The 143,580-nt window shown below is 42.4% G+C and overlaps 12 protein-coding genes across 18 annotated transcripts in view; 2 read left to right on the top strand and 10 right to left on the bottom strand.

Annotated features, from left to right (window-relative positions):
• Positions 1 to 26,151: 26,151 nt before the first annotated feature.
• LOC136699312 (uncharacterized) lies at positions 26,152 to 28,344 on the bottom strand. The gene is made up of 3 exons (XM_066673968.1): positions 28,282 to 28,344; positions 27,733 to 27,839; positions 26,152 to 26,871 (listed from the first exon to the last, which is right to left on the bottom strand). The coding sequence occupies exons 1-3, from the start codon at positions 28,282 to 28,284 to the stop codon at positions 26,286 to 26,288; spliced, it is 696 nt and encodes a 231-aa protein (XP_066530065.1). The 5' UTR covers positions 28,285 to 28,344; the 3' UTR covers positions 26,152 to 26,285.
• A 10,670-nt stretch (positions 28,345 to 39,014) lies between these two features.
• LOC136668603 (uncharacterized) lies at positions 39,015 to 42,519 on the bottom strand. Its single transcript, XM_066646229.1, has 3 exons — positions 42,413 to 42,519; positions 41,066 to 41,175; positions 39,015 to 40,251 (listed from the first exon to the last, which is right to left on the bottom strand). Exons 1-3 carry the CDS (start codon positions 42,413 to 42,415, stop codon positions 39,588 to 39,590), a joined length of 777 nt encoding a protein of 258 aa, XP_066502326.1. The 5' UTR covers positions 42,416 to 42,519; the 3' UTR covers positions 39,015 to 39,587.
• An 801-nt stretch (positions 42,520 to 43,320) lies between these two features.
• On the bottom strand, positions 43,321 to 48,437 carry LOC136693322 (RING finger protein 228). The gene has a single exon (XM_066666749.1). The coding sequence runs from the start codon at positions 48,032 to 48,034 to the stop codon at positions 47,168 to 47,170; it is 867 nt and encodes a 288-aa protein (XP_066522846.1). The 5' UTR covers positions 48,035 to 48,437; the 3' UTR covers positions 43,321 to 47,167.
• Positions 48,438 to 50,206: 1,769 nt separating this feature from the next.
• On the top strand, positions 50,207 to 54,849 carry sgpp2 (sphingosine-1-phosphate phosphatase 2). The gene is made up of 5 exons (XM_066666747.1): positions 50,207 to 50,400; positions 52,055 to 52,210; positions 52,426 to 52,605; positions 53,061 to 53,150; positions 53,593 to 54,849. Exons 1-5 carry the CDS (start codon positions 50,209 to 50,211, stop codon positions 54,136 to 54,138), a joined length of 1,164 nt encoding a protein of 387 aa, XP_066522844.1. The 5' UTR covers positions 50,207 to 50,208; the 3' UTR covers positions 54,139 to 54,849.
• Positions 54,850 to 56,614: 1,765 nt separating this feature from the next.
• Positions 56,615 to 64,962, bottom strand: farsb (phenylalanyl-tRNA synthetase subunit beta). The gene is made up of 17 exons (XM_066666746.1): positions 64,839 to 64,962; positions 63,609 to 63,664; positions 63,209 to 63,363; positions 62,468 to 62,540; positions 62,199 to 62,314; positions 61,877 to 62,027; positions 61,677 to 61,785; positions 61,280 to 61,350; positions 61,050 to 61,111; positions 60,605 to 60,656; positions 60,416 to 60,477; positions 60,063 to 60,270; positions 59,623 to 59,703; positions 59,431 to 59,523; positions 58,919 to 59,036; positions 58,539 to 58,691; positions 56,615 to 57,886 (listed from the first exon to the last, which is right to left on the bottom strand). Exons 1-17 carry the CDS (start codon positions 64,894 to 64,896, stop codon positions 57,735 to 57,737), a joined length of 1,770 nt encoding a protein of 589 aa, XP_066522843.1. The 5' UTR covers positions 64,897 to 64,962; the 3' UTR covers positions 56,615 to 57,734.
• Positions 64,963 to 65,210: 248 nt separating this feature from the next.
• usp16 (ubiquitin specific peptidase 16) lies at positions 65,211 to 75,790 on the bottom strand. 2 transcript variants are annotated; one of them, XM_066666745.1, is made up of 18 exons: positions 75,595 to 75,790; positions 74,716 to 74,780; positions 74,140 to 74,327; positions 73,682 to 73,785; positions 73,300 to 73,415; positions 72,565 to 72,794; positions 72,090 to 72,185; positions 71,569 to 71,699; positions 71,230 to 71,317; positions 70,753 to 70,831; positions 70,356 to 70,501; positions 69,773 to 69,958; positions 68,046 to 68,487; positions 67,090 to 67,281; positions 66,752 to 66,846; positions 66,484 to 66,570; positions 66,208 to 66,352; positions 65,211 to 66,070 (listed from the first exon to the last, which is right to left on the bottom strand). In XM_066666745.1, the coding sequence occupies exons 2-18, from the start codon at positions 74,756 to 74,758 to the stop codon at positions 65,949 to 65,951; spliced, it is 2,490 nt and encodes an 829-aa protein (XP_066522842.1). In that variant the 5' UTR covers positions 74,759 to 74,780; positions 75,595 to 75,790; the 3' UTR covers positions 65,211 to 65,948. The 2 variants fall into 2 exon arrangements, with proteins under 2 accessions (XP_066522842.1, XP_066522841.1); XM_066666744.1 differs by having other exon boundaries at positions 65,214 to 66,073.
• Positions 75,791 to 76,364: 574 nt separating this feature from the next.
• rwdd2b (RWD domain containing 2B) lies at positions 76,365 to 78,882 on the top strand. 3 transcript variants are annotated; one of them, XM_066686799.1, is made up of 6 exons: positions 76,376 to 76,501; positions 77,133 to 77,175; positions 77,300 to 77,518; positions 77,597 to 77,664; positions 77,989 to 78,351; positions 78,587 to 78,882. In XM_066686799.1, exons 3-6 carry the CDS (start codon positions 77,315 to 77,317, stop codon positions 78,816 to 78,818), a joined length of 867 nt encoding a protein of 288 aa, XP_066542896.1. In that variant the 5' UTR covers positions 76,376 to 76,501; positions 77,133 to 77,175; positions 77,300 to 77,314; the 3' UTR covers positions 78,819 to 78,882. The 3 variants fall into 3 exon arrangements, with proteins under 3 accessions (XP_066542877.1, XP_066542896.1, XP_066542886.1); XM_066686789.1 differs by having other exon boundaries at positions 77,133 to 77,201; XM_066686780.1 differs by lacking the exon at positions 77,133 to 77,175 and having other exon boundaries at positions 76,365 to 76,501.
• A 6,186-nt stretch (positions 78,883 to 85,068) lies between these two features.
• On the bottom strand, positions 85,069 to 119,249 carry grik1b (glutamate receptor, ionotropic, kainate 1b). Its single transcript, XM_066666743.1, has 15 exons — positions 119,236 to 119,249; positions 110,671 to 110,838; positions 110,031 to 110,288; positions 100,774 to 100,955; positions 99,987 to 100,040; positions 98,378 to 98,551; positions 97,510 to 97,653; positions 95,971 to 96,078; positions 93,261 to 93,374; positions 92,184 to 92,387; positions 91,541 to 91,764; positions 91,209 to 91,327; positions 90,332 to 90,549; positions 89,072 to 89,297; positions 85,069 to 88,191 (listed from the first exon to the last, which is right to left on the bottom strand). The coding sequence occupies exons 2-15, from the start codon at positions 110,747 to 110,749 to the stop codon at positions 87,902 to 87,904; spliced, it is 2,394 nt and encodes a 797-aa protein (XP_066522840.1). The 5' UTR covers positions 110,750 to 110,838; positions 119,236 to 119,249; the 3' UTR covers positions 85,069 to 87,901.
• A 907-nt stretch (positions 119,250 to 120,156) lies between these two features.
• LOC136708111 (claudin-8-like) lies at positions 120,157 to 122,552 on the bottom strand. The gene has a single exon (XM_066682397.1). The coding sequence runs from the start codon at positions 121,446 to 121,448 to the stop codon at positions 120,456 to 120,458; it is 993 nt and encodes a 330-aa protein (XP_066538494.1). The 5' UTR covers positions 121,449 to 122,552; the 3' UTR covers positions 120,157 to 120,455.
• A 3,453-nt stretch (positions 122,553 to 126,005) lies between these two features.
• cldn8.1 (claudin 8.1) lies at positions 126,006 to 128,966 on the bottom strand. Its single transcript, XM_066679646.1, has one exon. It carries the CDS (start codon positions 128,315 to 128,317, stop codon positions 127,448 to 127,450), a length of 870 nt encoding a protein of 289 aa, XP_066535743.1. The 5' UTR covers positions 128,318 to 128,966; the 3' UTR covers positions 126,006 to 127,447.
• Positions 128,967 to 133,810: 4,844 nt separating this feature from the next.
• Positions 133,811 to 135,284, bottom strand: cldn8.2 (claudin 8.2). Its single transcript, XM_066679350.1, has one exon. The coding sequence runs from the start codon at positions 135,152 to 135,154 to the stop codon at positions 134,231 to 134,233; it is 924 nt and encodes a 307-aa protein (XP_066535447.1). The 5' UTR covers positions 135,155 to 135,284; the 3' UTR covers positions 133,811 to 134,230.
• Positions 135,285 to 141,019: 5,735 nt separating this feature from the next.
• Positions 141,020 to 143,580, bottom strand: part of LOC136693185 (zinc finger protein 420-like) — a 6,552-nt gene continuing 3,991 nt past the window's right edge. For all 4 annotated transcript variants that reach the window (XM_066666741.1, XM_066666739.1, XM_066666740.1 and 1 more), the window contains one exon: positions 141,020 to 143,580. This exon is cut by the window's right edge and continues 268 nt beyond it. In XM_066666741.1, the coding sequence (XP_066522838.1) occupies positions 142,548 to 143,580 (1,033 nt within the window). In that variant the 3' untranslated portion in view covers positions 141,020 to 142,547.

Genomic DNA, 143,580 nt, shown 5'->3' with positions numbered 1-143,580 from the left:
CTCTGGATCCTGTTCATGTACATTTCCATCTGGCATTGCTGAGATTTAACTATCATTTGTGCACAAAGCAATGAACTGTGTTGACAGACAGCTGTTTTGGGACATGTTTCTGTTTTTAATTCAGTGGTGTCTGAGGGCCTGAAGACCACAACCAGCTAACACTAGCCTTGGGCCTTGTCCGTTACATATAGAGATTTCTCTGGATTCTCTGTATCTTTTAATGATGTAATGTGCTGTAAACAAAGACATCCCCAAGATCATTAATATTTTAATTTGAGAAACATGATTCTTAAACTGTTTCACAATTTGCCAGTGCACTTTCTAACAGAATAGTGATCCCATCTCCATCTTTACTTCTGAAAGGCTCAGTCTCTCTGAGGTGTGTTGTCACTGACCTGTGGTAATTCATCTAAATTATTTGTTTACCAGTTTTTATTCCCTGTTTCACATTTTTGTATAAAGTGTTGCTGGTATCAAGCTCCAAATAGGCATTAATCAAATCAATAAAACAGTTTCTTAAGTTTCAACATTTGAAATATTGTCTTTGTGCTATTCTCAGTTAAATCTAGTCTCCCTGCAGGGTTGCAATCTGTTCATCCTTCTCGGCTATGGCGGCCTCTGCGATGTGGCGGAAGACAAGCACTCCATCCTAAGAACTGTAAAACTATTCCCGACTACTGGAGATGGTGTCCTTTCTCTGCTCATGCAATGCTTCCATATCAGACCGGAGCTTGGTGAGCTGAGCTACAGCAAAGACGAGAAGAATTACACTCCAGAAACTCATCCGGCACATCACACAGGTGCTCTAAAACTCAACACCAACGCCACCTGTCTACACTAATCAATAAAGATATTATTTGTAAACAGACGAGCCTTGTAGCTCCAGTGAAGATTAATGTAATGTTTCAAATGATGTTTGTAAATCAAGGGATTTGTGCAGATGTTGTTAACTCTTGCTGTGTTGTGAAGATAGGTGATGGAAAAGAATCTCCGCAGACACGGTTAAAAGTGTAAATACATCTTTATTTACCAAAACAGTGTCTTACGGGTTCTTAAGGATCCCGTGAGAGGGTGTTCAATTTGAGCGCTCCGATCATCTCTGTCCCGTGTCTATTTGTCTCTCTCCCCCGCTGGCTCGAATCCTTTCGCCTATATTGTTCTCTCCTTTCCAAATAAGGCAAACATAGAGAATAGTTTACATTTGCATGCACTTAAGGGAGGGTGTAAAATTAATAGTGTCCTGCCTCACTGACAGCTTATCCTAAACATCCCTCTCTGTAGCGCACATACATATGTTCATATGGCTGAGCATAAAAACACACTGAACATTTCTTAATACTGTCTTATGAGGCCGTCTGATAAATATACCTCATAATTTCCTCCCTTCGAGACTGTTAAAGTCTCGTAAAAATTTAAGCAACCCATACATGTAAATGTCATAACAAATAAGTGATACCTTCCTACACACAATTTTAACATCACTTGCATTATGATGTAACAAAATTTCATGGAGTGTGAGGGCGAAAAAACCTGCCAGGCAGCAATCTTTCTTGAAAATCCTTCAAACATTTTAGACAGGAAAAATTCCCTCAACGATCCCTCTCCTAGGCGATCATAAAATTGTACTTCAATCCAATTAAATTTATTCTATATGTGTAGGGAGTTGACTTAAGTAAATGTATATAAAAATCTCAGAAAATAAAATCAAACCAATGTCCAAATTCAGGCTGGTCGACCCATCGGACCTTCCAGTGGACCTTTCCCTACCTGACACACCCCTTTGGCCCTAACATCGATAAAACAAACAAAAACTCTGAGATTTCAATACACTTACACAGATTACATTTCATCAGTCTATAAATCTTCATAATAAACTGTTGTTACAATTTTTAATATCACTCATATAATGGTTTATCACTATCAAAGATTACTAATAATAAACAATTCAATAGCATTTTTGTCTTCTAATGTGATGTTGATGACATATTGAGCTTCAGCAAGTCTTCACCATTCTGTTTCAAAGTCCTTCTGTTTTATTGTCCTCTTTTGAGTTTTTGGATCCCTGTAGCATTTCAGGAATCTCGAACAACCATCCTCCCTTACAGTGATCTTCCCCCCTTTTTCTTTCTGGAAGAAAGAAACAACAGCCAGTATCTTTTGCAAAAATGATATATGCAAATAAACATCAAATAAAACTTTAATAATAGTAACATTAATGGATTATTACGTTTAATAAGCTACAGTGTATACTTTCATCCTACAATCTTTATACTTGATTACTAAATAATAAACCTAACAAAATAAAAGATAATATCATAAGTGAATGGAAAAATATATAAAAGTGGATATTCAAAATGGATATCTTTCTACCAGGTTGTTTTCCAACATTTCCTCCTCATGTTTGTCTGAGTCGGTTCTACTTAATAATGGCATCTGTACTTGATCTCCAGGCATTACAACTCCAACCCATCTCAAAATCATAGCTTTTGCACAAGTTAACAACAGTGTACAAAAACAAAACATTATACACACTGCTAAAAGAGCTGCTCCAAAAACTTGAGCCAACATTGCTCCTAGTGGTCCTAATTTCTCCAATAACCAAGCATTCACAGACCATCCAGCTCCTTTTGATGGACCAAACGCCTCCCTTATATGCTTCAATGCCTCTATAACACTAGTCATATTATCAGAATTATCCGGAATCAAAGTATAACAGGCATCCCCTGTCAGATTTAAAGCTACACATAAACCCCCTTGCTTAGCTAAAATGTAATCCAGAGCCATGTCATGTTTCAACAAAGTTAATCTGTGACTTTTTTGAGTATTTGACAAAAACTGAAACCCTCTTATTGTTTCATTAGCAAACCCTTGTAAAGTGTACATAATATTATCTATATGATCTGCTAAAAATGTCACACCATACCATGGGAATAATCCTATACCCCATTTTTCTCCTATACTGATTCTCCAATGATATGCTTCCAAGTTATGAAACTGAGCCATTTCCCTTTTCTTTTCTACAGAATTACCTTCAGAATTCCCTTCATCAGTTGCTTCAACTTTTTGGAGAGTATAAACCTCATAAGGAAGCTTTAATGTTGCCATATAACAACAGCCTGTCCACCCATATGGTAGAAATATGTATGCTTTATCTCCACAAACCCACCAAATATCCTTAAAATTTCCTATAGTCACATTTACAGGCAAAATGTCATACTGCACCATTAATGTTCTACTCTGTTTGCTATCTGGTGTATGAAAATTCACTTTAAACAAAACGTCCTTAGGTTTAGGCTCTTTAAAATTCATCTTATAACGAGCACAATCAGATATTCCCATAAACATCCCCTGTCCATTGTGAGTATCATTGGAACAAAAACAGTCTTTAGTCTTCACAGATTTTACTTCCATCGCATCAGGCCGTGCTGTCAGTATATTTTCATGCTGATTAAGGAAATTCACATATGGTAACTTCATCAACCAAGTACAATTTAATCTAGGTCTAAACAAATGCACTGATAAAGCCATTATTATATCTTCTTCAGAGTTTTGCTGATATATTAACCACGATAAAGCATAAGATTGACACATAGAATGCAATGGTTCTGGTATTGTCTCTAAAATTGATGGCCATGTGCTTGGTGATGGAACTTTCACCACACATGGACCAGTCAACCTCGTACTCATTCTTACGGAATGGGTTATTTGCTGAAACCATAAATTTCTAGATGCCCATGGGTCTGTGATTTGTAACACTGAAGAATCAAATCCATATGCTTTCCATTTTGCTTCTCTTTTCTGTAATGCATGGTAATGGTCAGTCATTTCTTCAGATGTCCAGTCAGAATCAAAAAACTCACTCTGCCCTTCTAAAGTGATTTTCTCAGTGGTTACTAAACCCTTTGAATCCATGTCTTCCATTGGGTTTCTAGCTTCAAAAGTCACTTGACTGATATTCACTTCATGCTCCATATTTAACTCTGGACCCTGTGTTATGTTTATTTCCTTCTGCAATGGAAAGAACATTACTTCTGAAGTCTGGGTTACTTTTACAACATTATGTGATCTTGTTATTTTTCCATTTTCAACAGTTGTGCTAGATTCAGATGTACCCGAAGCAGAAGTCATCATTGTCAGTGTAGTACCATTCATCTCCTTTAATAGCATATCTAAAGTAGTAAACCGATTAGTTACATTATTTCCTTTACTTATTTCTGGAGCTAAAGTAATTGGCTTAATTTGTTCTTTAGTAACCTTTAAAGTCATTGCCATAGTGGTTTGGTCCTGAACTCTTTTAATAGATGTAAAAACTTCAATAGGACTCTGGTCCTTTATCATCACTATCACTGTACGAGTTATGTACCCTTCTCTCCACACATTTTGAAATGGCACAAACTTAAGCTCTGGTTCCAAATAAGTACAAGTGTATTCCCCTTGATCTTCCCATGTAACATTACGTAAAAGAATTGAACAATCATCTCTAACTCTGAACCACCTAAAGGCATTAAACAAAAGATACTTTCTCTGGTCATGAGGCAAATGATCAACTTCAGGTCCTGTTAACACCACTTTTTCACCACGACTATTTTTCCACTCAGGAGGACTATTACCCCCTGTATTAAATCTTCCACATTTACAGGGAAGATGAACTGCTTTACCTAACTTAGCTTTAACCACTGTCTTGAAAGGTGATGATGTTGTTGAAATTATCAAAGGCATTAGTGTAGTTAGATGTGATCCATTTACCCCCTCACTAACTTTCGACACTGAAAAAGTAAAATTCTTTAAAGTTTCATTCTCTTTAGTTCTCATACCGTTTAGGTCTAACCTTTTTCCGAACTGGTCTTGGACTCTTTTCTTGATCCAAGTCTCTGAACTGTTTTGAAATGGAATTACTGCTTTCTGGAATAGGACCTGCTGTTTCTGGGACATATTGAAATTCAATTTCTCCGAACTTTTTGTCTCGTTTACAATCTGCTGTGTCATGTCTGGCATCATCAGAAATATACACAGCATCATCAGCATCATCCAAACCAGGGACAATCTCCTCTTCAGGAGATCTACTCTGATTTGTTTCTTGCATGTTATTTTCAACCTCTATGCAAAATTAATTTCACCGTTTTATCCACAAACTCTTTCCCATTATCTGAGGATATTCGATCTGGAAGTCCCCACCTGCTTATGACTTCTCTACACAAAAACTTGGCAACCGTTTGTGCATCCTTACACTTAGTTTATGACCTATTTCCTCACCTGATGCACTAAGAAGAATATCATCCATGTATTGAATGACAGTACTTTTTAACTTCTGATCTACCCCAACTAAATCATCTTTCAATACTTTATTGAAAATGTGAGGACTATGTTTATATCCCTGTGGTAATCTCTTATACTCATAGAATTGTCCCTTGTAAGTAAACCCAAATAAACCCTGACTTTCTACACTTAGTGGAACACTAAAAAATGCACCACATAAATCTAATACTGTGAAATACTTTGCATTCGGAGGAATTTGGGCTAACAAAACATGTGGATCTGGCACTTCTGCTGGAAAGTCTGCGACTACTTCATTTACTGCTCTCAAATCATGTACTAAACGATAAGAGTTATCTGGCTTCTTCACAGGCAACAAAGGTGTATTACTCTGCGGATTCTGTGTTATCTTCAGAACATCTGCCTTCACAAGACCTTCAATTTGTGGTTCGATCACTTTGATTGCTTCTTCATTCAAAGGATACTGAGGCTTCCACGGAGGTTTTGTTCCTGGTCGGAGTTCAACTTTCACTGGTTGAGCTGACTTCACAAATCCAATGTCAGTGCTATGTTGTGACCATAAACATTTTGGAACACATCGCAGCATTTCCTCTTTCAAAGAGTTTGAATCCATCTTCTCATTGTAAAGTGATTCATGTGTCATCCTGACGACTTGTGGCTGTCCTTGTCCTTGAGCAGTAATCATAATCTTAATAAATCGCTGATCTTCACTCCTCCAGATGGAAAGATTCTCTTTAAGCGGTTTAAAGACAACTTCTTCTGCTTCTGCCATCATTTCACCTATTTGTTTCTGCTCACAATCTTCAGACACCAGCAAAGTCACATGTGGTACACTTTTTCCCATCTCAAACTCTTTATGCAAGTAATCATTTTTGTCTATCTTCATAGCAGTTCCTTGTGGTCCTAAAATTATGCAACATGAACGTAATTCAACTTGCTTTGGTTGATGACTCAGCCATTGTTCTCCATCTGATTGTTCAGCATCCTTAAAGTATTTCAGTGTACAATGAAATGGATACTCTGGAGTCTTTGCATCAGGCATGTTTGCTACAATAAACTTCTCCCACATCTTGGCTGGTTCCAAGAATTCTTCGCTAAGATTTCCAATCCAAAATACTGAAGAAGCATCAGTCTCTGTTTTCATCATCAGTTGATTAATCATTTCACTCGGCACTTCCACCCGGCAGCCGTCCGGTGTGCATTTTATTGTACAGTTCAGTTTGCACAAAGCATCTCTTCCCAAAAGTGCGATAGGTGTATGTTCTGATACCAGTATGGGTATTGTCGTCTTCAGATGTTTATAGCAGAGCTCAATTGGTTCTGTGAGAGGAATCAGCTGTTTTACTCCCTCAAACCCGATTGTCCGAATCATCTGACCAGACTTGGGGAGGTGTATAGCATCTTCAGGCCGAATACAGGTGAAAGCAGCTCCACTATCTGCCATCATTGTCAATGGTCGATTATTTATTTTCACCTCTATTGTTGGATCTCTCTCCGGCCCTATTGCTACCAGCTGACACCTCCCACACGAGTTCTCCGGGCATCCCTAGAATCCTGGTTCCGGGCCCCTATAAGGGTTCACAGGTCCCTTGATTGACCTTTGTTGTCCTCTGAATCCTCCTCTGAATCCCCCTCTAAAGTATCCCCTGAAGTTTCCTCCTGGCCGGTTGCATTCACGAGCAAAATGACCAAACTGTCCACAATTATAGCACACTTCAGGAGGCTGCTGTTGAAAATTCAGACTGAATCTTCCTGGTCTTCCTCTTCCTAGATTTCCTTGACTTCTTCCTCTCCATGTCTGCACCTGACCAAACACTGGCTGTGGCCAGGGAGTCACTGGAGCAACTGATGCTGACTGGCTCACTTGAGGTTGAGCCTGATCCAGATGTGGTCCTGGCTGATTAGGAGGCTGACTTTGTATGACTACAGCTTGTTTCTTTTCTTTTTTCTTGTTGTCCACCAGTTGTATTTGGTTCAGCTTTCTGAGGGTCTCTTCATCCTGTATTTTCTGATCATGTTCCTTCTTTCTATATAGCTCCACTTGATGGGCTATATGATCTGTATAGACACTCTTTGCCATGCTTCCGAGACCCACTACTTCTGCCAGTTTACTTCTCACTGGTAAGGGTAGTCCCTTCTGTAATTTGGCTCGCAAAATTGACTGTTCCATCTGATTTAAATCTGGATCATTTCCTGTGACATTTCTCCATACCTGATGGACTCTTGACACATAGGCTCTCGGGTTCTCTTCTTCTCCCAAAGGCTCAATCAGGATATTGTCAGGATGCACATTGGTTGGAAATGAATCTTTCAATGCTCTCCACATTCGACCTCTGATTGCAGCAAACAGCTCTGGATCATTAACAGCAGTTCTTACATATCGTTCTAGGCCCGCTTTCTGTAGAATTTCTTCCATGGCTGGAACTCCCAGGAGATTTGCTAAAAGTCTCTTTATGTCACCTATTGCTGGCTGCGTTCCCACCAGAAGCTCTTCCAATTTTGAAATCCAAGGATGTGCTCCTTCTTGCAATGCCTTTTATTAAAGGATTATTTTTCTTAACTATATCAACAGGAGTAACCCCTTTTGAAACATTAGTGCCCATTTTTGGCATAATAATGACTAAATATGTTCCCAACTTACACTTATTAATTATTTCTCTCCCTCTTTTTTTTTTTTTCTGTTTATATGCCACTATATTACCACAATTAATAAAAATCAATCCCCAATTGAATTTGCCAACTTCAGAGAAATCAAACCTTAATATGCAATACAATTCACACCACTAAATCCCCTTTACTAAGTGATATAACTACTAAGTGCACCATAAACCTAGATTTATTAAACATTCAGTAACTATCTTGTAATTAAAGAATATACAAACTTATATAAGACTCAACAAGCACTTCTAAATATGATTACCACTAAATATTTGCAACCCCATACACTTATAGCAAAGCTTAGATCAGAAACCCCTTTTCAAATAATAATTTTTCTTCATAAACCACGTTGTTAATTCTTTATAATCAAATTATTATCTTAAAAATGAACAACCTGTTGCCAAGCTTTCTTTGAAGAAGTCTGTCATGTACTATAGCACCAATAATGGACTAAATGCAAATAGATAAACAAATCAATGAATTTCCAATTATTACTTTTTAATAATGAGACCTATTAATGATTTAATCTAAATGTATCAATGCAGGTGTTTGTGAAAGAAGTTTGTGGATAAAATGACTGGCCTTATGCAGTCTGCTCTGCTATGGGCAAATTTGACCCCCCTTTTCTCCTCCTGGTCCTCTTCTCACCGTCTCCTTTAAAATTTGAGAACTCACACACACACACCCCACAGGATAAAAAGACAAATAGAAATTTAATACATTCAGCTTACTTCTTAGTAATTAAACATTCAATATGCTTATTTGTATTTTATTTACCAACATTTAGTTTATTCATAAAATTTTTACCCTTCATTCAATATTGTAAACACCTCCAACAAATCTCTTCATTGGCTTGAAGCCTAAACAACCTTAATCTCAACCCCCCTAAAAAGGGTCTAAAGTGATTGATGGCAATAAATTCATCCTTAATGCAGCTTCCTTTAACATCTGGTTCGGCTTAACCAGTTTAGCATAAACATTTCACATACTATTCTATGACCACATGATAGTAAGTTTCCAACCCTGCATCTTGGTTCCTAAGATTAATGTACTATGTTGTACTCTTCACATATAAACATTGCAGTGGTATGTTTAAACCCCAGAAAGCACCAATGCCAAACACTGAGAGTTATCCAATATTCACACATTTGCAGTATTTTTCATTTATCAGTTGGCAGCTAAAAATTATTATTTTTCTCATATAAAGTAACAGTGCTTCACAGAGATCTCAACACCATAGACTATAAAATTCACCCCTTTTTCTGAGCAACTGAAATAACACCATTCCAACACACTTTATTAATTCAATTCTAATTTCCATCTTGTAGCAGCTCTCTCCATATAAGGCCATTCCTCAGTTCCACTGGCCTAAAACAATTACCCCATTCAATGTATCTCAATTTCATCAAACTATTACATTCAAAGAGAACACAACCAAATTACTGCTCCACCAATTCACTCTCACCCACTATGTTAAATTAATCCTCTATTCCCTTTTATTTTAGATCATAAGCACAACACAAGCACCACACCCATAGAAAAAATTCAATTCAAACGCACCCAATCTCAGGAGCTCCAAACCCCTGCACAGCACTATACATCAATATTTTCTGATTTGCCCAATAAATATTAGTTTCTATTTAAATCAAATCAACGTGGCTTTTATCAGTACGTCACAAATCAAAGTCCTACCATTTCTCTCTTTTTCAAAAGTGAATTCTAGGCCTTACACACTTGCAGAAAGAGACCCCCCTTGCAAAGCATAAGATTTCAAAAATTCAACAAAATGAGAGGAGCTAGACCCATGATCCCCCCTTTTTTTTTTTTTTTTTTTTTTTTTTTTTTCAATAAAAGCCAACATATGGAGACTTCAAAAATTTTTTTTCTCCTTTCCCCAATAACAATTTTCCCTTTAATTCCCATGATTAAACCTTACAGTTTCCCCAATGTACCCTATTAATTACTCAGCTTTACACCTTGCTCTCCTTTTTCCTATTCTCAGCATCTAAAAACGTCTTTCTGGAGCTCATTTTCTACTGTTTTCTTTAATTTACTGTCTCCCAGAAAGCTCATTTATTTTTACTTTATATATTTTTACTTTAAAAACGTCTTCCGTCCAGGCTCATTGTCATAAATAAACAAACCCCTCATTTTATTGAGGTTCATATTCATTTTAAATAACTGTCCTTGAACGAAGCTCATACTTTTTACCATTACAAATTTCTTTCCCTATTAATTTCTAAATCTCTCATTCTTTATCACATTCCCCCTTTTTCTAAAAACACTCCCACAGAAAATTCATGGCTTTTTTACAGCGCAAGGGAGAAACCAGTTCTCCCCCTCACACACTCAATATGCAACCACAGAAGGGAGGGGGTTGATCACTCCCCCTTTTTCTCCCAAAAAATTCTTTCAGCTGACACACACACATGCACAGCAAGACACTCCTTTTTTCTTAACTCACTAGGCACACACACATACTCCAACATCCTCCAAACAGCGCTTACACACACTCATCATTTTCAACACAATTTCTCATAGTCGACCCATTCACACATTAACAGCATGCTTTTTATTGCCGCCCTTACCTTATTTCCTTATTTCTTATTCCTTATTTTTAATTTATGCTACCTTATGAGGTGTAATAATTCAAAAAGAGGCAGCATCAATACAGTGTTCGTCAACAGTGTTTCGAGTGGGCACCCCTAATTAAATCTCTGCATCACACCTCCAGTTTCTCATCAAACTGACCCAAAAAATCACCTAGTGAATTTTTCAGGATTTGCGGCCGGGCTATTCCCGCCTCCACGAGGGCTTATATCCGAAATCTGCGGCTTCCTTTCTTTATTTAACTCTCTTTTCCTCTATTTTCCATATATTTCTCTTCGTTATCCTTAAAACCTTAAATTCCATTTAACCTTAAATAAATTTTAACCAAATGCCACTGGGCCCAGGGCTTCTCACTATTTCAATACAATCCAATTCCAAAAAAAAAAAACTCAAAGCTTACTTTCACGCAATGACTGTGATTCATGTCTTACAGTTTCAAGCAAAAATAGGGCCCTGTTTACCCAAACGTGCATGTCATCATCAGCTCACCTTATCGTTACTAATTAAGCTATTCTACACTTATACTTCCTTTCCTTTTTAACCTTTTTCTTCTATTCCTTTTTATTTTCTTCATTTCTCTTTTACTATGACTATAGTTAAAATTTAGAACGGAGAATCTTTATCCAACACCATTTCCAACACAACACTGCATACACTAATGAGTCTATCTCGGTGCAACCCTTCTGCATCAGACAGCCCAAACACCCAACCAGCGCTCAAATTTGTGAAAATCTCACCTTCTATTTGCCGGCTTTTAAGCGGTAGTTCGGATGCAGGGGTCATCTGAAGCAAACAGGTCACAGCTCATATCCCATCCTCGTCGCCAAACTTTGTTGTTAACTCTTGCTGTGTTGTGAAGATAGGTGATGGAAAAGAATCTCCGCAGACACGGTTAAAAGTGTAAATACATCTTTATTTACCAAAACAGTGTCTTACGGGTTCTTAAGGATCCCGTGAGAGGGTGTTCAATTTGAGCGCTCCGATCATCTCTGTCCCGTGTCTATTTGTCTCTCTCCCCCGCTGGCTCGGATCCTTTCGCCTATATTGTTCTCTCCTTTCCAAATAAGGCAAACATAGAGAATAGTTTACATTTGCATGCACTTAAGGGAGGGTGTAAAATTAATAGTGTCCTGCCTCACTGACAGCTTATCCTAAACATCCCTCTCTGTAGCGCACATACATATGTTCATATGGCTGAGCATAAAAACACACTGAACATTTCTTAATACTGTCTTATGAGGCCGTCTGATAAATATACCTCACAGATTCTCTGCAGCAGAGGTCTGAAAGCAGTTCTGTGCTAAATAAATAAAGTGTGGTTTGTCTGAAGGTCACGCACCTTGCAGCTCGAGGCATTTCTGCTTGTAGGTTTTGGCCAGGTCCTGGGCCTCCAGCAGATGTTTGTGTAATTGATGAATGACCTGCTCTTTCTTTTCAGCCTCTACATTGGCTTTCTGCAGCTCATCTACACAAAACACAGCAGATGGCACAGTCAGAGGAAATGTGAGAAAAAGGACGGTGGACATGTCAGCACGGTCCAAGTGGGCCACACAGCAGGAGAGGAGGGAAACACTACAACAATAAGCAGATTTAAGAGAATATATTTTAATCCATGACAAGCAACACTACAGCAGGTCAAATTCAATGAGATTTCCAACAGTGTGCGTATTCTTTCTTAAGAGTCCAAAAGAGACGGAGGATTTAGAGCTTGAAGCCGCCCGACTCTCAGATAAAATGCAGCTTTTCTCAGAACCACCGCTAGACCGACTTCAGCCACGTCACAGGTCAGTCACTTCATCGTGAAACATTCACTAAACTCCAACATTTTCCACAGAACACATCAGAGGAGGAAATTCTACAAAGTTTCTCCACACACAAGACGCAGGCCTCGTCCACAGAAAGTACTGGGGTACGACGTGGAGAAGGTGGTGTGTCTTGTGGAGAACGCTGCTGGGAACCGGCCAAACTACTCTCCAAGAGCCCTAGTGTGGTCTAGAAATTACAGGCTCAGGGGAAACCTTGACACCATCCATAAACCAACAGGCAGCGCTGCTCTGAACTTGGTGCAGGCCTGACACCATTATCTTAATGAGAAGATGTGGATCTGGAGCTTTTCTGTCAGAGAGGACACAGCTGAGACTCAGAGTCTTTACCTCCCAATGACTCTCTTTACACTGAAGATTTACAAAGGATAATACGCTCAAATAGCAAAAACATCAAAGTTCACATCTCTGCTTCATTCATTCATTTGTAACTGCTTCTTCCTGGTCAGGGTGCAGAGCAGATCCGTGAGGACCCTGAACAATCAAGGCTCCAGAAGATTCTGTAGGTCAGTAGTGCTTTTAAAAACTACTCATACTCTGTTGGAGAGACACACCATGTCTTTAAATGGGTTTGATCCAGTGTTTTGGGAAAAGCTTTAAATCTGTGAAGAGATGTTAAATGATACTAAGTTTAAAAGTGTTTTTACCATGGACACAGTGGCTGTTCTGTTCTCCTTCAGCAAAGTTGCCATCGTTCAGACACCGTACCTTTTGTGGATAGAACAGTCTCATCTGAAATGAGAGCAGAGACATGTGGCACAGTGCTCTTCTGGTAGCAGTAATAACATGGAAAGGCATCGGTGACAGTGACATCAGCATCTTATGCACCATCAGGGTAAGAGCGTGTAGGTGAACTGATTTCAAACGAAAAGGCACATGTGTCATTTATTTTGAAATGCTCTTAAATTATGACAATTCTGCTGATTTTATATGAAGTTTAGTCAAAAGGAATGCTTCACCATTTTCTCGTACACATGATAGAACACCACCTGAACGTGTCAATCATTTAATATCAAAGCATTCTTGTATGTCATTTTAATATATAAGCTCTTTGTGTTATCACATTACTGTAACTTTAATTCAAAATCTAGTTTTTTAAAAGTTATTAAATGGGCGAAACTGACAAACATCAATGACATCGACATGCCACTGTCAAAAATATTAATAAATAATTCAGTGCCATTAGCATATATCACTGTCATCCGTACATTAGATGCCTATGTCAGTGGCATATGCCACTGTCACCCAAACGTAAGATTCTGATGCCATTTCATGTTGTTACTGCCTCTTGGACTTTCCTTTCTATTTACACTTTAATCTCCTATCATCCATTTGTCCATTAACACAGAGAATGAGTTCCTGCACCAACAAATCCCACAGAGCTGTGGGCGGCTATCCAGACAGCATGGCTTAAAATCCTTCCAAATGTCTAACATTCACTTGTGGAATGGATGCCATTTTGAGTTGCTGCACTTCGCCGGGCTAGAGGAGGTTATACCACTATACCAGTACCTGTCCCAACTCTTTTTGCACCACTTGTGAACCAGTTTATTCATTCATTCATTCATTCATTCACTATCTGTAACTGCTTATCCAATTCAGGGTTGCGGTGGGTCCAGAGCCTACCTGGAGTCATTGGGCGCAAGGCCGGAATACACCCTGGAGGGGGCGCCAGTCCTTCACAGGGCAACACACACACATTCACTCACACACTCACACCTATGGACACTTTTGAGTCGCCAATCCACCTACCAACGTGTGTTTTTTGAATGAGGGTGGAAACTGGAGCACCCGGAGGAAACCCATGCAGTCACAGGGAGAACACACAACACTCCTCACAGACAGTCACCCGGAGGAAACCCACGCTGACACAGGAAGAACACACCACACTCCTCACAGACAGTCACCCGGAGGAAGCCCATGCAGACACAGGGAGAACACACCACACTCCTCACAGACAGTCACCCGGAGGAAACCCACACAGAAACAGGGAGAACACACCACATTCCTCACAGACAGTCACCTGGAGGAAACCCACACGGACACAGGGAGAACACACCACACTCCTCACAGACAGTCACCCGGAGCGGGAATCGAACCCACAACCTCCAGGCCCCTGGAGCTGTGTGACTTGACACTACCTGCTGCGCCACCGTGCCGCCCCTGAACCAGTTTATGTCAGTGGAAATGCGCCTAATGGCTCCAAATTTAAAAAGAGAAAAGGCGTGAAGTGAAGTGAAGTGAAGGGCTTCTCTCTCTCTCTCTCTCTCTCTCTCTCTCTCTATCTATCTATCTATCTATCTCTATCTCCCTAGATTTCATGTCACAGGGCTTATTACCAGAATTCCTTCCTTGAGCACTGCAGACACTGGTCTGTAGCTCTGCAGCTGCTGGCGTTCCTTCCCCCCTCCCCCTTTTCAGACACGCCGACCCCTCTGTCGGAGCTGGTGGTGTTCTGAAGTTCTCTGTGGGGATTCTCCGTCATCGCTAATCTGCTGCCTTGTGAGAGACATGTCCATGCAGGTCTCTACTGGGCCTCATCTCAGAAGGTCATTCTGAGGGTGCATGTGGCCGTCTTCTCCGTCTTCACACCACTGGGCTTTTTACCAGATTTTAGAAAACCCTGATCATCAGGGTTCGGGATTGGAGCCTCTCTTGCTCCTAATTGGCCTGTTTCCTGTACCTTGGTAGTGACATCACATACAATTTATGACACTTGACAAGACAAAGACTTGAAGACTATTCCTGACCATCACAGAATTCTGAATCATACTTTTGCACTATAAAATATTCTATGTTAACACAGAGTAATATCGTTCAGACAAACCATGCTTTACATAATTCATAACCAAATAACACACACAGTATGTGACTACCTTGGTTCCTACATAAGTTCATATAAAAAATTACTTTAAACACATGTAAATTATTTCCAACCATTTTGATTGTCCAAATGGAATTAATTTCAAACAGTTGTGCCCATAGGCAACTTGTTCATCAGGTAAACCAAGGAATTAAGGAATATGTGATTATTTTATTTAACAATCTTTCAAAATGTGCGAGAAGACAGTTTTAATCAAAGTTGAGTCTGTGAGTCTCTCTGCATTCTGCGTTTGAGAAGAGTTGCATGACCCTCCAAGACCCTGTGTCGTAAACTGTCCTTAAAAGGGTCTATAGTGTCAGTCTTATGACTCTCTGACACAGACTTTCAGGCACAAATTTGGAGCCAGTTCTTGCTGAAAAGCCTACCTCAGGATTCTTGGCTTGGCATGGCTTGGAGATGTCTCTGAAAACCAGCTAAAGTTTGGGTATTGAAAATCAAATCTCAGAAAATCAAATTTCTTATTAGAAATTTATACACATTCATCATATCACACTACACAGATAATACAGATATAAACCTGTAGAACACTTGCCATGGTGCTGGACTGTAACTCTGTAGATGTGGTGTGATGTAGTTTGTAATAAACACGTGGAGGGTTGGTGTATAACTGAAGGAACTGGATTTTAAAGCCCTTTATAAACAGCCACACAGCGATTAAAATCACCTATGGCAACAACTTCCCAGTAACAGCAAACAGAAGTGTTTTATTCTCTTCTTTCTGGTGATAAAGGCTGTAAAAGTTTCCCATCAAGTTTTCCTAGTAATCCTCTGTTCTTTATGATTAGTAAGGTGTCACACCCAATGCCTGACACAGATCTGTATGTTTACATTTTACAGTTATATGCAGGACATGTTATTTTATAAATGTCCATACCTTTATAATATCTACAATATGATCTACACTGTTCTTACAAACTCATAATATAACGTTTATAATATAACATCATGCACTGGAGAGTCATTGTAATTTATTATTATTATTATTATTATTATTATTTTAAAATATAAGGGGGGCTTATCAGTTCAGCGAGATTAAGATCTCTCCATTTGAAGTAAAACAGATGGATGTGTGACTGGTGAGAGACTCTGGTGTGTGTGTGTGTGTGTGCATGTGTGTTTGTGTGTGTGTGTGTGTGTGTGTGTGTGTGTCTCACAGACTCATGAAATGCTTGAATGTTTATTCAACAGGCAGCAAAATTCATTTTAAATGAATGCAGCTGAATGTGCCTTAGCCTCAGTGCTAATTGGGGCATTAGCCAAAATTTTAATGCATACACACGTCATTAACATTACCGTTGTTATTAACACAGCGAGTACACACCGCATTATTACAGCGGTACACAGTCAAGTAGTTATTCATACTCTTAATGTTTGCTTTCCACAATTGACTGTTAACATCAGGAGCCCAAACCTGATGGAAAACAAATGCTTTTGGACCGTGATGTTGACTGAATAAGTTGAAGGCAGGGATGATGCTGTGGGGTTTTCCAGGGGTTGAGCAGCTTTGCACACAGGGAGAGTTGTAGGTGTAGAACACCACACAGCCGTTTGGGTCTTTATCCAGGAGCTGCTTTATGAGCGGGTCGTCTGGGGATGGATCCGGTGGGTTTCGTTTAATCAGCAGGAGGTACTCTGAGTGATAGTTATTTGTTGTTTGAGGGATTGGTTTGGGTTTAGCACCGATCAGCTGTTGGCCTTTGTAGACTTTCACAACACTGTTCATGGCAGCTATCACCGTCTGTGAGACATCATCTGGGAGGAAGTTCTGATCAGGTACTGCATCAGCAGCACACTTCGCAGCCGGGACATTAATGGCCACTGCAAACTGATCAGCACCACTTCCATAACTTAGAACAGACAGAAAGATTAAATAAATCACTGAGTGTAACATGTTCAGGGGAAATATTAGTTACAGCTACAAACAAGACCTCGACAGACCACCTGAGTGGACAGAAGGAGTCTGGTGAATACTGGAGGCAGTACTAAGATCAGTGTAAGATGAACATATTTAGATCATATTGGGCTCAGAGTGCTGGGTGTGAACCTGGCCGAGGCTTCTTAGTGCCAGCTTTGAGGTACGGGGAGGTAGTGTTATTGTTGGGGTGGATCTGCAGGTCTTAGCCACTGCAGTAAATAGTCAGGTCTAAAATTCAGATCAGAAAATTTAATCTAGGTTTTAAAAAAAAAAAATGAATCTCACTTGTTCTGGAGGTGGTTGATGATCCTTCTGAGAGTTTGGATGTTGATGTCAACACTGACAGCAACAGAGAGCAGAGAGAAGAGGACGAGTCCTGTCAGCACTCCACAACGCACCTGGACACACACCAAAATATTACCACCTCAACTGATTACTGTGTGTTTCTGTGTGTTTTTAACATAAAACTGAAATATCATTGTGGAGCAGGCCGCTTTAAATGGATTATCAGTGTTTAATGTTAATGTTTTTTGTGGGGACTGTTATAATACAAACATAATAGTATTTTAATTGTTTACAGTGCAGATCCGTACACTGCTCCCAGGAGAACCATGTGAAAATCAATGAGCAGCAAACTGACAAAAGCAATAAAATATGAACAAGAGTTTGTACAAAATGCACAGCTTTGTAAATGGAACATATATATTTTAAGCTTAAACTTAAGGAAATTAAACAAAAGCAGTTCATATAAATAAAACCATGTTTGACAGATTGGTGCTCCACTGATAAACACTGACAATAAACAACTCTAAGCACAGATAGAGTTACAGAGAGAATACTTGCCATGGTGCTGGGCTGTAGCTGGAGAGAAGAGATGCAGATTTGTGATGAACACACACAGGAGGAGAGGGTGTGTAGCAGGGGGCTGAAATCTGAAGCCCTTTATAAACTGTGATGACTTCACAGAAACAATAAGCAGAACTGCTTCGATATCTTCTTTCCTAAGAATTCCGATGTTGTAACATTTCCAAGTAATCCTGTGTATATGTAATGTAATTTAGTGGTGAAAAACACAATCCCTCGCATAAGCATGTATCTTGTTGTTATAGCTACGTACACAAAACAGAGGTCTTAAATAATGTCTGGTTTTATCACACAGATAGTACATATTATTTGTTTGTCTGTCTCTGAAGTGTAAATTGTCTGTAAGTGTTTATTCACTGTTAGAATTCCCACAGAAACTCATGTGTAACTCGAGCTGTTTAGTTTTGTATCACTTTCCCTCTGTGTTTACTTTCATGCAGTTAGCGCTCTCCTGAATTTAGAGTCAGTTCCACCTTAAGTAATGTAACTGTAACAGCAGAAATAAGTCAGTGTTACCCCCCCTATGGAGCAGGAATAGAGCAACATCCTCATCTCGGTTGGTGCTTTTCAGCGTTTGGAGTCTCTGATCTCTCATCTCATTCTCTCTTGCTCTCGTGGGAGGCGGTTGCATTTTCTCCCTCTCCGCTCCTTATCTTACCTGCTTCGCTTCTCTGGTCTTGTCTTGTCTACCCTCGGAGTCTCTCTTAACACTGCTCTTCGAATTAAAATTAGAAATGGAATCAATCAACTGGTCTCTCAACACTATGGACACCATCTTCTCAAAGAGAAGCTTGGGCACGGGGGAGCCAACCTGCCCTGATGGAATGACGCCAGCTGGATATGCCATGGATGGATGGGAGAGGTGGCGTGTGGTATGTCTGGCGCCTCTTTCCATAGAGGACATTGAAGATGTATACCTATTTGGATTTATGATCGTGGGCTTTCTGCTGATTGGATTAGGCGGTGCCCTGGTTTATCGGGAAATTAAACAGTCCTAGGAAACGGACCAACATGATTGATGGGATGGGCAGAGCCGTTGGCACACAGACTGTGACTGTGAGTAGAAGCTTGGATTCCATCGAGGAGCAACTAATGGCTTTGAACTCCAAGACTGAACGTTTGGAAGACCAGTGCAAAAATGGAATGTTGAATCAGAGGGACTATTAGCTCAAATTTAGCTTCAGGTCTCTGATTCTAACAATCTGAATTTATCTGTTTTGGCTGCCCCAGCTATCAGCGGCCTTGAGCTGCTGATAGTCAACTCCTCCGGAGGAACTGTCGCTATGGAGATCTGCTGCACCCCTCCCCTGTCTGAACTGCGGGCTCAAGGACACGTGACTGCTATTACATTCTTGGACTTTCTCACAGACTGAAAACTTGCCCCGGTGTGTAACTGATGGAGAGGCAGAAGTGCTGTGGGAGAAATTCAAAGAGGGAAATCAAAGGAGAACTGGAGAGACTGGAAATGATCAACTGGTGGATGACTTTCTTTCACACTGCAGTGGTAGTGTTGGTGTGTGCTGACCTGGTATTGACTGGATCAGAAACATGACAAGGTTCCCAGATGTAACGATACTGCAAAAAAAAAAAGAGAATCTGTAATCATGAAAGACCAACACTATCCTGCTCTGTGTGTGTGTGTGTGTGTTGCACAGCTTCAGCACAGCAGAATTTGAATTCAGATTACTCCTGTTTATGAATGTTAACTATGCATTGATTAATGATTGGGTTGTAAGTGATGACATTTATAAACATCTGGATCAGGGAAACAATGATGCAGTGCTATGTTATTATCTATACTTTGTCCATATTTCTGTACACCTTGCTGATCATTTTAATATTTCTGACTGAAGACAAAAGCCTTTGGACTTTGTGGTCCATCTACATTGTAAGGGCTTGGAGAATATTGCGATTATTTGTTTCATTTAAACAATTGTAGAGACAGGGGAAGTAGAAAGTGTAGAAAATCACACACAAAAGGTTTGCCATTGCTCAAGTGCACCCTCACAGACTAATTTCTGCATGTCACACATAAGGCTACTCAGCCAATCACATGTGTGCATTATGAAGAGTGCTGTGACTCCAGTGAGTGACACACACAGGGCAGGGTCCAGACGCCGCTGTCCTGGGGCCAGTAAAAACAGCCCAAGGGACGAGATAAAAGTTTTCTGGGACGAAAGTTTTGTGTTAAATCCAGAAACTAATGAGAAGTGAATGATTACCAGCTGAAATATTGCCATAACTCTGAATATGGATTCTACTTACAGATCAAATTCAATTATTTTCTGGACCATGGCTTGAGAACTTTTCTCTAATTGACCTTAATTAAAATTAATTAAATTACCCCTGCTGTAGATGATGCAGAAGAGCTTTCTCACAGTGGAGAAAATGAAGGAGATGTATAAACATTATGGCCACACCCACTTGACCAGTGGCAAAATCACTGTTATTTACAGTTATTTGGATTAAATTCTAGATTCAGTCAAAAACTGGTCAATATTCTTCACACCTCTTGAGATCTGTTGCCATCCCCACCCTTAGTTTTCATGTTGTATCACAGCTATTGAGCTGATTAGGGATGAGAGATAAGATCTTCAGCTCTTGTTGCACGTAGCCACTCATTGTCTGAGAGTTTGCTGTGGGTCACAGATGAAAATAGGTGTGATTCATGAGTGTGAATGTTCACACTCAAACTTTTGTCTTTGCAGAAATAACAACCAAAGGTTATGAGTAACTATTTGTCCCTATGACTTTTGTAAATTTCCAAGTGCAGTTATTAACTGGTGTTAAGATAGTAATGTATCATCTGACAATGAGCAGGAAGCTCATGTTATGGCAGTGAATGTTTTTGTGTTTTACCTCCATCTTTCAAAATAACACTCAGCTCGGACTGAACTGTATCAACCTGAAATTACATTTTCATTTTTGATTTGGATTTTTTTGTATCCTATATTTTAAGAACTAAATCTACTTTAGGGTTAAATTGAAGTGAGAATGAATAATTAAAAATCTTAAATGTTTAATATATAACAACAATAAATAAATACAGTATATTTCAGAAAATACAGATATAATTTCAGAGAGAGAATTGAAAAAAGAACCATGGTGCCGGCCTGTAGCCGGAGAGGTTTGTGATAAACACAGGCAGAAGGAAAGGGCGTGTAACAGAGGGGGCTACAGTCTGAAGCCCTTTATAAACAGCCACAGTGATGACTTTACAGAAACAACAACTGTTTCTTTTCTCAGAACCCTTATCTTTTAATTTTGTAATGAAGTTGTTTTCACTATATGCGTGACACTTTATAGAATAAAAGCCTAGGGCTTCATAACATCAGGTTTCACCACGTAAAACATCTATTGGTAAGAACATTGTAAGCATGAAGCACTGTCTGGATTATGAGATGTATCTAAATATTTAGAGAGACATTAGACAATAAACAAAGACATTAGACATTAAACTGCGATGCTTTCTCTGCAGAGACACTGGGCGGCGCTGTTCCACTGCCTCTGAATCCATCATTTTCCTGGTTATTCTTTGAATCCTTCTCTGAATAAACAGGTTCTTGCACTGATTCAGTGTTCAAATACTAATCAAATACAATCTGTATTCATTCCTGAAATCTATATGACATTTTTACTTCAGCTATACACAATGTGCCTCATTATACAGTGAATTATTCTGACTTTATTCTCTCAATTATTCTCACTTTTTCCTCAGAATTTTCAGACGATGTGAAATTTTTTTTAAATTCTGAGAATCTTTTTTTTAGTGGTGTGTAAAAGTGAGTAATAAAAGTTGCATGTATAAGCCATGCATTTATAAACCTTATGAACACAGAACACAAGGGTTAACCAAAAATTGTGTAACCAATGCCCTTTTTGTTTCGTGAGTTATAAGTTGTAATTTTAAGTCTGGCCACCAGGGACTGATAATGAGAAAAAGGGTCCAAATCTAGGGGCAAAAAGAGTGAGAACACTTTGAGTAAGGCTACAAGCAAACAAACATCCTCACCTGCTGGTCATATGAAATCCTGAGTTGATAAAAGTTTTTCTAGCTCAATGTAAGTGATTGTAATGTGTGTTTATAACTTTGTACTAATTAAAGTAATCCAGATTTGTGTAGACTGGTCTAAGATGGATATCTATGTTAGTAATTCAGAAGGACTTTTTGTTTCACTGTTCCTTTATGGAATAATTCATCTACTGTTTCTGAGTGAGGATGGGCTAAATGTAGAGTTGTGGCAGCTCTGGAGAAGGATTACAGTGGAACAGAGGAAATACACAGTGCAATCTAACTTTGCAAAGGATTGTTGGCCTACCAGCATTCAGTGCATCTTCAACAACAATGTCTACAACACCTGCAACAACGGGCTGCTGGGTGAGACTGCTCCAGTTTACAGTACGCAAAGACTCTTGTGGAGTAATGAATATGGATAATATTTATTTTTTGAGACTACAGGGACTAAAAATTTTCTCATAAAGTCTGTGATTCAATAGTGTTGGTTTCTTGTACATATCTGTAATATACACTTTGCGTACTTTATCTGTGAAGAGTGATTTTCTATAAGCAAAGTTTATGACACATTATTGTGGACCCTTCCACTGTGCAGAAAGTTTTACTAGCACACTTACAAATGATATGGAGGATAGATCTGTGTGCAAAACACCCACTTGTAATTGATGGGGTGGATGTGGTCCCTGTGTTTTATATGTGGATGTAATAAAATATAAATGAACAATTAACTTATTGATTTGGTTTGACCTGTACATTGCTTCACAGTCCGGATTAAGTAGAGCAAACAGCAGTTGATGCATTCCACTGCCGTGGTGAACACCTGTGTTCAGTGTGGTGGTAGTGCAGATGCTGCTCCTGATCCAAGTCCAGGTTCCAGTTGAATTTAACATCACATTTGGCAGCTATTAGTTTGAACTTTCCAGTTCCACCTTAAATGTGAAAGTAGCCTCAGGCACTCGCTTGATTAGAGCTGGACGATACGGCCAAAATATATATCACAATATATTTCTTAATTTCGGTCGATACGATATAATTCTGATATCGATATTAACAATAAAAAAGCCACAGAAAATGTGCCAAGAACTGAACGCAACACCACAATATCAAACAATAACCTCTCGGCTTTGTCAGTATTAATATTTTTAAAATACGGGGTGGGCTATTAGTATGGATACACCTTAATAAAATGGCAATGGTTGGTGATATTAACTTCCTGTGTGTGGCACATTAGTATATGGGAGGCGGGAAACTTTTCAAGATGGGTGGTGGCCATTTTGAAGTCAGCAATTTTGGATCCAACTTTTGTTTTTCAATGGGAAGAGGGTCAATGGGAATTTCACAAGAAAAACAATGTTGTGCTTGGTTTTAACGTAACTTTATTCTTTCATGAGTTACTGACAAGTTTCTGACCACTTATAAAATGTGTTCAAAGTGCTGCCCATTGTGTTGGATTGTCAATGCAACACTCTTCTCCCACTCTTCACACACTGAAGGCAACACCACAGGAGAAATGCTAGCACAGGCTTCCAGTATCTGTAGTTTCAGGTTCTGCACATCTTGATGTTATGGTATGGTATATGGGGTACAAAGATAGTGGGGCCATTCTTCAATGGAAACTTCAAGGCCACTGCATATGCGAAATTGCTACATGATGTTTTCCTCTTTATGTACTGAAGCTGGCACGTTCCCTGAGTTTTTCCAGCAAGATGGTGCACCACCACATTATGGGTGTCAGGTCTGAGCATTTCTAGATGAACAGTTTCCTGGAAAGTGAATTGGTCGTCGTGGGCTAGTTGAATGGCCCCCAAGGTCTCCCGATCTGACCCCCTTAGACTTTTATTTTTGGGTTCATCTGAAAGCAATTGTCAATGCTGTGAAGATACAAGATGTGCAGCACCTGAAACTACGGATACTGGAAGCCTGTGCTAGCATTTCTCCTGCGGTGTTGCTATCAGTGTGTGAACAGTGGGAGAAGAGGGTTGCATTGACAATCCAACACAATGGGCAGCACATTTTATAAGTGGCCAGAAACTTGTAAATACTCATGAAATAATAAATTTAAAACCAAGCACACCTTGGTGGCGCAGCAGGTAGTGTCGCAGTCACACAGCTTCAGGGGCCTGGAGGTTTTGGGTTTGATTCCCGCTCCGGGTGACTGTCTGTGAGGAGTTGGTGTGTTCTCCCCGTGTCCGTGAGGGTTTCCTCCGGGTGCTCCAGTTTCCTCCCACAGTCCAAAAATACACGTTGGTAGGTGGATTGGTGACTCAAAAGTGTCCGTAGGTGTGTGTGTGTGTGTGTGTCTGTGTTGTCCTGTGAAGGACTGGTGCCCCCTCCAGGGTGTATTCCCGCCTTGCACCCAATGATTCCAGGTAGGCTCTGGACTCACCGTGACCCTGAATTGGATAATGAATGAATGAATGAAAATTGTCTGACTTCAAAATGGCCGCCATGGTCACCACCCCTCCCATATATTAATGTGCCACAAACAGGAAGTTAATATCACCAACCATTCCCATGGCCCACTCTGTATATTTTAAATTTGACCTCTAATGACCGTCAATCAGTGACAGGTGCTGTAAATAATGTGTACTGAAATATTGAAAATGTGAAAAAAATCATATCATTGTTGATTAAATATTTTATATGGCGATATAAATTGATATTGAATTTTTGTCCAGCGCTATGCTTGATTCACAAGGAATTTATAACATACGTTTTTAGAGTGTGGCTGTTAAAAATTTTGGTTCGAAGGGCCATGTCGCCCCAACACTTCAGCCCTACCCCTCTGTTCCAACAAGAACTGAGTCCCTTCACTCCTAGGCAACACAGAGGGGTAGGACAAAGTGTCAGGGGCCTGTGGTGAAATGGGATTGAGCCTTAATGGATCCTGAGGAGACCAAGTAAAATCACACAGTTGTCAGTACCAGGACGGTCTAAATGTTATGTGCAAAGCCAGGATATGATTTAAAAATTAGCCCTCTTATAGAGGTTCAGCTCTCTTCTCATAATGAACCAGTACACGGCCCAACAGAGGGGTGTGTTACAGGACAGATGTGTTAAGAAGAAAGGGGAGGAAGACTTTGGTGGTGAGTGGAATGAACAGAGAACATCAGGAAAATCATGAAACAGAAACATTTCTCTTAATCAGCAGCTGCTGGGCTGTAGCCGGAGAGAAGCGATGCAGGTTTGTGATGAACACAGGAGGGTGTATAACCTAAGGGCTGCAGTGAAAAATCTTTTATTAACAGCCACAGTAATGACTTTACAGAAACAAGAATGGCTTCTCCTTTCTGAGGTCTTGTAATTTAATAACAATTTTGTTTTTTTACAACTATATACATGACACTATAGAATAAGAGCCTCAGACTTCATAATGTTTCATCAAATAACACATATGTTGATGAGGAAGTTATAAACATAATAAGACTGTTCTCCACTGTTCTTTAAAACTCATGTTTATGAAGTAACTTTGGTTCTGATTCATTAATAAAGTGTAAAAGCAGTTCCTTTGGAGTCAGACAAATAAACCCTGCATTTATAAAGAGTTTATATTAATACAGGATTCAAAGGAAGTGTGAAGAGTAAAACCAGACACACACAGGATAGACATAAAAATGAACCCTTTAAATAACAAATAATTTAAAAACATAAAGATTAAAGCCATTTAATGATGTTATAACAGAAATAATTATTTCATTATGAAGCTCAGCCTAGAGAGGATTTTAAAAGTCAATAATAATCAGTGACTAGAAATCAATGTCAGTTTTTAGAACTAAGTAATGAATGTTTTGACAGAATCTTTGTGCAGACCATTAGGAAATCACTGTGTAATATAAACATTGTTATGATCTCAGAAAATATGTAAATGTTGTTGGATTGTTGCCGTTAATACAAAGGTATTGAGATTTTTTTTGAAATTCTGTTTGAAATTGGATGTACATCAACAAACCAGTGTTGCCTTTAGGCTTCATAGATGTGGTGTAGAAGGACAGTCCTGTCTCGTCTCCTGCAGAGGGTCGTGTATTTGGTGAGAGCTGATGGACTGAGGTGTGTGTGTAGTTTTACTGACACAGGAAACAACAACAGACTCTAAATGCACAAAGTGTTTATTGCTGAATGCAGAAGCAGTGGTGGAGTACAGACAGCAGAGCGTCATCAATGAAGATGATGCTTTTATAAACACATCTCTTTGGGATTCAAATTATTTAATTGAATACAGTTGAAAGTGTGTTAGCCACAATTCTAATTAACCGTGCACCGAGCATCAACTACATTGTTGTTATCAACACAGCGAATACACCCAGTGTTGTCACAGCGGTGCACAAGGACTCTGTCATTCACAAGCTTAATGTTGTCTTTCCACATATCACCTATAATATCAAGCCGCCAAACCCGATTGAAAACAAACGCTTTCGGACCGTTATGGTTTCTGAACATGTCGAGGGCAGGGATGATACTGTGGGGTCCTGTAGGTGTTGAACAGGTTTTCACACAGGGAGAGTTGAAGGTGTAAAAGACCACACAACCGCTAGGGTCTTTATTCAGGAGTTTCTGCATGAGTGGGTCGTCTGGGGAGATATTTGGTGGGTTTGATCTAATCAGCAGGAGGTACTCTGAGTGGTAGTAGAATGATTTTCCAGGGATTGGTTTGGGTCTGGCACCAATCAGCTGCTGGCCGTTGTAGACCCTCGCATCACTGTTCATGGCATTCTTCACCGTCTGTGAGACATCACCTGAGAGGAAGTTCTGATCAGGTACTGCACCAGCAGCACACTTCGCTGCTGGGACATTAATGGCCACTGCAAACTGATTATCACCACTTCCATAACTTAGAACAGACAGAAAGATGAAATTAATCACTAAGAGAAACCTTTTAAACATTGTTTTTGTTTTTATTTTGATGTGTGTGTGTGTGTGTGTGTGTGTGTATGTGTTGGATGGGGGGTTATTAGTCACACCAACAAACAACACCTGAGTGGAGCAGCATATTATTGTGCAATAATTTGTCATTGCACAATGTACAATGTAATGTGTCTTCAGCATTTAACTCATCTGTAGCAGTGAACACACACACACACTAGTGCACTAGGGGCTGTGAACACACACCCAGAGTGGGGGCGCAGCCATTCCCGGTGCCCAGGGAGTAGTTGTGGGTTCAGTGACGACTTGCTCTAGGGCCCCTCAGCTGTGGATGTTCCTGCTGGTCCTGGGAATCGAACCGGCAACTTCTGGTACCAAGCTCGGTCTCTAACCATTAGGCCACGGCTGCACCCTATTTCTCTGGTCAGATGAATTTGTTTAACTTGTTTGGCTCACATTAGGGTCAGAATGTTTTGTGTGAACCTGGCCAAGATGCCATAGTGCCAGTGAAGAATGGTGGAGGTATTGTAACGTGATAAGTAACTAAGTACATGTACTTTTTTACTGTTCTTACATTTTATATTTTTCTTTACTTGGATTTTTCTGTCACTTAATACTTTTACTTTAAGTAAACATAGGATAATTTATTATAATACTTCTACTTGAGTATAAAACATTAGTCATACTTCATACTTTTACTTAAGTAAGGGACTTGGCTACTTCTGCCACCTCTGCTGTACTGGTAGGTATTAGGCATTGCTATAATTAATCAGGTCTACAACCTAAATTCAGTGAAATATAAAACTTTCTATAAACGTGTACATCTCACTTGTTCTGGAGGTATCTGATGATGAGTGGAAGATTTCCAATGTCAACACTGATAGCAACAGAGAGCAGAGAGAGGAGGACGAGTCCTGTCAGCACACCACAACGCACCTGGACAAACACACACTAAAATATTACCACCTCAACTGTGTGTTTCTGTGTGTTTTTAACATAAAACTGAAATATCATTGTGGAGCAGGCCGCTTTAAATGGATTATCAGTGTTTAATATTAGTGTTTTTGTTAGGGACTGTTATAATAAAAACATAATAGTACTTTAATTGTTTACAGTGCAGATCCGTACACTGCTCCCAAAAGAACCATGTGAAAATCAATGAGCAGCAAACTGACAAAAGCACTAAAATATGAACAAGAGTTTGTACAAAATGCACAGCTTTGTAGATGGAATATTTATATTTTAAACTTAAATTTAAGGAAATTAAACAAAAGCAGTTTATGTAAATAAAACCGTTTTTGACAGATTGGTGCTCCACTGATAAACTCTGACAATAAACAAATCTAAGCACAGATAGAGTTACAGAGAGAATACTTGCCATGGCGCTGGGCTGTAGCTGGAGAGAAGTGATGCAGGTTTGTGATGAACACACACAGGAGGAGAGGGTGTGTAGCAGGGGGCTGAAATCTGAAGCCCTTTATAAACTGACAGAGTGATGACTTCACAGAAACAATAAGCAGAACTGCTTCGATTTCTTCTTTCTTAAGAAATCAGATGCTGTAATTTCCAAGTACGTGTGAACATCGTAATTTATCGGTGACAAAAACAATCCCTGGCATAAACCTGTATCTTGTTATTATAGCTACGTACACAGTGCTTCAGGACTCAAACATAGCACAAAAAGTAATGAAATGTGTGTTTAGTAGATTATCTCTTTGTTGTAACAATGCTTCTTTACAATAAATGTTATACCGTTAGAGCCTGTTAATTTCCATTTTACATTTGTAAGGAACATGCATTTGTGGGATGAGCAGTAGAGCTGAGTGTATGGGTTGTGCCCAAGCTCATTCTGCCATTGACTCGTTTGGTGTGTGGTGGCTGCATGATTAATGTTTGAAGAAACAAGACTTATTGGCAATTTAATAATTTATTAATTTAACAAACAGGAGCCTCAGTAGTGTGTGTAAGAACCATACAGAGCCACAACAGCCTCCACCTCCTCCTCATGCTGGTCACCAGCCTGGTCACACACTGCTGTGACGAGTCAGTCACCGTGGTTGTGTTGGTCACTCTGGCACTAACAGTACGCCCAAGCTGATCCCACAAGTGTTGAGTGAGGTTGAGGTCAGGAGCTGGCAGACAATTCCATCCTCTCCACTCCCACATTCTGAAGGTAGTCCCTGATAAATCCTGCTCTGTGGGATGAGTGTTGTCATCTTAGGGGATAGAGTTTGCTCCCAAACTGTGGAGATATGGGATTGCTGCTGGTTGCAGAATTTCATCTCTATCTCTCTGCATTGAGAAACCTCCCATGGTGATAAGCCGTTTTTCCAGTGAGGGAGATGCCGCCCCACACCAACACACACACTCAGCTCTACTGCTCCTCCCAAAAATACATGTTCTTTACAAATGTGGCACCATTTAAAAGGAAAATTAACAGATTCCAATGATATAAGATTTATTGCCAAGAAACATTGTTTAAGAAATAATCTACAAAACACACATTTCATTATTTTTTTGTGCTAAGTTTATAATGTCATACATAATGTCAGGCTTCATCACAGAGCGACTGTTGATCAGAGTCATGTAAACAATGATGCTCCTGTCCTTCACGGATCTTATTAATACCAACACAATTATACTGTTTATATAATTATACTCTCCTCTCTCAGAAGATCATGTAAAAATCATGCATTTATAAAACATGATGAATACAGGGATCAGTCGTTTTAGTAGAAAATAAAAGACATGTAGATGTACAGATGACTAAATGGATTATTTGCAGAATAAAAAACAGAGTCAATGAATGATATAACAATAAAAACATTTATTTCATTATAAATATCCAGATATTAAGGATTCTTACAAAAACACTATTTAAATCTCATTATTTTGTTGATTAATTAAGAGACTGATACACCGTTATTATCAAATGTTTTTCAAAACAAGGTCATTTTTAGTTTAAAAAATAAAAAAATATTTGAAAAAAATTAAATTATATATAAGATAAGGAATAGAGCAACATCCTCATCTCAGTTGGTGCTTTTCAGTGTTTGGAGTTTCTCCGTTGTGGTGTTCCTCTGCCGTGAGCAGAGAGAGAGAAAGCCTAGCACCGGACCCAGACACTTTGTTTTTTTACCCATTTACAGACACTGGGGCTTCGTAAACACATTAGAGCGGTTTAACATGTGGAAACTGGAGAACAACAAATGGATTTTTTCAGAATTTTATGAAAATCGTTTTTTTTTAAACAATAAACATTGCCTTTAAGAAATCACTCTCTCGAATCATTATAAAACCTGTAAAAATAAACAGTAAAATTTCACACATTGAGGTTTTACTCAAACCTGAGAAAACTTGAGAGGTTTGCTGCTATCAACACAAAGATACTCTTTACACTGTGAGAATATCAGGATATCAGGAGCAATGGGAGAATGAAATCTGTTTACACTGTAAGTCCTGATTACTCCATATTACAGATGTTCTACAGACAATTAGCACTGATTTGGTTGTTCTTCCAGCAGTGATGACATTTATAAACATGTGGATGAAGGAAACAACGATACAGTGCTATGTTATTATCTATATCTTTACAATATGTCTGTAAACCTTGGTTATCATTTTTAAATTTCTGATTGAAGACAAAAGCCTTTGGTCCTTTGTGGTTCTCAAACATTGTAAGTGCTTGGAGAATATTGCGCTTGTTTGTTTTATTTAAACAAGTATCACTGCATGGGGAGAAGAAGGTGTAGAAAATCACACAGGATTCATCTTTGCTCAGGTGCTCCTTCATGGGAGAGCTGTTTAGATTTAATGGGTTCAGCAGCCAGAACTCTGAATGGTAATTATCACACGGTACGGCTGCAATCAGCTCATGTCCTTTATAAATGTCTCTTGTTTTAAAAGTATTTTTCACATTATTTGGCTGATCTTTAGGAAGGAAATTGTCATCAGGTTGGAATCCTGCACCACACGATGCAGCTGAAATGTTGAGGGCCACTGCGAACTGCTTTCCACTGTTGGGGCTTTCCTCCCTCAGAATACCGCCTTAGAAACTAGTTTCAGACACAGCCCTAATCTCATGACCCCATTATCTTTACATATCATGGTTGTGTTTACTCTTTTCTGCTCTTGAGATTGAATATATTTTACCGGTCCTGAATGTGCTTGATGATGCGAGCCAGCGTGTTGTGGTCCACACCCTGAGCTTCGGTTCCTCTCAGACACAGAGAGAGTGAACCCAGCAGAAACACTCCCAGCGCTCCCCTGAGAACCTGCACACACCCCACATACAAACCACAGCTCACATCAGTGTGTGCACCTCCAACCTACAGAGGAACATTTAACACGGCCGAGGGGCTTTTGAAATGATACTGAGGTTCAGTTTCTTCTTCTCTTCTAAGGATCCAAGGGAAAATAAAAGAACGGAAAAACACTATCGTCTCATACAGCTGTGAGGGCATGACCACGAGGGGCTGCAAGTGTGAGACATGGGACAGGTGCTATTAAAAATACAAATTTTTTACTGTATTTACTAAAAAAATATATACATGGGAGGAAACTGGAGAATTATTATATGGTATTTACTAAACTTATAGATACTTAAATATACACTAATATTATCGAGGACACTGTTTATTATATTTACTAACACTATATGTACATAATATTTACTAATGAGCACTTGTACTACTATGTTTCACCTAGGTGTAAACCGTGATACTTCAAGCGCTCATTCTTGTTTATTTCATGATAATGAGAATGCGTGTTTACATGCAGTCAGTGATTTATTCTGTGTAATTAACATAAAGATTCACACTCATTGTCTTTATTTTAAGGAGAATATTCTGAACAAGTCTGTGGAATGATAAATGTAAACTGTCTGGTGTAGTGTAGTACAATACTGCTACTGCCTTCTACACCTCAGACTAGGTTTGGTTTCCTTCTTGGGTAAGCATTCTACATGTAGTAAGAGTCCCTTGGGCAATACTCCAAATACCGCATCTGCCTCCATCTGTAACATGGTTCAGTTATAAATTGCTCTGCATTACCGCGTCTGACAAATGCCCCGAATAAAAGAGTAAAGACAATGACATGTTATTATTTGTCTTACCATTGCAGTCAGAGCTGTAGATGTCTGTAGACGATGCAGATGAACTTTCTCAGTGGACAGTGCTGCAGAGGAGAAAATGATGGAGATTTATAATTGTTATGGCCCCGCCCACTTGACCAGTAACAAGTAACAAGTTTCTAAATCCAGTCCAAAAATTTGGCCAGTATTCTGTTGAAAACTCTGAGGCTTTACTACTGTTGTAAACATCCTTCCTAGACCGTGAACATTGCTACGTGAAGCTCCACAGTGCAGTTTACATAACCTTCAAAGAAAACCACATGCTGCTGCGAATGAGCTTGAGGTCAACAACTGCACAATGAATAAAAAGTGCACTAAAACAATAGAAGCTTTATAGCAGAGACATTAGCTATTAGTGTTCTCCTTCCCAGCGATCAGAGCTGATTGATGAGATTTACATTTAATGTTCAGTTAGAGCTCAGTGCGTATCGTGTGCTGGTGGCAGTTTATTCACATGGTGGTGGAGCTTTATGTTCTGAGAAGAAGTTTATGGTGCACTTTTAAGGGGGAAAGTGAAAACGTATTCCCAGAGGACGTCTTCTTCAGGGAAGGCTTTGCTTATTTTAGCAAGAAAATGCTTAGCCACTTTCTGCATGTATTACAACATCAAGGTTCAGCAGGAAAGCAGTGTGTGTGCTAAACTGCATTTACAAATAACCGAACAATACACTCTGAAATGACAGTCGTTTATCAAGCAGTAATGGGCAAACATTTCACGCTCATAACTACAGTGAATAGTCTTTTTAAAAGAAGTGATGTAGCACGCTGGTAAACATGCCCCTGTCTCTAATTTTTAAAACATGTTGCTGGAATAAGGTTCAAAATGTGTGAATATTTAAAAGAAAAACAAAGTATTAATTTCTCAGGTGAAATTTTTTTGTTTGCTTTTTTTTCTCTTAATTAAAAATATGGTTTAAATGATTTGCATATCACTTCATTCTGTTTTTATTTACTATTTTCACAGGTCTCTACTTTATTTGGATGTGAGTTTCCATCTCAAAATAGCATTTGATTCTTAACGATATCTCAATCGATCTTTGTTCTACAGAGAATCTTAAAAATAAAAAATCAGTAGAAAGGAATAAAAGTGTGTGTGTGGAAATTGAGACATCTCACTGTGTTTGTACTCTGTGTTTATAGAAGGTTTCTTTGTTTGTTTCTTGCTTGTGTAAGAGGTCTGGCTGGGGCTGGGGCAAGGCTGCCTCCTACCATCAGGAAAAAGGTACAGTAGCATCCGGGCCCTCACATCCAGACTATGAAACAGTTTCTTTGTACATGCTCTCAGACTCCTGAACTATCAGAGCCTGGCGTGAACAAATGAACACATCAGAGACTGGTCCGGATATCTCACCTCTTTCAACTGTCTACACATCTGCTGCTAACGTCTATCTAACTGGAAAACATTAGTATGTTGCTGCTAAACTTAAAAAAGTACAATGTTTACACAAAAAACAGTGTTTACATTCACACAAATACAGACATAAATTGCACCTTACTGCTCCTCCAAATGGATATATTTGCACCTTTCTGTTAACTGCACTGTCCCCCTCCCTTATTTATTATGTCTCACGTACTTATTGTAAATCACTTTGAACACGTGCACTTTGTGTTGTATTTTGTAGTTTGTTGTTCTGTGTAGCACCTTATTCCTGGAGGAACGTTGTTTCGTTTCACTGTGTACTGTACACCACTTTATATGGTTGAAATGAAAATTAAAAAACACTTGAACTTGAACGTGAACTTGCTAATCCGCCCCAGCCACTAGAGGAGACATAGAAACACTATTCCTTAATTTGAGGCAGTCAGCTCCACCTGGGCCACTCTTATTTATGGGAAACCAAATCTCACTTCAGTGCTCAGTGTTGGGTTACTCTTTTCAGAGTGCTAAACAAGTGTGCTCGGTACTCTGGTAAAACCACTCGAGTTTTCTCCTGGGTCTCCCTTCTCTCTTCTTAAGTTCTCCCCCAGACCTTCCCTTAGAGCTTGCCTCTAAGGGTTTCTCTGGCTTCCCTCCTTGGGATTTAATATCTTCTCTTTAAAAAAAAAAAAAAAAAAAAAATATATATATATATATATATATATATATATATATATATATATATATATATATATATATATATATATATTAAAAAATAAATTAATAAAATAAAGTTACTTTTCATATTTCTCCTATTCGTTTTTGCCAGTGACTGTTTGATATCTTTAAATTCTTTTGCTCCTTTCCTGCCCTCTTGTTTGGGAAGTTTTTTGTTGCCTTTCTTTTCATTCAGCTCATTTATTTTGCGCTGTCCAGTATCACTCTTCCTGGCCCTCATTCATACGTTTTTTGGTTTGTTCCCAGTATTTTGTTCAGACGTGTACTGAATTTGAGTTACAATAACTACATTGCATCGGTATCCTGCCTTGTTTTACATGTGTCCCTGAACAGGATGAAGAGCTTACAGAATATGAATGGATGGATGGATGAAAGTCCATATTTTCACTGAAATTTCCTCTTTGTAAATACCTAAATAATTAAGAATTTACACACACACACACACATACACCAAGCAACCATAACATTATAACATTATTCTACGGTTACAAACTGAAGTCCACGTGTTGCTCTGTAGTCTTTCCCCCTGTTCTTCAGCGCTCAGGACCCCCACAGAGCAGGTGTGATGTGGTGGTGGATCATTCTCAGCGCTGCAGTGACACTGACGTGGTGGTGGTGTGTTAGTGTGTGTTGTGCTGGTGGGAGTGGATCAAACACAGCAGTGCTGCTGAGTTGAACATGTTTTAAATGAGTTAACTGTATTTGTACACATTGCAGAACATGACACACAAACTGAGATATTTATTTGTGATTTATTTGTGATTTGTGTCTAATTGGTGGAATATGATGTACATGTTTTTCAAGAATTTCTCTCTCCATACATTAGTCAAAACTCTAATTGTTCATGCACCGATGATCAATTTTACCTTTGATAGTAACACAGGGAATACACTGAAACTCATAACAGCGGTACACAGGCACATCACTGTTCAATCTCTCAATGTTCTTTTTCCAGCATTCATTTTTAATATCTGACTGAAAACAAAAGCTGTTGGACCTTTATGGTTTCTGAACATGTTGAGGGCGGGGATGATGCTGTAGGGTGTTCCAGGTGTTGAGCAGGTTTCCACACAGGGAGAGTTGAAGGTGTAGAAGACCACACAGCCTTTAGGGTCTTTACCCAGGAGCTTCTTCATGAGGGAGTCGTCTGAAGATGATGTCAGTGGGTTGTCTTGGGATTCTGGTGGGTTTGAATTAATCAGCAGGAGGTACTCTGAGTGATATTTGAATGTCCCTTCAGACTTTGGTTTGGGTTTAGCAGCAATCAGACGAGGACTTTCATAGACCCTCGCAGCACTGTTCATGGCGTTTTTGACTTTATGTGGCTCATAAGGGAGAACCTTCTTATTCTTCTCGAGTTGTTTACCAAAATCACACATTGAAGCTGGGATATTTATGGCCACTGCAAACTGATTACCACCATCTCCATAACTTAAAACAGATAGAAAAATTAAATGAATCCAAGCAACATATTTGTGGGGATAAATAATATTTACAGCAATGAACAAGGCCTGGAGAAACCACCTGAGCAGGCAGAAGAAGCCTGATGAATACTGGAGGAATATTCTCTGGACAGACAAAACTAAGACTGAATGGTTTTGATCACATTGGTTTCAGTATGTGTGGTGCGAATCTGGCCAAGAAATATGGTGGAGGTAGTGTTATGGATTAACTAAATTGGCAGATAGTAATAATAATAATAATGAATTTCTCTTCTGTAGACTGGACTTCTGTAATGTCTTTTTAACCAGACTTTCAAAAAATACTATTAAACATCTCCAGGCTGTTAGAGATTTAACCAGGAGTAAGAGAATAGGGCACATTACTCCAGATTTAAAATAATTACACTGGCTTCTGGTGAGTTACAGGATAGAGCTTAAAGTGCTTGTTTAAAATGTTTAAAGATTATAACCTTAGTAGACCTCTTAGAGCCAGGGACTCAGTTCAGCTAGTCGAGCCTAGAGTCCAAACTAAACAAAGTAAAGCCGCATTTAGGCGTTATTCTGTGCAGAACGGGAACAGTGCAGAAATACGTAGATGTGCCCAAACGTAGAAACGTTTAAATCCAAGTTAAAAACATTTCTATTCTCATGTGCCTTTGACTGGGCTATAAAAATATCACTGTATCCTCTCTGTTTTAAAATCCTTTTATGTTTTACCATATTTTTGCTGTACTTTTTATTTTAAATTCATGTCTTAGTTTTTGATTTAATTAAAACTTTTGATTTTCTTAAAATTGTAACTATCAATGCCAAAGCCTTTCTTAGGTTCCCTACATCTCAGGAATGTCCCAATGCTTTTTATATATTTCTTTAAATCATTTTTTAATCATGTTTGTCAATTTGCATTAATCATTTGTCTTTTTTATGTTGATTCTCCTGCATTTGTTGTCTCTGTAATTTTTCATTTTTGAAGCATTTGAATGACCACACTGTAGATGATGAGTGCTATGTGAATAAACTTGCCTATTAGCCATTGCCATAATGAATCAGATCTAAATCCTAAATCTCTGTAAAGTGTTTATAACAACGTGAATCTCACTTTGTCTGGAGGTATTTGATGATGTTTGGAAGATTTCCAGAATGCCGCAGAGAGCACAGGGAGCAGGATGAGTCCTGTCAGCACTCCACAACACACCTGAAAAAAAAACCATCAAAATATTACCACCTGAACAAAGAACAAACCAAAAACCAGACCATAACATTAGTCCTACTGAATGTTCACTGTATATTTATTCATTGTCTGTAGCCCTTATCCAGATTTAACAGATAGAATTATCAGATTTAATTTTAAATCTAGCTGACTTTCCAGTTAAACCTGGTTCAGCAGCAAAAAAATCTTGGTGTCATAATTGACCCGGAATTATCATTTGATCAACACATAGGTAGTATCACTAGGACAGCTTTTTTACATCTTCGCAATATTGCTAAGATTAGAAATGCCTTATCCCTTCAGGATGCAGAAACATTAGTACATGCCTTTATTACTTCAAGGCTTGACTACTGTAACACACTACTGTCAGGATGCACCAGCAGCAATTTAAGTAAACTTCAACTAGTTCAAAATGCTGCAGCTAGGGTCCTCACTAAAACTAGAAAATTTGAACATATCAGCCCAGCTTTATCATCACTTCATTGGCTGCCTGTTAAATTCCGCATTGACTACAAAATTTTGTTATTAACATATAAAGCTCTACATGGGCTTGCTCCTGAATATCTTCAAGATACAATTTCCTATTATGAGCCTCCACGTTTACTCAGATCACAGAATACTGGATTTTTAATAGTTCCCAGAATTCAGAAGGCCTCAGCTGGGGGAAGAGCCTTTTCTTATAAAGCCCCCAGACTCTGGAATGATCTTCCAGAAAATGTTCGGGACTCAGACACAGTCGCAATCTTCAAATCTAGGCTAAAAACACATCTGTTTAGTTTATCTTTTGGTAGCTAATGCTCCCCCATAGATAAAGGCGGCAGATCCGGGGGGTCCATGGACACAGGGAATTATAGTAAACTGAGGCGCTGGTGCTGTCGTCCCGCCGCTTCTTGCGATCACTCAGGTTTGTTGACGGTGGAGCGGAGGGATGCCAGTGTTTCAGGATGCTCCCGTGTCTGTGTGTCCTTCTGGTTCTCTCCTTTTAGTTAAAGCTGTCATAGTCAGATCTGCCGGAGTCATTAGCCACACTCTGGAAATTTTCATATTTTCTACTTTACAAACACAAAACAGTTCAAAACTAATTCCATCCCTTTACATCTTTCCGAGTAAACAACTGCCCACCTGTCTGTCTGGACACTGATGGATGACTGTCGAGATCCTCCTCCACGCTTCAGACCAGCTGCCCACGCTCCAGCAACCACCAAGTGCCTTGAAGCTGTCCCTACACTGAAGTTCTCACAGACTACTAACTATCATCACCAGTAGATTGACGAGAGGAGGATGGGTCACCCCTTGTGAGCCTTGGTTCCTCCCAAGGTTTCTTCCTCAGCTGGGGGAGTTTTTCCTTGCCACTGTCGCCCCTGGCTTGCTCACTTGAGGGTTTTACATTTGTCTTTACATTTCATGTCAAATCTTGTCTTACTGGAATTCTGTGAAGCTGTTTTGTGACAACATCAGTTGTGAAAAGCGCTATATAAATAAATTTGATTTGATTTGATTTGATCCAGTTCAGGGTTGCGGTGGGTCACAGTCTACCCGGAATCACTGGGCGCAAGGTGGGAACACACCCTGGAGGGTGCACCACTCCTTCACAGGGCAACACACACTCACACATTCACTCACACCTACGGACAGTTTTGAGTCAGCCATCCACCTACAAACGTGTGTTTTTGGAGCGTGGGAGGAACCCGGAGCACACAGAGTCTCAAACCCACAGCTGAGTTGTGTGACAGCGACACTAGCTGTTGTGCCTCTGTGCTGCCCTATTTTCATTGTCTATATATTATGAAAATTGACAATAAATATGGACGAGGCAGCAGACGATAGGTTAACAATGTTACTCAAAGGTTAGTCAACTCATAATGAATAATGTATTTTCTAAGGCTTTTGTACTAACATAAATATAACATGAAGAACTGTTATTGCAGATCAGTACAAATGTGTAACAAAGGACTTCCTCTTTAAAAGCCTTTATAAACAACCACAGAGCAGCTAAAAACAGCTTTCACAGTTATGTTATTGGCAATTCTCAGAATTGGCCACACATTTATAAAGCATGAATACAGGATTCATAGGAAGTGTCACCTATGTAGTTTAAATAGCTATTTAAAAAGACATTTAAATATACAAATACAGTATACTTTGCATATCATTTTAAAAATAAGAAGTCTAGGCACTGAATGATGTTAGACAAACGTATTTATTTCATTATAAAGATCTAGAGAGAGGGGTTTTTACAAAAGAGCATTTAAATTGCATTTTTTTACTTTGGAGTCAAGACATTAATACACACTGTTAAATTATGAAATGTTTTTCAACTCATTTTTAATTTAAAAAAAAAAAACAGTCCTTTCTGTGACACATGGTGGCGGTAGTGCCAAGTGTGACCAGAGCTCAGCTTTGAAGAATATTATTAAGTTAAATGAGGAGGGTATTTAATGCAAGCAGAAATAGCTTTAATACATTTATTTGTTGTTTTTGTATCTTTCTGATTACATTCTTAGGCCAAATTGATGCCTATTTTTTTCAAAAATCTGAAAATCATTGACAAAAAAAATTAGTTGCTTTATTAGTTTATTTTCTTAGGGACTAGTGACCACTAGTGGTGGGACACTGCTATTACCGTGTGACTTTTGTACAGTGCTGTAGTTTAAATGTATTCTCCAATATATGTGGTGGTTTAGTGTAGTGAATAACAGCACTGACCTCAACACAACACATTGGGGTTCGATTCCCAGCTTAGACAGCATATAGATGAATTTAATAAACTCCGTTTATAAATGGAAAGGTTGTAACTGTATTTCCGTCACAGTTTGACCGGGTGCATGCACCGACCGTCTACTTCCCTTTCATAAATACAGGGGATGCACTTTTGGGCGCTGCAGCGGAACAGCGGCACTCGAGCATTTATCTGATTGATACCGGCCTGCCACGCGATCTGATCGGCGTAGTTCTCCCACACTGACATCATGGCATAGCGGTTGGGTCCGTGTCTGTAGCAGTGCCAGAGCGGCCTCTGCCGCTGGACCGAACTGACCTTGTGTTTATAAACCTGTTTGAACACGAACGCTTTGGGGCCAGTGTGATTCTGGAATAAATCTAGAGCAGACATTATACTGTAACGCCCCCTGGGGGAAGGGCAGGAGCTCACACAGGGAGACTGGAAGCTGTAGAAGACAACACAGCCATTTTTGTTTTTGTCCAGCAGCTTCTTCAGCCGCGGATATTGGGTTCCGTTTTCCGACTGATCGGACTGGATCAGCAGCTGGTATTCTGGCAGAGAGTCCATCGTTTTGGTTTTGGCGCCGATCAGACTCTGACCACTGTAAACTCCCTCAATTCCATGTAGGCCATGCTTCACTTTCCAGCTGGGATCTTTTGGGAGGATGTTCTGATTGAGCTTCCCTCTAGATGAACACTTTCTGGACGGAATGTTGATGGCCACTGCAAACATTTCCCCGTCTCCATAACTGAAAAAATAAACCACATTTAGAAATGTTATAGCGGACACCAGCTCGTCCAGCAGTTCTTCTGAAATCCATCTCTTTACATTACACTCTCTTATGGAAAAAACTGTATCTTGTTGGTGTCTGAAATGTAAATTGTCTGTAAGTGTTTTTTCACTGTTTGAATTCCCACAGAAACTCATGCGTAACTCGAGCTGTTTAATTTTGTAGCACTTTCGCTCTGTGTTTACTTTCATGAAGTTAGCGCTCTCCTGAATTTAGAGTCAGTCCCACCTTAAGTAATGTAACTGTAACAGCAAAAATAAGTCAGTGTTACCCCCCTATGGAGCAGGAATAGAGCAACATCTTCATCTCTTTTCCTGCTATCTTAACATTCAGAGACAGCGATGGACTGGGAGAGCTCCTGAGCCAGTTCAGACCAAGACATTTTATTTGTTTCCACTTTTTCAGAGCCAAGTAAATGAGAAACAAAGAAACACGGAACCTTCTTCCAGAGAAACCAACTGACCAGAGAGCTAGCAAGTGGTGAGGAACACAATCTGGATTTTATGAATTAAAATCATGAACATCATCTTTAAAGCAGCAGTCTTCACTCATTAGGAAGCAATCTCTAGATGCATTTGGACAGATGACCACTGGCCTAACTATTTTTGTTTCAGATTAAATTGAATTCAATTAAAATTTTTAAGCAGCAATAATTTCACTGTGTGCTCTTAAAAAACGAGAGAGACAAAGAGAGAGAGAGGGCAAGGGTGAGAAAACGAAAGAGAGGTAGGTCAGGTCTACAGGAAAAATTTTGGACCATTTTCCTTCTTACTTTTCCTGGAGGAATTTGATGATTTGAGGAAGGTTGTTGATCTCAGCTCCAGACGAAGAAAAGAAATTCAAAGAGAACAGGAAGAGCCCGACCACAGCTGCAGAGCAAACCTGAATAAAACACACCCCAAAGCAAAACATTAACACAATTAGTCCAATCTGCAGGTTCCTTACAGTGTTGAATTGTGGAAGACAGTAATGAAATGTGGAGCATTTTCAGAGGAGATACATGGATAAATCAATGAGCAGCAAACTGACAAAAGCATTACAATGAGTAGGAGCAGTGACTCCCATTTCACCCTATAAGCCCTATCCTTCGTTTTTTCTCAGGGGAAGGGTGTCTCAATTCTTGTTGGGATAGAGGGTTAGGGCCAATGGATAGGGCTCTACACCCCTTAAAAACGTCAGACAAAGGGCTATGCCTGCTGTGAACTGCTGAGAAGACCCCCGAACAAGCAATCAAAAAAAGCCACTAATGTAAACACTGGGCGCAAGGCATTAACACACCCTGGAGGGGGTGTCTCCCCCGCAGGGCAACACACTCGCATTCACGAACACTTTTGAATCACTAATCCACCTACCAACATGTGTTTTTGGAGCATGGGAGGAAACCAGAGCACCCAGAGGAAACCCACCTAGACCCAGGGAGCACACACCACACTCCTCACAGACAGTCACCCGGAGGAAATCCACGCAGACACAGGGAGAACACACCACCCTCCTCACAGGCAGTCACCAGGAGCGGGACTTGAACCCACAACCTCCAGGACCCTGGAGCTGTGACAGAGAGACTACCTGCTGTACCACTTAATGTAGATTCAGTACAAGGATTTTATGTTTCACCTTAAATAGTGAAAATTACATGTTAGCACCTGTGGCTACTGCAATATTTAAGGTGGGACTGAAATTCTGAACAAAAAAGACGCAAATAAGCAGCTGATTTCAGTTTTGTATCACAGTGAGTTCAGAGGGTGTGAAATTGTAGCATTGTTGAACGCTTTTGAAGGCCAGCAGCACTCCTCTGATATCACTGCAGACTGGCAACAGACCACCACTGGAGCACTGTTTTTTTGTGTCCCATTCCATAAGGGAATATTTTGAACAACTGCCCTCTTTAACTCAGTTCCAAGGGCAAGATCACACTTGAAAACAAGGGGTAGAGGTGAAAATAAGAAGTGGGATTCACCATTAGACTCCCCCTCTGCAAAACTGTCACTCTATTGTTTCCTAGAGTGAGAGCGTGGTGGAGCTGCAGCTGCAGGGTCTCGGGGCCCTGTGTTTGATTACCCCCTCAGGTCTGAGTCTGATACGAATGCATTTCAGATAAAAAGAAAGAGCAAATACGTACCATGTTGTGGTCGTAGTCCAGCTGCACTTTTAATACAGATTTTTACTCTGTGTGCATGTGTGAAAGGGAGCGAGAGAGAGGGTATTTGCTCTTATTGCGCAACCATTAAAACTGCACACAGACCTCTTTCTGTTCCCTGTTACTGAAAAAAGATGAAGCAGCAAATTTTCCACATGACCAGAGTTCCATTCAGGTATTTTTATTTTGCTACAAATAAATTATATAAACACCCAGACCAGCCAAAGCCACGTTAGAATGACCTCCTTACTGTCCGCTGACCATAAAGGTGCAGACTCTGGTCCGACTGTTGCTCTGCATGCTTTGTTTTGCCCCCTTGTTCTTTAATGCTCAGGACCCCCCACTGAACCCGCTAAGTAGAGGTATGATTTGGGCGGTGGATCATTATCAGCGCAGTAGTGACACTGACGTGATGGTGGTGCATAAGCATGTGTAGTCCCTTTTAGGTGTGTGCTTGTTTGTGTTGGCCGTCAGAAGAATGCAGATTTTTTTTTTTTTTTACATTACATTTCCAAGATTTATAAATATTCTGACCACTAGAGGTCGCAAAAGACTGTGTTTTATTATTGTGGCCCATCGACACCCATTTTGCGTTTCTTTGATATAATAAAACATAACAGTACATTAAAATGTGATGAAAACCTTATTGTTTCAGTTACAAATAGAGTCCACCCGTTAATTCTATGTAGCAAATAAAATCTTTGGGCATTGGTTTGATTTATGGTTAATCTATATATATATTTATGGTTAATTATATATATATATATATATATATATATATATATATATATATATCAACCACAAACAGAGACCACAAATGTACTTCTTTACAAATGAACAAACACGTATCTTCAGTTCAGTTTTTTAATCATCTACTGAAACATGTTCCTGTTTATAAACAGAACAATGTGCAAATACAAATCGGACATTCTTTCACAATGGAGACTGGGTCAGAAAGTGTTAAAAACACACACATAGCTAAATACAAACAGCTCCACAGTGAGGCATACAGAGTAAATATGGGAAATGTGCGCTAGAATATGATCTGTGGTCGTTACACGTCATGTATGCAGACGTTTACACACCCCACAAATCAAATATCTGTAATAAACCCCCAACATAGCCAGCTAATGTTTTTGCTGTATATTCTTGGCTAGCACTAGCTAGCCAGGATATTTTAGATTCTAGACACAGGTTTACAACATTTACCTTTGTTTCAATCAAAAATTATATTATTTGCTCCTAAACCACTATATCTACTTAATTTAGCTAGCCAACTAACTTAGCCCCATAACTGCAGCATTATTTCACCTTCAAAACACTTATTATAAGTTAGCATTGCTAAGCAACTAAACCACATGTTGCCCAGGAGTGTGTAAACATTTGCACAGCTGTATCTAACATTACTAAAATAGTGGCTGTTAACTGTGAACTGATTCTGTGGACATTGACTTAAAACACATTCAAGCTTTTTTCTTTTGTGTTGATTTGTGTTTTTGTGTTATTTAAATGCCATTGTTTAACTCTCTCTCTGTTTGTTATTAATGGGCACAGGGTGACATTATTGCTGCCTTTTTAAAAAGATTTAAAAGACTAAAAATTTCTGTTGAATCTGAATCAAGGATCAATGATTTCCGAACAGATTTAGGCCAGTGTTTGCCTTTTGTCCAAAAATATCTAGGCACCAATATGTAATGAGCAAACCGGGACAATGTGTTTTAAATCCCTATAGACATGAAAAGCACAGTGTGGCACATGAAGTCACTATCCCCAATGTTAGAACATTGAGAGCCCACCAGAGGGCTATGAACCCCTTTCCCCAGCACTGGGATGTGGCACATTGGAACTGTGTTCCCTGGAGTGATGGAGATAATGATCCAGAACTAATACTCCAAATTCAGCATGTGACTTCACTACTATTTATGTGGCTGAATGCAATAAAATCTTCTAAAATCTGGTGTAAAGGCTTCCCAGTGCAAAACCAGAGAAGTTAAATTTCTCAGAGAAATACACTCTTCATTTCAGAAGAAATGCTGGACAAGTAATTGTCCACAAACTTTTGGACGCATAGTGTGTGCAGTGAATACTGTGCAATTTCAAACGCAGCCTATGACTACTTGCTCATATCAACTTCTGTGATTGATTATCGATGAGTTGATTAGCTCAGGAATGCATAGTGCCTTTCAAACATCAGTGTTACTGATTATCTGTCCAAATAATTAATACTATTAACTGATGTTGAATTAACTTTAGTGTAAGTAACACATACTCACACACAGCAAAAACATACAAAAAAAGGAAGGCAGTGTAGTGCACATGTCCACAGACAGTGGAGTCAAAACATGGAAGTGCATCAGGGAAAGGATTCACGGAAACATTCAGAAAACATACAAACTATAAATATTCATGAATCAGCCAATCGGAAAGGAATACTACACTATTATTATTATTATGCTAATATATATATTTTTAATTTTCGTAGCATTGCTACCTAGCCAGTAAACTTAGCCTATAGGTTTAGCATTATTTCAATAAAACAATGTAATTATCAGTAAGCATAACAATTTGTTTTCTAGCTAACTAATATAGCCACATGTTTACAACAAAGAAATCTGTTTAATATTTGCAGATTGTCAGTTACCTAACTAGCTAATTAAGCTCATTTTAGCTAATTACCATATATATAGCCACTATGATAGAACTATATCAAACAAAATAACGTTTCTAATCTGCTGCTTATCAGTTAGCTAATTAAAAGATGACCAGCCTTAAAATCAGTTTAGACATGTCTTGTCTTTATATGTAAAATATAAAGATCTAGATGTACAGGCTAATTCTAACATTTTAAGATTAGCTACAAAATAAGAATACTAGACTGCTAAATCATGAAATATTCAAAGATTTCTGAACAGCGGCAGTGTGTCTGAGAACTACATCTAATATATATTTTTAATGTGAGCTCAGCTAACTGAATAAAGCTAAAATCCACACATTCACATCATTAAAACATGCTAACTGAGGCTAATAGCATTCATTCAGAGAGTGTATCCTAAAACGTAAGAAAGATTTTTCTTAGTTCCGTGAATCCGGCCCCAGTCGTCACTGTGTGACCAAAACTTTATAAATTAATATTTTAAAAAATGTTTTTAATATATTTTTTTTTCAGCTGCCATTTATATGTGGGAATAATTTATGATAAATGGCCCTGAAATAATAACATAAAGTTACCAAATAAATAAATTATGAGCTACAAATTTTAGCTTATATATAAAAAAAATCCTATTTTGCTGTAATGTTTTTTCTAAAGATATTTTACATACAAAGTTTTGATACGACGTGATAAAAATGGAACATACTAAGCCCCTCAGATAGACACTTAAAACATTCCCTCAGTTTAATAAATCATTCCCACAATTAATCATTTTTTCTCTCAGTATGGTGCAGTCAGTAGTTTTCTACATTGATTCTTCTTCATGTTCTGAAACAGCCGTTACACTGACACCTAGTGGCCTGGGTGTCTCAGAGAACCTAATATGGACCATGGACGCCCCCATGTGGTTGGCCTGGTCTATGGTGCATAAACTGACTCATTCAGGGATGACAGTCATTTGATTCTGCATTTTAAAAGCTGCACTAAATAGTAACTGTGTAAAGAAAATAAATAATCATTGACAGTGATATAAATATTGTTTGTTGCTTTTTGGTGGTACAAACCACTGACTGCACCTTTAAACTGAGGTGTATGTGTTTTAAGTTGCTAAATTTTTGTGTGGGGGCTCTGTAGGAAGGCAAGCATCTCTTTGAACTAAACTCTACACAGGTGGGTTTCATATACGAGTGTGTAATAATATGATTATCGCTTTACATCAAGACTGCACCGTAAAAGCTTCTACGGCGGTGTGAAGATTGTCGGCGGTTCTGCATAGCGCTGATGAGGAGGAGCACAGGAAGTGATGTCAGAGTAAAGCTATTGCTCCGCCCACAACTCAGCGGCAGGAAAACAGAGTCTCAGAATTATCAGACAGTCTAGTGGTTAACACACACACACACACGCACAGAGAGAGAGAAGTGTATATCAACTGCATGAGTCTGAAAACACTGTAAAAGATTTAACACTCACACCCAATAAAAATCAGTTACATTAAAGGGAAACTTCACTAAATATTCAAACTTCACCTAAATCTCCTGCATGAGCTGTAAAGTGATGGAGAGTGTTGGGGTGAAGAATTTTATTGTACACATCCTTTCAGAGAAACTTGTGGATTTTTTCCCGTGTTGGTGAATGGAACCAGACATCTCCAACACACACAAACACATTTCCCTCTCCACGTGTCTGAAGAGATTTATATTGGGTTTTGAAGATGATGATGATGGACAATAGTGAAAATCTCAACACCACCTCCTTCGCCAAACTATGTCCAGACATCAGCTGAGTCTCACTTCCTGTAAGGGGCATTTAGACAGAGACGTCTGGTTCCATTCACCTCCATTGTCCACGGTTCTGACTGCAGAACCTCCTCTAGAACCACAGCACTTTTCAGCACTGGGTTTACAGCTCACCCAGAGGATCATGGGAGGGTTTTTTGAAATCAGATGGAGTTCCCCTTTAAGCATAGGTTTGAGTCCCAGATACTGTAAAGGTAAATTCAAAGGCACGACACACACACACACACACACACACACACACACTGTCAGTCCATCATTAGTCCAGCAGGAGGTCCGGGTCTGGAGCACAGTTCACGCGCTCCTCCTGCTGCCCGTGTTGGTGCTCGTGGCCGAGGCTCGTGCCGCGGCCGCCGCCGCCGCGTTGCTCTCGCGCTCAGGTCTGTACTTCAGCCAGCAGAGGAGCCACGTGAGCACCACGGCGAGCATGGCGAGCACGCTCGCAACCGACAAGCACGCGGGCCCGGCAGACGAAGGTGACGTCACTCCTCCCGCTCCACCCGCGTGCACGAACACCAGCCCCACGAAGAGCAGCACGAGCACGGCGAGGAAGGAGCAGACCACGCACGCGCATCCCACGGCGAGCGCAAGCCTCCTGCAGCCGCAGTCGCATCCGCAGCCGGGGCGCGAGACGGACACCGACACGGACACGGAGTCTCGCGAGAGCGTGGTGGCCGAGGAGGGCGTGCTCGTGCCCGCGTTCCCGGCGCTCGAGCTTCCAGTGCTCGCTCCAGCGCTCGTCCCCGTCCCCGTCCCTGTCCCCGTCGGCCTCAGGAGCGCCACGAGCGCCGGATGCAGCGGTGGCGGGTGCGGCGGGAGCGCGTCCTGCGGCAACGGGTCCGAGCGCGCGCACAGCTGGGAGCGCGACGCCACCGCCGCCACCTTGGTGTTGCGCGGGAGCGCGCGTATGCGGCCGTCGGGCACGCGCGTGCGGTGGCGGCACACGGGGCACGTGACACGCCATGGCCTCTCCTCGCGTGCGTGCAGCGCGTGCAGGCACTCGGCGCAGAAGGTGTGCAGGCACTCGAGGAGCGTGGGCGCGCGCCGTTCCCCGTCGAAGTAGTTGTAGCAGATCTTGCACTCAGCCTCCTCCAGCGCGAGCGACGGAACCGGGGACGGAACCGGGACCGGAGTCTCCGGGCCGCTGTCCGCGGAGGCCATGGCGCGCGCTCACATCACCGCGTCCACCGCGTCCTCGCGCTTCTCCTGCGGACGCTCACATCGCGGGAGGAGGAGGATGAAGATGAAGATGATGAAGGGTCGTTACGCCATTTGTTCCCGGTATAAACACGTAACTCGGTTCATAAACACAGTCACACAAACAGCCTGCTCGCGCGCTCCTCCTCCTCCTCCTCCTCCTCGTCCTCCTCGCGCTGATGATGCTGATGCTGATGATGATGCTCACATCACGATGAGTCACGCGGGAGGAGGAGGCAGATGATGAAGGACTTTTATCCCGGGCTTTGTTCTCGATACAAATCAAAGCCACAACGCAGGCAAATAACCCCGCCCCTCTCTCCTCTCTCTGTCTCTCTCACTCTCACACCCTCTCTACCTCTCTCTCTCTCTCTCTCTGTCTCTCACTCTTACACCCTCTCTCTCTCTCTCTGTCTCTCACTCTTACACCCCCCCCTCTCTCTCTCTCTCTCTCTCTCTCTCTCTCTCTCTGTCTCTCTCTCTCTCTCTCTCTCTCTCTGTTTCGGCAGGAGGCGCTCGCGCCACGTCTCAGGAGTCACCCATTACGTCACCGTCTGAGATTCTATTCTGGGAGTAGGGCTAACAGTCACCTACACACACACACACACACACACACACACAAGGAAAGAAATCTTAATATGACGTAATATTCTATTGTGTTATAAACAATAATAATAATAATTGCTTTGGCAGTTGGAGCTCAAGTGTATATTGGACTTATTACATATTTGTACTGGATGTAATAATAATCTTGAAGGAGAACAAAGCACTTCTGTAAGTCATTTACAAGTCTGCTGTAAATGTAATAAAAAATGTAATTAACAAAGAGAGTGAGTGCGTGAGTAAGTGCATGAGTGAGCGAGTGCGTGAATGCGTGAGTGAATGCAAATGAGTGAGTGCGTGAATGCGTGAGTGAATGAGTGTGTGTGAGTGCGTGAATGCGTGAGTGTGAGTGTGTGCATGAGTGAATGAGTGAGTGCGTGTGAGTTAGTGTGTGAATGCATGAGTGTGTGCGTAAGTGAGTGAGTGTGAGTGAGTGCATGTGTGAGTGAGTGCATGAGTAAGTGAGTGCATGAATGCGTGAGCGAGTGAGTGTGTGAATGCATGAGTGAGTGTGTGTGAGTGAGTGCATGAGTGAGTGTGTAAGTGAGTGAGTGTGTGCGTGAATATGTGCGTGAGTGCATGAATGCATGAGTGAGTGCATGAGTGAATGCGTGAGAGAGTGAGTGCATGAATGCGTGAGTGAATGTTTGTGAGGGAGTGAGTGTGAGTGAGTGAGTGTGTGAGTGCGTGGGTGAGTGAGTGTGTGTGTGTGTGTGAGTGTGTGAATGCATGTGTGAGTGAATGAGTGCGTGAATGAGTGGTTGTGTGTGAAGGTGTGTATACACAGATGTGTGTGTGCACCAGGTGATACACCGGCAGTTCAACAGTGAGGAGTAGAACCCTTCAGAGTCACCAGCGCAGCTCAGAACAGAACAGACAGGTCTCACCCTGGACTTCACCAACACTGACACTGCACACAACAACACGATAATCTCTTCCACATCTGTACCACAGCCCAGTATATTTCTATAACACTGTACAGATGTTTACACTAACTGGCACCTTCTGCATTTATATATAGCAGCGTACAATTGGGTAGATATGTGGGCAGTTGTTTACAGGTGTGTACAGGTTCATGGCAAAGTTTCTGTAGGTGTATACAGATATTTACAGGTTGTGTGGATGTTTAAATGTGTGTGCAGATGTATACTGGAGTTGATGTGTAGAGGTGTGTGAAGATGTGTATGGGTGTGTGTAGATATGTACAGGTGTGTGTAGATGTGTACAGGAGTTGGTGTGTACAGGTGTGTGTAGATGTGTACAGGAGTTGGTGTGTACAGGTGTGTGTAGATATGTACAGGTGTGTGTAGATGTGTACAGGTGTGTGTTGATGTGTACAGGTGTGTGTAGATATGTACAGGTGTGTGTAGATGTGTACAGGTGTGTGTTGATGTGTACAGGTGTGCTGGTGTGGGGCTTCTCTACCTGTCCTATTGTAAAGTTATTAGATGCGTCAGAGGCGCACCTGCGCGCGTGCGGGTAATGCAGTGAACACGGAAGCTTGCGCTCGGCAGTCAGCGCGCTCGGCAGTAATGATGATGTTGGTGAAGGAGGTGAGCCGCGTGCTCGTGCACCTAAACAGCCCGGAGCTAGTCGCGCGCTTCCAGCGAGCCTGCGGATTGTTCCCTGCGCGAGGGCAACACAACGGAGACACGAGGAAGAACCACGGCACGCGCGAGAGGAATGGCACAGTAAAAATCACACAAGGCGGAGAGCACGAGCACAGCGTGAGTGAAAACATACACACACACACACACACACACACATACACACACACACACACACACCGTTACTTAGTTTTCTATCATTCTGAGGACTTCTATAGACCTATGTGATCGGAGCTAAATATTTTTGCACCGAGACTTATAACTAAACTTAAAACTAATGCTAATCTCTGGAATCAAAGAGCACACTTTATGACCTTGTATGATTAATGTTAGTTTTTTTTTAAACAAATTAAACAAGGACCAGTTCTAAGGTCCCCAATTTGATACACATTTTATTTTGTTCTGTCATTATGAGGTCCTCATGGGGTAGCAAGACAAAACAGACACACACACACACACACACACACACATACACATACACCACACACACACACACACACACACACAGAGGCACAAGCTAAATGTTCACACACAAACATACACACACTCACGTGAGACAGGCTTTTCCCGCTCTTCCAGTTTGAGCACCTACCTGCACATTCTCTTACCTGGAAGACCAGGGTCACAGGTAAAAGTTACATGCAAAACATCTGTACATCTGAGGTGTGTTCTAAAGTGCTGTCCACCTATAACTCAGAGGTCACCTCTGAAAGTTGATTGTAGGACCTGTTATATTGTGGTCACCTGCAATACACCTGAAATACTGAGATCTTCTATAATATAACCGTGTTGCTCTACACTAATCTACTATACTCTGTGTTGCTCTACACTAATCTACTATACTCTGTAGTACTCTACACTAATCTACTATATTCTGTGTTACTCCATACTAATCTACTATACTCTGTGTCACTCCACACCAATCTACTATTCTCTGTGTTACTCTACAATAAACTACTCTACTCCATGTTACTCCACACTAATCTAATATACTCTGTGTTACTCTACAATAATATACTATACTTTGTGTTACTCTACACAAATATACCATACTCTGTATTACTCTACAATGGACTATTATACTCTGTTACTTTACCATAATATAATATAATCTGTGTTACTATAAACTAATCTATTCTTCTCTTTGTTACTCCACAATAATCTTTTCTGTGTTACTCTACAATAATGTACTATACTATGTGCTGCTCTACACGAATATACTATAATCTGTTAATCTACACTAATCCACTATACTCTGTTTTGCTCTAATTTACTCTAATCCATGTTACTCCACGCTAATCTACTCTACTCTGTGTCGCTACCCTAATCTACTATACTATGTGTCACTCTACACTGATCTACTATACTCCGTGTCACTCTACACTAATTTACTATTCTCTGTGTCACTCCACACTAATATACTATACTCTGTGCCACTCTACACTAATCTACTATTCTCTGTGTCACTCCACACTAATATACTATACTCTGTGCCACTCTACACTAATCTACTATTCTCTGTGTCACTCCACACTAATATTCTATACTCTGTGTTACTCTACAATAATCTACTATACTCTGTTACTCTACAATAATGTACTATATTCTGTGTTACTGTAATCTATCATATTTTGCATTAGAAGTGTTATATTACTATAGTGTTATTATGCAATAATATACTATACAGTTTTATGCTGGTATTCTTTGTTCATTTAATATACTGTGTTACTGTGGGTTCTAAACTTCTATGCCTTGTTTTACACTTATTATTCAGTGTAACCTGCAGTATGAGGTGAAGAACTGGACACTCTATTTCCTGTTTGTGGTATCTGCTGCTCTGGGACATGAAGTTTTCTACATTTCCTTCCTGCCGTGTATTCACTGGAACCTGGATCCATTTCTCTGCAGGAGACTCGTCAACATCTGGGCTGTGAGACACACACACACACACACACACACAAACAGAAAGAAAGTTTAAAATCCTTCTTCACGTTATAAAGCATCCATTATATTGACATTTAGTGGCCTGGAGATTCTGTAGTGACTAATCACTTTCATAAATATTGTTGGATGGGCTTTTTAAACTCACCAACTTTCCGAAGTCTCTCTCTCACACTCTCTCTCTCTCTCTCTGTATGTATGTAGGTGGTGATGTATATAGGGCAGGTAATGAAGGATGTTCTGAAGTTGCCACGGCCCAGAGCACCCCCTGTGGTGAAGCTGGAGCAGAGAGTAGATGCTGAGTACGGCCTTCCATCCACTCACGCCATGGCAGCTACCGCCATCTCATTCACACTCTTACTCAGCGCCACTGAGAGGGTACAGGTAAAATATACGGATATATACACAGATGAGCCACAAGATTACAACCACTGCCAGGTAAAAAAGTATAACACAGATGATGTGGTTACAGTGTATAAGTACTGAGGCAGTGTTTGAACAGGTCACCCTGTGATGGTCATAATGTCTTGGTTAGGCTCTTGGAGTGTCATGGTCAGAAGGACAACCATTAATTCTTTCTGCAGTGTGTGCTTCAGTAACTCATCTGTGGGATCAGACCTGACTAGTGGGTCACTACTTGTCCTTCCGTGGGCTACTTTTCTCCTGAACTGACCACGGGTATCAAGAGCACCCTAAAAGCCCTAAGATTTAGAGACGATCAAATAAAAACAATAGCGATTTGACTGGTCTTTGTAGTGTAATCTTTTGTATATTCTATGATTGTATAAAATAAGAGTCCTCAGCTGTGTATTAACAGATGGGTATCGCTGTGTGTGTAGTTCCCGTTTGTGCTGGGTTTGCTGGTGGCTGTTGTTCTGTCTGCTCTGGTGGGTCTCAGTCGACTCTACACCGGGATGCACTCCGCACTGGTAAGGACTTGCTGTGTGTAGGATTCTCTTCAATCGTGTTGAGCTAATAAAACTCTATCAGCAATTAGTGGTCTCCTCCAAGCGTGTTGAGAACACAAGTAACATAAGCACATGGAGAGGTCCCTATCCACTTCTGTGTGTGTGTGTGAGAGAGAGAGAGTGAGTGATATGCTGAGGGAGGGTCAGTGTGAATGAAAGACATGCAGTAAACACCCTGAACTTTGCTCCTTGTGAGTTAACTGTTATACGCAGGTACAATCGTGTGTTTTAGCACAGAGCTACATCACATTTAGCATATGCTCCACAGAGTGGGTCTCCTATATGGGGGCAACTATTTTTAACACATAATTCTTCATCCACGGTGGACACTAGGTGTCAGTATAACAGGTGTTTTTTGAGACTGATCAAATCATTGATTGCACCTTTAATGACTCTTCCTCAGGATGTGATGAGTGGGATTCTGATCTCAGCGATGATCCTGGGAGTGTCGTACCCTTACTGGACGACTCTGGACTTCCTGCAGCTGAACAGTCCCTTGTCCCCCGTCGTGGCAGTGGTTCTGCCCCTGTATCTGTGTTATAAATACCCCGAGCTGGACCACTACAGCACCACTCGGGGGGACACCACTATTATTATGGGAGTGGCTTCTGGCTGCTCCGTGGGATACTGGGCCAATCAGCAGTTGGGTATCACATTTGAACCCTCTGGGCCGTTCCCCGTGACCCTTGGGCCCGTGACGCTGGTGACTGTCGTGCTGTGTGTGGCCCGGTTCTGTGTGGGGCTGGTGATCCTGGTCCTGACCCGACAGATCATGCGCTGGTTAAGTTTGAGGTTCATCTGCTGGACATACGGAGTCAGTGTCGGAGATATCGAGGCCAGAAGGAGGAAAGAAATCGAGGTTCCATATAAGTTCTGCACGTACTTGACCATCGGACTGGTCAACAGCCTCGGGGGCGGCCGGGCCTTCGCTCTGTTAGGGCTGCTATGACCTTCTACCCCTTAGTTCATGTCAGGACCGCAGGACAGTGGTCAACCTGCTGCTCTCCATGGGGCTGACTGGGGTTCAGTTCCAGACTCAAGTACACTTTACCAGTAAGGGTCCTTAAACAATCAGGAAAAAAACAAACTCCATAAATAAAAGAACAACAACTGGGAGGAAGCAAGACTCAAAGAGGAACCTGCTTAAGAACGAGAAGAAGAACCACTGACAAGAGCCAAGACTCAAAAGACAAACACCAATGAGAAGAACCATTACTCAAAGAAGAACCTGCTTGTGAACAACTCAGAGGAACCAAGACTCAAATGAGAACAAGAGGAAGAACAACCGAGAGAAACCAAGGGTCAAAACTCTCTATGAAAACTACTAAAAATAAAAGACCTCCCTTCAGAACAACATGAAGAACCACCGAGGAGCCAAGACTGATAAGAGAACCTCCCACAGAACCGAGACTCATGACACTTCTAATAAATCTGACTGTTGCAGGAAGTGGAACAGACCCGTTTACACCAGTCACTGCTTCCTCTGCGGCACACGGCGTGTCCTTCAGAGCGAGGGTGACCGGCGTTACGGTCAGTGAGGGGGCAGGAGACACTTGTGAGTTTAAGGGTTACTGTTACTGTTTAAGGGAAGTGTGTGCCAGGGCTGAATAAATGGGACAGTGGACCAGGGACAGACCGTCTGGTTTTATGACTGTTATTATTAAGGTTTTCTTGCTTTGAACTGCTTCAGACACACCCTCAGTCATCTGAGTGAGACATACACTGCCCCTCCCTAAGCCCTCTGACCTCCATTGACTGTTTTACCGCACTTTCCCAGAGGCCTCTGACCATTACTCCACACCCTCCCAGATCCCTCCGACTTTTACACCGCACCCTCCCAGAGCCCTGACTTTTACACCGCACCCTCCCAGATGCCTCCGACTTTTACACCGCACCCTCCCAGAGCCCTGACTTTTACACCGCACCCTCCCAGAGCCCTGACTTTTACACCGCACCCTCCCAGATGCCTCCGACTTTTACACCGCACCCTCCCAGAGCCCTGACTTTTACACCGCACCCTCCCAGAGCCCTGACTTTTACACCGCACCCTCCCAGAGCCCTGACTTTTACACCACACCCTCCCACAGACCTCTGACTTTTACACTGCATCCTCCCAGAGCCCTCTGACTTTTACACCGCACCCTCCCACAGACCTCTGACTTTTACACTGCATCCTCCCAGAGCCCTGACTTTTACACCGCACCCTCCCAGAGCCCTGACTTTTACAGCGCACCCTCCCAGATCCCTCCGACTTTTACACCGCACCCTCCCAGAGCCCTGACTTTTACACCGCACCCTCCCAGATCCCTCCGACTTTTACACCGCACCCTCCCAGAGCCCTGACTTTTACACCGCACCCTCCCAGATCCCTCCGACTTTTACACCGCACCCTCCCAGAGCCCTGACTTTTACACCGCACACTCCCAGAGCCCTGACTTTTACACCACACCCTCCCAGAGCCCTGACTTTTACACCGCACCCTCCCAGAGCCCTGACTTTTACACCGCACCCTCCCAGAGCCCTGACTTTTACACCGCACCCTCCCAGAGCCCTGACTTTTACACCGCATCCTCCCAGAGCCCTGACTTTTACACCGCATCCTCCCAGAGCCCTGACTTTTACACCGCACCCTCCCAGAGCCCTCTGACTTCTACACCGCACCCTCCCAGAGCCCTGACTTTTACACCACACCCTCCCAGAGACCTCTGACTTTTACACTGCATCCTCCCAGAGCCCTCTGACTTTTACACCGCATCCTCCCAGAGCCCTGACTTTTACACCGCACCCTCCCAGAGCCCTCTGACTTCTACACCGCACCCTCCCAGAGCCCTGACTTTTACACCACACCCTCCCAGAGACCTCTGACTTTTACACTGCATCCTCCCAGAGCCCTCTGACTTTTACACCGCACCCTCCCAGAGCCCTGACTTTTACACCGCACCCTCCCAGAGCCTTGACTTTTACACCGCACCCTCCCAGAGCCCTGACTTTTACACCGCACCCTCCCAGAGCCCTGACTTTTACACCGCATCCTCCCAGAGCCCTGACTTTTACACCGCATCCTCTCAGAGCCCTGACTTTTACACCGCACCCTCCCAGAGCCCTCTGACTTCTACACCGCACCCTCCCAGAGCCCTGACTTTTACACCACACCCTCCCAGAGACCTCTGACTTTTACACTGCATCCTCCCAGAGCCCTCTGACTTTTACACCGCACCCTCCCAGAGCCCTGACTTTTACACCGCACCCTCCCAGGGCCCTGACTTTTACACCGCACCCTCCCAGATCCCTCCGACTTTTACACCGCACCCTCCCAGAGCCCTGACTTTTACACCGCACCCTCCCAGAGCCCTCCGACTTTTACACCGCACCCTCCCAGAGCCCTCTGACTTTTACACCGCACCCTCCCAGAGCCCTCTGACTTTTACACCGCACCCTCCCAGAGCCCTCTGACTTTTACACCGCACCCTCCCAGAGCCCTCTGACTTTTACACCGCACCCTCCCAGAGCCCTCTGACTTTCACACTGCACCCTCCCAGAGGTGTAATCCCTGTCTGAGGAACCACCCCTTGTTTAAAACTAAGCCCAGGTTACATTAATTCTGTTTTAAGCGCAGATTTCATTATTAATCCTAAGTTTTAAAACTAAATTAATGGGATGTCTGTTGTTTGTTAAAATTTAACCCATGCTATGTTAATCCTGGGTTATAAAACTAAGCCCAGGGGGCTATTCCACAAAGAAAGATTCCTCAGTTAGCCAGCTAACTTAAGCCCAAAGTCAAGCCTGTCCAATAGGAACGGAGCTGAGGGTGATACCCATTTGACAGTCCTAAACTTTGGGCTTAAGTTAGCTGGCTATCTGTGAAATCCTGCTTTGTGGAATACCCCAGAGGTTTCATTAATCCAGTGTTTTTAAATTAAGCCCATGTTTCCTTGACCCTGTTACTATGGGGTGGTTTCCCTGATAGGGATTAAGCCTAGTCCTGAACTACGCCGTATTGTGAATTGTGATTTTTCTCATTGAAAGGACTGTATCATCCAGAACTAAGTTTAACCCCCAGTCTGTGAACATGGGTTAAATTAATCCTGTTACATATAAGACAATGTCATATTGATCCTGTGCTATTTAAACAATATTAACTAACCTCAGTTTATATAATCAAGTGTTATAAACTAATCCCAGGTTAAATTAATCCCAAGATAGTTAAGAAAGCACATGTTTAATTAATCCCTCTGACGACCTGAGAGCAGCTGGATCTGTCTGTAATGAGGAAATGAGAAGCGTTTACTGTTTATCATTTGTTGTTTATTTGTGATGTCAGACGTAATACACAGTTAAAAGCAGCACAGTCACATCCACGTCCTGTTCATAATTAATCTTTAAATATTCATGGCCCTGACAGAGAGGGTGAAAAGGCATGGAGAGTAAACTCCACCCACTTTCTCTAATGATGGGGGCGGGACTACAGCGGATGGAACCAACAGCAACCATGTGTTGGTAAAGGGTGGGGCTAGCGCATGATGGGGTGGGGCCTATGCTGTGACATCAGAGGAAGTGCTCTACATCGATTTCGAGGGCGGAGCAGGGCATGGTGAGCTCAAAGCCGCTGATCACGTCTGGGTGGAGGACCCCGAGACGCCCCACACTCCGGCCATGAGCAAAGATCTCAGCACAGCGTCCCGGAAAGAAGGTGGAGTCTGGGACAGAGAGAGAGAGAGAGAATCAACAGTTTGTCTCCAGTGGCTGACCCCTGCATTGTATTTCTGTCGCTTTACCCTTTCTCTTTCTTCCCTCGTTTCCTTTCTCTTTCCTTACACCTATTCCAATCCCTTTCTCCTCAATCTTTCTCACCTTTCTCTCCTTGCTCTTTTTGTTTTTCTCATTTCTCCTCCACCTCTCCTGACTTTTGTCCTTCCTTCTCCTCACTCATTCCCTTTTCTTCTCACTCATTCTTTCTCTCCTGTCTCACCCTCTTTTTTTAAACTCATTTCCTAGTTGCAACTGTCCTTTCACTCATTTTCCTACCTTTATTTCCTCATTTTTTTCACCTTTACCATGACCTTTACTTAATCTCTCTCTCGCTTCTCAATCCTTATGCCTCTCCCTTTTTTCCTCTCCCATCATTCCCACACTCCTCATTCATTCTCTCCCTCTTTTCTTTCTCACTCTCATTTATCCACCCTCTTCTCTCTCTTTCTAATGAAAATGAACATCACATGAACTGGGAAGAAGGCTGTAAACCTCTGGTAAACATTAACCACCAATGGAAGAGTAAACAGAGGGAAGAGCGCTGTCCTCGTGCTGTGTCACGTTTTCATGATCATATTCTTATCCATTAAAACCCCTCACCCTCTGTGGCCTGGATGTAGTATCCGTTTTTCCGACCCTGGCGGACCTCCAGCAGCTGCATGATCCGGTCCAGGAGTCCATGGATCACCTCGAAACCCGGGGTCTTGTTGTAGTAAACCGCACACAATCGCCTGTTATTCCGGGCCCCGACATCTGAGACCAACACACACACACACACACACACACACTTTTGGTCTTATTAGAAATCCAGACTAATATACATTTCCTGTCAGCATCCTACACAAAAGCTTCATTCCACCTTAAATGGGTCAGATTTTACATACAGGTGCCTGCACATTGAAGGTAGAATGGAAAGCCCAAATGAGAAATATGTAAAAGTAAAAGCAGAACAGAAAGGTGTGATGCCACAGTTCACTGACCCGAGCTCTCGTCCTGCAAAACCACGTCTGAAATCTCAAACAGTTTTAAGGGGAGGGGCATCTTTCTGTTGGCCGCAAGGGTCTTCAGCAGCCCCGATAACAGGGTGGTCCTCGCAACCTGAACATGTATAAAGACATCAACAAAGTAAATATATCTCCAACACGAAACCATAATTTGGGTTTGTTTGGGGGGGTGGGGTGTGTATAAAGTACGTGGAGACCACAGGAACCCAGCTGAAGACAGTGGGTATAAACGGAGTTGTAGATAAACATTCTCTACCCTGGCTCCTCCTTGGCTTCTTGCCGTTCTCTGCAGCCAGGGCTGAGGTCCCGGAGGCCTGGGGTCCCAGGGGTCTAGGGCCCCAGAGGCCCTCTCCCTCTGAGCACCTCCCCCCTCCTCCTCCATTTTCCCATCAGGGAAACTTTAAATGTATGAAATGTAATGGACGACAGTGTTACACACTCTACAAACTGTTGTGTTTTCCTCTGTGTGTGTGTGTGTCACACTGAACCTGGAATTCTGCTGTTTTGGGGTTGGAGATGTGCACAGCTCTCGTCTCTGTGATATTTTTTCCCAGTTTATCAGCTATATCCTCCTGAGAGCACTGGAGGGGGGAGAGAGAGAGAGACAGGTAGTTAATATGAGGTATGGATATGAGATGTAAATACAGATGTGTGTGTGTGAATAAATGTGTTTTCTGTACCAGAGCAAAGGTGAGAGCTTCTGTAAATCCAGCTGCAGCGATATCTATCCTCAATAACTCTGTCAGCTTATTCAGAGGTAACTGCAAACACACACATTCTTTTTAAATATATATTGTACCATATTATTACTGTATTATCACTGTACCATCAGGAGCCCTACAGGATGTAATCCCCCTTCCCCCCTGTTCTTCAGCGCTCAGGACCCCCACAGAGCAGGTGTGATGTGGTGGTGGATCATTCTCAGCGCTGCAGTGACACTGACGTGGTGGTGGTGTGTTAGTGTGTGTTGTGCTGGTGCGAGTGGATCAGACACAGCAGTGCTGCTGGAGTTTTTAAAGCCCTCAGTGTTACTCTAATTTTTGGGCACAGAGTGTAGAGTGTGATTTGAAATTTTATTTAGCTGGTCTCTGGTTGGTGTGTCCACACAGGGCTCTCTCACCTGATTGGCTACAGTGTAAGTACGGGGTGTGGTCATGGCGATGTTGTTGAAGCCGTACGCCATGGCTGCGTCCTCCATGATGTCACAGGCATGGATGACATCAGATCGAGTGGGCGGGATCTCCACCTCGATCTGTCCGTCATCTCCGGTGACTTCTGACTTCAGACACATCCGGGTCAACAGCTGGGCGATGCTCTCTGCGGACTCACTGTTGAGAGGAGAGAGAGAGGGAGAGAGAGAATTGAGAGGGAGAAATCCAATTTTATTATCTATCCTAAATATTATTATCAATATCCAGAATATTTATTAAATTAAGGTGTATATATTTGTCTGAGTAAATATTTATTTCGTGCCTGATGCCAACTTTGTTGTTGATGAAGTCCGCTGAGAGGGTCTCTTTCCTATAGGCCAGTTCCTGTGGGTCAAAGGTCAAGACCATAAATAAAATGTAAAATAATCCAAAAAATGAACAGATTTGTGTCTCCGATCTATGACTGACTAATTAATATTCATAGAAATCAGCCATAAACACAGACACATACTGGATAGATAACCATCTTCCCATCGGGATACACCACTTCTGCCTCCTCCACCCTGAGAGACACAGAGAGTGAGAAAAACAGATGAAGGTTTGTGCTGTAATTACATTATGATTTTACATGTATAACCGTTTATGAAGTCTCATTTCTGGAGAGTGGATAAAAATCCATCCAGACAATAACTACACCTCTATGAATCAATTAGCTACTCCTGTTTCTATAGTTACACTACAACTGTTCCCATGGTTGGTACACCTGTTTCCATGGTTACACCAAGCTCAATGCCATGGTTACACTACAGCCATATGACATATGATAGAGAGAGAGAGAGAGAGAGAGAGGGAAAGTGAAAGAGAGAAAGCGAGAGAGAGAGAGAATGAGAAAGCGAGGGAGAGAGAGAGCACGAGAGAGAGAAAGCTAGAGAGAGAGAGAGAGAGAGGAAACTTACGTGAAGGGCTCTTCACAGTATTCACTGAACATTGTCACAACCATGTCCAGGACAATCTTTGCCTACACACACACACACACAAGAAAACAATATTTGGTTTAACAACTAAACTTAACCCACACTTCAGAGCCAGGTCAGAAGGCCGTTACCAAGACGTATCCTGGTATTATTTTTAGATATTCTCATTCGGAGGAGAAATAACACCCTGAAGTTCAGCTCTTAGAACTGACCTTGGTGAGGTCTGTGGCCGTGCACTCGATGAAAACGTTCCTAGTGTTCACTGAGATCTTGGTGTGGTCCCCTGAAAAGAAAGAAAAAAAATCATAGGAAGAAAAACGTATATAATTTTTAATCTTATTCATTCATTGTCTGTAACCCTTGTCCAGCTCAGGTTTCGCGGTGTCCCGGGTCTACCCACAGTCACTGGGTGCAATTTTTTTAATATTATACTATTTTACAATATTATAACTGAAATTCCTATCAAAACGCAACTGTTCGTATTAAGACACAGAAGAGAGAGAGATAGAAAAAAGGAAAAGAGTGCAGCAAGAGAAAGAAAATGACAGGAAAGGAAGGCCCAGAGAGAGAGAGAGAGAACAGGAGAGAGACAGAGTGAGGTATTCTAACCGTTGATGATGGGGGGCATGGAGAGGACGATGCCATTACTGTCGAAGATGACGGGGTACAGCGGCTCGTCCTCGATGATGTGGAGGTAGTGTCTCAGGTGAGAGTCCGTCTGTGGAGGACAAAGTACGTTAAACATCAATCCTAGAGAAGCAGCCAATAGCAGTGTTCCCTCCCTGCCCTGCCAGCCAATCAGAGCTGACCTTGTAGAGGCTCATGAGCTGTGTGGCGGTGTATTCCTGGCTCTGGTTGAGGGGTCTGAAGCGGATTTCTTCCGGAGCTTTAGCTGTGTACGTAAACGGACCAGAGACGGTGTCCAGGTCGTGGGTTCCTATAGCAACCAGCGTCCTTTTCCTAAAGAGGGACAAGCAACAACAAACCTGAGCCATGAGTCCTCAAAGTCCGACTTTGGAATTTAATAAATAAACAGCTTCTTTTAAGCATTCCCAATAAAATTATAATAAAGTCTGAAGATTTGAGTTTTGGAACAAGGGCAACGTGAACATGGTCGGTTTTAGCTGAGACCTGCAGACGTTCTGGTGCAGTTTCTCCTGCAGCTCGATGAAACTCTCGTATCTCTCCGGGGTGAAGCTGATGTTCCGTAAAACTGCTGCAACAGCGTGAGGTCTTACACTCGCTGTCTGCATACACACAGAGAGAGAGAGGGGGGGGGGTGAACAAGAAAGATAAGTATTTATATAAGTTAAATTTAAGATAACTTTATATATTCCACAGAATCTCATAATCATCATCATCATCATCATTATCAGCTGTTGTATAAAGACTGAACTCACCTCCTCTGTAATGATGAGCCGCTGAGGTTCTCCATTCACTGGACTCACACGCTTGTAACGGGGGGCTTCCTTTCTGCACATACACAGACAAACACATTTACACAAAGCACAGATGTGACTTATGCTTATGCACACACAGCACATTCAATGTAGGACAACAGCTTGGTCATTTCCCTGCTGTTGTATTTGTTGTTACATCCACCAGCTTTTACTTCAAACTTCCCAGTCCACCTTAAATATGGAGCAGTGACAGTCTGGTGCTTAGGTGCCAGAACGTTACTGCTGCATCAGTTAAAGGGAACATCCACGATTGTGGGGAACTGTTGTTGTTTTTTTTCTGCCGTGAGCAGAGAGAGAGAAAGCCTAGCACCAGACACTTTGTTTTTTTTACCCATTTACAGACACTGGGGCTTCGTAAACACATTAGAGCGGTTTCCAGAGCAAACCGACTGCAGAGCAGCAAAAGGGGAGGAAACATCCTCAGAATTTTATATAAAGTTGTTTGTTTTTATTATTAAAATTCTGAATGTTGCCTTTAAGGTGGAATGGCCAGATACTGTAACTCCCACAAGAATCACTGCACCAAAGCCTGTAAGAGTCCATGCATCCAGGACAGGTTTTGCCACCTTACTTCATCCCTTCTGAACAGTCAGAACACATTTTGTGGACTTCTCTTAATCAATAAATTAAGTTATTGCACATCAATGGTTAACACTGAAAGACCACAGTGTTGTTTCTTACTTCTCTTTGAAGACCTGCAGTCCTCTTACCAGTCCCTCCAGACACAGCAGGTCATAGCGATTTGCGGGGACATCAATTTTATACAGAATGACATCCGAGGCCCCCTCTGCTTTCTGGTCTCCCTGCTCTCGGCTGATTATATCTCTCTCCGACGTCTGCACACACAATTACACAAAAAACAAGCAGCAAAAATGAGTGATGCACTAGTGACCGGACAAATCATCTTCTGTTCATCTGTAATCTGATGTTTGGATTTTAGGATTGGAATGAAACAAATTCACATAAGCCTCAGACCAAACAGAGTGTTTATTTACATTGTTTTGAGAATCCTGACCAATCACAGTTTGAGCTGAGGTTCTGTTGTTACAGTTATGACATTTATAGCTTGAGTCACACTCACAATCTCATCCAGCTCGAGGCCGAACTCAAAGCAGAGCTCATCAAATTCTTCATCGGCTGAAATTATAAAACACAGAAAGAGAGAGAGAGAGAGATGAGCAAAGAGGATTTTTACCAAAAAACCCACAAATGTTTTGGCCATTTTTAAGTCCTTCATCAGGTGAAACAGGACGCTGTCGGCTGGATGTTTTTGGTCGGTGGACTGTTCTCAGTCCAGCAGTGACACTGAGGGGTTTAAAAACTCCAGCAGCACTGCTGTGTCTGATCCACTCGCACCAGCACAACACACACTAACACACCACCACCACGTCAGTGTCACTGCAGCGCTGAGAATGATCCAACACCACATCACACCTGCTCTGTGGGGATCCTGCATGGGTCCTGACTTATGAAGAACAGGGTTAAAAGGGGCTATGAAAGTATGCAGAGCAACTGAGGACTAAACTCTGTAACTGCAGAACTACAAAGTGCTCCTGTATTATCAGTAGAGCATATAAAACAATGAGCATGGACATTTATGTAATTAGAAATAGCTTTGCAAAAACAGCTAAAAAATTTTTAACAATGGCAGCAGCTACCAACTGACATGTCAAAACTTTGACAATCTGCATGACGTCATTGCGTACGAAACTATATATGTCGTCACTTCCACCGCTCCGCTAACATCATGCTTCTTACACTGAAAGCAAACTAACACAATTAGGCACTAGTTGTTTAGGAAATAAATTCTGTTAAACAATATCAGTAACAGCAGCAATATTCATATGAACAATAATATTAAAAAGTGATCAAGAACATTTCTCAGCTCAAAAAAAATCTGATGCAATAATGGCGAAACCGAAGCCTCCAATATGAATTTAAACTTCCACCTTAAATAGGATGCAGTTAGGTTCAAGCGCTTGAGGCACCAGAATGCAACCGCAGCCCATTTAAGGTGGAACGCAAACTTAAAAATTCTAGACTGCTTTGAAAATGAATGAACACCTTAAAATCTATAAGTTATAATGTAATACTCGGTTACAAAACACACACGAGACGCAGTAAATGCAATAAAGGACATAATACATAAAATGAACATTATACTACATGATCTTATTAGTTATTAGCAGTTCTCTCATTCAGCGCTTCTTCGGCGTAATAACAGCTTTATTAACGTAACCCATATAAACATAGGCGCTGTTACTAATATTGTATAAGCATATTTAAAATATTAAATTGTAAATAAACTCACTGTAAGTCTGTCCCAAAGACTGGAAGAGTAAATCCCGCTTCACACTGACCGTCGGCATGATTCCACACCGCTAAGCTAACCAACCACAATAAGAGTCCTTCACAGAGGATCTTACAGACTACTGGCTTTGAACTTCAAAATAAAAGTATCATATCAATGTACCAAATATTTAAATACTTCATGTTCTTCAAAGATCAGTCTCTTGAGAGAATACACATAAAGCCTATTAGCCTAAGTGTCAATATATTCAAAAACTGCAGAATATACCATTACATTTGTACAAGCCACATTTTGTATTAAATTCTTTGCAACATTTGTATTCATATAAATTAATTTTCTGTATAAAATTTGTATTGGCCTTTTATTTTGCTCGTCCCCCTTCTCATACACAGAATACAATCATAGTTTATTCAATGCTCTGTTCTGTTGAATGATACATAAACAGACACAAGTCATACCAGCCATTATTTTATTTATTGCTTGCCATATAAAATTGTAGCAAATTAAATAATTTGTAAAAAAAAATGAATGTACTTTACTCATTTGGGCAAGGTTTTCCTGGCATCCAGTTTTGTTAAAACCTTGCAATAGATGTCTCAGCAGGGTCTGGTCAGAGTCGTAAACAATACCATCAGATATGTGTAACAAAATTTGAAACAACTGTATACTTGACAAAATTTTTCCCTCCTGTAGAAATCATTATAGTTCACTTTATTCTTCCATATGTTTAATAAGGCTTTGTAGTCATTATGCAGATTTTAAGAAACCGTCTCACCACCACAAAATATAAGTTTCATAAATACGGACTCCTCAAAATAATACTCCAGCGGATGTAGTGCTTTATTTCAACACACCCTCTGGCAGAAAAGCAGCTGGAATTTCCTAGCAGGAACTGATACAAGCAGCTGAGTTGGACCTCAGTGATCTAAAAATTACTGAAGCATTGGACCTCTGATCTCAGGTTTGTTGCTCTTCAGTGACATACGAGCTCTGATGTGTTGGACCTCTGTGATCTCTTCAATAATGTTTTAAACCTCTGATGTTTAAAGACTGCTTATTTGTTGGACCTGTTTGATCTCTCAGATCACTGATGTGTTGGATCTTGGTGACCTAGGAGATCCTCTCGTAGAAAAGGAGGTAGGCTTGAGAGCTCTGGACTTTGGCTTCTGTGACCGGGTGAACACTACTGTCACTGATGTGGAACCAGGTTCCTTTAGGGGGCGCCACTTCACCTGCTAAGAGACATATACTTTTATAATCACATCAACATTGTTTTCATTTAGAAACCCGGTGCAGGCATTTTATCTGCTTATTCACTAATGAATCCATTCATTGTCTGTAACTCTTATCCAGTTGTACTGTAACTTACCTGCTGAACCAGCTCCATTCAGAACAGCGTTGGTTACAGGTCGAGTTTTAATAAACGCTGTGTAATGACCCGACCTCATCGTGCCGCTGTGTTCCACTATTCCGTACAGAGAATAGAGGACCTGAGACTGCCCCTCCTCTACTCCCTGAACACACACACACACAGAGCAATACAGAGTGCACAGTGTAAACATTATACTGATGGTCTTCTTGAGGGAGAGACAGACAAGGAAGAATAAGTACAGGGATATTAGAGAGAGAGGGAGAGAAAGAGAACCTTGCATTTAGTGGAGCAGAATGGGGCGAGGTCCAACACCTGAGGAAACTGCACATGTCTGTTCACCTTACACACACTGTAGGCCACCTAAAACACACACACACACCTCTCACTATGAAACTTCAATCAACAGACAAATTATCCAAGTTGAAATAATAACTAATTTATAATGGCTGCCTACATAGTGCACTAAATAGTGAAAAAGGGGATGTTTGAGACAAGCTCATGCTGATGTGTGTTTGTTGTTGTGACATTTAATAGTGTTTACCTGCTGAAACCGCTTCAGGTGCAGCGTGAGGACAGGTGGAGGAGAGGAGATCAACATCTGCTTGAGGGCGTCTCTGTAAACATTCTTCTTAGAACCTGAACACAAGACAGACATAGAATTAAGTCCATGTTTATAGATTAAAAACACATATATACCTACAGTTGTTTAGCCCTGCTCCTCTTCTCTAAAAGAAGAGACTCTGGACAAAGAAAAATGTTAAAAACCATTTGTAAACATGGGTTATGATCATTTTACAAAACAAACACCAACAAACACCTACAAACATTGCAAGTGGACGTCAAGGGGGGACAAATACAACATGAGAAAATGACACCTACTGTCTGCAACTGTGGACTGATTCTGTTTTTTGGTGCAGGTCACACACAGGAGGCTGTTGTTCTGAGTTAACTGCTCCACCTCTGTAAACTGATATAAACACGCGTCCACCGAGCACTCCTGTCTGTCAGGCGCCGCTCTGGTGGACAGTGCCTGAAACGCCAGCTCTGGGTCCTGATTCACCACCACGTATTCTGCAAAATCACCAAGAGTGAATAATATAACATCAGCATTATATATCTGGAGCCCATTAACCCACACACTGTGAAACAAACTCCCCAGTCTGTTTTCTGTGTGCTGCCCAAGTCAGAAAAACAATAAAAAGAGTCGCTTTGATTCTCCTCTGTCGTCAAGTGCAGAGATTTTAGAATGGCCCTGCTCCCTTGACTGAGTCTGTCCAATCACAGCACTGGACCCATGTTTATGTGAGAGTGCAAAGACGAGGTTATATGCAGCAAAACAGACACAAGGAGCGCCGAGAAATAAGAGCACTGAGTAAAAACGAGAACAGAGCGAAAACCGCTACAAAAAAAAAAAAAAAAAACGGAGTTTCTGCTCCTCGCTACTCACTGCTGTGCGCTCGGGGTCGGGGTGAACAGCGAGTGGCTCATTATCATTTAAAGGAACAGGTGCTGAAAGTGGGCGTTCTGAACAGGGCTGTTTACACAGGGGGAGAACACTGCTGTGGGGCTCGTGGGGTTTGGACCAAAGCAGGTCACAGATGTTTCATTAAGAAAGAGAACTGTGTTCCACTGTGGAGAAGGACAATATGTTCACTTTAACATAGATTTATAAGTATTATTAGCATAATTTTCACTGGCATACCTGTCTATAATAGTTTGAAAATACAGTTTGGGAAAATTACTGTATTGGTAAATATCTTCCTAATTATGGAAACTATGTAATAAAAAATTTATTTTAATTCAAATCAAACACTGATGCCCACCCCTAGCTTTACCTGCTGCCTTCTCCTCTGACTCCTCCTCCAGACTCTCCTCATTGGCCACCTGCAGGGAGAGAGCTTTCACACTATTGGCTAATTCATCTCCCTCATTTTCATGGTTGCTGATTTTTCCCCCCTCGTCCTCCTCTTCCTCTCCTTCATCCTTCTCCTCTGTTCTCTCCTCCGACAGAACGCTGAAGTGATTAGTGTTGGCTGCAGCAGCTAATTTTCCTTCTTCTTCTTCTTCTTCCTCTTCCTCCTCAGCTTTATCTTCTCTGCATTGTTCCCCGGCCTCAGATCTCAGGGACTGGCTTGTATCCTTCTCAGCTCTGCCCTCTTCGTCAGCCTCCTGTTCAGCTACACTAGGGGGCGGGGTTTCAGAAGGGTTCTCTTCATTCTGATTGGACAGAGAGTCCAGGGTAAGCTTTGCTCCTTGCTTCTGCTGCCACTTCTGATTCTGTAAAACACAAAACAATAAAACATTTCTTTTAAAAAAAGGTCCAAACAACAATTAATACATAATATTTAAAATAGTGATCTACTTGTCAATAAACCAATATTCCATAAAGTGCATCTCACATGAGATGAATAATAAAATTGTTTGCAAATCTCTTAAACTGGATCCTTATCTTCACTCTCCAATAACAACATAAAATCTTCCAAAATAATAACTTTACAGGAACAGGAAAAACCATTCTCAACTTTCAGTGGAAGTCAATGTAAATAGATTGTATTCAGAGTCATTTTGGAGTGTGGCGTCACAGTGGAGCAGCAGGTAGTGTCTCTGTCACAGCTCCAGGGTCCTGGAGGTTGTGGGTTTCAAGTCCGCTCCGGGTGACTGTCTGTGAGGAGTGTGGTGTGTTCTCTCTGTGTCTGCATGGGTTTCCTCCGGGTGACTGCCTGTGAGGAGTGTGGTGTGTTCTCCCTGTGTCTGCGTGGGTTTCCTCCGGGTGCTCCGGTTTCCTCCCACACTCCAAAAACACACGTTGGTATGTGGATTGGAGACTCCGTAGTTGTAGTATCCGTAGGTGTGAGTGTGTGAGTGAATGTGTAAGTGTGTGTTGCCCTGTGAAGGACTGGCGCCCCCTCCAGGGTGTGTTCCTACCTTGAGCCCAGTGTTTCCGGGTAGGCTCCGGACCCACCGCCCCCTGAACTGGATAAGTGCTACAGACAAAGAATGAATGAATTTCGGAGTGTTTCTATTGGTCCATTCATCATGAGATTTACACACTGTGTGAAGGACAGTTGCTGTGTTGAGATGATATAGTAAACTAAACATCCACAAACACAGAGTCATAGGTTTTTAATTGAACAGCGACTTTACGCTCCAATGAATAGGCCCCCAAACATGAGCACGGCCATGTTTAACATGGGGTTAATACATAATCTCTGATAGGCCCAAGACACCGTGTATCATTGTAATGACTGTTTCACAGCACAAAGAAGAATCACTGGAGAAAATTATTAATTTCTCCTTCAAGGTGCAATGAAATAAATTGAAGCTATATCGCCCCCTAAACTTCCTGCAGTGTATTACCATTGGTCAGGATGTCTGTTTTTGGTGATTTTTTTCCCCATAAATGTGCAGATACAGTGGCAAGTTTAATTAGGATTTATTTGGCATTTGTGCGTCTTAAACTACAAACTACAGGATCTGATGCAGGTCAGTCTTTTTGATGAAATAACAATAATAAAAGAGTGTCTTATATCTGGAAACAAGAATTAAAGTTAACATGTTGTACCTTGGCCTGTTTTTTCGCCTGCTTCTTGGCCTTTTTCTGCTGGTACTTGCTCCCTGTGCCTGTCGGCATATCTCCATCCCCATTGATCACTGGAGAGCCACTGCCCCGCCCACTGCCCCTCCTGTTTTCCTCAGACACACTGCTCTTCTGCTGAATAGCCTTCTTCTGGTTCTTTTTCCTGTAAGCCTAAAAAAAACAACACCATTAGGACATCACAAATCTCTAACAAATCAGTGCTGAAACAAAACCACATATCTCCAAAAAAAAGCTGTATTACAGGAGAGGAAACTCATTTCTACTGGTGAAATTGTTAAGATATTTTCACACAATGTAAAACAGCATGTAGCATTTTTAGATCTTCAAACTGGAACAATACATAAAGTCTTTTTTTAATACATGCCCATAACATCATTTATAAACTGCAGTTTTACTGTGATAAATCTTTATAAAGACAATAAGAAAGTAGACAAATAAAACATAATATTTAATAGCTTTAAAAGAGTTTTATAACACGTGCACTATAACAGATTACTCAATAAACAACAGTAAACAATGTTCCAAAAGCAGCAAAACATGGAAGTACCTCATCAGCCACAGGTAGCGACAAATCGAGGAACACCTCAGTTACAGAGGAAATGGTTTTACACTCTTTACACATCACCGTGCTGGTCATCTCTCCTCCAAACACTCGGTCCACAAAGTTCCTGCTGCCACCGTTTCTTTCATATTCTTGCAAATATAAAAAAAAGGGTAAAAAAACATTTTATAGCCATGTTAACTGTATTTTATTATTGCTAAGGAGAGAACATGAGGTATTCATCCACCTGGGTCACTTTGACTACAATAAAAAACTGTTAGTTGCTGAGGTTGATGTAGTAGATTATCAGGAGGTCACTCAAAAGGGACCAACAACTGACCACAAGCTGATGTTAGACCTTCACTATCAACATTAACTGCATTAATAAAAAGATCAAACTCACCTTTTGCTATTTTCTTCTGCTCCGCATCCAAGGTTTTCCCAGAATTTTTCAGAGCTTCCAGAATTCCAGCAGTTACTCTCTGAGAAAGTTACAGATAAACGAGTGGCTTAATAAACACACGACAAACCTGTTTAACATCACCTTCACAGGTACTCAGAACCCCCACAGAGCAGGTGTGTCTTGGTGGTTGATCATTCTCAGACAAGCAGTGACATTAAGGGGTTTAAAAACTCCAGCAGCACTGCTGTGTCTGATCCACTCGCACCAGCACAACACACACTAACACAACACCACCACGTCAGTGTCACTGCAACGCTGAGAATTATCCACCACCACATCACACCTGCTCTGTGGGGGTCCACGCTACAGTCTGTAACTATAGAACCACAAAGTGCTTCTGTGGTCAGTGGAGCTGAGAGAATAGGGTGAGTGTGTTATGGCTCATCAGTGAGTAATAGCTATCATTATCATACGTACAGTGCTCTCTTCCGCCCTCATGCCGTCCAGTAAATATCTAAGCAGCTCCTGACTGTCTTGCTGCTGAAAACCTTTAAATCTGGATGCCCTGCAGAAAATATACCACATACACATCTTACACACTGTTTACACTCTTCTCCAAAGTTACATAGTGCAGTTTCTGCCCAGAACAGCAAGGACAGAGGCCCTATTCTCCCTGTTACAGCTCAGTGGAGCATCACAACGATTCTGAAGCTGTAGTTTTAAGGTAAAAATATTACCTAGTGTTGCTTTAAAAGATCTAAATGTGGAGTCAGTAGTAAACACATAAGAAGCTTTAATGCTTTTACTGGCTCTTACTTTTTACACACTTGAGTGAAGAGTTCTCTGGGAGTGACCACAGCTTTCGGAGTCTGCTGGATCTCGTTCAGAAGCTCACACATCGCCAGCGTCAGAGAGCCGGGCCTCGGCAGCTGGACCAGCAAAGGATCCTGGGATACAAAATGACATGAGAGAAGCCTCCGCCACAGTCAAGATGTAAACAAACCCAGGGGTTTTCTAGAGAAACAGTCAGACAGCAGAACAGTGGACAGCGGAGGTGAATGGAACCAGACGACCTCCTTTAAAAGCTCCTCACACAAAGTGAGGACAGTGAACAGAGGTGGACACACGGCTGATGTCTGACCGTAGTCTGGAGAAGGTGGTGGTGGTGGTGAAGCCCATGGAGGTCACTGCTGATGTTGGAGAGGAAATAACACTCTGGGTTTGTTTTGTAGTAATGACGTCTGGTTCCATTCACCACCACTAGGAAGAAATGAACCTGAATCACTGCATTTACAGTTCACTGAATTCTGGGTACGGTTTCTAATGGTCATTTGTACCAGCTGGGAAGAAGGTGGAGGTTTTAGTAACAGGTTGCTCTGTTCTTCCTTCACTTCACTCAGCAGCTGACGTAGAAGTACTGTCTGAGATAAATTCTGAAACAAAAGGGAAAACAATATATTACTATCACTTCACTTCTCTGATCTAAAAAAAGCGTGTTTATCCATCTAACTCTCCGTTGTTTATTTAACTCTACCCCAAACATTCATTAAGCACAGGTTCTTCACCTCTGAGGAGATCAGAAGTAAGTTCCTCTCACAAAATAAATCATTCCTAAGTTGGCATTCAGAGAAAGGAGGACCCATACACATACAGCCACGCAAGACCTGGGCTATTCTCACTTTCACTCTCACTAAAGAACTAGAAATAGACGCAGAGGCTCTTTAAAAATGGGGTCCTTTTTATAATCCCCTGTATATATTTATCTATCTACTCACACTGAACATAACAAAGGCTGATATAAATCTCGCAAACCTGCAGAACAGCGTTGAAGAAGCAGGTGTTTCCCAGATTACTGAAGCCCTTCACTGCCACAGCTCCACTTCCAGCTCCTTCAACTTTCGGAACGCCATTCTGCTTCGCGGTTTTCCTGTTGTCTTTCTGTTTCGGCAGATTTTCCTTTTCTTCCTCACACACTTCGTCCACAGTTACGACCGACACACTGCTCTCATTCTCCTCCTCCTCCTCCTCCTCCTTCTTCATCTCTAGGAGATGACATATCACATTTTGCAATTGTACTGTTATTGCTTTTAAATCATGCTAAAAGTACCCACTAAACTGGTGTTTCTGTACATTTTGTTGTGTCAATGTGAACAGGAAGAGAACCTTAATTAAACAATGGAACAATAGAATCTGTAAATAATGCAGTATAATTCAAATAGTCCATTCCACCTTAAAATGAAGCAGTTAAAGTCTGGGGCCTGGGCATTAGAATTTATGGAATGGAGATTTTGAAAAAGCAGCCTGGTTCCTGGAATTTAACTTCTGCTCAGTTTGAGGTGGAATGGACTGCTCTGTTAAAGATTAGAAGTTTAGCAGCTGAAATTTATTTGGTGTTTTTGTTTTTATTTTGAAGGTTTTTTGGCATCGTTGTTGTTGTTGTGTTATTGTTATTTTTGGTCGAACTGTGACCTGAATTTCAGTTTTGTTTCAAGAATTTTCATTTCAGTGCATCACTAATAAACACTGCACTACAACTGGTGCACTTACTCCTAGCTGTGTTTTTTGGTCTAGATCCACTCAGCGCATTTTTCTTAATGTTGGAGACGAGCTGAGCCAGCTGCCCCGTGCTGGAATAGTGGACATCATCATCACAGATGTAACACCTTCAAAAAAAAAAAATATATAAATAAATAAAACCCCTTTTAAATATATAGAGACAGAGATAAACGATAAACAACATACACGTTTACTCAGGTTTAGCAGGCTCAAGAATCTCCACAAGGGGGTGCTATTAGCCCACAGTATTGGTGAAAAATGTTTTTGAAAGGAATGAAATTACCGTGGATCACTCACTTATTTCAAAATGGGAAGGCAACACTTAAAGAGTAAATAAGTTACATTAATATGAAACAGTTATTAAAGCTCTCACCACACACTCCAGGTGTCCAGACTCAGCACCAAGCAGTGCGTGTCTGACCGGGGTTTCTCGTAGTGTTTGATGGCATGTTTGTTCTCGGAGAGTCTTCCACAGCCCTGAACCAATCAAAGAAAAATTGGGTAAAATTAACTCTTTTTTTTTTTTTTTAAACACACAATTTCAGACCCAATATCAATTATTTAAAATAGGACTGATTTCAATAGACTAATTTTAATTAGCATAAATATCAAAATCTCATCCATTTTTAATTTCCCGAAATTTCCTAATGATTTTAAGTAGCAATAGTATTCTGGTGTCATACATTAGCTTATTTTATATGCAACTCAGAGAGGAGCTAGCAAACCAGATGGGTTTTCTGTAAGACATGTTTCACTCTCCACAAAGGAAGGTTTACACTAAAACATTCTGAGAAGTGCGGGCTTCAACCGAATAACAGAAAGTAGGTTTACTCTGTGTCCACATTTCAGACACATCCACACGGCTGGAGGCTCTGGGTTTGTGTCATTTTCCGGTGGAGCCTCGTCTTTGCTGCGCGTCTCTTCTTCACAAGCTTGGCAAAGGTTCCAGGACGTGTCCAGGTTCAACTTCTTCAACAAACTGTGGTCTATTCCTTTACGGATGTGAGTACATGTCGCTCCTAGAGGGTAAAAGGAAGATAAATTAAACAAGAACGAGGCAACGACATGGCAAATGTGGACCAGTGCCAACCCAAAAAAAAAAATCTGAAGTGTAGAATTTAGGGCTAGATTTATGCAGATAATCCTTAGAGAGAAATATGACAGTCACAATATAATTAGTAATTATAAATATTAAAATGTAGATATAGTAGTGAAGTAACCTGGTGACACCTTCAATTTTAAAGAAAACAAATACATCAAATATCATTCTGAAATATCCGTCAAATAAATAAAAATCTTCTAAGTATCTGCTGACACCAATATGATTCTGATATAATCATGCATTCTTAAAATAAACACAATATAGAAATAAAACCATCATGCTTGAGAAACCTGGAAGGTACATACCTGAGAGATCCATTGAGTTGTCTTTTACACGTTTTTTGCCCATTGTGTCACAGGATGAAGTGTTTCTAGGACAAAAGGTAATATTTTAAACTTCAACCGTGAATCTACCCAGATATTTTAAGTCAAAAACTTTCCAAACGCGGATAAAGCAGTGTGACAGGTTTCAATCACAGCAATAAGACACAACATAAATTAAGGTGAGGTTACAGTGGTATTTCAAATGATTTGTTCCAATATTGGCCCATGTTTCAGAGGCTGGGATGTAAACAATGTCAGTGAAAGGGGCTTTTACTTTGAAGTCTTCATATTTCACAAAATATTATACAAGTAATTATCGTTTTATTTTAGATTTAGATTTAAATAGTGCTTCTTTCATCTATTTTCTTGTCTTCTTTAGTTTTAACCTAAATTTCTATAAAATAAGCTAGATCAAGTGGTAGTCTTTTGCAGGATTTCTGAATTAACCAGATAACTGTGTCATTGCTGTCCATAGGGAGGAGAGCTGGACTTAAGTTATCTGGCTAACCTTTTAAAATGGTGTTTGAACAGGAGGCTGACAAGGTTGCCATGATGTTTAAGTCATCTGGCTAAATTGAGAAGTCCTGCTTTGTAGAACACACCCCTGAACTGATTTCTCAGTTTTAGCCAGATAACTTAATCTTCAGGTTCAGAGCTGGAGGTCTGTTCTATTGGTTAATCCTGAACACTAAGGTTAAGTTTGTCTAACATCCCAAAAATAAAGTGAATTAATACAAATAAAGAAGCATACTTCAGAGTAAGAATATCCCAAATAAAAAAATTATTAAATAAATAAACAAACCCATATAAAACTTTAGCCACCAGGCCACTACCTTTTGGGCTAATGCTAGGACAACTCACCAGCTGTAGTGGGAGAAAGTGAAAGTAACCCAATACTGTATTTTAGCCGCTTAAAAACTCCACACAAGAGTTCTCAGATAAACCCGGAATTAAGTCTAAACCCTTTAATAAACCGCTATCTGCAGACATTTTTGCTGAAATGTAATGTAAACACAGCTCTAGCTGATGCTAACATCGCAACACGCGGACTCTTATGCTGACTGTATGAAACTAGTCGCCTGTGGCCGGGTCTTTCAAAATAAAAGTACAGCTACAACGTTTTGGTTTGTTTTGTTTTTATTTTGTTTTATGTCGTCTTGGTTGATTTTATGGCAATAAATCACTAGTTATTTGTATGCAAAACCTAGTAGCCAACTTCAACTGCACTTCAAACCATGTACCAGTGTTATCAGAAATAAACAAATATCTAGTGAATGAATAAACAAATTGGCAAGAAGGATATAAAATACTACTTTTAAAACATTTTAACTGCGAATTGTGAATGTAAAAATGGTCATGAAAAATAAAGCAATGTGCTTTTTTAAACCTTTCAGCATTTATTTTGAAAAGAATATAGCATTCGAGCAGTGCCTCTGAAACGCTACAGGTAATGATAATGTTAAAATTAGAGCCAGCATTATTTGTTGTTGTTGTTGTTGATGATGTATTTACATATTTGTTTTGTTTTTTCGCATCTGCGGTGGAAATCAGGATTTTCAGTTTATATTTTTGTAGTATCAGCTAAGTCAATGAACTAAGTATAGCTAAATTCACTAGTTGACATGCGTCTTATTTTATAAAGGAAACTGGGGTGTGCTGTAGCTGGCTTCCTCTCACCTGCTCATACGAATGGAAAACTAATGTCCAGGAATTTTTGTTTATTTCTGGAGGATGAAGAGATTTTTCTACTCTGTTTTTCCTATTTAAGGTAGTAATTCTACATCCACATGTAACTGTACTGGAATTTCTCTTTAGAAACGCTGCAGTGTGTGATTTTTTATATGAAGTGCTTGACTCTAATTAAATTTACAAATGGCCAAAAATTAACTGTAAGGATTTAAAAAATATTTAATTTTTTTGACGGAAATGTATCTGAAATAGACTTTGTGTAATGTAATCGTCAGATGGAGGACAAAACTGTAAACGTCAATGAGAGTTTGAATGTATATTTTAAATATCAGGTTAAAATGTTTTAAAGGTTTATTTTATAACTTGAACGTTGTACATTTTAAATGGAAAAGGGAAAATATAAATAACTGTATTGTAAGCGAAATAATTCTATTAAATACATTTTATCACAATTTAAAAAAAATTATTTGGCTTAAATGGCTTATTTTCTTAGAAATGTTTTGGTAATTAAATAAATAAAATTATTTATTTATTTATTTATTTATTTATTTATTAGCTTGAATTTAAATTATCACAGTAACTAATGCTAGTGATATAGCGATAAATGTTAATCAAAATATGTTTTTGTCTCCTCTTCTCATTATATATTTTTATTTACTGTAGTACTTAATTTAGGAGATTTGGTTTGCTAACTGATTTTGTTCAAACAGTTGAAAGCCGGATCAAAGTTATTGTTCTGACAGCGACAATGGGGTGAGATCAGACTTTTATAATTTAGGGTTAGTATATTAGAGTAAATATGTATGTTAAAGGTAATATTAATGTAAATGTCTCCTGGTCAGGATTGTCCCTAATCTCCACTACTGTTTCCTGAAAGCTTGTGCAGGTGAGCATGGCTCTCAGTGAGGAAGCTGAGGCTCAGTTTTCAGAGATTGAGCTGCTGAGTTCCATGTTCCCAGGGCCTGATGAACTGCTGCTGGATCAGCTGGCCTTCGAGGAGCTCAGAGCTTTTATCGAAGGAAACACAGACTCTCCACCAACCAACAGACCTCAGTTTTCTATCAGAATCAACACACACTCATCCACAGACAATGGAGTGAGTAGAGTTAGTCACTATTTATCAGTTTAATAATATATTAAATCCATAAATAATAATATATTAATATTTACACAGGTGGACATTACTCTGTCTTGTACGTTTCCTGTGGATTACCCAAAAGTGCTGCCAGAGATCACTGTCAGGTATTATTATTATTACAATAAATCCTGGCCAAAATATGCTTAATTCCATTCCATTTCATGTGCTTTTATTAAATATTATCACTGATGACTTTTATTACTGATTATTATAGTGTGATTTTTTTTAATTATTTAATTTATTTAATTTAATATTTAGTTTTATAAATAATAGTGCCTTCAACAATTATGCCTCTTTCATGTTTTACACAATAAAGGAAGCCTCCTGCATCTTTTACACAGTGATAGGAAATCTGTGCAATTTGAATACTGCTATAATGGAGAGTTAAGATCCCAGGGTACTCACAAGGTCATGTTTTCCCACTGCAGATGTTCTGAACTGAGCCGAGCCCAGCACACATCGCTGATCTCAGACCTGAATTCGTACCTGAGAGAGATCTGTGCCGGAGGAGTGTGTGTGCTGTCTGCTGTAGACTGGCTGAGGGAACACACACAGCAGTATGTGAGCGAGAGCAGGACTGGGGTCCAGGGGGAGGATGGGGAAGAGGGACAGAAACCTGAGATGTTCAGCAGGTTGTGGATCTACAGTCATCACATCTACAACCCCAACAAGAGGAAGAAGATCCTGGACTGGGCCAGAGAGCTGGACCTGACTGGCTTCAGCATGCCGGGAAAACCAGGGATCATTTGTGTGGAGGGTCCACAGACCCCTGCAGAAGAGTTCTGGAGCAGGTATGGACTATTATTATCATCTTACAAATCTTAGGAATTTTTTTTGCCAAGAAAATGTGCATAAAGTACATTGAGAAATGGAACCCATGATAGTTGCGTGAGACCTTAGGGTCTCACAAAAAGCCCCCTCTCTGTTCAGATGTAGAGCAGTGAAATCTTTCATCTTTGAGAGAGGAGGGAACATCAAGCTCCACCCTCACTTATGTTTATTGAGATCTGCATCTGTGTCATTAAGGGTGAAGGTGTTGACGTGGAAGAGGATCATGGTCCGTCACCGAGAGGATGTTCCCCTGGATACTGCAAGTGATGTGGACTCTTTGCGGAAGTTCTCCGGCTTCCAGGAGGCCATTTTTGAGCCTCACGGAACCAGAGGGAACCACATGGACCTGGGTCAGCTCTTTCAGTTCCTCAGTGACCACAGCTGTGCTGAGATATTCCAGATGTACTTTGGAGTCGAGGGAAAATAAATCAGCAGTGACCCCTGAAAAAAGTGCCTCTCCCTAGATTTGGGACTTTTATTATGAAATTAAAGTTTTATGCTATATGATAATTTAGACCTGGTTGGTTGAGTTATTCCTGCACCTCAAACATTTAGAAACATGTGGATGGGGGATGTACTTCTCAGGAATGGCCACTAGAGGGCATCATGTATGTAGTGATAAAGGCCCTATATCTTGGATATCTGAAATCGTCTAATTTTCTAACGTAAGGGTTAGAAGTACTTTGCAGACATTGTAGAAATAAAAAAATATATGTAGGCTACAGTTTATTCCCCATTCTATATATAGAATGTGAGTCACTCATTTTGTGATGTCACAAAACACAGACAATCAGAATACAAAAAGTGATGCCATAGTAAAGCTCTGCTGAAATAGATGCATCACATTCTAACACATTCATGGCAGTGAATGTGCACACACACACACACACACAGACATCCACAAACACAACACAGAAAAGGACAATGAACAGCCTCCTCAGCCGCAGGGCGTTGCATAAGGACATTTCAGCTGGGGATGTTGAGGGAAGAGAAAACTTTTCCTTCACTCCCATTCCCCATTTTATCACTGGTCGAGGGGATTGAACCAGTGACGTTCTGTACCCAAGCTCGCTTCTCCAACTTTTAGCTCATTTGCATATTAGTCTTAAAGGGCCCATGTCCTACATTATCAGCGCATAACTGAGGAAGGAGTACTTCACCTGAATGGCCACTAGAGAGAAACATATGCATTCTTAAAGAGCTCTTGAAAATTGGAATTACCCTAATACTATACACACCTAAATTCGTCAAGTCGAACGAATGTATCTCCAGTTACATTTCTTTAACAGCTATTTAATCTGCTCTAAAAGTAATACATCTTTGTTAGCTTATCCTTTAACAGTTTAAGGTTTAATTTCCCTTCTGTTGGCTGGACTTCTGGACGTTCGGTTTGGTTCCTACAGTGAAAATATATGTTATTGTGATATTGTGAAACTAAAACAACCATCTCAGCTTCAGTTCACTCACCATTCATTTGATTGAGTTTATTCCCAAAGCTGAGCAGTGTGTTCAGAGCTGTGTTTGTGTTTTTTGGTTATTGCTTGGCGCTCTCTCTCTCTCTCTCTCTCTCTCTCTCTCTCGCTCGCTGTAGCTGCCAAATGAAGTTGCTCCACTCCAGCTGCATTTTAAACAGCTCCATCCTTTTCACCAAAGCCTTACTCCTGCCCTCTGCTCTCTCCAGGAACAAGAAAAAGCTTTAACAGAGCAATAGCTAAGTTTTACTACAAAGATACAGCAAATAATAATTTTGGAAGGGATTTATTTATTTATTTATTTTGAACATTAAATTGACGAATCATATTTCTCTGTTGTCCTTCAATGAAGCCACTTATACCCCATAGAGTGGGTTCCCCCCAGTTGGAGTTAGCCATGTTTAAAATAGGTTTAGTACAGAATCTCTGCTACATCCAGGCTACCAGGTGTCAATATAACAGAATCAATGAAGAAAACGTACCCTCCCATGAACGCTACATCAAAGGGGATTCCTCTGTGTGGGCTGGAGGTTATAGCCCTCTGGTGGACACTTGACATTGACCATGGTGAGTTTAGACTCATGAACAGCTGCTCCAGAGCAACCCATTTCATTTCTTGCTGGTCTGTAAACATAATACACACTCTGTGTGACCCTTAAGGTACTGTTTATGTCCAAAAGTATTTGGACCCATCTTCTGGTTGTTTTTCTTTTGGTTTAAACCCAGTCTTATATTCTCACACACACACACAGTGAGAGTGTGATTATTGGGAGCCCCACGGTGGCTGCTGATTGGACGAAGCAGATGTGGCTCAGGTCGAGGTCACGGCGTCTAATCCGGCCGGAGGATTATAATCCCGCTGCAGCTGGGATTAAGACGGCAGGGTTAGGGGATTAAAGTCCCACGAACAAAATGAAAGCAGTTTAAGTCCAATCCCTGAATTCATCAGAAAAGCAAAACCTTAAACTCTCACTACACAGTCAGATTAACACAGCGGCCCCCCCTTCCCTATTCACTCCCTCTCTCTCTCTCTCTCTCTCTCTCTCTCTCTCTCTCTCTCTCTCTCTCTCTCTCTCTCTCTCTCTCTCTCTCTCTCTCTCACTTGCTCACTCACCAAACTCGCCCTTTCTTTCCTTTCCTGTACCTAATGTTTGCTCCTCATTCTCTCTCTCACCTTCTATCTCTCCTCTTCTCTTTCTCTTACTCTCCCTCCTTTCTGCCTCGCTCTCTAAATTCTCTCTATTTTCCCTCTCTCTTCTCTTTCTCGCTCTCTTTCTGTCTTTTCTCTCTCCTATCACTCATATTTTCTCCATCTTAATAGCTATCTCTATCACTTTCTCTCACTCTCTCTTGCTCTTAACTGGTTTCTATTTTGTATCTTACTTTTTCTTTCTTGCTCTCTCTCTCTCTCTCTCTCTCTCTCTCTCTCTCTCTCTCTCTCTCTCTCTCTCTCAGTGGGAGTGGGGGTGTCTCTACAACCCTCTTTTTGACACTTAGCCTTGGTTGTGTTGATCTCAGGCTCCTGAGCAGCTGGTCTCTGTGTTTGTGAGATGTTTCCAGGTGAATTCCCAGAGAGAAGTCTCCAGCTGAAAGGATTAACGCTGTAATCTTCCTGCAGTGGGACAGAAATCTGTCTTCCATAACTCTAGAGCTGCATTGTATGTCCATAAGTTAGTGGACACCTGTTAGTCCAGCATTTCCTCTGCTCTGAAAAGTTACTGCATTCACTGTCCACTCTCTCAGCTCCACTGACCACACAGGAGCATTTGTAGATGCACAATTACAGACTGTGGTCCACCTGTTGCTCTGCATACTTTGTTAACCCCCTTTCCCCCTGTTCTTCAGCGCTCAGGACCTCCACAGAGCAGGTGTGATGTGGTGGTGGATCATTCACAGTGCTACAGTGACACTGACATGGTGGTGGTTTGTTAGTGTGTGTTGTGCTGGTGCGAGTGGATCAGACACAGCAGTGCTGCTGGAGTTTTTACTAATAATCTATTTTTTTCTGTGTTGCTCACTAGCAGCTCAACACTCCACTGGAAAATGCTGAGGATATTTCAAATAATATAAAATCCTGTTTGATTCAGGAGTCGACTCCATCTCCCACCTCAGTGATCATGATTCGACTCAGACTCGAGGGAGGTGACTCATGAACATTTTTGCTGAGTGCATCATTGCTGTGGTGTGGTGAGTAGCTGCTGCTGAGGTCGAGTGGTTTTTGTTATTATCCGGCTATGTATCACACATTCAATCATTTCTGGTCTGACTCTAATATAACATTTCCGTTATTTAGCCCGTGCTGACCTGCACTGATAAAACTGATATCTCTGCTGCTGTAACAGATCCAGATCAGACTGATCTGATCTCCAGAGCGTCTGATTAATGCTTTCATTAGCCGCTCCGGCCGGACAGTTGCTGGTGATTTATGAATCTGGACGAATGTCTGGAACAATGTTTGCCCTCAGCACTTTTTTACAGTTCTCATCTAAAAACCAAAGACAGGATAAAGTCGTGGTTCATCAGGAGATTCAGAGGGAACCGGGACAGACATGTGTCCTCTGTCAGAAAGGACCACGTATAAGTAAATTTAATTTGTGGGTGGAGTATAATATTCATTCATTTATTCATTCATTCATTTTCTGTAACCCTTATCCAGTTCATGGTGGTGGTGGAACCAGAGCCTACCCGGAATCATTGGGCGCAAGGCAGGAACACACCCTGGAGGGGGCACCAATCCTTCACAAGGCAAAACACTCACTCATTCACTCACATTTACGGACACTTTTGAGTCTCCAATCAACCTACCAACGTGTGTTTTTGGAGCATGGGAGGAAACCAGAGCACCCGAAGGAAACGCACACAGACACAGGGAGAACACACCACACTCCTCACAGACAGTCACCCGTAGGAAACCCACGCAGACACAGAGAGAACACACCACACTCGTCACAGACAGTCACCCGGAGGAAACCCACACAGACACAGGGAGAACACACCACACTCCTCACAGACAGTCACCCGGAGGAAACCCACACAGACACAGAGAGAACACTCCACAATCCTCACAGACAGTTACCTGGAAGAAACCCACGCAGACACAGGGAGAACACACCACACTCCTCACAGACAGTCACCCGGAGGAAACCCACACAGACACAGAGAGAACACTCCACACTCCTCACAGACAATCAAACGGAGGAAACCCACACAGACACAGAGAGAACACTCCACACTCCTCACAGACAGTCACCCGGAGGAAACCCACACAGACACAGAGAGAACACACCACACTCCTCACAGACAGTTACCTGGAAGAAACCCACGCAGACACAGGGAGAACACACCACACTCCTCACAGACAGTCACCCGGAGGAAAACCCACGCAGACACAGGGAGAACACACCACACTCCTCACAGACAGTCACCCGGAGGAAACCCACACAGACACAGAGAGAACACACCACACTCCTCACAGACAGTTACCTGGAAGAAACCCACACAGACACAGGGAGAACACACCTCACTCCTCACAGACAGTCACCCGGAGGAAACCCACGCAGACACGGAGAACACACCACACTCCTCACAGACAGTCACCCGGAGGAAACCCATGCAGACACACGGAGAACACACCACACTCCTCACAGACAGTCACCCGGAGGAAACCCACGCAGACACAAGGAGAACATACCACACTCCTCACAGACAGTCACCAGGAGGAAACCCACGCAGACACAGGGAGAACACACCACACTCCTCACAGACAGTCACCTGGAGCGGGACTCAAACCCACATCCCCAGATCCCCCCCAGCCACCATGCCGGCCTCGGAGTATGATATGTAGCTAAATATTTGTGGGGGATCATGGGAATGTAAATATTGTTTGTGGGTGGAATCAGGTATGTAAATATGTGGGCAGAGCATGGAGTCATATTGAGTATTAAAATGTTAATCAAATCATTCTTGAATAAAGAATTTGAATATTATATATTTCTTATTTATAGACATTTATCAGGATCAGGATGAGTACAGGTCTACATCTCTTCTCTAATTGTTTTGTTGTTAATGTGTTTTTCCTGAAAGCTGTTGTTTGCAGAAGCAGTGTTAAGTGACATGTTTGTGGAAGTTTACAGCCCACTCTGAGAATTGCTTTCAATCCTGTGGAAAATGAGTGGCATCTGCTCTTAAATAAGCTTAAAATCTCTGTATTCAGGCGTTTTAGTGCCTCCTCCACCTGCTGCAAAGATTATTCCTCCATAAACCAGGCTTTATATATCACTCACACACACACACATTCACACAGTTTTCATGCACTGTGGGGCCTTATCCATTAGAGTCTATACTAACTTTGTCCTAACACTAACCTTAAAACATTTCTTCACCTTAAAACGTAATAACCAGTTTGATGCTCACAAGGAAGAGACTCAACAATATTGGTGTAAACTGGTTTTGGTCCTCACAACACGATATATTCCAGGTAATCTCTCTCACACACACACACACACAGCTGCTGCAGCAGCTTTAAGTCTGAAAGGCGTGTGTAATATAAACTTTTTGGATTGAGACGCGAGCAGTGGGTGTTTTTCAGCTGTGTTTTTTAAAGCTTTCTGAGGAAACAGCTAAATCTCCTCAGATTTCTGTAACAGAGGTGAACACTGCTTCTGTGTAAAATTATTTGTCTTTGCTAACCTTCTCTTTGCTAATTATCTATTTTCAAACCCTCTCTTTTCAGGTTTTTTTGTTAACCATTTCTGTGCTAACTACACTTTTGCTAATTTCTTTCCTGCCTTAATTGCAAGGGGAAAAAACAAGACTGTGCAGCATAGCTAAGCACCAGCAGTACTAGCATTGCGTGTGTTGTGGACAATGCTATGCTATACGGCTAGCACAACTAGCTTAGATTTGCATGGAATTAATGCTGGAATGTAAGCTTATTTTTTTTTCTTAAAAAACATCTCTAACTGTGTCTTCTCTTATCTTTCTGAGGATTGTCTTGTGGTGGTCCATGTTGTTATTTACCATTATTTTGCTAATTGTGTCATTGCTAATCCCATTTCTTCCTAGCGCTTTGTTAATCATTACAACTATGTCCTGTGGTTAATATCACGAATATTTTGTGGTGTTAGTAGCAGTTCTAAAATACAAAACACTGTTAGCCCAGTGATGGACTACTCTAGTGGGTTCCAAACTTGCCCCTAATGGACCCCCACCGTGACCCTCATGAATGAAAACACTGGTGACAAAATTATCATGGATTTTTCAATTATCTTAAATTTGCCAAAGAAAAAAACAAACAAAGTCAGATATTTTCTTTAAAAGTATTTCTTCACATTATGAAACAGCAACAATATTGACACCTAGTGAATCTGCACCAAACATTTAAACTTTAAATACGAGCACCCCATATGGGGGACCCACTCTATAGAGCATAACTTATGCTCCACTTAAGACTACAAATTTGATTAATTTCAGCAGAGTAGCACCTTATAGAAAACAATTAAGGAATGATAAATAATCGCATTTGTAAATGTTATTACCAGCTCATTTTTGTTGATAGATTTGACTGACTGCCTCTTTTAAAATAGCAGTATGACTTTTAAAGTGTGGTTTTGTCATTGTTTTTGATGACCATTTCAAGGCTTCTTCGGTTCTCATGTAATTCTACTAGAGTCTCTTGTGCTGAGACGTTACTGTCATGAGCTATGAACAGAGAGAAAGCTGGAGGTTAACAAGATCTTTTGTTGAATCCTAATCTTAAATCTATTTTAAAGTGTGTCTCTTTGACCTGTGTGTGATCAGACTCTGAATTTGCGTGAAATAAAGGTGACTTTGATGGACTACAGCCTGCAGCAGTGTTTAATTATTATGGAAATTGGTTTCACAGGTGAGAGTAGGGGAAGTGTAGTTTCCACCTCTTTACCATATAGAAACTGTGCGTATGAGCTCTATAAAAGAGCATGGAATGAAATTAGACACACTGGAGCAGCTGCACATGAGGCTAAGCACAATTTACCAAATGCCAAGTGTCAGCCAGAAGGGTATAAATCTCCCCAGCTTGTGGAGTTTCAGCATCAGTATCTGGCCTCACTGATACTTAAGTGGCTGCTATGAAATCCTCACAGCCACGTCTTACAATGCAGTGTAAAGACTTAACAGAAGATTAAAGACTCTTACTGCAGTGAAGAGGAATAAACCATTAATGCCCTTCTTTTTAGAGGAACTGCTGGACAAACAGATGTCCAACTTTGAGACATAAAATGCCCTTCTGTTTCAGAAAACAAACAATCAAAGCACAGCCGGAGTAGTTTGATGGCAGAATATAATCTGAGCACATTGACAACGGGGCAGAACCAGCTGATTACATCCAAACACACTCAGAAACAACTCACACACAGAAAACCAAAGGGAAATCAGGAGGAAGAAAAATGAAGAAAGGAAGAGAAGAGAAAAAAATTAAAACTGCATTCTCATGTACAGAGTGTCTCAAAATTAAAGAAACTGAAAAATAAGGAGACACTCAAATACAAACCATGATTCAATTTTAGATAATATCCGTTTGGGAAAGAGGAAACCTGTTAGGCCATGGTCTAAAACTGTGTAACCGTCTTTTTATATGTGTGTATCCTTTCTATTCTGTTTCCTTATTTTAGAGACGCCCTGAAGACTTGGATTTTTAACGAGTAATTTGCAAAAAACAAAACGTTTACAAGCTTCTCTCATCAACCTTAAACAACGTAACAGCAGACTTCACTGTTAACGATGGAAGAAAAGGATGATTCTGCCAAAAAAAGGGGGAAATAAGTAAAAGAAAAGAAAAGTAAAAGAACTGAACATTGTTCCGGCTTTCAATCAAATGAAAAGAAACAACACGTCACTGATTGGTGATTGGAATGAAGTATAAACACTTGTGTAAAAGTGTGTAATGTGTAAAAGTCAAACATCACTTTTCTGTTCCTCCTTCCTGGTTAATCCCAAACCAATTCAGTGAGTTTGAGCTCTGTGATCCGTTATTCTTTTTTGTCTCTTTCCTTTTGCCAGTGCTGGGTTCTTCGCTCCAGATCCACGTAATTTCAGGACTGTAGTGTGGAGTGGTCCTTCTCCAGTTGGAAGGATGGACACAAACAGCTGCGACTGTGTATGTGTTTAGCTACCACTGACCCCTTCCCTCTAAGATTCCTGAGGAACTCCTTCAATGTGGAAACATGGAAAGTGAGAAGCTGTGGCAAGGGGAAACGTCCACCTGGCAGAGCAGGTTGGCTTTGCCCTTAAGCGAAGGAATGCCTGATCAAGTCTCCAGTGGCAGGATTCAAGGCATCACCTTTCTTAAGGCCAAGGTCTTTCTGTTCCTCTGGGTTGGAGTTTCCTCTCATCAGAAGTTCCCATCTTTCATGTTTGTGAGTTCCAGGAGTTCCTGGTGCTGAGTTTGTGGTAATGCAAGCAGAAAAGAGGAGCTAGAAGATGTCCTCTCTCTTTAAAGATGAAAGCTTACAGTGCTGTTTATCTGATGGGACCAGTTTTGGAGAAGACATCAGGTTTCGGTTGCTAGGTCCCATTTATTCTTTCTTCGTAAATCTTATCCCTTTAGAAATAACAAATGATTATTAAGTGAACATACCTGACTTTTGTACCATCGTGACATGTTTGCTTTTTAAAATAAATTGTTATAATATATAAATTGTGTGTTTTAATGTCTTTCTTCAGCTTGGGTCCTCATTTGAGGCTGTGAGGATCGTCAAGCTTTTGTTAAGGAGGGAAGAGTCTTATCTATGTGAAAACTACGTGGATACGAGCTACCTACAAAATTAAAGTCTTTGCGCAGGTTCCTCATTGATTGAACTGCTGTTGAACTTCATCTCGCTGAGATTTCCAGCTGTTATCTCAGTGTTGGTCATGCCCACCTCCAGTATTATGTGGGCATGTAAAAGTAAGAAAAACACTGGTTCTGGTCCATTGGCTGAATCTCCAGAAGAAGAACAAGTTTAGACAAGAGTTTCCTGTCAAAGTCACTGTGTTCATGGCTCTGGACGCTTTCCGTCTGTCAGAACTTGTTGTGCCACTCACATTGACCCACACTGACCTCCTCTACATCCAGATTCTTTCGGGATTTGTAGACAAACTCGCCGATGGCCACAAATACAGACAGCACGAGTCCGGCAGCAAGGACGATGAAGATTCCTCCAATGTTCTCCACTCCGAGAGCGCTCGCCTCTTTACTGTCCTCCTCCGGACAGCCATTCCCTCTCCACCACTTCTCCTTCATCATGTGCAGCTTGCCTTCCTCCTGCAGCTGCAGGATTGCGATCGTCACTTTGTCCCGGTATGGAGAACCTGGAAAAAAATATAGGAACACTTTCAGGGTTTCAAGAGCCCACTGATGTCCGTTATAAACATCTGCCCATTGCTTTCTATTATAAATATCTCTATATTAGTGTCTGCTATACACACTTTCACGTGGCCTTTTATTTTAAACATCTTTCTACTGGTTCTTTTCTGTAAATGTGACCACTGGTGTCAATTAAAACATCTAAACATTAATTCTACTATAAATACCTACTATATTCTACTATAAATTTCTGTTGAAAACATCTGTTCAATAAATTCAATTATAAACATTTGCCCAATGTTTTTTGTTTTTACCATCTGCCCATTGTTGTCTGCTAAAAACATTTGTCCTTTGCTTTCTATTATAAATTTTTTCATACAGTTCTATAATAAATACTTGACCTTGTAAACATCTGCCCATAAATTTCTTTTATGCCCCTTTCACACATGTGCGGTAATCCAGAAATGTTCCGGAGTTTCCGGAGGAGCTGCATGTGTAAATGTGACCACCCTCAACATTCGTCCCAGACCTTACCCAGACATTGTCCTCCTTGAGCCCTAGTAAATGTTCATGGTAAAGTCTGAGTCTGAGCTCATGTGAGGTGCAGGAAATGATCCAGAGATTCTCCTGCACGCGCTGTACAGGCTCCGCCCCCACTCCTAAAGCATGTGTTTCATCTCCCGCTGCGAGAGCGCGCCTGAGGTGGAAAATCTCCTGCTGTGAGCTAAATGTGTGAACGACCGCTCCGGAACATCTCCAGACCCGATACTCCGGAGTTTCTCTAGAAATTCTCTGGAGTGCATGTGTGAAAGGGGCATTAGAAACATTCGCCCAGTTGGGTCTATTTCTGAAGATTCCTCAAGTTCTTAGGGTCCTATATCTCACCTATGGGTGTCCCCACGCCGTATCCCTTGGAGTCGATGAGCCCCCCGATCTGCGTGAGGTTGCAGTTCCTCTGGCTGATGTACTCGATGCTGGTGGACTCCATGAGCAGAGCGTAGTCAGTGGTGAGAACTCGCTGGATCCCCTCGCGGTTGTTCTTCACCAGAGCCGTGTTCTTTCGGCTGCTCATAAATGCCCACATCTTCTCATACGTTGAGATCTTCGACTTCTGCTCAGAAGACAAGAGGAAGGAACTTTTAGCTCCTCTGAAAACATGCACGTTTACAATTGCAAGTCATTTGTTCCTTTTGGCACAATGCCTTTAATACTAATATGTAAATGACCCAGGTTCCGATTGGCTGAGCCTCCCTCAGAAACAGTTCAGGCCGAATTAATCCTTACACTCTCTTTCTCTCTCTCTCTCTCTCTCTCTGTAATTTCTTGTGAAACTTATTTTCAGGTTCTGTTGGTTAATCTATAGCTGCTGTAATCACGGCTGGAGCTTTAGTCTGTGGTCAGAGTCACACACAGCTGTTCAAAGCTGTTCAGCTTTTCTTTACTTCTTCCACACACACTCCATCCATCCGTTATCCCTCAGCCACATTTCTCATTCCAATCATCTAAACCCTGTATCTATTCCACAATTTGCCACATGAATGATTTCCCATTCGAACTTTAGTGTCTCAAGTGAAACTGGACAGATGCCCTGTTTTTGCATGTTTATTTACACAGTTGTCAGAACACCTTAAATAACATGGCACTGACATATGATATGTGTCTTAACACAACTTGTATTATAACCTGTATGTGTGTAAGGCACTTTTCCACTGCATGGTATTGACTCGGCTCGACTCGTTTCTTGTTTCTTGCTTTTTTTCTTCGTGCCCCAGTTCTCAGAGATCAGTTGATTTTTTTTTCTCACTGGATTCTTTTGTTGGCCACGATCCAAGGAGCGTTTGAACCTCTTCAAAAGACCACGGTGTAATTTTACGAGCTGCCGTCGTGAGTCGGATAAAAACAAATGTAATCTCTGCTGCAGCTGGAGATTTTACAGATGGAGAGTTGGTGCTGGACCGAAACTGGCAAGAACAGAGCCGGTGAGATCCCTTTATGTGAGAGTGATTTTTTGTATAGTACATAGACCTATTCTAACTTGTTTATAAAGAAATATAATATGTCCCCTTTAAGGTGGTAAGATTTTGGAAGGTAAAACATTTTATGCAGTGTGTGTGTGTGTGTGTGTTCGTGTGTATGTGTGATGACCTTGAAGAAGGTCATGGTGGAGCCATCCCTGACCGCCCCATACTCGATCTTGGTTTGTTTGGCGAGGTCGTCGGCCGAGTCGATCGGCGAGTCCATCCTCTCCACCGTGAGGAAGGCAGCCAGGTTGGCCGTGTACGACGAGATGATGATGAGGGTGAAGAACCACCAGATTCCTCCCACGATTCGAGTGGACAGAGCTTTGGGCATCAGCTCTGAACCTATGGAAATACAGCTGTGAGACACCTTATACATCAACCAAAACCACTGACCACACAGGAGCACGTTGTACTTCTACATTTACAGACTGTAGTTGAGGTGTGGCTCTGCATACATCGTTGGCCCCCTTTCACTTACATCTTCAGCGCTCAGTACCCCCACAGAGCAGGAGTGATGTGGTGGTGGATCATTCTCAGCGCTTCAATGACATTGACGTGGTGGTGGTGTGTTAGTGTGTGTTGTGCTGCTGGAGTTCTTAAACCCCTCAGAGTCTGGACTGAGAACAGTCCACCGACCAAAAACATCCAGCCGATAGCGTCCTGTGTCACTGATGAAGGACTAGAGGACGACCGACACACACTGTGCAGCGACAGATGAGCTACTGTCTCTGACTTTACATCTACAAGGTGGACCAACGAGGGAGGAGTGTATCACAGAGTGGACAGAGAGTAGACACAGGTTTAAAAACTCCAGCAGCACTGCTGTGTCTGATCCACTCGCACCAGCACAACACACACTAACACACCACCACCACGTCAGTGTCACTGAAATGCTGATTTTCATTTCTTGTTTTCATTAGCATAATAAAGTGTATGGTATCTCAGTGAATATTAAACCATGTCACAATTCATTACAGTGTGTTACGATACTGAGGTGATACCTTGCTGCATGAGAGCTCCGACGCCGAACCACACACTGTTGATAAGAGTGAAGTTGTTCTCTACTACGTCTGAGTCAGGGTTACAGGGGTGAGGGTTGTACCACTCATATGGAGTGAATCTAAACACAGAAAAATACAAACAACACATTTAACACCAGTATATACCAGGAACAACTCTCAAAGCAGAGACAGCAATTAGTGTTCTACTCTGAGTGTGTTGAGCTGATATAACAGAATTAGCAGTTAGCGTTCTCCAGCCCTTTGTTACAGGAGAAGCGTTGGACAAGCTGATGTCCACATACAGAATCTAAAGGCTGTAAAGGAGACCATACCTGGCGATGACGAAGAGGACGCAGCTCACCCCCAGGCAGGCCAGCAGGACGTACATCCAGATGTCGGGAGATAAGGGGTTTAGAAAGGAGAAGACCCCCGGGTTGGTGCCGTTGGGTTTGTGGTAGAGGATGGAGATGCCCAGCGTCATGAAGGGCTTTGAGAAATCTATGACCTTCTCTCTTACGTAGGTGATGGTCAGAGGAGCTACGGCCAGGTCGGCCACCTGCAGGTAACAGCACACACAATGTCAGTATTACTGCACTTTAAATACTCTGCACAGTCACAACACAGTGGTCACTTGCATAAAAACAAACTTCTTAAAGGTCCATTTGGTCATTTTCTGAAATGATTTTTCCTCACATTATGAAACAGCCGTTATATTGACACCTAGTGACCTGGATCAGATTCCTTACTGGACCTCATTTGGTTATTTACAATATTTAAGTTCAATGATTCAGTTCCATAAGCTGAACATACTCGGAAGAGAACACTAATACTGTTTCATTGGTGTAACACGCTTGGAGGAGAACACTAACTGATTCTGTTCCATCAGCTCCACACAATCAGAGAAGAACAATGGAAACTCTAATTTTGCTACAGAAATATGAAGGTTCCTCAAGACTGGAGCACATTTGGACTCACGTGATCTATAAGTTCTCGGACCATCCCGTTCCACTCTCCTTTATCGTTCTGAGCACCGTATTTCCCATCAGACACCAGCTTGACCTCATAGGAAAAGCCCAGGATGTTGGACAGTTCCTTCAGGAGGTCTAGACAGTAGCCTTCGAACCGGTCATTTCCGTACAGTGGCTTGTCCGACTTCTTATACATCACATATGGGTTTTCCTACACATTAAAACACATTAGAGACTTGAATTTTATTTTTCTGTTCATGTGATACACTGTGATTCATCTGGAAGAAATCCACTCTGTGCTTTGTATTCACGGTATATGTCCTTCTTATGCCCTGCCCAGTCCCCACTGGACATGCGATGACCAGTTTCCTATGAGAGCAGGCAATTTTGTAGCCACACTCTGGGGGCAGGTGGCAATTAACCAAGCAACATTCATTCATTCATTCATTATCTGTAAGTGCTTATCCAGTTCAGGGTCACGGTGGGTCCAGAGCCTACCTGGAAACATTGGGCGCAAGGCGGGAATACACCCTGGAGGGGGCGCCAGTCCTTCACAGGGCAACACAGACACACTCACATTCACACCTACGGACAATTTTGAGTTGCCAATCCACCTACCAAGGTGTGTTTGTGTAACCAAGCAACAAATCAATTTATTTCCCTACATTATGCAAATGAGCCATGACGTGGACACAGTGAAAATTGAATGAATGGTTTCAACAATTCCTCAGACTAATTGTGTGTTGAAGCATTCCCGCGCTTAAGGGCAAGCCCTGCCTGCTCCTTGGGTTTAGAGTTTCTTCTCTCCAGAGTTTCCCATATTTCAATGATCAGAGTTTCACGTCTTCCTCAGAATCCAGGGAAGGCTGGGCCTGTGCAAGAAGATGAGTGGTACCACAACAGGGATATCTCACACTTTACACTCAAGACTGGATCCTCCTGGTTTTTTACTTGAGAGGGTTTTATTTATACAAGCCTTTCTTTTCTCCAGTATTTCATCTCCTTCATGCTTGGTTCCCTATACTAATGGCTCAGTATGTCAGATAATGTAAAAATTATAAACAACAACACTACATATACGCACCAGAATAGTGGTGACGATTAGTGTCCGGTTGGCCATGGAGTCCGTGACATTCGTCGTCCGGTCTTGGATGTTATCCGTTAAATTTAGCCCAAGATTAGAGTTCCACACTCCGATCTGAAATAAAGAACCAAGAATATCTGACAAAATTCATTCAGGTGCCAATTTTATGCATCGCAATTTAAAAATATTATATACTTTTAAAAAATCAACATTGAAGAAGCAAAGAACACACCAAGGATAAATAAAGGGAAAAGGCAACGGAGAGAGAGAGAGAGAGAGAGAGAGAGAGAGAGAGAGAGAGACGGTGAGTGAGAAAAGAGAAATAACCAAGTGAAAGCAACAGAGAGAAAAGAAAAAAGAACAACAGAAAAGAGAGGAGAAGAAAATATTTACATAGAGACAGTAAGAGAAGAAAGCTATTGAGAGACATAGAAATATCGAGAGAGAGAAAGAGATCGAGCTGCACAGCCTATTGCTTCTTAATCACCATAAGTGGCCTTTGCCCTCCTGATAATGTAGGAGGCTGCATTATGCAAATGAGTCTCACATCAATCATTATTTTTATTGTGACAGATGTTGCTGATAATTTTCTGCGACGTTCACATTAATCTCAATCACACACCAAGTGTTTAATATTATTCTCGTAGTCGACTCCATAACGACATCATGCCTCACTTCCATCACAACACTGTATTGTATTTATATTTATTTGTTAGGGGTTGTGCTCAGTAAAATACTGTCTGACCTGCTGCTAAAAGTCACTCTGAAATTAAGCAAGGTGCTTTATTATCTGTTGTGTAGCAGCAGCTGTGCAGCTCCTTAAACAAAGAGTTTACACTGAGATGGTTTCAGAGCTGTGGAAGCACTGATGGGTTCATACACTCCACTATGAGCAAGTTCACCGCACCCACTGCGGACAGCCTGGGTTCTGCTGAACAGTTCTGCTCTCAATGTCTTTCTTTTTTCTTTGTGATCATCACCATGTTACACTATGCTCATTTCCTTAGTTACACTCCACACATCACATTAAGGCATCACCCATTTCCATGGTTGCATTAATGGTGAAACTACACCATGGGGAATATGGTAATAGTTTCCATGGTTTTGGTGAAACCACCTCTAGAGTGAAACTCCGCCCATTTCCGTGGTTAACTTACACCCATATTACTCCCATTGTAATGATAACACTCCACCAAATTCCCTTATCACACACACACATTTCCATCGTTGCACTACACCCATCACCAAGGTTACACTACTCAAATCTCTATGGTTGCGCTACACAAACCTCCATGGTTACACTACACCTATCTCTATGGTTACACTACACAAACCTCCATGGTTACACTACATCTATCTCTATGGTTACACTACATCTATCTCTATGGTTGCACTGCACCTATTTCTATGTTTACACTACACCTATCTCTACGGTTACACTACATCTATTTCTATGGTTACACTACACAAACCTCCATGGTTACACTACACCTATCTCTATGGTTACATTACACCTATTTCTATGGTTACACTACACCTATCTCTATGGTTACATTACACCTATTTCTATGGTTACACTACACCTATCTCTATGGTTGCACTACACCTATTTCTATGGTTACACTACACACATTTCTATGGTTACACTACACCTATCTCTATGGTTATATTACATCCATCTCCAGGGATAAACTACTGTCTTCTCCATGGCAACACTTTCTCTTGAATATATTACACCCACATCCATTTACAAACTACATTCATTTTTATGTTTACACTTGCTACAAGTTCCTGTTTTTTTACGCTCAGATCCATGGTTTTACTACACCACATCCAGATATAAAACTATATTAATTTCCATAGTACACCATCCTCATTTACATGGTAGGTGTGACATCGCTCTCCATGGTTAACCACACATTCCCATGATTCACCAGTCTGAATCACCCTTGATTAAACTAAGCTCATTTCTGTGATGATGTTATGACCATCTCTGCAGCGATGAACTTGAATACATAAAGCTGTTTAATTTATTCACATCATGATGCAGCTGCTGTTGAATATGTCTGTTCTGCAGAGTCATAGTTTCTCTGACATTACAAGAAGGACACCACATTGCCCAGCTCTGAGGATTAAAACTAAAGGAAGATAAAGGAGAGTGGGGAGAGTATAAAGCTGGCTCAGAGGAGAGGAGGAGGGTTAGGACACCAAACAAACCTTCTTCCAAACTTTATTAAAGCGCCCAGCGTCATTCTCCAGAAGAGAAAGAAAGGGAAGCAGATGAAAAAACAACACTTTACACTCAGCAGAGAAGAGAAGGCATTCGCAACTGGAGTTATGATGAAGAAGACCAATAAATCCTTATTAATGCATCATTACAACTGTAGAATTATGGGAATAAAGCTGTCAGACATGTAATAATAACTGCACTGTTGTAATAACACCATCAATTTTATTCATAAAAGTAGTGATCAGTGTTTAGTGACAGTCAGTGTTACGTAATGATTTGGATTTCTGGTGAAATAATTGTTTGTAATAACACATAATCATCACTGTAGTTCTGTAGCAACAGGGTCAACACAGTAACAGCAATGGTGCTGATAAAAGAACACAATCATAACTAGGTAATGTTTATTGTACTGTTGTAATAACATAATCACTCTGTAATAAGGTCAGTAGAAAATAATGAATGCATATTATTGCCTTTTACCTTTTCCATGCCATCCTCTTTCAGGCTGATAATGTCCAGGTCAAAGTCCTTCCTCAGACCATCCGTCTTGTTTAAGATTATTTGTCCAGTCAGTCCATTCCACTGAGCCTGACCACAGAAACAAAGGACATTATTTTTTAAATTTACTATATATATAAATATGTAAATTTATATATAATATAATTTATTATAATTATAGTTTATAGCTTGTAGTTGATTCATCATCGACATCACCTCTGAACAAGGTGGACACAGAACTATAGATGACAGAGATCACAGAGCTATAGCAACAGAATATAACAGGAACATAAATCCAACACAGAGACAGGATCAATTCAGTTGTGGCTTCATTTTTGTGGTTCCCTTGAATCACTGTAGCATCTAATTATGATTCACTAAATCAACCAAAACTGATTCACTGTAACCTCTCATAGATGATTCACTAGGTAAACAAAAACAACAAAAAAAGATTCATTCTTTCACCTTACTAAGAGGCCTAGGTCCTCCCCAAATGGATTAATTGAAGCCTCTACCTTTGATTCACTTAACTTCCCAAACTGATTCACTGTAGTATCTAACTATGATTTAATGATCTTCCTGAATTTATGCACTGTAGCATCTCACTATGACTCACTGAACCTCCCAAAATTGATTTATTGTTAACTCTCAAAAAGATTCACTGAATCATCTACTTTGCAGTATACTTCAGCATCAATAATGTGTTGTCTATCTGTCGTCTGATTTACTGAACCATCTAGATGTGATTCACTGTAGAATATAATCATGATTCCCATGATTTAACTTCAAATTCACTGAACTGTCTATGATTCACTTGACAAAACAGATATGATTCATTTGAACATGTTAAAATAAACTGCCTTATATTTACCGCTGAATCACTGAATCATCTTCGACTAATTTTTAGTGATTCAATTAATCCATATAAATGAACCAGATTCATATAAGTGTGTATTCAGTGAATCGTGACTCAGTGTGTTACAGTGCTTTTGGGGAACTGGGTCTTGTTCAGCCCAGCTAAGCACACATTAAACACATGGCATTCTGGGAAAAGTCAAGTGCCGGAGTTGGATGCATGCTGGGAAACCTGGAGTGGTCCTCTGTGGAGATTTAGTCTCTTCATTATGTTACAAAGCAAATCCCACTCAATCCTCTCTCCTACACACACACACACACACACACACACACACACACACACACACACACACACACACACACACACATACACACACACACACAAGGGCAGTGGTGTGTTCAGTCATCCTCCATCTGTTGGCAAGAAACTACATCTTTGATCAAGATGTTTCAAATGAATTCCCTGGCATGAAAAACGCCTCACATTGCTGTGAGGATTTGATGGCGTTTAGCCACATAAACGTTACTGAAGTCAGGTACCTTTTGGTGACCTTGGGGTCATGTGTGGTAGCTACAGAGGGTCTATAGAGAAACTTTATGCCCAGCGGCGTTAGGTAACTGTAAGTAGGAGTAAAGGTAATGTCCAGCTGAAGGACTGCGTCTGACCTCTTTGAGCATGTTGATGAAGCGAGTGCCGAACCTCCAGGGTTTGTGGCGGTGACACTGCAGAGAGCTGATGGTGATCTGCGATGAGCGCTGAGACGCTGCTGCCAGCATGTACACCGCGTCATACATCAGTGCCGCCTCCGTCTGGACATAGCAGGAAGACAGGGGGAAATGAGAAGCATGCAGATCAGCCAAAACATTAAAATTACCTGCTTAATGTCCATTCACTCCACTGGAGCACTGTGTCCTTCTACAATTACCGACAGAAGTCAAATGATTAAACTACAAGACCCCCACAGAGCAGGTTTGATGTGGTGGTGGATCATTCTCAGCGCTGCAGTGACACTGACGTGGTGGTGGTGTGTTAGTGTGTGTTGTGCTGGTGCGAGTGGATCAGACACAGCAGTGCTGCTGGAGTTTTTAAACCCCTCAGAGTCTGGACTGAGAACAGTCCACCGACCAAAAACATCCAGCCGACAGCGTCCTGTGTCACTGATGAAGGACTAGAGGACGACCGACACACACTGTGCAGCGACAGATGAGCTACTGTCTCTGACTTTACATCTACAAGGTGGACCAACGAGGGAGGAGTGTCTCACAGAGTGGACAGAGAGTGGACACAATGTCAGTGTGACTGCAGCGCTGAGAATGATCCACCACCACATTACACCTGCTCTGTGGGGGTCCTGAGCGCTGAAGAACAGAGGGAAAGGGGGGTAAGGAAGTCTGCAGAGCAACAGGTAGACTACGGTCTGTAAATGTAGCACTACAGAGTGACCTCTATGGTCAGTGGAGCTGAGAGAATGGACAGTGAGTGGATTTTAATGACCTGTAAATGCTTGTAATAAGTAGAAACAGGGAGACTGACCGTCATGATGCCTTCGCTCAGTCCACTCTCAGGTTTGTGGGGAGCCTGCATCCTCTCCACCGTCCACCTCTCCAGGACGGATGAAACCTCGCGGTTATCCACGTTCAGGAGCCGGAAACCCGTCATGTTCACGCCACTGTAACGATACGGCTCCAGATCCAGAGAATACAGATCCTACATAGACACACACACACAGATACACACACACTACAGAGTGGGCACTCATTTCATCCAGCATTAATCAGGAATTTGTTCCTCTTTGACAGTCAGTGATAGTCTTTACACTGCTGTGAGGATTTGATGGCAGTCAGCCACAGGTCCGATGTTGATGTTGGATACCAATGTTATTGGATAGAGCTCCACAGCTCCACAGCCCAGTGCTGGGGGGCTTTTACCCCACTGGTCCACAGTTGGCATTGAGCATGGCGGTCTTTTGCTCATGTGCAGCTGTTTCAGAGCATCCCGTTTTAGGTTTTTCTGTATAGAGGACACACACTGTGTCCACAGGAGTTAGCTAAGTTCCATCAGGATAAAGTGAGTGTGTTATATACTCCTTGTCAAAAAATATACAGTTGCACCCAGAAGGAATCGACCGACCAAAACTTGGTGAGCGGGTCTGAAATCATGAGACAAGCAAATAATTTGAGTTTCACTCTCGGCTGTGCGTGTGATGTAAGCAAGGATGGGCTTTATCTCTGTACCTGACCGACAGTATAATGTCATGCCACTGCGCGTGCTTTCCATTCTGACTCCTGCTGTTGTGTTGGTAGCTTCTTTTACACGTCTGCCTCTGAGAAGGGTTTGAAAGCAATTCGAGCAGCTGGAAGAGTCTGAGAGGGGTAGAGCTCCAGGAAGTGGCACAATCTTATCGATGTATACGCCCCTGATGTTTGGATATTCCCATAGCATGCTAGGGTTAGCTGAAGACAGTGAACAGAAGAAGACACTCACCAGCGACATGAAGGATCTGGGAGACCTACACCAACCACAGAGAAGCAGAACTGAGGGATTGTCCGACATGTGCAGAGTGACCCAACAGCCATGACTGTGGACATTCAGCGAGCAGCGACGCCCTCTATGACTCAGCACCATCGGCAGACGGACGCATGATGAAGAATGTGATGGTGTGGTGCAGACTGTCATGGAGTCACTCAGAATAGCAGTGGGTCTTCAGTGATGAGCCCTGCTTCAGTCTCGGTGGAAACAACTAATGAATCTATGTGTGGAGGCACCGTGGTCAGCACCAAGATGACCGTCTTGATGTCACACGTCTCATGTCCAGAAGGTATGCCGGATCAACTTTGGTCTTCATTACCAGCACTTTAACAGAGTTACGTTATGTTAATGACGTCCTGCATCCAGTGACTCGACCTTCTCTGAACTTCTCTGATAAGTGTAGCTCATTAAATATTGCCCATATCAGTCTAAATTTGTAATATTTTATTGTTTGTTGTAACCTTTACCTTTTTACTGAATATCACTGAAATCCGACACTTCCTTCCAGGTGCATCTATGTTTCTGACAATGAGTGTATGTAATAAATATATACAATATGTATATGAATATAAGTATATAATGCATGTATAATTATGGAAGCCGAGAGGCTCACCAGCGTGGTGAAGAAGAAATGATAATACTCCGTCATCATCCCCATAGACAGCAGCTGTGGAGAGAGAAAACCCACTCTGGCATCAGCCATGTGAAGTTAAAGCAAGACAACAGGACAAAAAGACAGGGGTCATGGTTCATTTAGGAATCACATAAGAAAGAAACAGCCATTATGACCCCTAGTGGCTTGGATTTGTCAAAGGTGTTTCACTGATTTTAAATATGAACGCACCCATGTGGAGGAGCCCCAATCCATGGAGCGTAAACTGGTTCATTCAGGGGCTACAACGGCAGTGTGTGTGTGTGTGTGTGTGTGTGTGTGTGTGTGTGTGTGTACATACATGTGTGTATATGCATATGTGTGTGTTTGTGTGTGTGTGTTACCTGTTTTAACATCTCTGCTGAGGTGTGTGCGTGTGTCTGTGTGTGTGTGTCTGTGTGTGTGTGTGTGTGTCTGTGTGTGTGTGTGTATGTGTGTGTGTGTATGTACATACATGTGTGTATATGCATATGTGTGAGTGTGTGTTACCTGTTTTAACATCTCTGCTGAGGTGTGTGTGTGTGTGTGTGTGTGTGTACATACATGTGTGTGTGTGTGTGTGTGTGTGTGTCTGTGAGTGTGTGCGTGTGTAAGTGTGTTACCTGTTTTAACATCTCTGCTGAGGTGTGTGTGTGTGTGTGTGTGTGTACATACATGTGTGTGTGTGTGTGTGTGTGTGTGTGTGTGTGTGTGTGTGTTACCTGTTTTAACATCTCTGCTGAGGTGTGTGTGTGTCTGTTTTTTTTACCTGTTTTAACACTTCTGCTGAGGTCTGGTAGGAGCAGTCGAAAATGACACAGAACTCTTTCCCCTTCTTCATTTCTTTGAGAAGAGGCCGAGCATCTTTTTGTCCGACTGGAAGCTGACGGATCTTTATCTTGATGTTGTAACGAGATGGAGCTTTGATCAGCTCCTGGAGACGGATCAGACCTTGTCCACACCACAAACAAAAGAAAAAAACAAAAAAATGCTTTATGGTCACACTCGTCGAGGCATCTCCAGAACAAAGGTCTTATGGGGTGTTCCTGGTGTGCAGTGATCAACAATTTTGGTCAGTACTGAGCACTGCACACCAGGAAGGACCAAGAAAGGACAACCATGAAAGTTGACAGTCATAGGCTCTCAATACACACTGCGGTAGGCTCCATGACACTGTCACCATTCACTGGTCGAACTAATGAAGGCGTATAGTTCATTACTACCATTACCTGATCATTCTGTTCATCAGACTCAACACGCTCAGAGGAGAACACTAACCTCTGTTCATCAGACTCAACACGCTCAGAGGAGAACACTAACCTCTGTTCATCAGACTCAACACGCTCAGAGGAGAACACTAACCTCTGTTCATCAGACTCAACACGCTCAGAAGAGAACACTAACCTCTGTTCAACAGACTCAACACGCTCGGAGGAGAACACTAACCTCTGTTCATCAGCTCAACACACTCGGAGGAGAACACTAACCTCTGTTCATCAGACTCAACACGCTCAGAGGAGAACACTAACCTCTGTTCATCAGACTCAACACGCTCAGAAGAGAACACTAACCTCTGTTCAGCAGACTCAACACGCTCGAAGGAGAACACTAACCTCTGTTCATCAGCTCAACACACTCGGAGGAGAACACTAACCTCTGTTCATTAGCTCAACACGCTCGGAGGAGAACACTAACCTCTGTTCATTAGCTCAACACGCTCGGAGGAGAACACTAACCTCTGTTCATTAGCTCAACACGCTCGGAGGAGAACACTAACCTCTGTTCATTAGCTCAACACGCTCGGAGGAGAACACTAACCTCTGTTCATCAGACTCAACACGCTCGGAGGAGAACACTAACCTCTGTTCATTAGCTCAACACGCTCGGAGGAGAACACTAACCTCTGTTCATCAGACTCAACACGCTCGGAGGAAAACGCTAACCTCTGTTCATCAGCTCAACACGCTCGGAGGAGGACACTAACCTCTGTTCATCAGACTCAACACGCTCAAAGAAGAACACTAACCTCTGTTCATCAGACTCAACACGCTCAGAGAAGAACACTAACCTCTGTTCATCAGACTCAACACGCTCAAAGAAGAACACTAACTTCTGTTCATCAGACTCAACACGCTCGGAGGAGGACACTAACCTCTGTTCATCAGACTCAACACGCTCGGAGGAGGACACTAACCTCTGTTCATCAGACTCAACACGCTCAAAGAAGAACACTAACCTCTGTTCATCAGACTCAACACGCTCAAAGAAGAACACTAACTTCTGTTCATCAGACTCAACACGCTCCGAGGAGGACACTAACCTCTGTTCATCAGACTCAACACGCTCGGAGGAGAACACTAACCTCTGTTCATCAGACTCAACACGCTCAAAGAAGAACACTAACCTCTGTTCATCAGACTCAACACGCTCAGAGAAGAACACTAACCTCTGTTCATCAGACTCAACACGCTCGGAGGACAACACTAACCTCTGTTCATCAGCTCAACACGCTCGGAGGAGAACACTAACCTCTGTTCATCAGCTCAACACGCTCGGAGGAGAACACTAACCTCTGTTCATTAGCTCAACACGCTCGGAGGAGAACACTAACCTCTGTTCATTAGCTCAACACGCTCGGAGGAGAACACTAACCTCTGTTCATTAGCTCAACACGCTCGGAGGAGAACACTAACCTCTGTTCATTAGCTCAACACGCTCGGAGGAGAACACTAACCTCTGTTCATCAGACTCAACACGCTCGGAGGAGAACACTAACCTCTGTTCATTAGCTCAACACGCTCGGAGGAGAACACTAACCTCTGTTCATCAGACTCAACACGCTCGGAGGAAAACGCTAACCTCTGTTCATCAGCTCAACACGCTCGGAGGAGGACACTAACCTCTGTTCATCAGACTCAACACGCTCAAAGAAGAACCCTAACCTCTGTTCATCAGACTCAACACGCTCAGAGAAGAACACTAACCTCTGTTCATCAGACTCAACACGCTCAAAGAAGAACACTAACTTCTGTTCATCAGACTCAACACGCTCGGAGGAGGACACTAACCTCTGTTCATCAGACTCAACATGCTCGGAGGAAGACACTAACCTCAGTTCATCAGACTCAACACGCTCAAAGAAGAACACTAACCTCTGTTCATCAGACTCAACACGCTCAAAGAAGAACACTAACTTCTGTTCATCAGACTCAACACGCTCGGAGGAGGACACTAACCTCTGTTCATCAGACTCAACACGCTCGGAGGAGAACACTAACCTCTGTTCATCAGACTCAACACGCTCAAAGAAGAACACTAACCTCTGTTCATCAGACTCAACACGCTCAGAGAAGAACACTAACCTCTGTTCATCAGACTCAACACGCTCTGAGGACAACACTAACCTCTGTTCATCAGCTCAACACGCTCGGAGGAGAACACTAACCTCTGTTCATCAGCTCAACACGCTCGGAGGAGAAAACTAACCTCTGTTCATCAGACTCAACACGCTCAAAGAAGAACACTAACCTCTGTTCATCAGACTCAACACGCTCAAAGAAGAACACTAACCTCTGTTCATCAGACTCAACACGCTCGGAGGACAACACTAACCTCTGTTCATCAGCTCAACACGCTCGGAGGAGAACACTAACCTCTGTTCATCAGCTCAACACGCTCGGAGGAGAACACTAACCTCTGTTCATCAGCTCAACACGCTCGGAGGAGAACGCTAACCTCTGTTCATCAGCTCAACACGCTCAAAGAAGAACACTAACCTCTGTTCATCAGACTCAACACGCTCGGAGGAGAACGCTAACCTCTGTTAATCAGCTCAACACGCTCGGAGGAGAACGCTAACCTCTGTTCATCAGACTCAACACGCTCGGAGGAGAACACTAATCTCTGTTCATCAGCTCAACACACTCGGAGGAGAACACTAACCTCTGTTCATCAGCTCAACTCGCTCAAAGAAGAACACTAACCTCTGTTCATCAGACTCAACACGCTCGGAGGAGAACGCTAACCTCTGTTAATCAGCTCAACACGCTCGGAGGAGAACGCTAACCTCTGTTCATCAGACTCAACACGCTCAGAGGAGAACACTAACCTCTGTTCATCAACTCAACACGCTGAAAGGAGAACACTAACCTCTGTTCATCAGCTCAACACACTCATAGAAGAACACTTACCTCTGTTCATCAGACTCAACACGCTCAGAGCAGAACACTAACCTCTGTTCATCAGACTCAACACGCTCAGAGAAGAATACTAAACTCTGTTCATCAGACTCAGCATGCTCGGAGGAGAACACTAACCTCTGTTCATCAACTCAACACGCTGAAAGCAGAATACTAACCTCTGTTCATCAGACTCAACACACTCAAAGAAGAACACTAACCTCTGTTCATCAGACTCAACACGCTCGGAGGAGAACGCTAACCTCTATTCATCAGCTCAACACGCTCGGAGGAGAACACTAATCTCTGTTCATCAGACTCAACACGCTCAGAGGAGAACACTAACCTCTGTTCATCAGACTCAACACGCTCAGAGGAGAACACTAACCTCTGTTCATCAGACTCAACACGCTCAGAGGAGAACACTAACCTCTGTTCATCAGACTCAACACGCTCAGAAGAGAACACTAACCTCTGTTCAACAGACTCAACACGCTCGGAGGACAACACTAACCTCTGTTCATCAGCTCAACACGCTCGGAGGAGAACACTAACCTCTGTTCATCAGCTCAACACGCTCGGAGGAGAACACTAATCTCTGTTCATCAGCTCAACATGCTCGGAGGAGAACGCTAACCTCTGTTCATCAGCTCAACACGCTCAAAGGAGAACACTAACCTCTGTTCATTAGCTCAACACGCTCGGAGGAGAACACTAACCTCTGTTCATCAGACTCAACACGCTCGGAGGACAACACTAACCTCTGTTCATTAGCTCAACACGCTCGGAGGAGAACACTAACCTCTGTTCATCAGACTCAACACGCTCGGAGGAGGACACTAACCTCTGTTCATCAGACTCAACACGCTCGGAGGAGGACACTAACCTCTGTTCATCAGACTCAACACGCTCAAAGAAGAACACTAACCTCTGTTCATCAGACTCAACACGCTCAAAGAAGAACACTAACTTCTGTTCATCAGACTCAACACGCTCGGAGGAGGACACTAACCTCTGTTCATCAGACTCAACACGCTCGGAGGAGAACACTAACCTCTGTTCATCAGACTCAACACACTCAAAGAAGAACACTAACCTCTGTTCATCAGACTCAACACGCTCAGAGAAGAACACTAACCTCTGTTCATCAGACTCAACACGCTCGGAGGACAACACTAACCTCTGTTCATCAGCTCAACACGCTCGGAGGAGAACACTAACCTCTGTTCATCAGCTCAACACGCTCGGAGGAGAACACTAACCTCTGTTCATTAGCTCAACACGCTCGGAGGAGAACACTAACCTCTGTTCATTAGCTCAACACGCTCGGAGGAGAACACTAACCTCTGTTCATTAGCTCAACACGCTCGGAGGAGAACACTAACCTCTGTTCATTAGCTCAACACGCTCGGAGGAGAACACTAACCTCTGTTCATCAGACTCAACACGCTCGGAGGAGAACACTAACTTCTGTTCATTAGCTCAACACGCTCGGAGGAGAACACTAACCTCTGTTCATCAGACTCAACACGCTCGGAGGAAAACGCTAACCTCTGTTCATCAGCTCAACACGCTCGGAGGAGGACACTAACCTCTGTTCATTAGCTCAACACGCTCGGAGGAGAACACTAACCTCTGTTCATTAGCTCAACACGCTCGGAGGAGAACACTAACCTCTGTTCATCAGACTCAACACGCTCGGAGGACAACACTAACCTCTGTTCATCAGCTCAACACGCTCAAAGAAGAACACTAACCTCTGTTCATCAGACTCAACACGCTCGGAGGAGAACACTAACCTCTGTTCATCAGCTCAACACGCTCAAAGAAGAACACTAACCTCTGTTCATCAGACTCAACACGCTCGGAGGACAACACTAACCTCTGTTCATCAGCTCAACACGCTCGGAGGAGAACACTAACCTCTGTTCATCAGCTCAACACGCTCGGAGGAGAACACTAACCTCTGTTCATCAGCTCAACACGCTCGGAGGAGAACGCTAACCTCTGTTCATCAGCTCAACACGCTCAAAGAAGAACACTAACCTCTGTTCATCAGACTCAACACGCTCGGAGGAGAACGCTAACCTCTGTTAATCAGCTCAACACGCTCGGAGGAGAACGCTAACCTCTGTTCATCAGACTCAACACGCTCGGAGGAGAACACTAATCTCTGTTCATCAGCTCAACTCGCTCAAAGAAGAACACTAACCTCTGTTCATCAGACTCAACACGCTCGGAGGAGAACGCTAACCTCTGTTAATCAGCTCAACACGCTCGGAGGAGAACGCTAACCTCTGTTCATCAGACTCAACACGCTCAGAGGAGAACACTAACCTCTGTTCATCAACTCAACACGCTGAAAGGAGAACACTAACCTCTGTTCATCAGCTCAACACACTCATAGAAGAACACTTACCTCTGTTCATCAGACTCAACACGCTCAGAGCAGAACACTAACCTCTGTTCATCAGACTCAACACGCTCAGAGAAGAATACTAAACTCTGTTCATCAGACTCAGCATGCTCGGAGGAGAACACTAACCTCTGTTCATCAACTCAACACGCTGAAAGCAGAATACTAACCTCTGTTCATCAGACTCAACACACTCAAAGAAGAACACTAACCTCTGTTCATCAGACTCAACACGCTCGGAGGAGAACGCTAACCTCTGTTCATCAGACTCAACACGCTCAGAGGAGAACACTAACCTCTGTTCATCAGACTCAACACGCTCAGAGGAGAACACTAACCTCTGTTCATCAGACTCAACACGCTCAGAGGAGAACACTAACCTCTGTTCATCAGACTCAACACGCTCAGAAGAGAACACTAACCTCTGTTCAACAGACTCAACACGCTCGAAGGACAACACTAACCTCTGTTCATCAGCTCAACACGCTCGGAGGAGAACACTAACCTCTGTTCATCAGCTCAACACGCTCGGAGGAGAACACTAATCTCTGTTCATCAGCTCAACATGCTCGGAGGAGAACGCTAACCTCTGTTCATCAGCTCAACACGCTCAAAGGAGAACACTAACCTCTGTTCATTAGCTCAACACGCTCGGAGGAGAACACTAACCTCTGTTCATCAGACTCAACACGCTCGGAGGACAACACTAACCTCTGTTCATCAGCTCAACACGCTCGGAGGAGAACACTAACCTCTGTTCATCAGCTCAGCATGCTCGAAGGAGAACGCTAACCTCTGTTCATCAGCTCAACACGCTCGGAGGAGAACACTAACCTCTGTTCATCAGACTCAACACGCTCGGAGGAGAACGCTAACCTCTGTTCATCAGCTCAACACGCTCGGAGAACACTAACTTCTGTTCATCAGACTCAACACGCTCGGAGGAGAACACTAAACTCTGTTCATCAGACTCAACACGCTCGGAGGAGAACACTAACCTCTGTTCATCAGACTCAACACGCTCAAAAGAGAACACTAACCTCTGTTCATCAGACTCAACACGCTCAAAGAAGAACACTAACCTCTGTTCATCAGCTCAACACACTCGGAGGAGAAGACTAACCTGTGTTTATCAGCTTAACACGCTCATAGAAGAACACTTACCTCTGTTCATCAGACTCAACACGCTCAGAGAAAAATACTAAACTCTGTTCATCAGACTCAGCATGCTCGGAGGAGAACACTAACCTCTGTTCATCAGACTCAACACACTCAAAGAAGAACACTAACCTCTGTTCATCAGACTCAACACGCTCAGAGGAGAACACTAACCTCTGTTCATCAGACTCAACACGCTCAGAGGAGAACACTAACCTCTGTTCATCAGACTCAACACGCTCAGAGGAGAACACTAACCTCTGTTCATCAGACTCAACACGCTCAGAAGAGAACACTAACCTCTGTTCAACAGACTCAACACGCTCGGAGGACAACACTAACCTCTGTTCATCAGCTCAACACGCTCGGAGGAGAACACTAACCTCTGTTCATCAGCTCAACACGCTCGGAGGAGAACACTAATCTCTGTTCATCAGCTCAACATGCTCGGAGGAGAACGCTAACCTCTGTTCATCAGACTCAACACGCTCGGAGGAGAACACTAACCTCTGTTCATCAGCTCAACACGCTCAGAGGAGAACACTAACCTCTGTTCATCAGACTCAACACGCTCAGAGAAGAACACTAACCTCTGTTCATCAGACTCAACACGCTCGGAGAAGAACACTAACCACTGTTCATCAGCTCAACACGCTCGGAGGAGAACACTAACCTCTGTTCATCAGACTCAACACGCTCGGAGGAGAACACTAACCTCTGTTCATCAGCTCAACACGCTCGGAGGAGAACACTAACCTCTGTTCATCAGCTCAACATGCTCGGAGGAGAACACTAACCTCTGTTCATCAGCTCAACACGCTCGGAGGAGAACGCTAACCTCTGTTCATCAGACTCAACACGCTCGGAGGAGAACACTAACCTCTGTTCATCAGCTCAACACGGTCAGAGGAGAACACTAACCTCTGTTCATCAACTCAACACGCTGAAAGGAGAACACTAACCTCTGTTCATCAGCTCAACACACTCGGAGGAGAAGACTAACCTGTGCTTATCAGCTTAACACGCTCATAGAAGAACACTTACCTCTGTTCATCAGACTCAACACGCTCAGAGAAAAATACTAAACTCTGTTCATCAGACTCAGCATGCTCGGAGGAGAACACTAACCTCTGTTCATCAGACTCAACACACTCAAAGAAGAACACTAACCTCTGTTCATCAGCTCAACACGCTCGGAGAACACTAACCTCTGTTCATCAGACTCAACACGCTCAGAGAAGAACACTAACCTCTGTTCATCAGACTCAACACGCTCGGAGGAGAACACTAACCTCTGTTCATCAGACTCAACACGCTCGGAGGAGAACACTTACCTCTGTTCATCAGACTCAACACGCTCTGAGGAGAACACTAACCTCTGTTCATCAGCTCAACACGCTCGGAGGAGAACACTAACCTCTGTTCATCAGCTCAACACGCTCATAGAAGAACACTTACCTCTGTTCATCAGACTCAACACGCTCAGAGAAAAATACTAAACTCTGTTCATCAGACTCAGCATGCTCGAAGGAGAATACTAACCTCTGTTCATCAGACTCAACACACTCAAAGAAGAACACTAACCTCTGTTCATCAGCTCAACACGCTCGGAGAACACTAACCTCTGTTCATCAGACTCAACACGCTCAGAGAAGAACACTAACCTCTGTTCATCAGACTCAACACGCTCGGAGGAGAACACTAACCTCTGTTCATCAGACTCAACATGCTCAGAGGAGAACACTAACCTCTGTTCATCAGCTCAACACACTCGGAGGAGAACACTAACCTCTGTTTATCAGCTTAACACGCTCATAGAAGAACACTTACCTCTGTTCATCAGACTCAACACGCTCAGAGAAAAATACTAAACTCTGTTCATCAGACTCAGCATGCTCGGAGGAGAACACTAACCTCTGTTCATCAACTCAACACGCTGAAAGCAGAATACTAACCTCTGTTCATCAGACTCAACACACTCAAAGAAGAACACTAACCTCTGTTCATCAGACTCAACACGCTCGGAGGAGAACACTAACCTCTGTTCATCAGACTCAACATGCTCAGAGGAGAACACTAACCTCTGTTCATCAGACTCAACACGCTCGGAGAACACTAACCTCTGTTCATCAGACTCAACACGCTCAGAGAAGAACACTAACCTCTGTTCATCAGACTCAACACACTCGGAGGAGAACACTAAACTCTGTTCATCGGCTCAACACGCTCAGAGAAGAACACAATATGTGAACTCCATTTTTTGACTCCACCCACCAGTAGCGTCCTCGTAGACGACGGTGACGGTCTTCCACTTGTAAAACTGGACAACTTCCAGTACGGCGCGGCTGATGGGGGCGTAGTCCGGGTGAAGGTTGATGTAGAAGCTATCTTTATTGTCCACAGAGGGGTGTTTCCAGCGAGTCTGGATGTGTGGCACCTCCAGAGCGTTACAGATGGACTGCACCGCACTGACCGCGGAGCTGTGGGAGGGGCCAAAGACAGCAGCCACGCCCAGCCCAAGCTGATCACATGCTGACATCAGGAAAGAGAGATTGTGGTTACACATTACAACAGGCAGCACCCCTTATTGGGGGGTTTAACATGGGCTCAGTGAATTCTGGGTGGGTCCTAGGTGGGCTGCCTAGTAATTCGTATTATGTGGTCCACTTAATTTACTGGGCTGCCCATCCTGGTTCAATCACTGACCCTGGAGGCCATCCATATGTAAGTCCAGCATAAAACCCATGGTCAAATCTTACTGGTACCCAGCAGAGCGGCCCATGTGGACCCCACAAGTGTGTGTTGTCTGCATCATATATTCATAATAATCCCACCCCTGGCCCCTTGGGACTCATTCTGACCTGTGCTTATGGGATAAACCTGTCCTCCTAAAGCTGAACTGGACATTACTTACCTCTGCGAGACGCCTCGAAACTGTCAAACAAGTTGATGCGCTGGATATCGTAGGTGAGTGTGGTGTTGGGCATTAACATCCGGTTCCTATTGATGTTGGTCACTGCGAATTTAAACGCCAGTTCCTCCACACTGACCGGCTCGTTCTCCAACGTCTCGAAAATACCACCTTAAAAAACACACAGAAACAGAAATATGGCGTTCAGCTTCGAGAGCATTTGAGATGAGGAACTGATCTTGGATGATTCTTGGAGATGTAACATTGCAGAGGGCTTATGGGCCCTTGGCAGTGGGCATGTTGACCTTAAGCTCCAGGGAACATAATTCGGGTTCATGCTTTGCATCAACAATCATTCATGCATTCATTGTTTGTAACCTCTTATCCAGTTCAGTGTCGTGGTGGGTCCAGAGCCCACCTGCAAGGTGGGAACACACCCTGGAGGGGGTGCCAGTCCTTCACAGGGTGACACACACTCACACCGACCTACCGGTCGCTAATCCACCTACCAACGTGTGTTTTTGGAGCGTGGGAGGAAACCGGAGCACCCAAAGGAAACCCACGCAGACACAGGGAGAACACACCACACTCCTCACAGACAGTCACCCGGAGCGGGACTCGAACCCACAACCTTCAGATCCCTGGACCTGTGTGGCAGATATGCTACTTGTAGGACCATGTTGCCACATAACATAATGCAGTTTCTGCAGTGCTGAGCCCAGAGTAGCAAAGACAGACACTATATTCTCCCTAGTACAGCTCCGAGAAGCATCATAATGATTTTGAAGCTGTAATTAAAAGATAAATATACCACCTAGTGCTCCTTTAAGGGACTGAATTCCCTCAGTGTAAGAGGTTTTGATTTGTTTCAGGTTAAGGAGTCAGTCGGCTATTCTGCAGAGAGCTGTTTGTCTTTAGTGCATGTAAGGACATGACCCAGCACTTCACAGATTTTGCTGTGACAATGATGATCTCATTTCTCGTCCATCAGTAATCCACTTTACACTGACCACACAAGACAGATGAGCACAGAAACTGCACGAAAACATCACATGCTCTCTAGACACACAGAGCAAAACGACCAGGAATGTGTCCTCAAGTGGATACATAGCAAGTACATTCATTTATTGTCTGTGACCATTATCCAGTTCAGGGTGGCGGTGCGTCTGGAGCCTACCCGGAATCACTGAGCGCAAGACGGGACACACCCTGGAGGGGGCGACACACACATTCACTCACACACTCACACCTACGAACACTTTTGAGTCTCCAATCCACCTACCAACGTGTGTTTTTGGAGCGTGGGAGGAAACCGGAGCACCTGGAGGAAACCCACGCAGACACAGGGAGAATACACCACACTCCTCACAGACAGTCACCTGGAGGAAACCCACACAGACACAGGGAGAACACACCACACTTCTCACAGACAGTCACCTGGAGGAAGCCCACGCAGACACAGGGAGAACACACCACACTCCTCACAGAAAGTCACCCGGAGGAAACTCACACAGACATAGTGAGAACACACCACACTCCTCACAGGCAGTCACCCGGAGGAAACCCACATAGACACATTGAGAACACACCACACTCCTCACAGACAGTCTCCCGGAGGAAACCCACGCAGACACTGGGAGAACACACCACACTCCTCACAGACAGTCACCCGGAGGAAACCCACGCAGACACTGGGAGAACATGCCACACTCCTCACAGACAGTCACCCGGAGGAAACCCACGCAGTCACAGGGAAAACACACCACACTCCTCACAGACAGTAACCTGGAGGAAACCGACACAGACACAGGGAGAACACACCACGCTCCTCACAGACAGTCACCCGGAGGAAACCCACACAGACACAGGGAGAACACACCACACTCCTCACAGACAGTCACCTGGAGGAAACCCACGCAGACACAGGGAGAATACACCACACTCCTCACAGACAGTCACCTGGAGGAAACCCACGCAGACACAGGGAGAACACACCACACTCCTCACAGACAGTCACCTGGAGGAAGCCCACGCAGACACAGGGAGAACACACCACACTCCTCACAGAAAGTCACCCGGAGGAAACTCACACAGACACAGTGAGAACACACCACACTCCTCACAGACAGTCTCCCGGAGGAAACCCACGCAGACACTGGGAGAACACACCACACTCCTCACAGACAGTCACCCGGAGGAAACCCACGCAGACACTGGGAGAACATGCCACACTCCTCACAGACAGTCACCCGGAGGAAACCCACGCAGACACAGGGAAAACACGCCACACTCCTCACAGACAGTCACCCGGAGGAAACCCACACAGACACAGGGAGAACACACCACACTCCTTACAGACAGTCACCCGTTTGTCACAGCAAACTCAAACTTTTGTCAGTACATCATCCACTTGACCGCCTGCTGAAGTAACAACAGTTTCTAAAGCAATCAACCTTCAAAACTGAGACATTGCGTGGTGTGAGGGATAGTGGGTGATTTAGAGCAGGGGGAGAAGGGTGAAGATAGGAGGATTCATCAAGACACTGATTGTGGATCACTCCCCCACTGTGCTGACCACAGCTGGAGTTTATTTTCCCCAAAAATGCTGAACATTTCTGAAAATGTAGTAAATGTTTGTAACATTATTCATTCAGTCATTATAACTATAGACATTATAGCAAGATTATTCAAATTGATAGAACATTTTACTTGTTTTAAGTGATTTAATATAGAGAAATGTACTTATTCCAGTGGTCACTAATTTTGCTTTTTATTTTTTCAAGCGTCCTTCCTTAAAAGTCCAATATGGTTGACACTTGCAAAGTTATTGCTAACATTATACTGGAAATCTTCATATAAACCAGCTCTCACCCAACTACTGTCTACATAACAGGTGATGTGTGAGCGTAATACACAAAATGGATGCCATTACAATATCTATGTGGATGCTACACACTAGCGGTGTATGAGGCGATTACTTAATTTCAATAAAAAATTAAAGCATTGTATGTGTCTACAAAAGCACTGTGCAAGTGTCACATCATTCATTCATTCATTCGTTCATTTGTTCAAATGAATAAGACACTTTCTCAGTTGATACTAATGATATCATTGTAAATCCCATAGGGCCAATATTAGGACTGAGTCCCATTGAGGTTGTTTCTTAACTGATGTATAACCACAGCATTTCTGTAAATATAAAAGACCCAGATATGTCAGACAGTAGGAATAAATGTTAATGAATGTGAGAGAGAAATTAACATAAAGCCAAACAATAAACAGAATAAAACACACAAAAACACAGAAAACATAAATATGTAACTAAACAGACAATAATAAGTGTTTTATATAATTATTAAACAAAGGAAATTAATAAAGATAAAAGGTTAAGGATTTGTGTGAGTACACACACACACACACACTGAACACACACACACACACACACACACACACACACACACACACACCTGAACTAATTTCATTTCCAGCTTCTGAGGAAATTAAAATATTCATGAAGCACTGCGCTGTGTAGCCAATAATAATTTCCGCAATTTCTGCCTCCAATAAGTTCATTTTTTATGCAGGTTGGCCGCCAGAGTCCTGCTCTGAAAATACTTGGACTGAAATTCTAGATAGCTGTGGGCACTTATCATGTTAGCATGCTAGCTAGAAGCAAGCATAAGACAAGACAGGTCTGAGACAGTCAATGAGTGAGTGAGTGAGTGAGTGCCTAAGTGTGCAAAAAAGAGTATTTCTCTAGATGCATTCTTGGATAACAATATCTCAATATAATCTTATAAAATATAAAATGATTTATAAAATTATATTAATAAAAAAATAAAGAGATATGTAGTTTTTCTTGATGATACCAGAAACGGCATTGGCCCCTGCTATGTGGAACTGGCAAATGACCATGTGGCTTTAAAGGGCCATGTAAGAAAGAGAGAGAGAGAGAGAGAGCAGTGATGTGTGTGTGTGTGTGTGTGTGTGTGTGTGTGTGTGTGTGTGTGTGTATGTGGATGTGTTCATTGCATGTAAAGCACCAGAGGACAATGATGTCACTGTTTAGCAAGTACACACACACACACACACACACACACAGAGCTTTAAAAACCTTCCAGCACAACACAATCATGCACTGATATCTGTCTTCTACTTAGCTAATGCTACTGTTTTTAGCTTCAAGCTAATATACTTTAGTCCATGTTAAGAAATAACACTGTGTAATAAAGTGTGAAAGACTACACAATAAAAATATTAGAGACAGTTATTAATATTTCTATAAAATTTAACTCAACAATTCCACAGTATGATAACCCACAGTTAGCTACATGCTAATTCCCTTATGATCTTCGACTATGTCTTCACTACATTAGCCTCATGGCACGCAGAATTCAAAGAAAGAGAGAAATGTGAGAAGAACAAAAGAAAAAGGAAAGAGGAAAGTAGTGAACAGAGAGCTTAGTGGAAAACCGAGAGTGCAAACAGAAGGTAATAACAGAGCTGGAAAGATAAAGAGAACAAGAAAGAGGTCACAGACAAAGAGAGAGAGAGAGAGAGAGAGAGAGAGAGAGAGAGAGATGAAGTCAATAGTGTTTAGAAAGAGAGAGGGAGAGATAGAGAAACAGTAAATTATTATTAGTGGTGTGTGTGTGGTGTTAGCATGAAGGTGGGTGCTGTTTGGTAATATAATTGCCGTGTGCAGCATATGGTTGAGATTAAAGTGTTTCTCAGATTATTTGAGTTCGGATGGAGGGAGAGGACGATTAAAGGAGTGGAGGATAGATTACAGCACTCTTCTTAAACCCTGCATCCCTCGCTTTCTCTGTCAATAAGCCATATTCACCGCCCTCAGATAAGTCCCTGGGGTCTGGCCCAGATTAGTGTCCAACCCACATTTGAGATTAGACTCTGGAGGTCGGACACTTCAGAGAAACATGGAAATGTAATCTGCACAGATACTGCTTGATGTGAGGACACTGCGGTAATGATGCTGTACTGATGGGATGGTGTCGTGGATAACACCCCTGCTGTCCAAACTGGGGTTCAACTCCAGAGCTTAAAGAAATATACTACACCAATCTCTATATAAAATAACTGACCAAGAGAATAGAATACTCCAGAGCACTAATGCGACCATGCACAATGCCAAGAGTCCACAGGGAGGGTGTGGCAGCTGCTGGATCGGCCGAAGCTCTATGCTAAACAACATTTAGCCTAAATTAGCCATTAGCTCACATTGGAGATTAGATTCTGGAAGACTGGAACTGAATTTGCTTCAAATGTACTGATAATTTAAGTGAATAAAATGCTCATCAGTGCGGAGTAAACTCTGTTGTTGTTGCAATCTTGGTGGGATACTGTAGTGGATAACACAAGTGCTGAATAAGCACACCTTGCTAAACATGTTCATTAATCATGACATGTCCTGGTCAAATGATGTAGTAAACTATAAATTGACAAATAAAAAATAGATACAGGTTTTTCTTCCGATACAGTGACAATACATTTATATATTATTCACCAGCGAGGTATATAGCCCCTCACCACTGGGCTGGGGTGCCTTATACCCCTCACTGAGGTCCCTGTGACTGAATGCGACCCAGTCCTCATAAAAGCACAAAGGAGACATGTTTTTTTGGTGTAGAAATATAATAAAGAAATATACTTTAGAGAACAGTTAATAAGTAAAATAATGCACATTGTTAAACTAGCATCAGTGCTGTGTCAGAATTGTGTTCTAACCGTGAAAACCTAGCACAGAGTGATCTGTATAAACGTCTGGAGCCTCTGAACATCACACTGACCTCTGCCTGGTTTACAAAGTCACTGTGTTAGTTCAGCCTTAATCTACAGCCAAGTTATAAACCAGGATTACAACCAACTCTGCTGATTGAGAGATTATGGTGAGTATCAGCAACACAGGAAATCTACACCACTTACCAGAGGAAAAAGTAAAAAGAAAAGCCCCGCCCACTAAGCTTACAGCAGTTTAGCTCCGCCCATCCACCCTACAGAAGTTCAGCCCTTCTGTTTCAGCCTACAACGGTGTCGCCAGCCCTTTAGTCTCCAACAGTTTAGCCCCGCCTATTCTGCCTACTGCCATTTAGCCCCGCCTATTCAGCCTGCTGCTGTTTAGTCACGCCCTTTCAGTCTTTAGCATTTTAGCCCCGCCCATTCAGCATATAGCACTGTAGCCTCACCCATTCAGCCTAGAGCATATTAGCTTCGCCCACTCGACCAAATGCAGTTTAGCTCCACCCATCTTTTCCTACAAGTTTAGCTCCACCCATTCAACATGTAACACTAGCCCCACCCATTCAGCATATAACACTTTAGCCCCAACCATTCAACATGAAACAGGTAAGCCATTCCCTATAATCCTACAACAATGTAGCCCCACCCTTTCACCCTAAAGCAGTTTAGCCCCGCCCACTCACCCTATAGCAGCAGCACTAATGCAGGGTGTAAACTACACCAAACAAATATTTTTCCTTCGAGACCCAAATAAAACCCAACTGTCCTTCGGTGACACAAATCAGCAGCCGTCCCACATTCTGAAGATTCTGTCACTACAACTAATACTCACACACACACACACACAGAGGGAAAATATTTGGGTTGAGATTATGAAATCAGTTACAGAGGCAGTTTAATCCTGACCTACAGATGTAGTTATGTTTACTTCCGTAAGGATTGTACTTCACTGAGGATTTTCATTTACTTTTTCTTCACCTCAAGTGTGTTACTGGAGGCCGAGTTTAAGACACAGTCAAACAACGTTTAGTGTCCAAATGTACAGTGCTAATGTAGCTAAACAACACTTGATGTCATTCACTCATTCACTTTCTGTAACTGCTTCATCCTGATCAGGGTCACAATGGGTCCAGAGCCTGGAATCACAGGCTGCAAAACAGAAACACATGGAGAGAGCACCACACACTCACCCAGTCACTCACTGAGTCACTCACCCACACACTCACCCAGTCACTCACCCACACACTCACCCAGTCACTCACTGAGTCACTCACCCATTCATTCCCCCACACACTCACCCAGTCACTCACCCACACACTCGCCCAGTCACTCACACACTCACTCACCCAGTCACTCACACACTCACTCACCCAGTCACCCATGCACTCACCCATACACGCACTCACCCACACATTCACTCAGTCACTCACACACACCCTCACTCACCCAGTCACTCACACACACACACACACACACACACACAGACCACAACTCCCCCCAAAGCCTAATGCTAAGAGTGTGGTGTAACGCCCACCAGCACAGGGCTGTGGAACAGTGGAACTGTGTTCTCTGGAGTGTTGGAGCTGTGGAGTGAAGATGCTGGGAGTCCAGAGAACACAGTTCCTCAGTTCCACAGCCCTGTGCTGGTGGGCGTTACACCCCTCTGCTCGCGCATGGTGACCTGTAGTATATTAAGCACGTGAACGAGTTTGATTGCGCGTGAACGTACCGATGCGCAGGACCTGCTGCTGCGCGCTCGCGCGGAGCTCCGTCACGAGCCACAGCAGCGGGATGATCCGGGCCATGGCGCGTCACCACAGCTCGTGCGCGTCCCTCATCTTCATCATGTTCATCATCACCGCTCCGGCCCGCCGCGTGCGCGCTCCAGCATGTAATCCCGTTTCTCCACCTCGCGCCCGAATTTCACCCGCACGCACGCGCTCCTACTGCTGCTAATGCCGGTGCTCTCCTCCGGCTCCGAGCGCCTCATGCCCGCCTCGCGCGCGCATTCTCTCCACACACACACACTCCGGAGGGCACCGAGGAAGGCTCGCGACACACACACTCACACACACGGAGGCAGAGCGCGAGATTAACGGCAAATCTGACGCTCGAAGCCGCGCGCCCGCTCCAGTACACGAGGAAATGATTAAAGCGGAAGATCTTAATCTTACAGACGATTAGAGATAGAGAGAGAGAGAGAGAGTGAGAGAGAGAGAGAGAGAGAGAGAGAGAGAGAGCGAGAGAGAGAGGGAGGGAGTGAGAGAGAGAGTGAGAGAGAGAGAGAGAGAGAGAGCGAGAGAGAGAGAGAATGGAAGAAGTACTTTTTTAAAACTTTTACACCGTATTTTTTAATTTTTTAAAGCAATCTCAACATTAAAAGAATATAGCAAAAAAAGAAACAATAAACCAAAAAGAAGAAGGAAAAAAGGGAGAAGGGGAAAGAAAGAACAGAATAAAAGTAAGAGTTTAGTGAGTGAAAGAGATGCGGGAATCACTGCAGTTTATCAAAGGCATTAAAGATGAATGTAGTTAGTAAATCTACAGAATGGTAATTTAACAGAGAGAGGCCTCTGTAATGTTCCACTGGATTCTCCTCGGTCTGCGGTCAGCGGCTGGCGGGGGTCAGGGGCTCAGTGATGCGCTGATACACTCTCAGTGACTGAGTTGATCTCGGGGCCATTCACAGAACGAGGTTTAAACAGTGGCGATAGGATCCTGAACATGGTTAAATAATGTGCTCTAGCGCCCTCTGCAGGTAAATAAGAAGAAATATGTGAAGTCCTATAGGAGATTAGGTTATTTACTTACTGTGTAGGTGGAGGGAAAAGGACGTGTCCTGAAAGTGAAGAAATCACAACTAAAGCAGCTACACGATGCTTTCTTTAGTGATTAAAAACTATAACTATATAGACAGACGGACGGACAGACGGACGGACGGACGGACAGACAGACAGACAGACAGACAGACAGACAGACAGACAGACAGATAGATAGATAGATAGATAGATAGATAGATAGATGTGTATGATATTTTAAAAAGAAATTTGCAAGAAATAAGTCATGGACTTTAACTAAAACAGGAGAAAGAGAGATAAAGGTTAAGAGACAGAGACAGAGAGAAAGAGACAGAAAACCTTAGAAATACCAGACAGAATGTGAGAATGGTGTGAGAAAAGAGAGAAAGAAGAAATAAAGCAGAGAGAGAGAGAGAGAGAGAGAGAGAGAGAAAGAAGTGAGAAAGACAGAAACAGAAAGTGTAAAAGGAGAGTGAGACATGACAGAGAAGGAGAATGGAAGGATAGAAAAGAAAAGTGTAGAGAGAAAAATAGTGAGAGCAAAAGAAAAGAAAGTTGAGAGAAAGAGAAAAAGAGTGTAAAACAAGTGAGAAGACAGACAGACACACAGACAGACAGACAGACAGAGAGAGAGGGAGAGAGAGAGAGAGAGAGAGAGACCTTTACAAAATGAGAGATCTGTACTTCTATAAAGTAAGAATTCACAGTGAGACAGTGTTCAGGGAGAAAGTAAAACTATCTGAAACTGTTGATAACATCAACTTCCCACTGCAGCAGACTCTCGCCTCCCAGAACGCTCCTATTTACAGTAAACCACAGTGTCAGGAAAACCACGTCTCACTGACACTGTGGCGTTGACTCGTCCTGAGTTTGTGACCAGCATTTAGGAGGATCTTAAATTTACACTTTATTACAATTGATTATAAAACGTACAGTAAAGTCATAATGCAGCACACCTCTAAGAAAATCATTCTTAGAAACAGAAATCAAAATAAAGGCAAATGAAAGAGATTAAAATTAAATGCACAACAAATATGAAAATTTAAATATTTAAAGTATTGAAATCTACCGTCTAAAAGCACTGCTCTAATATAAACACAGATCAGCTGTAACGTTAACACAGAGAGGGACAGTTGATTATATTTTGGAGAACAATTTTTAAATATGTGTCAGTTCCAGTTCCGTCCAAATCCGGATCCGGGTCTTGGAGGAGACCGAAGGTTAAAGATGTTCTCATATGTAAATCCCGGAGGTGTTGAAGGTGCCAGAGCGGTGGAGCTGCTGGTGGGGGTATCCATACACAATGGGCGTGTACTGGGTGGACGGCGCAGCATGTGCGGGAGGTGGGGGTGCAGATGCTATGCTGTGGTGGGTGGAGTTTCTGGGTGTGAAGAGTTTCCCCAGCTTGTGTTTGGGCTGTTGATTAAGGGCCATGTGGCTGCTATGCGCCACTGGAACAGGTAGAGGAGCTACGTGCACAGGTTGACCACTAGGGGTCACTGCCACGGGGCTGTAGGTGGAAAAAGATTGTGGGTACATGCTGTTCTTTGTTAGGAGCGGTATGGACGAGATTGAGCTTGGAGCGGGCATGAAGGGATGAACGTGGGTCAAGGTGGAGGTGTTGGTGGCGTACGCGGGGCGATAAAACTGAGCCGACTTGGACTTGGTAGATCTACAAATGAGGAAGACCACTCCAGAGACGAAGAGGAAGGCTCCAGCAACCCAGCCGATGTACAAGGCCTCACCAAGTTCCCTACGCTGAGCATCCAGGAGAAGAGGATTGTAAAAGTCCTGGATGATCACATGCGCTGTCCATGAGACTGGGATGTAGACGCAAAAGGCAGCCAGCAATAGCATGCACCCAGCAACCATCAGAATGAGGGATTTGATCCGAGGTTGGCCCTGGAGACAGGCCGTATCCTTCAGACCCGGAAGGGCCGCAATCAACCCTATGAAACTCAAGGCCACGGCGGTGCACATGAGCCCTCGAGCCGCCTGCATCTCCGGAGGAAGGTACAGCAGGGAGTCGTACACTTTGCACTGCATCCGGATGTTGGCCTGTCGGTAGCAGTTCATCCATAGCCCCTCCCAGCGTGTCTCCATGGTGATGATATTTTCCTGGATGAAGGCGGTCACCCTCCACATGGGGAGACCTGTGGTCGCCGCAGTACCCACCATCCCGATGGCACCTAGGCACAGGGCCACCAGCTCACTGGCAGAGGACATTTTTCAAATACAAATACACAGAGAATATCTGAGGCAAGTCTGATCAATGATCACACGAGTTCTGAGAAAGTTCACAGTCCAGTAAAGGGTTATTCAGTGGTAGTGCAGTCCAGTAGGAAGACAAGGTATCCCAGCTGAAGGCAAGGTAGTAACTAGTTATCCCTGTAGAAAGAGAGCTAGATACTAATTATCCCAGCTGAAGGCAAGGTAGTAACTAGTCATCCCTTTAGAATGAGAGCTAGATACTAGTTATCCCGGCTGAAGACAAGGTAGTAACTAGTTATCCCTGTAGAATGAGAGCTAGATACTAGTTATCCCGGCTGAAGACAAGGTAGTAACTAGTTATCCCTGTAGACTGAGAGCTAGATTCTAGTTATCCCAGCTTAAGACAAGGTAGTAACTAGTTATCCCTGTAGAATGAGAGCTAGATACTAATTATCCTAGCTGAAGGCAAGGTAGTAACTAGTTATCCCTTTAGAATGAGAGCTAGATACTAATTATCCCAGCTGAAGGCAAGGTAGTAACTAGTCATCCCTTTAGAATGAGAGCTAGATACTAGTTATCCAGGCTGAAGACAAGGTAGTAACTAGTTATCCCTGTAGAAAGAGAGCTAGATACTAGTTATCCCAGCTGAAGGTAAGGTAGTAACTAGTTGTCCCTGTAGAATGAGAGCTAGATTCTAGTTATCCCAGTTGCAGGTAACGTAGAAATTAGTTATTCCATACACAAGAGGCCAAGACAGTAGTTATCTAAATTTCAGGCAAGGTGGTATCTTACCATACCCTGTGGCAGGTATGATAGTAGGCAGTTATCCTAGTTGCAGTTATCTCAGTGGCAGAACAGGTAGAAAGTATCACAGTTGGAGTAAAAGCAGGATCAACTGCCACAGATAGGCTCCAGAAGAGAGTCAGTCACTCCCAAAATCCTTCCACCTGCCCCCAATCCAGAAGGGTGTCCAGATAATAAAGAGCTTTAATGAAGTTTATGATCCAAATGTTAAATGCAATCTCAAAAATATGAAAGATCTTTCCATCTTGTCGAAGTGCGCGAGAGAGGGTATAGCTGTTGTCTGTTCAAGTTTTCTCAATGTTAAGCTGTTGTGGGATGTCATTTGAGGAGAATGAGGGCTTCTGCTGAGGCTATGTTTTTGGTGCTCTTCTCATGTGGGCTAAGGATGTGGTCATTACTTTCTTACAAAACCTAAGATCTCTCTCTCTCTCTCTCTCGCTCTCTCTCTCTCTCTTCAAGGAAACACCTTCTGTGTCTTTATTAATGGAAGAGAATTGTTATCATATTTTAAAGCTACTGTCAATTGTGAAGTGGCACAGATTTAACCCAAACTTCCTTGAGGGCCCAAAGGAGTGCAGTCACATGAAAATAGTAGATAAATCAGAATAAATAAACCTTATCCAAAATATAATAATCTAACAAACCAGAAGAATCACATGCAACACGATATGCAACAGTTATAATGCTTGCTTGGACACATTTAGGGAACTTACCATCTTTAAACACTAGGGAAGTGGTTATTGGGGCACTGCAGGTGGTGACACTGCTGCACAGCTTCAGGGGCTCGGGGTCCTGGGTGGGATCCTCTCCTCAAGTCCGTGTCTGTAAAGAGTGTGGTGTTATCCCTGTGGCTGAGTGGGACACACATGTTGGTAGGTGGAGTGACTGTGGTGTGAATGTGTAAGTGGTGAGTGTGATGGTACCCTGACATAAATTAGTTTATTGTCATTTTTACTCCCAGGGATATGAGCTGCACAAGCAGTACCACGCCTCACCAGTAGGCGGAGGACAGTGTTAGCGTTCAGTCATAGGACAAAACTACTTAAACACTTCCCTTCATTTCTGCTGTTTGTAAACAGATGCCATTTTTACGGACTTGGAGATCTTTAAGATTAGCAAACTCGACCTTGGTCGTAAAGGTACAAGATCATTACACTGGTGACTGTAAACACCGCGCTGGAAATTCTGGGACAGTATGTGAAATAGAAATGCTTGTAGTAACAGAAATAACAAAATCAAATTCAATTCAAATACTAGACTGTAGTGCACTTGTTGCTCTGTACACATTGTTCACGCCTTTCCCCCTGTTCTTCAATGCCAAACATTGTAATGAAGAATGAGTATTGTTACTTAAGAATATGACTCAAGTAAAAGTAACAAGCCATCACTCAAATAATTACTTGAGTATAAGTAAAAAGTACTAAGTGAAAAAACTACTCAAGCACTGAGTAACTGCTGAGTACCCTCTTTGTTTAATAATCAGGACGTCAAATAGTACACCTGAGTGCACACAAATATAAAACAACAATGAACAAATTCAGTGCCAGAGAATTTTGAACATTGGCTTTATGTGGGGCCAGGGGTGCTATGTCTCTTCGAGTTGTTGTTGCAAAACACATGCTGTGGTCTCTGCCATTGTCCTGTGCTTCTGTGCTCCTTTCCGTCTGTGTTTGCGGCAGGGATTTTGTGTGCGGTCATGTGACGGCTTGGCTCTGATTGATTGGTGAAACTGAGTCAAACGTCACTAGTGGCTACATTTGATTGTTGAGACGCAGTCATGTGACAGAGCCTCTGTTGAAAGTCTCGACAAAACCAAACAGATAGACCGTGCATTGGACGGATCGACAAAAATATGTAGTGAGTAGCGAGCAAAATGTAGTTCAAATAATGGAGTAAAAGCACTGCTTCGTCTTCACAAATATACTCAAGTAAAAGTATGATGCTGCATTAAAACTACTCTTATAAGTACAATTTATCCAAAAAGTTACTCAAGTATATATAATGGAGTAAATGTAGTGCGTTACGACCAACCTCTGATCATTCTCAGCGCTGCAGTGACACTGACGTGGTGGTGGTGTGTTAGTGTGTGTTGTGCTGGTGCGAGTGGATCAGACACAGCAGTGCTGCTGGAGTTTTAAACCCTGTGTTTTTGGTCGGTGGACTATTCTCAGTGCAGCAGTGACACTGAGGGGTTCAAAAACTCCAGCAGCACTGCTGTGTCTGATCCACTCGCACCAGCACAACACACACTAACACACCACCACCACGTCAGTGTCACTGCAGCGCTGAGAATAATCCATCACCACATCACACCTGCTCTGTGGGGGTCCTGTTGGGAAAGTGGGCTAAGGAAGTATGCAGAGCATCAAGCAGACTACAGTCTGTAATTGTAGAACTACACAGTGATCTGTATGGTCAGTGAAGCTGGTAAAAGAGAAAGTCATTTTAGAAACGAGGAGATTATTGTAATGTTTTGTCTGATCGGTGTATACACTAATAGAAGAGAGAATGTAAGATTTGTGTTGAACAACAGAGTCCCTTACTTGCCTCATGTTGGAAGCATGTAAATTTAGTCACCACTCATTTCCATATCTAAATGTGCTAAATGTGCCCGTTGTCTCAAGCTAGAGTTTCACAGTAAAGTTTCTGCTCATCCTGCTGAGCGTGAACTGAATGTGGCTCAGTGTGTCATATGTTTTCCTGGGGATTTGATGGAAGATAATGCTGTTTTTAATATGGAACATATTACACACAGCTTACGTCAACCACAGTTACCAAGAACAAAAGCCATTAACAGGATATAAATGAAATATGGATAGAATATATACTTAAATGAGTTCTCTTTCTTAATGAAACGTCTGTGACCTGCTTTGGTCCAAACCCCACGAACCCCACAGCAGTGTTCTCCCCCTGTGTAAACAGCCCTGTTCAGAACGCCCGCTTTCAGCACCTGTTCCTTTAAATGATAATGAGCCGCTCGCTGTTCACCCCGACCCCGAGCGCACAGCAGTGAGGAGCGAGGAGCAGAAGCTCTGGTTTTTTTTAGCCGTTTTCGCTCTGTTCTCTTTCTTCTCCTTTCTTGTTTTCTCCGTTTTTACTCAGTCCTCTTTTTTCTCCACATTCGTTGTGTCTGTTTGGCTGTTTAACCTTGTCTTTGTGCTCTCACAAAAACACGGGTTCAGTGCTGTGATTGGACAGACACAGATGAGGGGGCGGGGCCATTCTAAAGTCTCTGCACTTGACGTCAGAAGCGGAGCAGAATCAGAACGGCTCGTTTTATGTGTTTTCTGACTTAGGCAGCACAAAGTAAACTTGTCTCACAGGGTGTGGGTTGGTCCCTTCAGGGCCTACAAAGCAATAAATGAATGTGTGTTGCACATTGTAGAAACTACCGTACTTAATGTATTCTCATAAATACTTTTTTGCTATTACTTTGGTGATAAAATTACATATGGCACCTTTAATGTTCAGTAAATCTGACACCTGTGGTCTGACCCTGACACTAAAGGCTTGTAAACATCCCTTCCTGGTACAGTTGTAGTTGTGTGTCATCAGATTTCTGTGGACGTTAAGGGTGTGATGGCTTAAAGAATTTCAGACAATAACCACCCACTGGTTTAGGTTTCAGCTGCTGCTTAAAGTCTTCTAAAACTGGAGGCTACAGAGATCACTAAGGTGCAGGCTCTCAAAAAACTGAACTTCATTCAGCACCAGGAATGCAGCTGGAACAAAGGAACAGGCTGCTATTGTCTCATTGTAAAAGCACATGTTTATAAGCATATAGTCCAACATCACACTGAATTCAGTGCTAACACAGTTAATGAATACAGAGAGAAAACATCTTTGATACCTTTAAAATATTGTTGCTGTTGGAACACAAATCTGCTAAATCTAAATTCATCCCAATTCATTTGGAACCACTTCCTTTGTTCCAATGTGACTTTTGGGGGAGGGTAGGAAACCAAATCTTACCTGGTGTTGCTTTAAAATATAGAGCTATAATAGGGTGACCAGATTTGAGATGGCGAATAAGAGGACATGTCTCGGGGGGGCTCTCGCCCCTCGCTGCCGCTGTATGCTCAGCTCAAACTATGTGTGCTTTTAGGTCCTTTACACCTTTATTTGCTACACATGGGAAATTCTTTTTTAATTCGTCCAAGAACTTACATTTACGTTTTGTTATAAATGCTCAAGATGAGGGTAGGTACCTGAGCTTTGCCTGACGTAAACAAGTACTACTGATTTTAATACTATTGATACTATTTGATACTATTGATTTTAAATCCTGGACGTTTGTGAAATTCCGCCCGGACATTTTTTTAAGTCTAAAAAAGAGGACATGTCCAGGTAAAAGAGGACGTCTGGTCACCCTAGCTATAAGGTTCTGTCCCAACAACAATTCAGTTCACAAATAAAACAAAAATGATACACACACCAGAGAAAAACCTAAAATGCTATGCCACTGATTTCCCTCATAATTCAGTGAGATGTAAACACAGTGATGCAGAGTGTGTTGGTGTGAAAGTGTTGATTGTACACGTAACATCCCTCCGGAGAAACTTATGGACTCAGGGAATCAGCCGTGTGTCCACCACCATTAACTGTTATCAGTTTCTGTGAGGAAGGTTTAGAGGAGGACGCCTGGTTCTGACGGGTTTGAACACACTCTGCATGGCCATGTTTGCATCTTAACCATTGAATTATGGAGTTATCATCAGTGTCTTCACACCTCAAAACACAAATCCTACTTTACAGTTTCACAATTTTTTTTTCTTGTGGAAGAAGTCCAGTGGACAGTTCATCAGTGGTCAGTCAGTTATTAGTAACATTTACTTGAAGGCATTTTGAGAAATGTTGAGGTGTAGGAAGCACACACACACACACACATAATCTCATACAAGAAGCTTGTTACACACCACCAGCGTCCATGTGCTGTTCATACTTAAAGGAGAAATCAGCAATTTTCGACAATGAGTCTTTTTTCACTATAAAACAGAGTTTACACTGACAGCTAGTGGCCTGGATGTACACAAAATCCAAAACTAAACCTATTTTTATCATGTTTATCATGCTTCCCATGCGGAGGAGCCGGTCAATGGAGCATAAAATCCAGTATAGTGTTAAACTGTGTTATCTAAATAATAATAATAGTTACTTTGTGGACCGCTTCTTTAAACTTTCTTCCTCCCAAATCCGTCCATTGCTGGGCTTCATAGGTAGGCGACAGCACTGCGAACAGACTGCTTTCGTGAAGGCTGGATAAAAGACGGCTGTCTAGACGGCTGGATAAAAGACGGTTGTCTGGACGACTGGATAAAAGACGGTTGTCTAGATGTCTCAATGAACGATGGCTGACTGGCCGGCTGGACGATGGGGACCTGGAGAATTGAGGGTTCTCGGGACGGATAGCCGTAGCTAGCGGCAGCTGGTCGAGGTTGGAATGACAAGGGTTGCGGCTGGTAGGCCACATAGGGCACCCTCCTGGGGTAGGGTTTTCGGTCATATTCCTTATCTGTGGAGCTGTGGCAGCAGGTAAATATGCATCCGCCCGCAAACAACAGCGCTGCAGACACCCAGCCGATGTACAGAGCCTCTCCGAGTTCCCTTCTTTGCGCGTCCAGAAGCAGAGGGTTGTAGAAGTCTCGGATGATCACATTTCCCGTCCAGGAGACCGGGATAAGGCAGCAAATGCAGCCCATAATTATCATGCAGCCAGCCACAATCAGCACCACTCTCTTGGCCTTGTCGTTATCACGGATACAGGCCGTACACTTCATCCCCATGATGGCCACCAAGGCTCCAATAGCAGAAAGAGCGACTGAGCAGCACATGAGCCCCCGAGCCGCCTGCAAATCTGGCGTCAATGCCAACAGGGAGTCGTACACCTTACACTGCATCCGGATGTTGGCCTGACGGTAGCAGTTCATCCACAGGCCCTCATAACGTGTCTCCATGGTAATGATGTTCTCGCCGATGAAGGCAGTCACGCGCCACATGGGCATCCCGGTGCTCGCAGAGGCGCCAATCAGTCCGATCAGAGTCAGACACAGTGCCGCAACCTCCAGACCGCCACTCGCCATCGCTCAGATGTCTCAGCTCTGCCTGGACAGTTCTGAACTGAAGACTTCTTTGCTCTTGGATCCTGGAGCTTTCAGAGGTCAGTGCCTGGTTCTTGAAGGCTTTTCAGATAGCCCTTTGATTTCTGAGGTGCACCACTAAAGTCTAGCCAGAGTAGTCTTGGCTCTTGAAGTCTACTCTCGTCGGTTCTTGGGCCTTGAAAACTCGTTAGATTATTCTTCACAAGACATCAAATCAAATTTTGTGTCCTACTGAGATCAGGTCTATGTTCTGGAAATATCATTGACTTCTGTGTTCCTGAAGCTTCATCAGATCATTCATCAGATTAGCTCCTGAAGTGTTGCCAGGTCAGATCTGAATTCTTGAAGACGTGTCACTATTCCTGTAGTTCTTGAAGCCTTAGCAAAACACTTCTCAATTCCTGAAACCCCACTCTTAATTCCTGACGTTTCTTTGGATCATTCTGATTTCCGGAAGTGTTTCCGAATAAATCCTTGGTTCATGAGGTCCAGTCTGATCAGTTCTTGTTTCCTGAAGTCTCCTCTGGATCCCCTTAGTTCCTGGAGTCTTATTTAACCTCTTGAACAAAAAGCAGACCAGTTCTTTCTGAAGGCACAACAGCACTTCCACACCTCAGACGTAGGCAGATGATACAGACGGGTAGGAAAGCAGCAATGCTGCTGTACTGCTCATCTGAGGAGTGTATCCAGCAGGTGAGCTGTGGAGACTGATCACCTGTTTTACTGCTCCCTCTAAGCTGGAGAATGGGATGGGTGGGATCTGGAGCTGGTTGCTATGAAATCGTATCCTCCTCTGACGCTGTTTTTGACTGTGGAGCAGCAGGAGGAGGGGCTGTGCTTTTCTCTAATCATCAACCTCAACTGGATGCTTGCTCTCTCTCTCTCACACACACACACACACACACACATATACACACACACATACACACACACACACAATCTACACAGTGACCTTAGCCTGAAGCTATAGGCAAATATTAAAAGGTCACATGATGCTCTTCACTTAATCCTTTACAAAGAAAGTTACCAAAGCGGGTTCTTTTTGTTGAGCTCTAAGCGACGACAAAAAAGTAGTTTTCATTGCTCTTTTGAAGAACTGCACAATGTTGGTGAATGTGACCCGATGTCTGGCCTCTAAAGTTATGACACTGCTGTGAGGATTTAATGGCATTTAGCTTCAAATATATATGAGATGTAAAATTAGCTCTGGATCCTAAATCATCCTTAAAACACCGTATGGAGCTCCATCACTCCAGAAAACACAGTTCAGCAACTCAACAGAACAATGCTGGGGGGCTTCATACCCCTCTAGTGGACGCTTGGCATTGGGTGTGATGAACCTAGGTTCATGTGCAGCTGTTTCAGAGCATCCCATTTCTTTTAATACACTTCTACAGAGATTTAACACATTGTAAATATATTTTCACATCATCATTGTTCCATTTAAACCCTCAGAGTCATGTGTGGAGTTTCGTTTTTCTCCAGTGAACCATTTTAAAGCTTCGTCACGTCTTGCCCTCAAAGTTATACTTTCAGTTCTACACAGTGGAAGTCCCCTTTGAATCTGTAATATCCAAGCTGTTGTTCTGAGGTCTGGTTACATGTTAATCCCTGGTTCTCAGAACAAATGCAGTGCTGTTCCTGGGAGGGTGTTGCCAGGAGAGCAGGGTGCCCATTAGGGACGAAAACCAGAAGGTTTTCAGTAATAAACGGAGGCTGCTGGGCTCTAATAGGCCTGGTTTACACTCTTAAAAAAGACGGTTCTTCAACTGAATTCTGTATAGAATCCTTTTCTTCAGACTGATGGAGGATGTGCTGCACTTGGTTCAGTACAGAACCAAAAAGGGTTCTTCTATGGTCACAAGCTGGACATCAAACATACAAGAACACTATTGGGTTCTGTATAGAAACACTCACAGAAGAGTTCAGAACTGAACCATATACACGTTCTCCATAACTTTTAATAAAATAATTGTTTTGAATCAGGAACCCTTGAAGAACCTTAAGTGTTTTTTTGTTTGTTTGTTTTCTAAAATTATTTAGATGTTGGTAAATATAAAGAACTGGTATTCCCAAATTTTCTCAGCTTGAAAATGTAAAGACATTTAAACTTTAATGAAATTTAAAATAAAAGCAGTAGTTATTTATTTATTCATAAGTCATTTTTGGAGCATTTCTACTGGTCCATTTATGATGTCATGATCTCAGTGTAAACAGCAGCAGGTATTTTTAATTATGTAAGAAATAAAAATAAAAATACAGACATGTTAGAGACACTTTTTGGCATTCGGTGTGATATTACAGTGTTGTAGAGAAAAGAATGATCTCTTTGGAGATGTAGCTCTATGGAAATTAGCAATATGCAAACGAGTTATGTCACAGTAATGAGTGGCACCCTCTGTAGCTTGGAGATACGAGGTTATGCAAATATAAACACAGTGGCTCTCATTGGTTGCATGTTGTGTAATAGGTTGTGGTTAAATCACTGGATTAATGTCCAGTAAATGGTATGTTTTTAAGGGAAAGGCCATCTGTATATTTTGTAATTCCTCCAAACTCCCAATAAGCTGCTGGATGTTCAGGACAATGCTTCAAACCCTCTGCACCCCACAGTGGACAAACAGAGAGCAGGTAGTGTCGCAGTCACACAGCTCCAGGGACCTGGAGGTTGTGGGTTCGATTGACTGTCTGTGAGGAGTTGGTGTGTTCTCCCCGTGTCCACGTGGGTTTCCTCCGGGTGCTCCGGTTTCCTCCCACAGTCCAAAAACACACATTGGTAGGTGGATTGGCAACTCAAAAGTGTCTGTAGGTGTGAATGTGTGTGTCTGTGTTGCCCTGTGAAGGACTGGCGCCCCCTCCAGGGTGTATTCTTGCCTTGTACCCACCGCGACCCTGAATTGGATAAGCGGTTACAGATAATAAATTAATGAATGGTAGGTGGATTGGCGACTCAAAAGTGTCCGTAGGTATGATTGTGTTGGCGCCCCCTCCGGGGTGTAATCCTGCCTTGCTAAAATCTCTTTACGGCAAGGACTCAACTGATTTCCTGCGTCTGAACTGTACGGAGCTCCAGTACATGCTGCAATTATGCAGTCATTTGCACTGTTTTTTTAAGACTGAACACCACTGTCACTGTGGCTCCTAGTAAAAATATTTTTTTTCACAGTTTTACCATTTTATCTTATGCTCCTTTTGTTTATGTTCAGTACAGAGTGGGTCAAATGTCATAGGAAACCCTTTTATTTCTGAAACTAAAGGGAGAGTGACATATCTGAATACCCAGTGAGTAATGGGGAGGGGCCTATCTTTTGTGTCTGGAACATGGCCGCCATCTTGAAAGTTTCTCCAATGGGAAGGTGGTTATGAAGCATATCAAAAAAGACTTGAATTGTCTCAGAAATTGATTGCAATCATATTTGCAATTTCTCCCGTGGTTCAAAAGTTATCAACACAGAAAATTCTAAACTTTTGTTGTCCGTTTCAGGTTCGTTACAGGCTCGACCAGACCCTAAATGCTCAGAGCTACCTGACAATGCTACGGGAAACAGTGGCTGTTTCTCAATACAAAGTATGTCAAATTTGAACTGCTGTGGGGAGTTCAGCTCGCGAGTACAGACTCCTGAGGACGAGAGGATGCTGTGGTTGTTATGTAATTGGAACACCACCGTACCTGATGAGTCACCATCTCAGTGGCAGGAAAAAAGCTATCGCGCTGAGTTTGTTGTGAAATGCATTCTGGGATATCTGAGTCTCTGAAGTCTACCGAAGTCTCTTCCCAGTGCATCCTCGATTTTATGGCGGAGCAAGAACACATCCGGGGATTTGGACTGTACTTGGCTTGATGTGGACTGTTAAACTGAACAGTACTTGGGCTGCGACTGATGACCTTAAATCAAACTTTCAGATGCTCAGGTCGCCTCATTAAAACATTTGAAATGTACACACAGTGATGGAGAGCATTTGGGTTCTAGATAAACTTCTGGAGGCAGAACAGTGGACGCTTGTAGTTAAAGGAACCTGATACTGAGCACTCCACACCCACCCAGTCAGAGATTCACATACTTAAGGACAATGTTGCAAAGCTAACCCCGATATATGTTGTCTGACTGTGGGACAAACACCAGAGCACCTGGAGGAAACCCACACGGACACAGGGAGAACACCCCACACTCCTCACAGACAGTGAACCGAGGAGACGTGTGGCAGCAGCGCTGAAATTAAGTTGAGCCCACAAGTTCTCGACAATCGAGCACTTCAGATATAAACACTCTCCACCACTGAAATGGCGGTGGTGGGAGGCTGGGGCAGGGGGTGAAAACTCCATTAAGATATTAATAACTGACCCTTTAAAGTCTGTGTGCACCCAACGCAGTGGTGTGTTTATTATAATGAGTTTTACAACTAAATGGGGATTCTCTGGTCATGTGACTACATACACTATACATATGAAAAGATCTTATACAATCAAAATAAGCTCTAATGTAAATTGCCGTTAAAACAGTGTTGCTTTTAGGGCTTTAAAACCGTCCTCTCTCTCTTGTGAAAACTAGGATTAAACGTCATAAATAGGTTAATATCTTCATCTCTTTAAATCAGGTGAACATTCAAAACCTTTAGGCCTCTTCTTTGTTTGTGTTCCAGGTGTGTCTCTACAGGACGACAGTATCCGGGTATTTTAGAGATCAGAGCTCTGACAAACACAGCAACCTTGCATTCAGAGAAAAGGAAGAACCACACAGACAGGTTCCACCAGCCCGAGGAGGCCTCAGCTGTAAAACTCTTTGAGAATGCAGTCTGAAAAAATCCGGTTCAGCTCCTGAGGGGAATGTGGATGAGGAATGACAAAGCCTTTCTGGCGGATATGAGCATTAATCACAGCAGTTTAACTTTAATGTACAAGTTTATTTGATTTATATTAATAATAATAATAATAAAAAAAGTAAAAATTTAAACAGTGCTTTAAAAACTACAATTATACCTTTCACAATATACAACACAGTACACAGTCCCATTGGGGATAATGTCTTTTAGGAGCTCAGTGGCTCTCTGTGCAGTCATTACTTAGATCATGCTCCTTAACTTATTCCGAGGCTTTTCAAAATAACCCTCGGAGACTGGGACAATGAAACAAGGACTCATTAAACAAGACAAAATTCAAGAATCATATACATATTCACAGATCACTTGCAGAACTCATGGGGTATTCACCTCTGCTCTGGTGTGAAGTCTGGGACAACTACTGGACTGTTCTGGACTTGTTTGGGGCAACAACAAAAAAAAACAAAAAAAAAAACAGTCCTCTCACTCTTCAAAAACAAGGTGTCTGAACAGGTTCTGTGTGTGATGCCATTAAAGAAGCTTTCTAGTCTTTTAAAAACTTTACAAGGACGTTTTAAAGGTGTTCAAAATAACCTTTCACGAACCCTTTAAAGGTGGCAAAGAGAGGTGGATGATGTTTTTAACCTTTAGATGATGTTTTTAACAACTGTGTTGTTCACAGTCCTAAATCTCCTCTGTCAAAGGAACCAGAAGTGGTTCTTCTACAGCATTGTCCAAAGATCTCTTGGTGACCCCTGTCTTTTAAGACAGAAGTCTTGGTGTAGAGGTATTGCAGAGGTTTAAAAAGCTAAGGTTTGGTTTTGAATGGCTCCCTACACCCTACCCCCTTAATGATGTTAATGATGTTGATCTCTGTGTAGAGCTTACGTCCTGTGTTATTAGCCTCATGTTTTTTTTTTGTTTTGAGCCTCTATAAGTCCAGTGTCCTGCTGGTCAGTTGATATGAGTGTCCAGATTTGCAGAGTGAAGAGCTGTTTGATTTGTTGGGTTGGAGCATGCAGAAGAGCCCAGTAGAAAAAAGATATCCATCTTTGGCTAAGTCCAGTGTCCGTGCCTTTATGAGTAAGCTGGTCGGCTGTAGATGACAGATGCTGGAGGTACTGGGGTGGCGTAGGCTGGCTGCTGGGCGTATGCTGGCTGGTAGGCAGTGTATGCCGGCTGGTAGGTGTATCCAGGTTTGTAGTAGTTGTAGGGTGCGGATGCAGCTCTGTAGAGCACAGAGTTTATGTCTTCTTTATCCTGAGTTCTGGGAGCATGGCGACAGAGGAGGATGACTCCAGCGATGAAGAGCAGAGCGCTGGTGACCCAACCAATGTACAGCGCCTCGCCCAGTTCCCTTCTCTGGGCATCTATCAGGAGAGGGTTATAGAAGTCCTGGATGATGACATTGGCGGTCCAAGAGACGGGAATAATGGTCGCTAAGCATCCGACTAAGAAGAGGCTACCTCCGCTGACCAGGACGATGTGTTTGACTCTAGGGCGAGAGTCGACCAGTCGGGTGCAGCGCATTCCCACCGCGGAGACGATAAAGGCAATGGTGGTGACGGCCACGGCGGCACACATGAGCCCTCGGGCGGCCTGGAGGTCCGCAGGAAGATAGAGCAGGGAGTCGTACACTTTGCACTGCATGCGAATGTTGGCCTGCCGGTAGCAGTTCATCCACAGTCCTTCCCAACGGGTTTCCATGACGATGATGTTCTCCTGAATGAAAGCCGTGACCTTCCACATGGGGAGACCCGTCACAGCGGCAACGCCGATCAGACCCACGAATCCGATGACCAGCGCCACCACCTCGCAGTGCATCGCCTCTTTCCTCTTCTTCTTCTCCTTCAGCAGCTGCTCCTCATACAGGGTCTTGGCCGTCTGCTCATCGTAGCCTGCATACGACTTGTCGGCATAAGACTGGTTCCCGTAGGACTTGTCGGCGTACGACGGGTTCCCGTAGGACTTCTCCACGTAGGAGCCGGCCGTGTAAGACATCTCGGCTGATAGCTTTGAGAGTCAGAGAGAAGTGGAGGCTTTTCTGCTGGAACACAGTACTGTCGTCTCTGTCCTTCTCTCACAGTGTCTCCATCCCAAATGAGTTTCTGGGAAGTCCGATCAGGAGGTTTAACAGCCTCAAAGACAGAAAAAAATGATGCTATGTGCTCTGACAGGTTTATTTGCATCCCAACAAGAAACTGGCCATACCTGATCTGTCCAAACAAAGATAGAAACTGCCCTCCATTGTGAAACTGCCCTCCTTCTTCTTCCGTCAGCTGATGTTCCAGCAAACAAGCCACAAAGTCTTTAAAGAAGTCATTATTTAGTTTGAAGAAATCTTCATTTTCATCGGTTCATATTTATTTAACAGAAGGAGAAACTTTCTTTACATTAAGTGGAAGTGAATGTAAAAAGATTTCAGTTCATAAACGTTAAAGCCACAAAGAAACACAAGAAAATATAAGAGGCAAGGTTTTATTTATGTTTTTAAAAAGTCAGCTGGCCAAAAACAAAAATTTGGACCAAATTTAATATCCAAAAGGAACAAAACTGATAAAATGATTTACTGATTTAATTACACTGTTAAAAATTTCTTGTCAATTTTACAGTAAAATACTGGCAGCAGAGTTCCTAGCCATTTACCATATTTTTACAGGAATTGAAACTGTATTTCAAATTTTTAGTATACTACTTTAACTGAATAAGACAATAATTTACTGTAAATACTGTGATTTACAGTAAATAACTGAGAGCAGAGTTCACAGCCATTTATTGCCTTTTAAAACCCCTGTCAATTCACTATTCTTGTACTGATTATATTGGTTTGCTCCATCTAAAATACACTGTGACTTTTGGATTCCAGCTCATGCAGCTCCCCCCTCCCCCCCAGAGGATTAATCACAGCTGTGTTCCTCTTTACCCTAGTAACAGCTTCTTCTCTTCCTGGAAAGGTTTACACTGGATACTTGAACATTGTTGTTAGGATCTGATGGTATGGAGCTACATAAACTAAAATATAAAGTGATACAGAAGCCTGGAATGTGCATGAAAAACCAGTGTTTGTAAAATACAGAACATTCATTAATTAATTGCATTTACTAATATCAGGTTTTGTTCCAAAACATATATACATTTTTTGTTTTGTGCTATTAGATCACTTGAATTATTAGAAGGCCTAGCTGTCAAATTAATTTGATAAATTTGTATGAAAAATGTCTGCATTACTGAAATCTTTTTACATGAGATTAATAGTTTTTCTTGGAATACAGTTGCTTTTTTCAAAAGAATGAAGTAAATGTGTTAAACAGTTGCACATAACTCATCAGAGCGTTGTTCACTGTTACGTACTGTGTACCCCTCAGCACTCCACGTTCCTGTTCTGTAACTTTTGTGGTCTGCCACTTTGTGCCCGAGTTGCTGTGGTTCCTAAACGCTTCCACTTTTCAATAATACCCCTCACAGATGATCATGGAATATCTTGGTATTTCTCAAACTGACTTTCACAAATGTTTATCAAATATAGGCTGCAGGCTAGGTGACTGATTTTATACACCTGAATTCAATGATTAGGTGGTCTGTCCCAACACATTTTGTCCATTTCATTTATTTATTTATTTACAGTACGAGTATTATCATTGAGGGGTATTGGAGGTGTAAAACCAGTTATATTTGTTTCACCCCTTCAACCCCCAACCCCCTTCCTTATTTAAAATGTAAAAAGTTGGTGACTATATATTGGATGGAGTTTCATCAGTGGTGAGAACACAGTCCCACTGTTCAACAGCCCAGTGGTGGCGCGGAGGTGGAGGTCTTTATACCCATCGGGTGGCTTTTTGGCCTTGCCTCATGTGCATCTTTTCCAGAGCATCCAACTTCACTTCATGCTTAGTCTACAGAGGTCACAGTGTATGTTATTAGTTATAGTATTCATTTACAGCATCAGATAACATCCGTGTGTGTGTGTGTGTGTGTGTACAGTACATGTCGTAATGAATAGCAGATGGAAAACAGCAGTTTGTGTTAGAAAGGCAAGTGCAGGTGTGAAATGTAAATGGAGCTAGAGTGAGTGTGTGTGTGTGTGTGTGTGTGTGTGTGTGTGTGTGTGTGTGTGTGATTAAATGACATTGAAAGAAACCAGTAACAGTTTACTACATTAAATGATAGGCCTAGGTGTCATGTAGCTTTAATCCTGAATAATGACCTGAGAAGTGTTACCAAGGAAACCACAAAATGGAGGCAACAACACACACACAGCATAACATCCCCTTACTAAAGTGAAACTAATGAGACACAAACTTGTGTATTAAGCTATATCCAAGTGTGATTTTTTGGCATTTAAATAAAAAATACCAACCATCACCTGAGAGTGGGGGAAATAATTTATTACTCATTAGGTACATTACTTTTTACATTAGAACATTATATTAAAACACTCTCATCTGCACAGATACTCTGCAGTTAGTGCATCAGCAAACGTGCGCTATACATTGTTACATAAGTAACCTATTATCTAATTAGTTTTATAATTCAAATCCATATTAGTGCTGACATAAAAAAAAATATTGGACCTCTTTAATGTACATTAATGTAATTACTTTGAGTCATTCTGGGACATTTGTATTTGTCTCTTCATCTTCATCATCTTGGACAATGAATTTATTGGAGAACAGTGGTTGGTTTAAACCTGCATGCTTCAGTACGCTAAAATCACAAGGTAAAAAAGCACCACAAATATTTGAAGTTATACAACTGTTAGATGAAGTAAATTAAATAGTGAACAAATCCACACACGTCTCAGCACTCAGTGTTAAAGGACACAGATTGGATTGTGACAGGAAAGGAAGTGAAAGGGTCTTAGAAGATACAAGATACGATCCAAATCAAGCCTCAGACATAATGCTTCAGCTGGTAGACAGATGGGTTGTGGTTCTGGAATGTCACATTCTTCATCTCTTTTAAAGATGGAGCATAACCCCTTTGTTCCCAGTCTTTCTCCTTCCTCTCTGAGCTAAAGATAAGTATCAGCGCAGTGGCCAGCAGCACGGCAGCAGTGGCAAAGCCCGGGTAGAGCGCCTGTCCGATCTCACGCTTCAGGGAGTCAGTGATGGCTGTGTTGTAGAAATCTTGGACGATGTTGTGCGTGGTTCAGGAGACAGGGATGAGTGTGGCCAAGGAAGACACCATAAAGAGACATGCCCCTGCCACTAGGGCTGCCTTGTTGCCCTGGGTGTTGCCATAGCAACAGGTGGTCCTCTGGATCCCGATGGCAGAGATGAGGATGCCCAACGCGGCAAGGGCGATAGCGACAATTACGAGACACCTGAACGTCAGGAGGAGGCACCAGCATTGAGTCTATACCTTGCAATCCATGTAGAAGTCTGCTTGCCTAACGCACGTCACCCACAGTCCTTTCCAATGCTCCTCAATGTCGATGAGGTTGGTGCCGATAAACGCTGAAAAACTACGAACATTTGAGTATGGGTCCTGTATCTAGCAACAATGGGCAAATACAGAGAAATACAGAAACCTCCTGATTAATGCCCTTCATTTCAGAGGAAACTTTGGGCATGTTTTTTTTGGCCACTTTTAATTCTGGCTCAAACACCATGAAGCCTGATATCATCATGTATCGTCCTGAAAAAGGAATTGTCTGTAGCTTTTATTCTAGCGTCATGTTTCACATTCTTCCTTCTCGGACACACCCTCAGCTCACAGCAGCCTTTGCTGTGTGGCCAGAAGTTCACAGACACTGGCTCATCCAACATTCTTCCTGAAAAGAGCTAGACAAGCAGAGGCTCTATCTATAAACAGTTTTCAGAAGAATCCCCGAGCCTGTGTGGCTGCAGTTATCACAGCAGACTAGCAGTAGCAGTTTCTCATGCAGAGCTGTCTGAGGACTCAAAGGCTCAATAGCGGTGTTCTCTCCTGAATCTTTCACAGTGTTATTTATGTGACACATTTTCTTTAGGAGTGTGTTGCAAACATAAAAATCATAAAAGTGTTTATGTTTAACAAATACACTCAAGTTGGTCAGTGGATTTTATGTAGATACAGTATGTAGAGACTGGTGTAATTACAGTAAAAATATCAGTGTGAAATGACAGTAGTAACACTTTTAAAGCTGTTGGAATCATTCTAACACACTGTAAAACTGAGCTCTCTGTGAAATGTTATATCAGATCTCAGATCACAGCCAGTGATCTCAATCTCTTGATCTCAATGAAGAGTGAGAGAGAGAAAGACAGAGTGAGAGAGACAGAGAGAATGAGAGAGAGAGAGAGAGAGAGAGAGAGAGAGAGGGAGGGAGGGAGAGAGAGGGAGAGAGAGAGAGAGAGAGAGAGAGAGAGAGAGAGAGAGAGAAGGAGAGAGAGACAGAGAGAGAGGGCTAAACAGAAACCTGAAAACCAGCTGGACCTGTCCACCTTACATGACGACATCACCCTCTGAGTTTCATATGTAAACACCAGCCCTCTTCCTTCAATAACACAAGCGTGTGGACAGTAAAACAGCTCCACACTTGGCCTGGATTCAGTCACAAGTAAATTATCAGTCAAAACATAACCTGGTATCTCCAGGTTTGGATTTTATTTCAAAATATCACTCGCCTTTTACACTGTTCCAGAGTCATACATGAAGAGTGTGGTATCCCTGGTCAAACTGGGGGTGGGAGGTGATTACGAAACTCCACCTACTATTTATAGCAAGAAAACACACATTGACAAATTATAGTACAATTATACGCAGGTACTGCTACTTAGCACTAAATTGAATGGTCAATGTTCCCCTGCTTCACACTACTTCATTAACACGGTTCTTACCACACTGAGGCCTTATAAACTACTGTACGCTTATTGTTTACTGTACGCTTATTGTTATATGACTTCAGCCACACTGCTTTGTTGTTTTGCTCCAGGTCTCCCAGAGCAGAGGTGGGTGGGTGCCACCTTTGATTTCTGGTTCAGTGGGACTTCCTCTTGTTTCAGGGGTTAGGGAGGAGTTCTGTTGTTACTAAAATGGGTATCAAATACTGTAAAGCTATACATCTGTTTGTTTTAACAAAGTTGGAATAACCTTCTATGATGCCACCTAGTGGTGACTGCAGTTTTACTCTGTAGAAACATAATCCTAGACTCAGAGAACCCTGTAAAACATTAAAATGATAAGATCACAGATAACACAGCTTTTTTTAACACATCCTGAGGACAGTGCTTCCTCCATGTCGTGCTGAGCTCAAGTAAAAGAAGAGATGGATCCTCACATGCTCCTCATCCTCTCAGGGTTGTGTGTCATTGGAGGAGAAAATTGGGTAAAAATGCATTATCTAATTAATCCATCCATCCATCCATTATCTGTAACCGCTTATCCAATTTAGGGTCGCGGGGGGTCCAGAGCCTACCTGGAATCATCGGGCGCAAGGTGGGAATACACCCTGGAGGGGACGCCAGTCCTTCACAGGGCAACACAGACACACACACATTCACTCACACACTCACACCTACGGACACTTTCGAGTTGCCAATCCACCTGCAACGTGTGTTTTTGGACCGTGGGAGGAAACCGGAGCACCCGGAGGAAACCCACGCGGACACGGGGAGAACACACCAACTCCTCACAGACAGTCACCCGGAGCTGGAATCGAACCCACAACCTCCAGGCCCCTGGAGCTGTGTGACTGCGACACTACCTGCTGCGCCACCGTGCCGCCCTATCTAATTAATAAACCATATAATTAATTGATTCATTAAGTTAACAGCATCAAGTGAGAGCTACAAATGTTACAAAAATCATTCAAAGAAATGTGGGTATTGCTTTATTCCTGGTAATATGGACTTATTTTTGCTGTTTCAGATTATTTACGTCGGAATCAACTCTAAATTCAGGAGAGTGGTAACTGCACAAATGTAAACACAGAGAGAAAGTCCTATAAAACTAAACAGCTCGAGTTACAAATGAGTTTCTGTGGGAATTCAAGCAGTGAATAAAAATTTACAAACACTTTACCCTTCAGTCACAAACAAACAGCAGTCTCCTCCAACACACCGTTGAGCTTCTAAACATAAACAAACCAGAGGGAACGACAGTTCCCCACAGTCATAGACATTTAATGAAACGTCTGTGACCTTCTCCCCCTGTGTAAACAACCCTGTTCAGAATGCCCGCTTTCAGCACCTGTTCCTTTAAATGATAATGAGCCGCTCGCTGTTCACCCCGACCCCGAGCGCACAGCAGTGAGGAGCGAGGAGCAGAAGCTCTGGTTTTTAGCCGTTTTCACTTGGTTCTCTTCTTCTCCGTTCTCGATTTCTTCATTTTTACTCAGTGCTCACTTTCAGTGCCTGTTCCTTAAATTGATAATGATTGAAAATAAAAGTTGTAATGTGAAATGAAACACATGAATAAGTGGTGCGTTCTCCTTTTGTCTGCGGGGGGCTCATGCTGTGTCCAGGGTCTGTATCTGCCTGGAACCCAATAAATGCGTGTAGACCCTGAACCCACTGAGACCATGATCAGGACAAAGCAGGTGAAGAATAAGGATGAATAAATGAATGAATGAATGTGAAGTAAACTGCTGTAAGTTAAAGTGATATCTGGGTAATTTAAATCAAACGTGGTTAAATCTGACATTGACTGGCCATAATATGATGCAACTTTGCAAAGGTTGTTCTCAAACGATGGGTGGAGATACTCAGATGGGGGTGGAATACTTTTAATCAAACTGAATTTTAGTTATTAAAACAGTTGATATACTGACACCTAGTGGCCTGGATGCATAACACACTGTAGACATCCCTGTTTTAAACATGGGTACCTTTATGTTGGAGACCCTCTCCATGGAGTACAAACTTGTTAAAGTTACAGCGGCTATAAAACAAATTACTTCATTGCATGTGAGTTGCAAGTTACAGAAAATGTAAAATCACTTTTATAAATATTGTTTACAATATCTGTACATCTTTTTGAAAAGGTGTTAACTACAGCAGACACCATTTATTTCAACTGATTATGTCAAAATAAATTGATAAACATTAAATATTTATTTTTGACCAAATGAGATGACCCTTCAAGACCCTCATACGTCATCAGAACACAAATAAAATAGAGCAGACATAATTCACGGAAACGACATTAAACTGAGATAATTCACTAGGGATCATAGAGTTTAAAGGAGAAAATACTGACATCCTTGGGTTTCTTTGGACGCTGGGCAGCGTCTCGCCAGTGATTCACATGGCGTCATAACCCTCCGTTTGGAGTGTGACTCTGAACAATCTCAGTTTGAAGGGTCATGTCGCCCTCACACTTCACCCCACCCCTCTATCCCTAAAGGAACTGGATGAACAGAGAGGTAGGGCTAAATGGTAGGAGTCAGAAGTGAAATGGCATTGGGTACAAGTCATACATCATGATTCTGAATCTCAGTCTTAGCACACTCGTGTCTCTTTAAACCTCTCTTTTGACTGAAGCTCCGCCCACAATCGAAGCAGTGATAGGGCTTCTCTCCAGTGTGAATTCGGAGGTGTATTTTGAGGTTACTCCCTCGGATAAAACTCTTCCCACAATCTGAACATTGATAGGGCTTTTCTCCAGTGTGAATCCTCTGGTGTTCTTTCAGGTGACTCTTTCGGCCGAAAGTTCTCTCGCAGTTCGCGCAGGGGTACGGTTTCTCTCCGCTGTGAATGACCTGATGGTGCTGGAGGTGGCTCTGGTAGTCGAAGCCCTTGCCACACTCCGAGCAGTGGAAGGCCTTCTCTCCGGTGTGAATTCTCTGGTGTGTTTGGAGACTTTGTAGTTGATTGAAGCTGCTCCCACACTCAAGGCAAAGGTGAGGGTTCTCTCCTGTGGGAGCGCAGAGGTGAAGCTGGAGGTTGCTTTGTTGAGTAAAACTCTTCCCACAGTCGGAGCAGAAATAGGGTTTCTCTCCGGTATGAATTCGCTGGTGCGTCTGGAGACTTCCCGGTTGATTGAAACGCTTCCCACAGTCGGAGCAGAAATACGGTTTCTCCCCAGTATGAATTCGCCTGTGTCTTCTGAGGTTACTCTGATGATTAAAGCTCTTCTCACACTCCGAACACTGATAGGGTCTCTGTCCGGTATGAGTTCGCTGATGTTGCTGGAGACTGTGCTGTCGGCTATAGCTCTTCCCACACTCCAAACACAGGTAGGGTTTCTCTCCGGAATGAATTCGGCGATGTTGGCGGAGGCTGCTGTGTCGGTTAAATCTCTTGCCACAGTCTTTACAGTAATAAGGTTTCTCACCAGTATGAATTCTCTGATGGGCCTGGAGAGTACCTTGGTGGGTAAAACGCATCCCACATTCTGGACACTGATACGGTTTCTCTCCAGTATGAATTCTCTTGTGGGTTTTGAGTGTACTCAGGTGGGTAAAGCTCATCCTACAGTCTGAACACTGGAACGGTTTCTCTCCA

Source organism: Hoplias malabaricus, chromosome 1, assembly GCF_029633855.1.
Source record: "Hoplias malabaricus isolate fHopMal1 chromosome 1, fHopMal1.hap1, whole genome shotgun sequence".
NCBI lineage: Eukaryota > Metazoa > Chordata > Actinopteri > Characiformes > Erythrinidae > Hoplias > Hoplias malabaricus.
The sequence above is the reverse complement of the archived record's forward strand: the minus strand, read 5'-3'. Positions and strand labels throughout refer to the sequence as shown.

Coding starts and splice junctions, on each gene's coding strand:
- grik1b (XM_066666743.1), bottom strand. CDS start 110,749: ATGTTAATGCCCAACACCACACTCACCTACGATATCCAGCGCATCAAC. Junction 100,956..110,030: donor CGTCTACGAGGACGCTACTG/GTGGGTGGAGTC, acceptor GGTGTGGACAAG/GTCTGATCCGTCTCCAGGAG. Junction 93,375..95,970: donor AAGAGGATGGCATGGAAAAG/GTAAAAGGCAAT, acceptor TCTTTATTTCAG/ATCGGAGTGTGGAACTCTAA.
- LOC136699312 (XM_066673968.1), bottom strand. Junction 26,872..27,732: donor ATCAGATACCTCCAGAACAA/GTGAGATGTACA, acceptor GTCTGTTCTAAG/TTATGGAAGTGGTGATAATC.
- cldn8.1 (XM_066679646.1), bottom strand. CDS start 128,317: ATGGCGAGTGGCGGTCTGGAGGTTGCGGCACTGTGTCTGACTCTGATC.
- farsb (XM_066666746.1), bottom strand. CDS start 64,896: ATGCCGACGGTCAGTGTGAAGCGGGATTTACTCTTCCAGTCTTTGGGA. Junction 62,541..63,208: donor CTGCAGGTCTTCAAAGAGAA/GTAAGAAACAAC, acceptor GTGTATGTGCAG/AAAGGAAGCCCCCCGTTACA. Junction 58,692..58,918: donor TTTGCAGGACGAGAGCTCGG/GTCAGTGAACTG, acceptor TGTTGGTCTCAG/ATGTCGGGGCCCGGAATAAC.
- sgpp2 (XM_066666747.1), top strand. CDS start 50,209: ATGATGTTGGTGAAGGAGGTGAGCCGCGTGCTCGTGCACCTAAACAGC. Junction 50,401..52,054: donor GCGGAGAGCACGAGCACAGC/GTGAGTGAAAAC, acceptor CTTATTATTCAG/TGTAACCTGCAGTATGAGGT. Junction 53,151..53,592: donor CCGGGATGCACTCCGCACTG/GTAAGGACTTGC, acceptor ACTCTTCCTCAG/GATGTGATGAGTGGGATTCT.
- usp16 (XM_066666744.1), bottom strand. CDS start 74,758: ATGGGCAAAAAACGTGTAAAAGACAACTCAATGGATCTCTCAG. Junction 73,786..74,139: donor GTCTGAAATGTGGACACAGA/GTAAACCTACTT, acceptor TGATTGGTTCAG/GGCTGTGGAAGACTCTCCGA. Junction 71,700..72,089: donor CTCCACCTTCTTCCCAGCTG/GTACAAATGACC, acceptor TTTGTATCCCAG/GATCCTTTGCTGGTCCAGCT.
- rwdd2b (XM_066686780.1), top strand. CDS start 77,315: ATGGCTCTCAGTGAGGAAGCTGAGGCTCAGTTTTCAGAGATTGAGCTG. Junction 77,665..77,988: donor CTGCCAGAGATCACTGTCAG/GTATTATTATTA, acceptor TTCCCACTGCAG/ATGTTCTGAACTGAGCCGAG. Junction 78,352..78,586: donor GCAGAAGAGTTCTGGAGCAG/GTATGGACTATT, acceptor TGTGTCATTAAG/GGTGAAGGTGTTGACGTGGA.
- LOC136693322 (XM_066666749.1), bottom strand. CDS start 48,034: ATGGCCTCCGCGGACAGCGGCCCGGAGACTCCGGTCCCGGTTCCGTCC.
- LOC136708111 (XM_066682397.1), bottom strand. CDS start 121,448: ATGTCCTCTGCCAGTGAGCTGGTGGCCCTGTGCCTAGGTGCCATCGGG.
- LOC136668603 (XM_066646229.1), bottom strand. Junction 40,252..41,065: donor ATCAAATTCCTCCAGGAAAA/GTAAGAAGGAAA, acceptor TTATTTTTTCAG/TTATGGAGACGGGGAAATGT.
- cldn8.2 (XM_066679350.1), bottom strand. CDS start 135,154: ATGTCTTACACGGCCGGCTCCTACGTGGAGAAGTCCTACGGGAACCCG.